The sequence below is a fragment of the Heteronotia binoei genome, chromosome 9 (assembly GCF_032191835.1).
Source record: "Heteronotia binoei isolate CCM8104 ecotype False Entrance Well chromosome 9, APGP_CSIRO_Hbin_v1, whole genome shotgun sequence".
Classification (NCBI taxonomy): Eukaryota; Metazoa; Chordata; class Lepidosauria; order Squamata; family Gekkonidae; genus Heteronotia; species Heteronotia binoei.
The window spans coordinates 3567423-3691913 of NC_083231.1; the positions used below are offsets into that span (position 1 = coordinate 3567423).

The 124491-nt window shown below is 45.9% G+C and overlaps 2 protein-coding genes across 3 annotated transcripts; one reads left to right on the top strand and one right to left on the bottom strand.

Annotated features, from left to right (window-relative positions):
• Nucleotides 1-18467: 18467 nt before the first annotated feature.
• On the bottom strand, nucleotides 18468-49702 carry TRMT44 (tRNA methyltransferase 44 homolog). Of its 2 annotated transcripts, none has more exons than XM_060246160.1 (10): nucleotides 49584-49702; nucleotides 48727-48902; nucleotides 44088-44156; nucleotides 43500-43607; nucleotides 42579-42650; nucleotides 38816-38916; nucleotides 34964-35147; nucleotides 29213-29588; nucleotides 25477-25593; nucleotides 18468-18893 (listed from the first exon to the last, which is right to left on the bottom strand). In XM_060246160.1, exons 1-10 carry the CDS (start codon nucleotides 49588-49590, stop codon nucleotides 18652-18654), a joined length of 1452 nt encoding a protein of 483 aa, XP_060102143.1. In that variant the 5' UTR covers nucleotides 49591-49702; the 3' UTR covers nucleotides 18468-18651. The 2 variants fall into 2 exon arrangements, with proteins under 2 accessions (XP_060102143.1, XP_060102142.1); XM_060246159.1 differs by having other exon boundaries at nucleotides 48727-48946; nucleotides 49584-49697.
• A 2304-nt stretch (nucleotides 49703-52006) lies between these two features.
• Nucleotides 52007-112140, top strand: ACOX3 (acyl-CoA oxidase 3, pristanoyl). Its single transcript, XM_060246161.1, has 18 exons — nucleotides 52007-52047; nucleotides 53288-53464; nucleotides 54834-55067; nucleotides 58780-58854; nucleotides 60329-60418; nucleotides 63601-63744; nucleotides 66610-66698; nucleotides 90639-90735; nucleotides 92562-92744; nucleotides 93351-93473; nucleotides 94901-95021; nucleotides 96563-96685; nucleotides 98298-98411; nucleotides 101279-101394; nucleotides 102102-102276; nucleotides 103841-103908; nucleotides 110514-110600; nucleotides 111230-112140. Exons 2-18 carry the CDS (start codon nucleotides 53306-53308, stop codon nucleotides 111347-111349), a joined length of 2118 nt encoding a protein of 705 aa, XP_060102144.1. The 5' UTR covers nucleotides 52007-52047; nucleotides 53288-53305; the 3' UTR covers nucleotides 111350-112140.
• Nucleotides 112141-124491: the final 12351 nt, after the last annotated feature.

Genomic DNA, 124491 nt, shown 5'->3' on the forward strand with positions numbered 1-124491 from the left:
ACATGATTAAAATTTAAACAATTCAGACAATTTACATAATTAAAATATTAAAACATTCTGCAGTCTTATAAAACTCCGCTCGATTTCACGCTATATTATACGCTATATTATACAAACTGACCTGTAAATATCCTGGGAGAGCTGATCTGAATCTCCCAGCATCTCATTTACTTAAACCTCCACCCACCCCCGGTTGTTTTGACATCAGACCTGTGAGATAGACTATTTGCGTTATTATTCTCCCCATATTCTCTACAATGTTTTTCTGCAGCTATGAGAATAGCTGCATTCTCCAGCCATAAGAAAAAGCATGCTGGATTGTAAAAGAGTGAAGATTCTGGCTTGTCCAATCCATTTGGAAACTGATATGTGGAACAGGCTTCCTCGGGAGGTGGTGGGCTCTCCTTCCTTGGAGGTTTTTAAACAGAGGCTAGATGACCCTCTGACAGCAATGAAGATCCTGTGAATTTAGGGGGAGGTCATTGTGCAGGGGGTTGGACTAAATGACCCTGGAGGTCACTTCTATTATTCTATGCACAACCTACCAGGAGAAGGCTGTGGCGTGCCCGCTTTCCAGGGCTACATTCTAAAAGTGTTTTAGTTGCGCCTTGATCTTGAAGGACTGGAGTTGAAGGACATTGCAAAACAAACCCTAATCCCTCCTTGGCATGCTCCATTCTGTCAAAAATGTACAAATATTCTAAGTGTCAAGCATGGTAAAATTCCATTGGTAATTGATTGTTTTAGGGTCCTCCATAAAGCTGGTCTGTGAAATATCATGGAGGACCAAGGTCTGTTAACTTTGTTATTCTTTCCCCCTCCCCCTTTTCATTTTATTGCTTGCAAAGTAGAAGTAGAGAGAAACGAAACTAACTTGAGAAAGAGTAATCAGTACCTTCCCATACATTCCTGTTAGGGAGTGTGACACATCTGGGGAAAGCAAGGACAGAGTCCTGATAACACTGCTGGTCGTCCGCAACTGCTGAAAACTGATAACGGCCCAGCATATAGTTCTTCTGAATTTGTTGCTTTTTGTACACAATGAAACTTTCAATCCAGCATGGCATTCGGCCATACGAACTGAGCTTGGGGACTTGGGAACAAAGGGCTGTAGAATTCAAACCCCCGCAGCCCAGGACCAATCACAAGCCCCCACCGGTTTGAATGACCCAATAATGTGCTTGCGCGGGAACCCAGAGATGTATATAAGTTCGGCCCATGGGCCCCAAAGCCAGTCTTGTACTGTGACCTTTTACTATGTGATTCTTATTAAAGAGCTTGTTATCACTTACTCCGAGACTCTGCCATGCATAGAACCCACTATATTATAGCAGTGACGAAGGTGGGATCCGGATAAGCAAGGTCCAGGGCACCCCAGCACCGCCAAGTGCACCGAGCTCCGCCACCATGCAACAGGCACCGCCACCCAGCCCAATCATGGCCGCCGAGTCCGGATCGCAAAACTCCATTCCGGAGTTCAACATGGCACAGCCCAAGGCCTGGAAAGCCTGGGTCAAAAGCCTCAAGTACCACCTCGTGGCACAGCGAATCAAGGATGATGAACCCAAAATCAAGAAGGCCATCCTGCTGAGCAACTGCAGCATTGCCACGCTACAGCTAGTGGAGAGCCTGGTCGCTTCCTTCGACAAAATCATCAACCATTTCATCCCGAAGCCTACTCTTCTAACTCGGAAGCTACAGTTCCTCAACAGCTTCTAGGAGCCGAACGAGACCATAGCGACCTTCCTAGCCCGCCTGCAAGACTTGGGCAGGAAAAGGGAGTACAGCACACAATTGGAAGAGACCCTGCTCGTGAAGTTCACTTACGGCCTCAGGGACGGGAAGACACGTTGGAAAATCACAATGGAACCAAAGCCTCCCTGTAAATAGTCGCTGCCGCCAAGGATGTGAGAAGGCCCGCTGCCTGGGGACCAGAGCTCACCAGCTGCGACCAGCCGCAGAGTCAAATGATTCACATGGGGACGATGCCCTCAAGCTGCATCAGGAGACCCAACAAAAGCCTAAACCACAAGCAACAGAATCGACCACCCCCAAGACCTGCTGTGGGGAGCCACATGAGCGGCACACTTGCAAGTTCAGGACTTGCCATACATGCAGGAAGGCCGGGCACATTGCCTGGGTGTGCAGGTCGGCGGCGCTGCACCAAGGGAAATTTACTCGCCAACAGAATGGCCGCCGTCATGAGGTCACGCTCACGGATGACATCCAGGCACTCACCACTTTGGGGACCCAAGTATGCCAATTGCCCCTTCCCTCTCTGGATAAATATTATGTGACTGTGTTCATAGAAGGCAAGCCCTGCAAAATGGAGGTAGACTCCAGGACTGTCAGATTCTGGAAAACTACTATTAAAATGCTTTGATTAACTGACTGTAATGAAATGCTTAGCTCAACTGGCTCCATTTTCTAACCTGTGCTGTTAACCATGAGAAGCGACCTTGCATATCAAAGTAGAAACATAGTATTTACTAACACTGGTGTGAATTCCTGTCCCAAGAACTAACAAAGGCAATTCCCCTTTGAAGATAAAACGCCTCCGGGAATGGCAGCCTAGCCATGCCTGTGAGATCAAGAACCACAGACAGAAAAGCGGAAAGTGCTGTGTGAAAAGTAACACTTCATGCTAAGAATGCTTGGGAACTTAGTTTTGTTTAGAATACCTTTGATGTATGATTTGTTAAAATGACTCCTCACCAGGGAGAATGTATCAGTTCCAATCTTGCTACGCTCAGAAACTATGAACTATCAAATAAAGCCTTAAACTTTGTATCCAATGAAGTCTGGTTGATTTGAGGTTCCATCATCTGACAAGGGCGGACCAGACGGTCATTTCGGCCCGCATGTTCAAGGAGATGTGCCCCGGGGAGGAAGCCCAGTTACAACCAACTTCATTCATAGTCTGGGATTTTCAGAAGCGGGAGGTTGCAGTCCTGGGAGTGGGTCTGGTTCATATCAGATACGGAAGGTTCAATGGCAAGCTCCCCCTCATCGTGGTGGAGGGCGATCTGTGCAGCCTTCTAGGTCGGTCCTGGTTCCAGGCCCTGGGCATCTAAGTGACAGGGATCCATTACACCCCCGTTCAAAGAGATTTTCAAAAGGTGTGCGAAGAGTTCCCTGCTGTTTTCGATGGAATTTTGGTGATGTACACTGGGGCCCCCGTATCATTACCACTGGACTCCAACGTGCAACCCATACAGTTGAAGGCCAGGCGCGTGCCACTAGCTCTGAGGCCCAAGAGCGAAGAGGAGCTGGACTGCCTCGTTGCCCAGGGGGTTCTGGAAACAGTCGCTAATGTGAAGTGGGAGACTCCCATAGTAACCCCGATCAAACTCAATGGCAGCGTATGCATCTGTGCTAACTATAAATGTACAATTAATAAGGCGCTGCATGGCCATGCATACTCCGTCCCGGTGGTGAGCCACATGTTAGCATCCTTAGCAGGAGCAAAAAATTTTGGGAAACGATTTGGCGCAGGCATACCAACAGCTCTCTGTGGACGCTGCCACAGCAGAAGCTCAAACTATCGTAATGCACAAGGTTAGACGCTTGCAGTTCGGGGTTAGCGTGGCTCCGGGACTATTTCAGAACTTGATGGACTCCCTTCTTAAAGGCATCCCCGGGGTGCAGCCATTCTTCGACGATGTGCTGATTACGGCAGCCACCGAAGACGAATTCAGCGACCGCCTCCGAATGGTGTTACAGCGTTTCGAGGGGGCAGGATTAAAGGTAAAATGGGGAAAATGTGTATTGGGGTGCCCACCATAGATTTTCTGGGGAATATATGTCAAGCATGGTTGAATATATTGGTAATTGATTGCTTTAGGGTCCTGCTTAAAACTGGTCTGTGAATTGTCATGGAGGATCCAAGTTTATTTGTTTGTTATTCTTTCCTTTTCCCTTCTTGCTTTATGGCTGTTAATTTAGAGTAGTGTGAAGGGAACAAAGTAATCAGCACCTTCCTGTATATCCTCCGGAGGGAGGATGAGACATCTGGCGAAAGCAAGGACAAATTTCTGATAACCGTCCTGGGAAAGTAGACAGTTTGATAGTTTAGGTGTGAACGCCTCCCCGCAGCCCCCTCCCTTGGAATCTCTTTGAAGTATGCTTTAAAAGTTTTGTATCAATGTATCAGTTTCATTACTCTCTAGAAATGGATTCAGCTAAAGTATCGGTCTATCAGTAAATGTAGTCTTTGTATCAACTTCGACTCGTCATTAAACCTGCATGCTTGACATTTTGAGGGTAATCCCTTTGAGAAGTTTAACCGTCCTGGCAACTTTATAACCGAATGGCTGAAAAGGTTCCAGTACCCGGTGAATTTCCAGAACCTGAAGAAGGGGTGAGAGCACTGAAACCGATGTGGCACGTGCTGGACACCTGGAGAGGACCCATTTCGCCTCTCCACATCCAACAGCTCCCGGTCACCCCCCGACAGTGGCAGCCACGCACCTCTACCACCACGATGGACGAGGCCCCGGCGCAAAGAGAAGCCATACTGACCAGGCACATGCACCAGGTAAAGATGGCCAACGAGAAGGGTGACAATCCAGGACCAGGAGAGGAGGAGATCGATACGATCATAGTCGTACCTCTGCAAGACTCTGACCCAACTGAAGGAGGCGGGGGGGGGGGGGGAGCCCGGACATGCCGGTCCTGAAAGAGGAGAAAGATGAAACGGCCCGCAAGTTCCGAGTGATGGTGAGAAAGGAGGTAGAAGAAGTTGCGAAGGGGCTACGGGACGAGATGCAGGTGATGACCACCAGAATGGCCGCAGAAGTCACTAAGCAGATAAACCAAGCCTTGGGTCCACCAGGGCCACGGAGGGCTCCCCAACCCTCTCCTGTGCGGGGACCCAAACCACTTGGCAAGCAGCTGCCCGAGCCCCCCCCCCCCCGACCACCGTCCAGCGCCTCTAAAACAAGCACGCCAGCCCCAAAGAAAACAGCTAGCCACCCTAAGGAAGCGGCGAAAAGTAGCACTGTGACCACTTCAGCGAGAGATGACGACATCCTCATCATGGATGAGCTGTGTGAGATGTCGTGGATGGACGACCTGCTCTAAATGGTGCCAACCAGCAGGTCCCTGAAGAACCGGCACCACTCAGGGTGAGAGTAACGGGGTCACTATATTTTGTACCCATAGTTTTGTTAAACCATAGACTAAAGAGGTTTGTGCAAGTGAAGGCCCTAATCAACTCAGGGTGCACAAGGGACATAATCACCCCCAAGTTAGTGGATGCACTGGGGCTGGCCACGACGGCCCTACCCTTCCCCATCCAGTTCGAACAAATGGATGGGACGGTTATGAGGGGGGAGCCCTGTGTTTTGGAGGCTCAATTGGTACACGTAGGGATAAAGGATCATTGGGACCAGGAGATTTTTGTAATCGCTCCTTCATCCACCTACGATGTGGTACTAGGGGTGGGGTGGCTGGCCAAGCACAAGCCGGACATATGATGGGGTGATCAGACAATAGAATTCACCAACCCGAGGTGCAGAACCCATCACTGGAATATGGAATAGGGCCCCCGGCCCCCTTCTCGCAGCGAGAAAGTTTGTTTAACGATGGAGGAGGTCCGGGCGATCCCTAAAGCTTATCAAGACTTGAGGGTAGTGTTCAGCAAGCAGGGGGCCGATGAACTTCCCCCGCACCGAAGCACGGATTGTGCTATTGAACTGATCCCAGGGCAAACCCTGCCTAAGGCCAAACTGTACTCCATGGGGTGGGCAGAGAAGGTGGAATTGAGGAAATTTTTGGACAAAAACTTAAAACGGGGTTTTATTAGACCAGCCACCGCCCCCCACATGGCCCCCGTCCTGTTTAGGAAAAAGAAGGACGGCTCGCTCAGGCTTTGTACTGATTTTCAAGGGATTAATGGGATTTCTACTTTAAACGCTTACCCCATCCCCCTCATCAAGGACTTGCTCAGCACAGTGTCTGAGGGGAAGATATTCACCAAGCTGGACTTAAGGCTTGATCTGTAAGGATCTCCCCAGGACCCCCACCCATGAAAAATAGGACACCAGTGCTTAAGCCACTGCTGAGGTCTTCAGCACCACTGCCTTTGGAAAGTGGGCCATATAGTTCACTGAGACCAGAACAAAGTGATTCACCCTTGCTGCTCTGAGTGAAGGCCCTAATAAAGTCCATCTGTGTTCAGTGGGAGGGCTCGAAGGTGACCAGAAGGAGTTCCAGCAGGGCTGGCAGAGGTACGTCAGAGGAGGTCTGCTGGCAGCATGGATGTGCCTTACAATAGTTTCCTACTTCCTTTGCTACCATCAGCCAAAAAAGTATTGCAATATTCTGTTCCAGCATCTTCCCCTGCCCCAGGTATCCAGCCCAGGTCTTGTCATGGGTCTGGGACAGGATGCGGACTAGCACAAGCTTAAAAGCCACCAGCTGTCACAACAGAAATGCCACTGCCCCATGTGCCCCAGTTCCTGCCCCACAGAGTCCCAGTTGCATGACGGTAAGAAGATTTCCCCTAAACATCCTCCTTGGTCTCTCTGCCTGTATCCCATTTGGCTGTGCAGTTCTCCCCTTGTGTTCCCCCCCACCCCACAGCCATGCCTCAGTTGTCCTGTCACTGGGCAGAGACCTCCTGGCACTGCAACTGTCCTCTGCCTGTTCTTGTGGACTGTCATTGTTCTCCATCACCAGCTTTTTCCTGCCTGCTTCATGGCCAGCTCCCAAGGTACTAGCCTGGAGCATTTCCCAGCTCCTGCCGTGTCCCGTTGGGAGAAGAAGGCAGATATGTGGTCTCTTGACTGCTGCACCCTTGCCCAGGTTGGCACCACTTTTCCTTAGATTGTGCCACCATTCCTCTGCCTTTCCCCTCAGTCTTAACAGCATGAGCAGTCAAAGTGAGCCCCGTTCTTCTACCTACATCTGGACCCTCTCCCCAGTCCAGCTATATTGGCTTCTGGCCAGGCCAGCCGACACACCCTGATGCAACTTGGGCCCCCACAGGACTGCTCAGAGGGCCACACCAGGCAGGGAGATGGAGAAAGAACAAAGATTTGCATTTGGAAACCCAAGAATGGTGAAAAGCATGTGACGGGGACAGTGTCAAGCATGCTATTTCTGAGTGCTGGTTTATCCATACCTTTCTTCACTTCCCCCCCTCTCTCCCTTCCCCCCTGTGGATGCATAATAAATCCCTCTGACTCCAGGATGTTTAGTGTAACCTTGTGTTAACGGTGTAAAGTGCCTCTCCCCCAGATTCACACAGCCATGTCTTATCAGCTAGCAGAGAAGGTGTGAGAAATGGAGATATTAACATTCCTTAGTCAAAAGAGATATTAGCGAGTAGCTTTTGAACCTTCAACGCAATTTGCATCCTTATGTTATTCTTTTGAAGTTATCTGTAACCCTGCCTTTTGTAGTCTATAAGATACTATTCAATACTGTGTCAATTATTACTTCCAAGGAATCCATTCTTGGAGCAAGTAATGGAGTTTCAATAAAGCAAATCTTTGATTAAAAACAAAAGCTTGATTATTATGAAATACCGATGCTTGACAGGCGGGGTAGAGAGGCAGGTGCCTGTGCCCCAAAGAAGCAGTGAAAAGAAGTGGGGGGCACAGCAAAGCTTAATCTTTAAGGTGCCATAAGGCAAGCTCTGGTTTTTACTGTAACTGGCTGCCCCTCTGGAATTTGTTGACAGTCTTTCTAAGGGTTTTCACATCTGGAAATTATATTGGCAAACTGGTGCTGAAAAGAAAACACGCACTTCTTCTACAGAAGCATGGTTAGACCATTTCCCTGCTAAGGCAATTACTATAAAAGTATCAGGAAGGATATTACTTGAAAAATCTCAGTGCACTTCATATATAAAGTTTTTATTAAAACATTCCACTCGAATATTGCTTAGAGATGGATCTTGCAAGCTAAAATGGAGAATATATGAAGCCTGACCCCCAGAAACATTTGAGAAAAGGCCACAATCTCCAGATTGAGAGAATGGCAGTAGTAATGCAAATCATGTCACTCCAGACTGTAAATTATACCTGAAAAATGGCAGGGGGGTGGAACTTACAATGGAAATCAGGTGAGGGCGCTGAAGTGCTACCCATTTACACTTGCACTCAAGGAGAGGCGGCCTATTTATTGTCAAATTCTGTCCTGAAAGAAACGTTGGAGCCAGTGTTTCTAGGAGATGTAACCAGATCCTGAAATAGATTCCTGTGAGGAACAGTCAGGGTCAGCAGGAAAACAGCGACCACTTTGAATTGTGTCCCCTTTACCCGGTACCGCAGGACACCAGAATTAAACCTTGTCAGAAAATAATGAAGGCACTGACAGCATTTCAAAGTCAAAACCCAAATATTAAGTATAGAAAGCAAGGAAGAGAGTGTTTCCTTCACTCTGGGTAACACTCTTTGTTAGAGAAAGATTTCTAAAATATATTCAGGCTTTTTGTATATAAATCCACACACTGAATCATTCACACAGAGGACTGACTGAACTTGTGTCAGGTATATCCCCTCACAGACCCTTTCCTCTAGCAATCAGGTATACTTCAGACTGTAGAACACTCTTTAGGGCTATTCACACCAGCACCTCAATCCCCTTGTGTTAAGTCCCACACCGCTAGGAACCCTGTCTGACTTCAGGGATTTCCACAGCCACAAGAATCTTTTGTCCCTCTCCCAGTGTGTTTATGTTCTTTGTTAGAACCAGGAGTCTGTCCCTCTGCCTTATGCCACAGTGTGCTGCAGCTTTGAAAGTTTCCCCTCAGAAAGAGCTTTAGGTTTGCCCCCTCTCACAAGTAACACTCTTCCAGACAAGTTATAAAAACAAGTTCTAAGCCGACAGTCTGCTCTTAGCTCCTATCCCAAGTCAAACTTCAACACTGAGGAAATTTTTCCTCTCTGCCAGCCTCCTTCCACTAAATACATTCATTTCTATGGAAGCGGCTCAGCCAATCAGAGTGAATTTTTCAGCACTCATCCAGATAGACTGCTTTAAGTCCATCACAATTCCCAACACACATCTAATGCTGCCCCCCCCCCCCGAACATGTAGGCAACAGAATCTGAGATCAAGAGCAGTACACACTGGACATGCTGTCACCTACTTAATCATCACTGCCTAGATGAGGTTGGACTTCTCCGTTGCCTGTGCTGGAACTTGGATCCTTGTGCCCCTAGGCTTGACATATTCCAGACGCTCAGTCACTCTGGTGCCTAGAAATTTTCATGTTGGTACCTGGTATTTTCAACAATGATTTCATTGTAGAGATTCTTAGTGATACTCAGAAGCAAAAAAACCTCTTCGCATCACATAATATGGTGGGGGTCTGCATACACAACACATCAGATAAGAATTTTTGTTATACAACATAAAAATGCATGTGCCACTGCTTCTGTATATATCAAAACACTATTCAGTGGTGGTGAATGAATTAATTTCTTAAACAGTCATCTTTTATATTTCCACTATTCAGTTAAATGGAACATTTAAAAGTAATATTTAAATCATGAGAAACAGACGAGGGGTAAGGCCGGGGTCTCCTCCAACAGGTAGTGAGGGGGGGTGGGGGTGACTGGCAGCTTGCAGGATTCTGCAGAGTATCTTCTGCATCCCCTAGAAAAGGACCCAAGAAAACTTGCTGAAAAGATTCCTCCTTTTTTGGTACTCTTCAAACACGACTGCAGAGCCTGGCTGGGCCAGCCTCTGAATTAAGACAGCTTGGCTCTCAATTCTGCTCTCTAAGAGAGCAAACCTTACTTTGGGCTACTCATTGGGACGTATTCCCAGGAAAGTGTTCTTAGGAGTTACAGTATCCCTGCCCGTGTGTTATGGTACCTGCCGTGCCCACTCCCAGAGAGTGACTCGTAATGAGGGCACACACATTCAGGGGCACACACTTTGTCAGTTTCCTTGGTGGGAAGGGCACAAACTTTCAACCAAGGGCTAAGATTTCTAAAGCTCAAAATAAATGTTAAAAACAGATCTTTTTTCATAAATGTATCAAATTAGAAGACTCTGTAGCAGCCTGTATAAAAATTGGCTGAATTCTTCTGCGCTGAAAGTGTAAAGCCCCAAGCAGATGATGAAAGTATTTTGTCTCAAATCCATCCTTGACGCTCACTGTGCTAGAAAAGGCCTGCATGGTTAACAAACCAAGTAATGGAAGCTGCAAAAGGTAATGAGGATTCCTTTAAGCGGTGGAAAGCTAGTCCAAGTGAGATTAATAAAAGGGAACACAGGCTGTGGCAAATCAAATGCAAGACTGTGATCAGGCAGGCAAAAAGAAGAAATATTAGATTTCAGCTAGACAGATTATTGGCTGATAGGAACAAAGGAACCACTTTATGTGTGGCAAAGTTTGCTTCGCGAGCCATAAGTCTCCGGAAGCAATTCTTAAGGGGAATACCCAATTGAACGCCTTGGTTCTGGAATTTAATCAGTGTTTTGGGGAGGAAATTATATTTTATACTGTCTATGTTTTATTCTCATTATAGTATTGCCTAATTATATTTTATACTGTGTATGTTTTATTCCCATTTTACTATTGCCTGACTGTATCTTGTTAAGTTATTTGTATTTAATTGATTGGTCTTTGACCGTATTAAACTTTCATTCATTCAAATCAAATGCAAGACTGTGATCAAAATGCAAGACTGTGAGGCAAAAAGGGACCATGAGAAGCATATTGCAAAAAACATAAAGACCAACAATAAAAATTTCTTCAAATATATTAGAAGCAGGAAACCAGCCAGGGAGGCAGTGGGGCCCTTGGATGACCAAGGGGTAAAAGGATTACTGAAGGAGGATAGGGAAATGGCTGAGCTGAATGCATTTTTTGCCTCCGTCTTCACTGTGGAAGACGAGAAGTGTTTGCCCGCTCCAGAACCACTAATTTTGGAAGGGGTGTTGAAAGACCGGAGTCAGATTGAGGTGACAAGAGAGGAGGTCCTACAACTGATTGATGAATTAAAAACTAATATGTCACCAGGTCCGAGTGGCATACATCCAAGAGTTCTGAAAGAACTCAAAGTTGAACTTGTGGATCTTATGACAAAAATATGTAATCTTTCATTGAAATCTGCCTCCGTTCCTGAGGACTGGAAGGTAGCAAATGTTACCCGCATCTTTAAAAAGGGTTCCAGAGGAGATCCGGGAAATTACAGGCCAGTCAGTCTGACTTCAATACCGGGAAAGTTGGTAGAAACCAATATCAAAGACAGAATGAGTAGGCACATTGATGAACACGGGTTAGTGAGAAAGACTCAGTGTCAGGCAATTAGATTTCAAAGTAACCAGTCTATGATTTGATACAAAGTAAGGCTTTATTTGATAATCCATATGCATTGAACAAAGAAGTTGGGACTGATGCAAAACAATGTTGCAGAGTATACTTAAAGGCATTACATCAAAGGTTTTCTAAACAAAGCGGCTATTCTAAATAACGGGGAGTCCAAGTGTGAAGGTTCACACGGTAACTTTCTCTTATCTTTTTGTGATCTTTCTCCCTGGGACTCTCTGGTCTCTGTCCCTGGAGGCACTTTATCTTCAAAGGGAGCGCATTCCTGCATTTGTTAGTAATTGCGAAGAGGGCTCACACAGGACACTGGCAACATTCTACTTTGATATGCATAGCATTTTATAGTGTTAGTAACAGTGGTTAAACACAGCTACTATATTTAATAAGCATTTTCATTTCAGGTGAATTCACATTGCCTGACACTCAGCATGGGTTCTGTAAGGGAAGATCTTGCCTCACTAACCTGTTGCATTTCTTTGAGGGGGTGAACAAACATGTGGACAAAGGAGACCCAATAGATGTTGTTTACCTTGACTTCCAGAAAGCGTTTGATAAAGTTCCTCATCAAAGGCTACTTAAAAAGCTTGAGAGTCTTGGAGTAAAAGGACAGGTCCTCTTGTGGATCAAAAACTGGCTGAGTAATAGGAAGCAGAGAGTGAGTATAAATGGGCAGTCTTCGCAGTGGAGGACGGTAAGCAGTGGGGTGCCGCAGGGCTCAGTACTGGGTTCCATGCTCTTTAACTTGTTCATTAATGATTTGGAGTTGGGAGTAAGCAGTGAAGTGGCCAGGTTTGCAGATGACACTAAATTGTTCAGGGTGGTGAGAACCAGAGAGGATTGTGAGGCACTCCAAAGGGATCTGTTGAGGCTGGGTGAGTGGGCGTCAACGTGGCAGATGAGGTTCAATGTGGCCAAGTGCAAAGTAATGCACATGGGGCCAAGAATCCCAGCCACAAATACAAGTTGATGGGGTGAGAACTGGCAGAGACTGACCAAGAGAGAGATCTTGGGGTCGTGGTAGATAACTCCCTGAAAATGTCAAGACAGTGTGTGACTGCAATAAAAAAGGCCAACACGATGGTGGGAATTATTAGGAAGGGAATTGAAAACAAATCAGCCAGTATCATAATGCCCCTGTAAAAATCGATGGTGCGGTCTCATTTGGAGCAGTGTGCAGTTCTGGTCGCCGCACCTCAAAAAGGATATTGTAGCATTGGAGAAAGTCCAGAAAACGGCAATTAGAATGATTAAAGGTTTGGAACACTTTCCCTATGAAGAAAGGTTGAAACACTTGGGGCTCTTTAGCTTGGAGAAATGTCGCCTGCGGGGTGACATGATAGAGGTTTACAAGATAATGCAAGGGATGGAGAAAGTAGAGAAAGAAGTACTTTTCTCCCTTTCTCACAATACAAGAACTCATGGGCATTCGATGAAATTGCTGAGCAGACAGGTTAGAACGGATAAAAGGAAGTACTTCTTCACCCAAAGGGTGATTAACATGTGGAATTCACTGCCACAGGACGTGGTGGCGGCTGCAATCATAGCCAGCTTCAAGAGGGGATTGGATAAAAATATGGAGCAGAGGTCCATCAGTGGCTATTAGCCACAGTGTGTCTTTGTGTATGTGTGTGTGTGTGTGTATATATATATATATATAAACCCCCTATATATATATATATATATATATATATATATATATATATATATATATATATATATATATATATATATATATATATAAACCCCCCCCCTATATATATAAAAAAAACCCCCATATATATATCGAGAGAGAGAGAGAGAGAAAGAGGGGGGGGGGGTTGTTTGGCCACTGTGTGACACAGAGTGTTGGACTGGATGGGCCACTGGCCTGATCCAACATGGCTTCTCTTATGTTCTTATGTTCTAACAGCCATTCCTTCCCCCAGTCAAAGAAACCGCATGAGTCTATAGCCTTCACCTTCATCTTCACCAGCACCTACCTTATGGCTATGCTTATTTTAAACTTTTGTGTTAGTTTCCTGTTTAGAATTGGACATGGCAGCAAATCTGGGTGCAGCCAGGATGGTCTGTCTGGAAGAGCTGGTGCAAACCCCACCCCAGAGAGATTTGACTGCAGGACAGTTCCTCGTTCAGCGGGGATTGACATGCAACAGCCAGATCCATTCTCCCTCTGACAGGAACCTGCCGTCCCACAAGGAAAAGCAGCACATTGTTAAGACTGTTTGTGATGTGTGTGCAAATGTCAGCATGACAGCCAGTCAGAGCAACACACAGGGAAATGGAAGTCATCGCAAGGAGGATGGTTCTGGCTATTTTAACATCTTAAAGAACGTTCATAAGAACCCTAAAAAATGATTCTTTATATGGAACAAACAGCATTACAAACTGAGCAGCCACCAGCACAACCTCACGGGAGTCTGGAAGGCTCAAGCCAAAGAGGAGCATCTAGCTGAGGGCAGAGGAAAGCAGAGGCCAAGGAAGCTAAAGATCAGCTCCTCCAGGCTGTCAACCGCTCCCCCTGCTCATAAAGGGGCAATGCTAAGGCCATGCAGGGGAACATACCCCACAGGAAGTGAGAGCTGATGCAAGGCAGTTACCATGGCAACACAGCATAAAACAACAAGGTGTGACTTACTGCAAGACCTTCCCCTGTCACATAGAAACACAGAGCTGGAAGGAACCTCAAGGGTCATCTGGTCCCCCAGTGGTGCCTGCTCTATGCCCAGAGGATGGTGAAATACCTCCAGGATCCCTGGGCCAATCTGGCCTGGAAGAAAATTCCTTCCTGACCCCAAAATGGTGATCACAATTACCCTGGGCATGTAAGAAAGGGCCACGAGAACCACTACTGGCTCAATTCTGCCTATCCTCCTCTCCCAGCCTGTCTAAATTCACAGAATCAGCACTGCTGTCAGGTGGCCATCTGCTTAAAAATCTCTAAAAAGGAGAGCCCCCCACCTCTGGAGGAAGGCTGTTCCACTAAGGAACAAAGACCACATTTTACTGCAAGATTTTGTGTGTTCCTTGTGTTCCCAATAAGGTAAGTAGACCCTCCAGGAGAGCCACATAAACAAATAGGATTTAAAAGGGGACTGCATATTTTAAAAAAGCAATCATGAAGGTAGAATGCCAGCAGGGGAGTGGGGGCTTTCCATTGTTTTGCACTGAGTGTCACATGTATGACTATCTGCCCACAGGACAGAAGTCTTGGGTGTGTGCTCGATGCAAGGAGCTCCTGGTACTCAGGGAATGAGTTCGTACCCTTGAGGCCGAGGTGACTGATCTGGAGAAGCAGAGACAGTCAGGCACTCAGAGAAGACTCTCAGGAACGTATTAGATGAGCCCCCTCTGAACATGACAGCCTCTTCTTCAGTTGGTGAGCGGGTATCCTTTCGCGCCAAGGAACCATCCCTGGGAAGGGAGGGGGGGGGGTCTTGGTAGTTGGTGATTCGATCCTTAGGCAAGAAGACAGCTGGGTGGCAAAACCGCATACTGACCGTATGGTGACTTGCCTGCCTGGTGCAAAGGTAGCAGACATTATGCGTGTTGTAGATAGGCTGATAGACAGTGCTGGGGAAGAGCCAGTGGTCGTGGTGCATGTTGGCACCAACGATGTGGGGAAATGCAGTTGTGAGGTCCTGGAGGAAAAATTTAGGCTGCTAGGCGGGAGACTTAAGGCCAGGACCTCCAAGGTAGCCTTCTCAGAAGTGCTACCTGTTCCACGTGCAGGGCAGGAGAGACAGGCACAAATTAGAAGTCTCAATGTGTGGGTGAGACGATGGTGTAGGGAGGAAGGGTTTAAGTTTGTTAGGCACTGGGATGCTTTCTGGAACAAGCAGGAGCTGTACAAAAGAGACGGTCTCCACTTGTCCCCAGGTGAAACCAGGCTGCTGGCGCTTAAAATCAAAAAGGTGGCAGAACAGTTTTTAAACTAAATCTTGGGGGAAAGCCAACAGATGAAATGTCTCTGGTTCGGGAGGACTCATCTCAAAGCGATGAAGCGTTAGGTGTAACTTTTCTACCGGGTAATAGATCAGAGTTGTCCACTGAGATGGTGACAAACAGTAAGTGCCAAAGTCTCGAGGCAGCCGGAGGAAGGTTGCGGGCTTAACTTGCCTGGGAAATTATAGATGTTTGTATAGAAATGCTAGAAGTGTTCGAAGTAAAATTGGTGAGTTGGAATGTTTAGTGTTGGGGGAAAACATAGATATTGTGGGAGTTTCAGAACCTTGGTGGAATGAGAATCAGTGGGACACGGTGATTCCTGGATATGTTATATCGGAAGGATAGGGAGGGAAGGGTTGGAGGTGGGGTGGCTCTGTATGTCAGAGAGGGTATACAGTCCGGTAAGACTGAGGTTAGAGAATTAGATTCCCTTCTAGAAATGCTTTGGGTTGAAATAGAGGGCCCAAAAGGTAATTTAACTATGGGAGTTTGTTATCGTCCACCAAATCAAAAGATAGAGGACGACTATAATATGATGGAAGGATTAAAGATAGCGGCTAAACGTAAAAACTGTCATAATAGGTGATTTTAACTACCCGCAGACTGATTGGGTCAATATGTGTTCTGGTCGAGAGAAAGAGATTTTGTTTCTAGACTCTTTCAATGACTGTGCTGCGGAGCAGATGGGTCACAGAACCTACCAGGGGTGGGGCGATCCTGGATTTGGTGCTAAGTAATGCCCAAGACTTGGTGAGAGATGTAAAAGTGATTGCACCGCTTGGAAGCAGTGACCATAACGTTATTGATTTCACCATCTGTATAAATACGGAGTTGCCCCAAAAGACCAGGACAACCACATTTAACTTTAAAAGGGGTAAATTCTCTGAGATGAGGAGGCATGTGAAGAGGAAACTGAAAGGAAAATATAGTCAAAACCCTTGGGGAACTTGGAGGCTATTTAAAACTACAACCCTAGAAGCTCAAATAAAATATATACCACAAGTTAGGAAAGGCACAAGCAGGTATAAGAAAAGGCCTGCATAGTTAACAAACAAAGTAATGGAAGCTGTAAAAGGTAATGAGGATTCCTTTAAGCGGTGGAAAGCTAGTCCAAGTGAGATTAATAAAAGGGAACACAGGCTGTGGCAAATCAAATGCAAGACTGTGATCAGGCAGGCAAAAAGGGACCATGAGGAGCATATTGCAAAAAACATAAAGACCAACAATAAAATTTTCTTCAAATATATTAGAAGCAGGAAGCCAGCCAGGGAGGCAGTGGGGTCCTTGGATGACCAAGGGATCAAAGGATTACTGAAGGAGGATAGGGAAATGGCTGAGAAGCTGAATGCATTTTTTTTCCTCCGTCTTCACTGTGGAAGATGAGAAGTGTTTGCCCACTCCAGAACCACTAATTTTGGAAGGGGTGTTGAAAGACTTGAGTCAGATTGAGGTGACAAGAGAGAAGGTCCTACAACTGATAGATGAATTAAAAACTAATGTCACCAGGTCTGGATGGCATACATCCAAGAGTTCTGAAAGAACTCAAAGGTGAACTTGTGGATCTGCTGACAAAAATATGTAATCTTTCATTGAAATCTGCCTCTGTTCCTGAGGACTGGAAGGTAGCAAATGCCACCCCCATCTTTAAAAAGGGTTCCAGAGGAGATCTGGGAAACTACAGACCAGTCAGTCTGACTGCAATACCGGGAAAGTTGGTAGAAACCATTATCAAGGACAGAATGAGTATGCACATTGATGAACACAAGTTATTGAGGAAGACTCAGCATGGGTTCTTTAAGGAAAGATCTTGCCTCACTAACCTGTTACATTTCTTTGAGGGGGTGAACAAACATGAGGACAAAGGGGACCCAATAGATGTTGTTTACCTTGACTCCCAGAAAGCCTTTGATAAAGTTCCTCATCAAAGGCTCCTTAGTAAGCTCGAGAGTCATAAAGTAAAAGGACAGGTCCTCTTGTGGATCAAAAACTGGCTAATAGGAAGCAGAGAGTGAGTATAAATGGGCAGTCTTTGCGGTAGAGGATGGTAAGCAGTGGGGTGCCGCAGGGCTCAGTACTGGGTCCCATGCTCTTTAACTTGTTCATTAATGATTTGGAGTTGGGAGTAAGCAGTGAAGTGGCCAAGTTTGCAGATGACACTAAATTGTTCAGGATGGTAAGAACCAGAGAGGATTGGTGAGGCACTCCAAAGGGATCGTTGAGGCTGGGTGAGTGAGCGTCAACGTGGCAGATGAGGTTCAATGTGGCCAAGTGCAAAGTAATGCACATTGCGGCCAAGAATCCCAGCTACAAATACAAGTTGATGGGGTGTGAACTGGCAGAGACTGACCAAGAAGAGAGATCTTGGGGTTGTGGTAGATAACTCACTGAAAATGTCAAAACAGTGTGTGATTGCAATAAAAAAGGCCAACGCCATGCTGGGAATTATTAGGAAGGGAATTGAAAACAAATCAGCCAGTATCATAATGCCCCTGTATAAATCGATGGTGCGGTCTCATTTGGAATACTGTGTACAATTCTGGTCACCGCACCTCAAAAAGTATATTATAGCACTGGAAAAAGTCCTGAAAAGGGCAACTAGAATGATTAAAGGTTTGGAACACTTTTCCGATGAAGAAAGGTTAAAACGCTTGGGGCTCTTTAGCTTGGAGAAACGTCGACTGCGGGATGACATGATAGAGGTTTACACGATTATGCATGGGATGGAGAAAGTAGAGAAAGAAGTACTTTTCTCCCTTTCTCACAATACAAGAACTCGTGGGCATTCAATGAAATTGCTGAGCAGTCGGGTTAAAACAGATAAAAGGAGGTACTTCCTCACCCAAAGGGTGATTAACATATGGAATTCACTGCCACAGGAGGTGGTGGCGGCTACAAGCATGGCCAGCTTCAAGAGAGGATTGGATAAAGATATGGAGCAGAGGTCCATCAGTGGCTATTAGCCACAGTATACTATTGGAGTTGTCTGGAGCAGTGATGTTCTGTGTTCTTGGTGCTTGGGCGGGGGCAGGGTGGAGGGGCTTCTAGACCCACTTGTGAACCTCCTGATGGCACTTGGGTGGGTTTTTTTGGGCCACTGTGTAACACAGAGTGTTGGACTGGATGGGCCATTGGCCTGATCCAACATGGCTTCTCATGTTCCTCAGCATAAATATGGATTTGCATGTTCATTAAAACAAAATGGGGGGGGGAGGAAATCACTCCTGAAACTATTTTGAGAACACAACTGCAGATAAAATTTGTATTTTAATATACAAATAAAAATCAGCATTGTCAGGGCAGCTGGTCTCTTGCATAAAGAGGGTTTCATTTGAGTGGGTACAGAGGGGTGTCAGCAACACGTGAAGGGCCCCCAAAGTCCACTGGAGCAGCACCTCCAGCTTTGCTGCCAGCTCCTCAGTACTTCACCTGCCTCTTCCTTGGCAGATCCTGGTGCGGCCTCAGTTCCTCAAGGCCATGAGCATAAGTACAGCCTTCCGAGGTCAAAGGGCAGCCCTGAGGATGGTGTCTGTCAAACCAACACAGGCGAGTTTTTGTGGCTTTCGAAGAAACTCCTTGCTCAGCCTGTATGCCTGGTTTCTTTTGGCTCAACAGCTTTGTGTCTCTCCAGTCACGGATATGAACTCTTCCACCGAGCACTGCATGATTAGAAAGACACAGATGTACCAAGATTAACAAAGCATTACAGCGGAAGGTCTCAAACTACCGGTATATGAAGTGGGACACACTTCTAAATTGCATCCATTTCACACACGCACCTCAAAATGACAAAACACACAGGAATCACATGTTAGTTAACAATCTACAGCATTACTGAGCTCCTGGCTGTATTTCATGGTCATTCGGCATGCTCTGCAGAAGGAGGCCTGCATTTGCCGTCACACCTTCCAGAGTCTTTCTGCTACCTCACCCTGTTCCACCTTTGCTGGCCTCGTGACTCACTCTGGGGAAAGATGTAAAATCTTTGAAGACCATGAAGGATTCATTTACATTTAAATATTGCTATAACAATTTAAAGAGTTCCCAAGGTTTGGAAAATTGGCAATGGGCTAAAACCACAGCTCTTCCTCCAGAACAAAAATCAAAGTCGAGGACTTACTTTCTGAAGGCGATTCTCTCTTCTCACCCGAACCTGATGACACTTTGGCACAAATCAAATGGAAGAAGCAAACAGCTACATCTGTGGGCATCACCATTACGCTACCTTGCCTGACAAGCAGCTCTCTCAACCTTGCCACCAATTTTCAGCCTGGACACACAAGGTTAGGAGCCACCACCATTTTTCCCCTCTACCTCATGCCACTCAACAACTACAAGGGAAGCACCAGGCTACCAGGCCAAGGCAGAAGCAGCCTCATTCCCAACTGCCTAAAGAGCAGCAGCATTCTTTGAACACTCTGTTCTGACTAGATGAGGGGCCTTCAGTTTTGGTCTGGGAGGAGATTACATCTGATTCCTGGGTCTTTTCAATCAGCATACAGAGCTGAGTTTCAAACATGGCCTCCCCTGAGCCCACTGCCTCAAGTGGTGGAGGGTCTACTTGCTACGGGAGCATTGAGCGAGTGCCTTCTGTGGATCTCAGCTGGGGGTTTCATTCCAGGTGCTTTTGGGTCCCTAAAGGGATAGCAATTTCAGGCCCATTCCGGACCTTAGCAGTTCACTTTAAAAAAAACAGATTCCTGTTTAAAAGTCCCATATAGTTTACAGCTGATGTTGCAGTTATTAAAATTAAATTTCTGTTTTGCAGTGTTGATGCCTATTTTCATGTGGGCATATAGAGTACTGAAGGTACTTTTGTTTTCAATGTTCTAACCAATACTTTCAGTAGAGGGTGCTGCCGTTTGGCCTTGCCATAACTCAAGGGGAACCTTTTTTCTGCCAAGGGCCATATGGATATCTATAATATCACTCATGGGCCATCAAAAAATTATCAACTTAAAAAACAGTGCTCCGCCAAGGGAGAATGATTCAGGCCAGCAAACTTAATGCAAATAATTGTTTTTCTATTTGAAGTCATGTGGGGAGAGCCTAATCTGGCTGGCACGCACGCACACACACACACACACACACGGCCCGCCACCCTAGGCAAATGCATGGGTCCAGGGCCTTTTTGCAGAAAAAGCCCAGCAGGAACCCAGTAGTGTATTAGACCACATCCCCTAATATTAGCATATTAGGTCACACCCTTTGGGATAATCAAGTGCAAACTGAACTGTGACAGTAACTTTTCCACAGCAATTCTGGCCTAAAGGGATGGCAATTCCAGGCCCATTCTGGACCTTAGCAGTTCACTTAAAAAAACCAGATTCCATGGTGGAGATTCATTTATTCAAGGTACTTGGTCAAGGCAGGATGCTAAGCTGCATATTAATATCTTGGAACTTACAGCAATCCGTCTTGCTCTTGCTTCTAAGACAGATATACTGCAGGATGAATCCAAACAGACAATGCCACTGCAGTGTTCTAGCTGAACCAACAGGAGGGTATCGTTTCCATCCTGCTGGGTACGGAAGCTTCCACAGTATGGACTTGGGCAATGTCATCATATTCATATTCAAGCTCTCCGTATTGCAGGGCAGACAACAAGGAAGCCAGTTTCCTCAGCAGGGCCTCTACCTTACCATGAATGGTCTATTGCCAATCACTACATCCCACCACTTGGCTGTGAGCTCGGCTTTAATTTGTTCCAGAGGCTCAGGACAACCAAAGGAAAATGGCACTCATCCCTCATGGCCTACATCAGTTTGGGTGAGAAAACCTGCTGTGCATTCTGGGGGAGAGAAGCACCCTCCATTTACAGCTGTAGGAAGTTAAAAAGTTCTCCCCAGGTGGCCTGCGCCTGCACAGTCCCAAATGCCTGCCTGCACAGAAGATAGTTACAGATAAGTATCAAGACCCTCAAGGATCTGTCCTGGGACCTGTTTTGTCCAACATCTTTATCAATGATTTGGATGAAGGAATCGAGGGAATGCTTATTAAATTTGCCGATGACACTAAATTCGGAGGGGTTGCAAACACAGAAGAAGACAGAAACAGGATACAGGATGACCCTGACAGGCTGAAAAACTGGGCTAAAACCAATAAAATGAACTTTAACGGGGATAAATGTAAAGTTCTGCATTTAGGTAGGAAAAATCCAAGATTTTAGGATGGGGGAGACTTGTCTTAGCAGTAGTATGTGCGAAAAGGATCTAGGGGTCTTAGCGGATCATACGCTGAACATGAGTCAACAGTGTGATGCTAAAAAGGCAAATGCAATTTTGGGCTGTATCAACAGAAGTATAGTGTTCAGATCACGTGATGTGATGGTATCGGTTTGCTCTGCTCTGGTAAGACCTCACCTGGAGTATTGTGTTCAGTTTTGGGCACTACATTTTAAGAAGGATATAGACAAGCTGGTCCAGAGGAGGGCGACGAAGATGGTGAGGGGTCTGGAGATCAAGTCCTATGAGGAAAGGTTAAAGGAGCTGGGGATGTTTAGCCTGGAGAGGAGGCAGTTGAGAGGTGATATGATCACCATCTTCAAGTACTTGAAGGGCTGTCATATAGAGGATGTTGTGGAATTGTTTTCTGTGGCCCCAGAAGGTAGGACCAAAACCAATGGGTTGAAATTAAATAAAAAATTTCCGGCTCAACATTAAGAAGAACTTCCTGACTGTTGGTGATTCCTCAATGGAACAGGGTTCCTCTGGAGGTGGTGGGCTCTCCTTCCTTGGAGATTTTTAAACAGAGGCTAGATGGCCATCTGACAGCAATGAAGATCCTGTGAATTTAGGGGGAGGTGTTTGTGTTTCCTGCATTGTGCAGGGATTGGACTAGATGACCCTAGGGGTCCCTTCCAACTCTATGATTCTATGATTCTAAGTGCAATAAGCCACAGCATATTGATGGAACTCTCTGTCTGGGGCAGTGATCCTCTGTATTCTTGGTGCTTGGGGGCACAGTGGGAGGGTTTCTACTGTCCTGACCCCACTGGTGGACCTCCTGATGGCACCTGGGTTTTTTGGCCACTGTGTGACAGAGTGTTGGACTGGATGGGCCATTGGCCTGATCCAACATGGTGTCTCTTCTTTTCTTATGTTCTTGTCTTGGAGAGCCAGTTTGGTGTAGTGGTTAAATGCATGGACTCTTATATGGGAGAACTGGGTTTGATTCCCCACTCCTTCACTTATAGTTGCAGGAATGGCTTTGAGTCAGCCATAGTTCTCTCAGATTCTGTTGGAGCTCTCTCAGCCCCACCTACTTCACAGGGTGTCTGTTGTGGGGAAGGAAGGTAAAAGGAGATTGTAAGCCACTGAGACTCAGAGTGGAGGGTAGGGCATAAATCCAATATCATCATCATCTTCTTCAGCAGCAGCAGCAGCATCTTCTTCTTCTTCATGAAGAGCAGCAAAGGATGGAGCAGAGTCAGTTGACATCCCCAGATGTATAAGTAAGGGTGAGGGTGGCTTTCTGATGAAACCAGGGCCTGTGGGTACAAAGGGTGCCTCAGAGGTCTGCATGGTGGCCGGGATATAACATCATCCACATGTGAGCTAGAAGTATACACTTCATGACCTGAGAAGGCCACTGCTGAGACTGCCAATTGCGTGAAGACTCCAAATGAGGGAAGAGCTGAAATACAGGGGCTCTGTAAGAAAGGTATTGGAGACCATATGCAAACAAATGCACTGTTTGGAGCCTGGATGGAGAGGAACCTGCGGATATGCTTCATGCAAATCTACAAAGGCCAAAATGTCCCATCAAGAGGGCCTCTGAGCTGGAAGTTCTCCATCTGATCTCCACCCCACCCCCCCTTGTCATCTGATGACACTGTTCATGCAGGAATGGTCCCCAAGTGCCATGAATCTTGGGCATGATGAGTGGAACAGACAAGGTCCCAGGAAATGTCCTGTCTTCAGAACCAGAACCACAGCCTGATTCTGCCACAAGTATGTGGTGGCTTGCAATGGCTGTTGGATCCTAGGGAAAAGGAGGACCTGCTCCTCAGGAAATGGAGAAGGTCTAGAACAGGGGTGGCCAAACTCAGGAGCCACATGTGGGTCTTTCACACATATTGTGTGGCTCTCAAAGCCCCCACCACTCCATTGGCTAGCTTGGAGAATGCATTTAAGTTTAAATTAAATTAGCCGCCTGGAGCCTGTCAGGGGAGAGCGGGATACAAATCTGATAAATAAATGAATTGCTTTCTTTCCACTTCTCCCTCTCTCCTCCCATCTATTTGCCTGCCAGCTCTCAAACATCTGATGCTCATGTCTTGCGGCTCTCAAACACCTGAAGTTTATGGTATGTGGCTCTTACAGTAATCATGTTTGGCCACCCCTGGTCTAGAATGTACTCAGCGAGATCATGCAGTGCACCAAGGAGCCCTCAGATGAGAAAGTGGCTGTGAAGTCTGGAGTCCTTTTGCCAAAAGTATACACTGGATGCCAAAAGGAAGCTTGATCTGATGTGTTGGATCTCTTCCCATCCTGTTTGCAAGAAGAGGGCTTTGGCTTCTTCCCCTGATCTTTGCCAGAACTTCACCTGATACAGCATCCCCAGAAAATTATAGAGATATTGTTTTTTGTAGGGTAATCCACTTCAGTGATTTGGACGGAGCTATGATGGATGACAATGTTAGAGGCTAAGCAGCAAGCAGAGGCCAGCCCAGCTGATCTGTGGGGTGCCCCCCTGAGTGAGGGGGGGGAGGAAGGTTTAGATTTAGAAGAAGAGGAATGTTTGTCTCTCTGTTTGTGACATTGGTCCCCCCCCCCTTCATACCTTTCCACCCTCAAACTGCATTTACTGTCCTTCATACTCAAGCACAATGCAGAGACAGAGAACTGAATATGTGAAGTCCTTTCAACAACTTCCGCTTGCCTTGGGAGTCTTTCCACAGCCAAGGAAGATGGTGGTGGGCGGGGAGAGCCTCCTTCAGCACTAGTAACTTGCTGGGGCCTCCTGGCCTTGCGTAGTCAATGAGGTGCCAGCTCAGAAGACTCGGTCAGTCGGCTCGTCCACCACTGGTACTTTGGAGTGGGAGAGGCTCAGCTGTCCACTCCCCATTCTTGCTACGGGGGAAGGAGAGCAGGGACTGAAGAACAGGCACCAATGCTGCAGAGGCCACTGTTGGGTATCAGGGGGAAGAGCAGCCAAGCTTCCCTCTAGGGGAGACACAACTCCAGCAGCTGCCTTGGAGCCTGGGTCCACCTGGGACAACTCTGTGTACTTTCCCTCTACCGCTTCCACTTGTAAGCGAGTAGTGGAGGGCAAGGTTTTTAAAGATACTTTTGCCTGAGTTTTTAATCAGCAAGGTGGGAGAGCTATAGAAGGAACCCCTGCCCTTTCTGGGGCAGAACCAGAGCAAGGTTGCAAGCTCCCCTCCCCCCAGCATGGCCAGAGGGCTAGTCCAGCCTCCAGAGGCTGTGGGTGGAGCACCCTGGCAAATAGCAAACTGCCTAAATTATCCAGAAAAGTTTAATATAGTGAACAAAACTTCTGAATCTTTAGAGGAAAAAACAGCGCCATAACTTCTAGTTTGATATGATTCTTAGCTAAATTGTGTGGTGTCTGAAACACTAGGGAGAAATAATACATTTGAAACTGATAAAATCCATTTCCCCCAAAACTAATGTATTAATTCAGTGAATCTGACACAATATGTTGGGAGGCACTCGTGCGGGAAAAGCCTGTGCTGTCAAATATCAAGGGGGAAAATTCAGCAGGGCTCCTCCAAGGCAGGCATCTGGCAGGTCACTTTCTGCCTTGCCACGTTCAACACAGATACTTTTCTTTCTTTTTTCTTACAGCAAAAACCTCAAGCTGAGAGTCAGAGCTGAACAAGAGAGGCCGGGGCTTACCAAGGCTCTGGCTTGAATTGCGTCTATAATTTTCAAGGGGAAGAAGGTGATTTGGGCCAGTTTCCCCTTCCTCTTGCAACAGACTTCTGACCCCCCCCCCCCAGTCATTCGGGGGGGGAGGGTTTGGGGCTGCCACCAAAGGGGGGAATTGGAAAAAAGCACACACGCATCCCACAGAAATTCTAGTCAGGACTCAGGTCTGTGTGTTTCAGCAATGTGCCGCTTGACCTTCAAAAGAAATCAATTCCTGCAATAATTCACAAACGTCTACCACTACCAGTTCCACCTTTGGTCTGTCTTAGTAACAACTCACAGAGCAGGCCACAGTTATTTCTGTGGAACACATGAGGAAACAACAGTGAGATTTTATTGTTCTTACCTTCAAACACTTGGTGATTGTTTCTAAGCAAAGTCTGCAGGCCTCCATATTCATTCCTCAGCCTTTTTAAAGTGTCTTCATTTAAATGTGCTGCAATTTCACTCAAGGTGAGACTCTCTGCAGAAAACAACAAGAGACTGAGAACGGAGAGCTCTTCTTCTTCTGTGTGTCCTGCTGCTGCACATGCCCTCACCTGGGCAGCCGCAGGCCACAGAAGATGCTGATAAACCCCATGCCCTGTGCATCTTTCCCTGTACAAGGACTTTCAGGGCAACTCCAGTGTACCATTCTCTCTTGGGGAAGGAAAGCCTCTTGGATTTCGGAAGGGATAATACACAGTTGTGCTCCTCATCTTGGGAAGGGACCGCTGCTGCCCCAATTAAAGTGCACTCTGAGGAGTTTACTAAAAGCAGACGTGGAAATCCCTGCGCTGACAACTGACTGTTCTTGCACACGCAGATCTTGTACAGACCCCTGGAATTTTAAGAGGCAGGAATATCACCTCTGAAGTCCAAAACTGTAATATCTGATATCAAAAGAGGGACCTTTACAAAAAAAATGAAGGGACAAGTTAGAAGTAAGCTGGGGAGGAACCTCAAGACAGCTTAGTTCACTTTTATTACAACTGACAGCCATTCAGAAGCATAAAGAAACACTTCTATAAATTAATGACCTACATAAAATCTCAGTATACATCATTCATTTTAAGATACTAATAGCGTTAGAATCCAAATGGATTATACACAAGATGTTCGTGCAACCTGTTTAAACAAGATGTTAACTTGGTCTGTATTTTCACTGCAGAGAACTTAGCCGCAGATACAGTAGTTCTTTAGTAAACAGTAAGATTTTGAGTCTTCTTTTCAAAGAACAGCGTTGTTGTTTTTTAAATCAACCAACACAGGTTCCAATAAATCCAAACGTGCAAAGAAAAAACACAAGAGTCAGGTTAGCCGAACAAAAATAGAATATCTATGATAAGATGGAATGTTCCTGTCAAGAGTGCAAATGGGAGCCACATATCTTGAACAGTCAGTAGCGATAGACAACACGCATACCACTGTGGAATCACTGGAACTAAGCTGAACAATAGGTAAAAACACATGCTATGGACTTTAGCCAAAGTTTCTTGAAAGCCTTTTCCTTTTTCTCACTCTCCCAAAAGAGAAGAAAGCACCCAATGAAGTTGATGGGCAGTAAATTCAGGATAGACAAGGAGAAATACCACTTTATACAAATAGCGATTAAAATGCAGAATTCACCACCACAGGATATAAATGATGGCTACAGGCTTTTTAAAAAGAGCCCCATGGCACAGAGTAGTAAAGCTGCAGTACTGCAGTTAGAGGCCTTTGCTCATGACCTGAATTCGATCCCAGCGAAAGCTGGTTTACGTAGCCGGCTTGAGGTTGACTCAGCCTTCCATCCTTCTGAGGTCAGTAAAATGAGTCCCCAGCTTACTGGGTGTGTGTGTGTAAAAAAGACTGGGGAAGGCAAGGGCAAACCACCCCGTGAAAAGTCTGCTGTGAAAACGTTGTGAAAGCAACGTCACCCCAGAGTCGGAAACGACTGGTGCTTGCACAGGGGACTACCTTGACCTTTTTACAGGCTTCAAAAGGGGGATTCTTGGAGAACAGGCCTATCAGTGGCTACACCATGGTGACTAAAGGGGAACCCCCACATTCAACCTCCCTCTGTTCACCAGCAGGGCCAGGAGCAGCACCAGGGCAGGCCTTGCCCTCTGTTTGAACATATGAAGCTGCCTTATACTGAATCAGACCCTTGGTCCAGCAAAGTCAGTATTGTCTTCTCAGACTGGCAGCGGCTCTCCAGGGTCTCAAGCTGAGGTTTTTCACACCTATTTGCCTGGACCCTTTTTTGGAGATGCCAGGGATTGAACCTGGGACCTTCTTCTTCCCAAGCAGATGCTCTACCACTGAGCCACCGTCCCTCCCCTATTTGGCTCTGCGATGACATCATCTTTCATTGCTGGAGGCTGGCTGCTGTGGTAATCTGACAATTAAATTGGGAAGGGTTTTCCCCACACTTTTCCCTCTCAGTTCCCCCATCTAAGTTGTTGTTGTTCAGTGATGGGGTTTCAAATCCTGAGCCATCATTATTGACAAATGTCCTTTCTCTCATATCATGATTTGGTATAGAAGGAAGGTCCACAACAGGGCAGAAATGTCACCTAGAAATGCCTGTGGTTGTTCTGCAGCCACCTTGCCTAGAAAAGGGAGATGGGACATGGATCCACAGTTGCCCTTGCCCTTCTTACCCAAAATGACTTTGGAAGGGACCTAAGCCCAGCTTCTTCTGGCTGTAAGGGGGACACATTACTCATCTTCCCCATGGGTTTTAGTGCCTTCTCCCACCAGGACAGGCAAAGATCCAACATGTGGGAAGTGGCCTGAGCAACCTCGAGAACTCTGTCGACATCAGTTGGGGAAGCTGACTTAAAGGTATCCATGGAACTCTGACAAGAGGCTGCCAATGATACCTCTGGCATCGGATGTATTCTTAAACTGCCGTATGACTGGACAAGAGGATTTTATCAGCAGAGAATCACCATCACAGCTCGTTTCCACTCAAAGCGTTTTGCCCAAAGTGCATTTGAGCTCAAAGCACGTGGCTAGAAAACATCACATTCTGAACCACCCTATAAGTTTGGCTGGCCAAGGTGCAGCAGACAAAATGGTGGCAAAGGAGAAAGCTTCTTTGCTGCCTTGTTGGCCCTTAAATGGGCTCTATCGCCTGTTCTGTCTGATTTTCTGCCCAACCTCTTCAAAGCTCCCCCCTCAACAAAGGGCCAGAGGAAGGCACCAAGCAGCAGCTCTGTCAATCGCACCCTGTAGCTCAGAATGCCAGACTAACACAAGGGTGTCTACAGGATCAGCATACGTGCACGACTCTGTGTTCTTCACTCCATATGTTCCTCTCACACGCCTGGTTCTTAGGAAGCAGGGACTGACACATTTCTTGACACTAAAAGAAGCCCTCTGCCCCCAGGGCCAAACCACAGGGGAAATGGCACCTTGCCCTACGCATAATTTGTGGCAGGCTCACCAGGGATAAGCCCTGGAATTTGTTTTCAATAACAAGGTTGTGAAATACGTGAGGAAAACTATGAGCACACAGAGAGGGCATTCCCCTACGGCTTACTCCCTCACTCTATTCCCAGACGTTTGCAATTAAAAATCCAGGCTCACTAGCAATTGTCACACAGGCTTCAATTCCAGCACTCCTCGTCTTTCTGGAAACAAAGCATTCATTCCCCTTATCTCCACTGCCAATTTAAGGAACAGAGAGCTTTGGACTCCTCTACAGAAATCTCCCCTCACCCTCCACCCCCCCTTCTGAGCTCACAAGATCACCATTCTCTGGTCCCATCCAGAGACGCCAACACTGTGCCAAAGTTCAGCCCAGAGACCAACAGAGACCATCAGTGTGTCCCTACATAAGCAGCCCATTCTGCACCACCCCAACTCCCCTGGATCCTTCCCTCCTCAGTACACATGACAATACAAGATCACACCCGCTCGTGTGCTACATGGCATTCAGAAGCTGAGAAAGCTTTCAGTGTGTGCAGTTCACAGCACTACACTTTAAGAACTTCAGGGCATTTATTCAAAATGCTTTGTACAAAAGCTGAGAAATGCAAGTCTCTTTGGAATGGCTATAATGTAATTTTTATTCAGGGCACATGGTCATTTTGTCCATTAAAGCAAACCCTTACCTCCTCGACTCCATGCAGGTGAAGTTCCAGATAAATGTTGGATTCCGCTTAGTAGTAGGTTGGCTACTTCCAAAACCACGCTGTCTACAAAATCTTGAGGGAGAGCAGTGCAGTTACGGACTGGTTCCTTCCCTCTAGGCTGAAACCTGAATATTAAGGCTCCTTCCACATCTATATTTCTCAGTACTTCTCTGCCTGCAACTTGGCCCATGGCACGCCTTGCAGCTGGTTGACTCTCACTTTGATGCACCCCTTCCACTTCGCTCCGCACTGTCACACCGTAGCACTGGCGGCTGCTAATATAACTTGCTCGCTGTTCATCGAGTGCAGCACTTTGCGTTGTGAGATACGTTCTAGAATTTCCAATTAAACATACCTAAAAGAGCAACAACAGATTTCCTCCAATTTCAATGCTTATCACTAAACAAATTATTAATTACCCAGAACAAAAAGGAGTTCCTACCCGGAAGTTTTTCAAGGTCACGTGCTCACAGGTTGGCAGTGACCAATCACCAACACTAGCACCCCAGATGATGGCTTTCCAGCAAACCACCCTCCCCCTTTATTCACAGGGGAAGCTGTAGCTTCTTATGGAGCCTTGGGCAGAGTGTCCATTTTATCCTCCAGTGCAGCTCCCTTCTCTTGTGACTTGTAACCACTCTGGAGAGAGTCGAGTATGGCCTGCTCATGTTTCTTTTTACCTAAATCAATGCTGGAGTGTCTGAAAGGAGAAAGAGTCACTGTCGCGCTGCAAGTTCTCCTGTGCCAAGTGAGAAGGCCTCACTTGCATGTTGCTTCCTCCACTGTTTCCAGACATGCCTCCAACTGGGAAATGGCAGCTCAAGCAAGCCTCAGCGGATTCTGGTGGGCCCTCTGCTAGGCTACGGGCCTTGGCAGGTGCTCGAGCATATGGACTCCTGCTGCCGGGCCTGATCATTAGCCTAAACCATGGAAGCTTCAGCATGCCAGAGGCCCCTGCAAAGCAGACCTGTGCCTTTGGCTTAAATGCAGGTCAAGGTAACACACACACACCCCTGAGCTGCAAATCACTCCAGCCTGTGGGAGAATATATTTCCTTGTTCTAAACATGAATCTCAGACTTTGAGCACCCAGCTAATCTTTGGCCTCTGAGTATGATAAGGAACCCCAGGGGGAGGGGAGGGGAGGGAGAAGTCTGCCTGCAGATGAGAAATGATGGTGAGTTGGAATGTATAGTGTTGGGAGAAAACAGAAACTGTGGGAATTTCAGAAACTTGGTGGAATGAGGAGAATTGGTGGGACACGGTGATTCCTGGATATAAGTTATATCGGAAGGATAGGGAGGGAAGGGTTGGAGGTGGGGTGGCTCTGTATGTCAGGGAGGGTATACGGTCCAGTAAGGCTGAGGCCAAAGAATAAGATTCACTTCTAGAAATGCTTTGGGTCGAAATAGAGGGCCCAAAAGGAAATTTAACTATGGGAGTTTGTTATCGCCCACCAAATCAAAAGATAGAGGACGACTATAATATGATGGAAGGCTTAAAGATAGTGGCTAGACGTAAAAACTGTGTTGTCATAGGTGATTTTAACTACCCACAGATTGATTGGGTCAATATGTGTTCTGGTCGAGAGAAAGAGATTGAGTTTCTAGATGCTCTCAATGACTGTGCTATGGATGGTCTCTGAACCTACCAGGGGTGGGGCGATCCTGGATTTGGTCCTAAGTAATGCCCAAGACTTGGTGAGAGATGTAAAAGTGATCGCACCGCTTGGAAGCAGTGACCATAACGTTATTGATTTCACCATTTGTATAAATAGAGAGTTGCCCTAAAAGATCAGCACAACCACGTTTAACTTTAAAAGGGGTAAATTCTCTGAGATGAGGAGGCATGTGAAGAGGAAACTGAAAGGAAAGGTAAATACAGTCAAAACCCTTGGGGAAGCTTGGAGGCTATTTAAAACTACAATCCTAGAAGCTCAGATAAAATATATACCACAAGTTAGGAAAGGCACAAACAGGTATAAGAGAAGGCCTGCATGTTTAACAAACAAAGTAATGGAAGGTGCAAAAGGTAAGAAGGACTCCTTTAAGCAGTGAAAAGCTAGTCCAAGTGAGATTAATAAAAGGGAACACAGGCAGTGGCAAATCAAATGCAAGACTGTGATCAGGCAGGCAAAAAGGGACTATGAGGAGCATACTGCAAAAAACATAAAGACCAACAATAAAAATTTCTTCAAATATATTAGAAGCAGGAAACCAGCCAGGGAGGCAGTGGGGCCCTTGTATAACCAAGGGATCAAAGGATTACTGAAGGAAGATAGGGAAATGACTGAGAAGCTGAATGCATTTTTTGCCTCCGTCTTCACTGTGGAGGATGAGAAGTGTTTGCCTGCTCCAGAACCACTTATATTGGAAGGGGTGCTGAAAGACCTGAGTCGGATTGAAGTGACAAGAGAGGAGGTCCTACAACTGACAGACGAATTAAAAACTAATAAGTCACCAGGTCCAGATGGCATACATCCAAGAGTTCTGAAAGAACTCAAAGTTGAACTTGTGGGTCTTATGACAAAAATATGTAATCTTTCATTGAAATCTGCCTCCGTTCCTGAGGACTGGAAGGTAGCCAATGTCACCCCCATCTTTAAAAAGAGTTCCAGAGGAGATCCGGGAAACTACAGGCCAGTCAGTCTGACTTCAATACCGGGAAAGTTGGTAGAAACCATTATCAAGCACAGAATGAGTAGGAACATCAATGAACACGAGTTACTGAGGAAGACTCAGCATGGGTTCTGTAAGGGAAGATCTTGCCTCACTAACCTGTTACATTTCTTTGAGGGGGTGAACAAACATGTGGACAAAGGGGACCCAATAGATATTGTTTACCTTGACTTCCAGAAAGCTTTTGATAAAGTTCCTCATCAAAGGCTCCTTAGTAAGTCATGGAGTAAAAGGACAGGTCCTCTTGTGGATCAAAAACTGGCTAATTAATAGGAAGCAGAGAGTGAGTATAAATGGGCAGTCTTCGCAGTGGAGGACAGTAAGCAGCGGAGTGCCGCAGGGCTCAGTACTTGGTCCCATGCTCTTTAACTTGTTCATAAATGATTTGGAGTTGAGAGTAAGCAGTGAAGTGGCCAAGTTTGCAGATGACACTAAATTGTTCAGGGTGGTGAGAACCAGAGAGGATTTTGAGGAACTCCAAAGGGATCTGTTGAGGCTGGGTGAGTGGGCGTCAACATGGCAGATGAGGTTCAATGTGGCCAAGTGCAAAGTTATGCACATTGGGGCCAAGAATCCCAGCTGCAAATACAAGTTGATGGGGTGTGAACTGGCAGAGACTGACGAAGAGAGAGATCTTGGGGTTGTGGTAGATAACTCAATGAAAATGTCAAGACAGTGTGCGATTGCAATAAAAAAGGCCAACGCCTTGCTGGGAATTATTAGGAAGGGAATTGAAAACAAATCAGCCAGTATCATAATGCCCCTGTATAAATCGACGGTGCGGTCTCATTTGGAATACTGTGTGCAATTCTGGTCACTGCACCTCAAAAAGGATATTATAGCATTGGAAAAAGTGCAGAAAAGGGCAACTAGAATGATTAAAGGGTTGGAACACTTTCCCTATGAAGAAAGGTTAAAACGCTTGGGGCTCTTTAGCTTGGAGAAACGTCGACTGCGGGGTGACATGATAGAGGTTTACAAGATTATGCAAGGGATGGAGAAGGAAGAGAAAGAAGTCCTTTTCTCCCTTTCTCACAATACAAGAACTCGTGGGCATTCAATGAAATTGCTGAGCAGTCGGGTTAGAATGGATAAAAGGATGTACTTCTTCACCCAAAGGGTGATTAACATGTGGAATTCACTGCCACAGGAGATGGTGGCGGCTACAAGCATAGACAGCTTCAAGAGGGGGTTAGATAAAAATATGGAGCAGAGGTCCATCAGTGGCTATTAGCCACAGTGTGTATACATATATATGTGTGTATATATATAATTTTTTGGCCACTGTGTGACACAGAGTGTTGGACTGGATGGGCCACTGGCCTGATCCAACAGGGCTTCTCTTATGTTCTTATGTGACACAGAGTGTTGGACTGGATGGGCCATTGGCCTGGTCCAACATGGCTTCTCTTATGTTCTTATGTCACACAGAGTGTTGGACTGGAGGGGCCATTGGCCTGATCCAACAGGGCTTCTCTTATGTTCTTATGTGACACAGAGTGTTGGACTGGATGGGCCATTGGCCTGATCCAACATGGCTTCTCTTATGTTCTTATGTCACACAGAGTGTTGGACTGGAGGGGCCATTGGCCTGATCCAACGGGGCTTCTCTTAAGTTCTTATGTGACACAGAGTGTTGGACTGGATGGGCCATTGGCCTGGTCCAACATGGCTTCTCTTATGTTCTTATGTCACACAGAGTGTTGGACTGGAGGGGCCATTGGCCTGATCCAACAGGGCTTCTCTTATGTTCTTATGTGACACAGAGTGTTGGACTGGATGGGCCATTGGCCTGGTCCAACATGGCTTCTCTTATGTCACACAGAGTGTTGGACTGGATGGGCCATTGGCCTGATCCAACAGGGCTTCTCTTATGTTCTTATGTGACACAGAGTGTTGGGACTGGATGGGCCATTGGCCTGGTCCAACATGGCTTCTCTTATGTTCTTATGTCACACAGAGTGTTGGACTGGAGGGGCCATTGGCCTGATCCAACAGGGCTTCTCTTATGTTCTTATGTGACACAGAGTGTTGGACTGGATGGGCCATTGGCCTGATCCAACATGGCTTCTCTTATGTTCTTATGTCACACAGAGTGTTGGACTGGAGGGGCCATTGGCCTGATCCAACGGGGCTTCTCTTAAGTTTTTATGTGACACAGAGTGTTGGACTGGATGGGCCATTGGCCTGGTCCAACATGGCTTCTCTTATGTTCTTATGTCACACAGAGTGTTGGACTGGAGGGGCCATTGGCCTGATCCAACAGGGCTTCTCTTATGTTCTTATGTGACACAGAGTGTTGGACTGGATGGGCCATTGGCCTGGTCCAACATGGCTTTTCTTATGTTCTTATGTGACACAGAATGTTGGACTGGATGGGCCACTGGCCTGATCCAACAGGGCTTCTCTTATGTTCTTATGTCACACAGAGTGTTGGACTGGAGGGGCCATTGGCCTGATCCAACATGGCTTCTCTTATGTTCTTATGTCACACAGGGTGTTGGACTGGAGGGGCCATTGGCCTGATCCAACATGGCTTTTCTTATGTTCTTATGTCACACAGAGTGTTGGACTGGAGGGGCCATTGGCCTGATCCAACAGGGCTTCTTATGTTCTTAAAGTGGAAGAGCCTTCAGAGCAGAAGGTTCCAGCACTTGGTCTCAGTAGGACTTGGGAACTCCAAGGTGCATCCATGTGCAATGTTTAGTTTTTGACATATAAAGGTAGAAATTCTCATTTAATGAGCTTATTGAGAGAATAACCTAAATATTTTCTCCCTTCCCATTTTTTCAAGGGAAAACCCAAAACAATATGCAGAAATGCAGCCCTTTACTGGGAAAAGGGCAGATGCAAAAAAACCTTCCCATCCACAGAGCAAGACTATGGATTGCTACGGCCATGTCACCCTCTTTTGGACTCTGCTGACTGGAAATACAGTAACAATCACAGTCCTAGCTTCAGAAATTTATCTTTGTTGTAGCCCTGCATCAAACATCACAGCCATCATGGGATAATTAAAGTGCACTAAATAAAACAATGTCAATGGAAATTACCCTTTTTGTTGAAGGAATTCTAAGGCAATCTTCTTCAACATTAAAGCCACATACAAGCCCCACTTCTGTGACAAAATCAAGATATTCTCTGTACTGGGTCTTCTGACTTTGCCTCCGATTATACTTCCCATTGAAGTCAAAAAAGCAGCAAGGTAATACAAAATAGCAACAAGAATACGAAGACCTGCAACGAGATGAGGTGTTAGCAAAGACACACTTCCCCAGCTGGGATGTACAAATATTCCCATCAGACTAAAAACTGCTCCACTTCCTGGATTTAGCACCAGTGATGAAGATTTCACCAGGTTCTCAGACTGATCACATAGGTTTTTCTTCCCTTATTGCTCACCAATTTTCCTGATGACCAAAAATTTACAGGCTGCGAACTAGATTAAGCAAGTAACAACACCATTTCTATTATAAATTACTTCCAAATTCAAGAAGAGTAGTGATAATATGTAGCTTTTAGGGAACTCTTCTGGGTTTCTCTTTACATTTTACAGAAAGAGCTGATTTTGCATATGAAAGTTGCACTGACCATCCACTCCAGACTGTCTTTTGGGGTGCCCTTAATGGAGGAGATCTTGCTGCTCCCCACTCCAGCACAAGCGCACTCGGCCTCCCCCCTCTGGGTACCAGGAGCCTGCTGATCCCAGCACCCGTGAGAAGCATCAGACTCTTCTCCAATTGTCAGCCCCAGCTAACCACAGAGGTATCCAAGCAAAGAATCAGAGCTTCGCCCAGTGAGAGTCCCAATGAGAGAGGGCCTCCACAGACGTTACGAAAGCTGACCAGCAAGATCTGAGTAGTCCAGCAGCCCCTCAGAGACCAGCAAGGTTTTCAGGGCAGGAGCCTTCTGGAGTCCAAGCACCCTGTGCCAGAGTGTGTCTGGGTTGTCTGACTCTTCACACTTCTGCCCCAAAAACCTTGCCAGCCTCTGAGGTGCTCTTGGACTTCTCAGATCTTGCCGTTCCACCGCAGACCAACACAGCTGCCCTCTGGAACTATGCAAAAGCTGACTGCCTCAGCTACTAACACCTCCAAGAGCTGATTTTGCATATGAAAGTTGCACTGACCATCCACTCCAGACTGTCTTTTGGGGTGCCCTTAATGGAGGAGATCTTGCTGCTCCCCACTCCAGCACAAGCGCACTCGGCCTCCCCCCTCTGGGTACCAGGAGCCTGCTGATCCCAGCACCCGTGAGAAGCATCAGACTCTTCTCCAATTGTCAGCCCCAGCTAACCACAGAGGTATCCAAGCAAAGAATCAGAGCTTCGCCCAGTGAGAGTCCCAATGAGAGAGGGCCTCCACAGACGTTACGAAAGCTGACCAGCAAGATCTGAGTAGTCCAGCAGCCCCTCAGAGACCAGCAAGGTTTTCAGGGCAGGAGCCTTCTGGAGTCCAAGCACCCTGTGCCAGAGTGTGTCTGGGTTGTCTGACTCTTCACACTTCTGCCCCAAAAACCTTGCCAGCCTCTGAGGTGCTCTTGGACTTCTCAGATCTTGCCGTTCCACCGCAGACCAACACAGCTGCCCTCTGGAACTATGCAAAAGCTGACTGCCTCAGCTACTAACACCTCCAAGGCCAATTATAATGCAAAGTGTACTTGAGGAAAAGAGGAATGGAATGAGCAGAAAAGTTACAAAGAAAGAATCCAATCAGAGCCCAGCAGTCGACAGCTTAGGTCCTCATTTGCTCAAAGTAACTCCTGAAGAGGACTCTTCTTTCTGCATGCCTTCCCTTGTCAAAGGAATTAGGAAGACTTTCCTCCAAATCATTGCATACTTTTTTTTAAAAGCAGCAACATAAAAAGCACATGCTGCTGCGATCCTTGTGGAAAGCCCAAGGCCCAAACCGCCTGCAGCCTGACCGCTGAAACCACAGACCCACTTGCCAGCTTTCGTGTGGAGTTACTCCCTAGTGCCACAAGGAGATGTATGAAGGCCAACAGCCAAGAGCAGCAAGTGGTGCAAGTGCTGAAGGAAGGTGCCCGATGGAGAATTCCCTTTACAGTTTTGCTGGTAAGGAAAAGATGACCAGGAACAAGATTCTCAAAAAGTAAGGTGCAGATAATGAAGGTCACAATGATGCTTCTAGACAAGAGTGATGGGAAATGTGTCTAGAAAGTTCTTTCCCCGCAATCTAGGGGTTCTCCTTTTCTCCATGGACTTATGTAATTAATTAATTAAAAGTTCTCTGCAAGATTTCCCAATAGCCAGGCTCAGGACAGTTCACAGCAAATCATAATCCGAAACAAGATAAAACCAAATTAAATAAACAGTAAAAACACTACAGTTCCCTAAAAGCAAGTAGAGAAATCTTCTGGAGATCCTTGGCTCAAAACAATCCAGCTGTCCTCAACCAGAGGCAGGGCCTTTTCAGCCCCGGTGGAACTCTCTGCCAAATAATCATCTGTGCTCCATGGGACCTAGTTCAGTTCCGCAGGGCTCGTAAGGCCGAGATGTTCCACTAGGCCTACAGTTGCGGACAGCAACTTTTTAAAATTAGCAAGTTTTTAATTACCCTGGGTAAGCACACTGACCCCATCTGAAATTCTTACTGAAACAGTTCTACTGTTTTTAACAATCTTAAATCTGATTATATTTATAAATCTGAATGCTGTTCACCACCCTGAGTCCAAAGTATGTGGGAAGGTGGTCTAAAAATTGAATAAAAACTAATAAAGAAGCCACTAATATAGAAGCCATATTGGATCAGGCCAATGGCCCACACAGTCCAACACTTGGTGTCACAGAGTGGCCAAAACCTAAGTGCCATCAGGAAGTCCACCAGAACTGGGCCAGAACTCCAGAAGCATCCCTACTGTTGCCCCCCAAGAATCAAGAAGAGAGAGCATCACTGCCCCAGACATGTTCCACCCATAGCTTGTGGCTAATAACCGCTGATCGACTTCTACACCACACTGCTATAGAAGCTGTCTTGAAACTGCCTATGCTTGTAGCTGCTGCCACTTCCTGTAGCAGTGAATTAAATGTGTTAATTACTCTTTGGGTGAACAAGTACTTTCTTTTAACTGTTCTAAGTATACTGCTCATTGATTCCTCTTATAACACATAACTCTGTTCTCTGGATTTCATTCTAATGAATCAAAACTGTCCTTGACATTTCAGGCGCTATGAGAGCCAATTTGGTGTAGTGGTTAAGTGTGCAGACTCTTATCTGGGAGAACCAGGTACGATTCCCCACTCCTTCACTTGCAGCTGCTGGAATGGCCTTAGCTCTCACAGGAGTTGTCCTTGAAAGGGCAGCTTCTGGGAGAGCTCTCTCAGCCCCACTCACCTCACAGGGTGTCTGCTGTGGGGGGAGAAGATATAGGAAATTGTAAGCCACTCTGAAACTCTGATTCAGAGAGAAGGGCAGGGTATAAATCTGCGGTCTTCTTCTATTCATTTCATTTGGCATTCCTCAAAGGAGGAGGATTGGGGGATTGTTATTTTGTCTCTGAGTTTAGCTGAGGATGTTTTAACTATTATTGTAAGCCACCCTAAAACAAGAGGAAAGGTGGGATATATTTTAAAAAATAAAATAAATAAGGTACTCCATTGTTTTCACCACTCATTGCTTTTCTACCACCAGCTTTCATTAACTCAGCAGCTTCAAATACAAACCCTGGTCACGCTACCATGCCTCTAAACAGTCGGTATGGTTTTAAATAATGTACTTTATAACCTTCTTATCGGTTCTACTTTCCTTATGCATTCTTCTATGCGTGCTAATAAAGCAGCCCTTTATCATTTGCTTGGGGGGGGGGGGGGAAATGAAGACTTCCCAAGTGGCTCATTGCCCCCAGGTCATCGTGATCCCCTTACTTTCTGGTCTGGCAAAAAGTACCTGGCAGCTATTACTGGTATCCATGGAGTCAGCTCATCAGAATGATTCCCAATTAACCAGTCAGCATCTGGATACAAATCATTTGGACTAATTTCACATTCCTAAAAGAAAGTGAGACACAATTAAGGATAAAACACATCCAAGATACCAAGATGGAACTGTAACAAGTAAACTAAATTAAAATGTTGATAAAGTTTTCTATTCTTCTAGTCAGCTGATATCTATTATGACCGGTATTATTCATACTTTATTTTTCTAAAATAACAATGGTTAGGAAAGTCAAGCTGTGCATTCTGAGAATTGTCCATAGCCAGATTCAAGGAGAAGGATTTCGGAAGTACAGTTTACTTGCATCACCAGTCGGTATTCATCCTACAGCAGCAGCTTTTGAAAGGTGCCGCGACAGCTAGTGGCAGCTTATTTACAAAGGACGCCACTACAGGTCAGATACAGTGAAGCCAGTCCTAACATGGTCCACTGCCCCTGAACAGGCAGCCGGGGTGGCACGGGCTCTTCAAGGAGAAGATGCGTGGTCTACTGTAGAAGTAATCAGAGTGTATCTCCCCTGTATATTTGAAAGGGGCAAGAGATTCAGTATCTTCTGGTTATAAGACAGTCGTGTCTAAGCAAATCAAGCTTCTTAGACACGAGGCTGCGTTCTTGAAAGACAGCCACAGCACTCTGACAGGAGAAGAGGAGGATGGCCTCCATCTTAGTCATAAAGACAGGCACCTGCTCACAAACCCCTGCAGGAGGAAGCTTGGGACAGCACTGTGCAATCAGCTCACAGCTGCTCAGAGGACAAACTTGATGGTGCCTGTGCTGAGAGATGACCAGGCAGGGAGGCTGCCCAGCGCTTCAAAGTGCACCCTCAAGCAAGCATTTTCCAGCAGGTGCCCCAAGCACTGGCTGCCCACCTAGATTACCGTACAAACCACACAATGAAATGTGGTCTTGCCACAGCTGTAGCATCACAGTCTGAAAAATTATGGGCAGCACCTTATGAAACCAAAGTTACAAGTGAGAGAAGGTTTCAAACTGCAGTAGCCAATGTATTGTTCACTGGGATGTGGAGTCAACCCCCTGCTCCCCCCCACAAAGGACACACATCTTTTAATCAATAAATAGTGATGTCTGGGCCTGCAGCCCAGTTTGTTTTTCAAACTCATTACCACCCTCGAAAGATCCTGCAAAGTGCTTCCCTGGACAGAGGAGGACGCCCAGTCCAAGGACTGCTTCATTCACTGCCCTTCACCATCTTTGTGCCTTCTCTGGCAGAGTTCTTGTAAGAGACAGAGGAATCCATCTAGCTGGGGCAGGTTTCTGCCTCCCCTCCACTGTCTCACTTCTAAACCAGTGTTCCCTCTAAGCTGAGCTAGCGCACAGTTTTTTAGTCTCCGGCCTCCACATTTTTGTCCTAGCTCAGGAAAAATGGCCGCAAACTACTTTATGCAGTAGCTCACAGCTTCAATGCCAGTAGCTCACGAAGTAAAATTTTTGCTCACCAGGCTCCACAGTTTAGAGGGAAAATTGCTCTAAACTTTGTCTATCAAATGATCGGTCCACACCCTCTACCCTTCAACCAGGCCTCCAGCCTTGGAAAGCTGCCATCTCATTACACAACTTGATACAATAAGGAAGCACATATACCTTCCGTGGACCAAACAAAAAACATGACTTCCATGCATATGTATTACTTTTCATCAAACGTACTGATGCTATTGCAATTAATAAAATATGAATTCAGTAACACTTTAAAAATGAATTCATAGTAGCTTTCCATCACAATATATTTTCTTAAACAAGACATCCTAATCAAGAGAGCCAGTTTGGTGTAGTGGTTAAGTGTGCGGACTCTTATCTGGGAGAACCGGGTTTGATTCCCCACTCCTCCACTTGCACCTGCTGAGATGGCCCTGGGTCAGCCAGAGCTCTGGCAGAGGTTGTCCTTGAAAGGGCAGCTGCTGTGAGAGCCCTCTCAGCCCCACCCACCTCACAGGGTGTCTGTTGTGGGGGAGGAAGGGAAAGGAGATAGTGAGCCACTCTGAGACTCTTCAGAGTGGAGGGCGGGATATAAATCCAATATCATCATCCTAGTCATAACTATCACGTGGAGGTCCACAAAAATTGACATCAAAAAGTATGCAAAAAGGTTGGGGACCACTGTTTCAAGTAGGTAACTGAGTTCTATATTGGACAGCAAACTGATCAGAAAAATATTTTTTAAAGAACACCATAACTAAATAATGGTCTGGAGCAGGCTCAGTTTGGTGAAAGTCAGTCTGGTGTAGTGGTTAAGAGTGTGGACTCTAATGTGGAAGGACCAAGTCTGATTCCCCATTCCTCCACGTGCAGCTGCCTGGTGACTGTGGGTCAGTCACAAGTTCTCTCATTGCTGTTCCTCTCAAGAGCAGTTTGTGAGACCTCTCTCAGCCCCACCCACCTCACAGGATGTCTGTTGTGGGGAAGGGAAAGGAGATTGTAAACCGCTCTGAGACTCCAAGTGAAGGGCGGGGTGTAAATCCAATCTCTTCTTCTTCAATTACTTCTTTACAAGGTTATGAGTATTCAAGTGCCAATTTAGCAAACAGGTCACAATTAGCCTTTCCATATGCAGTTTACACAAATGCCTCAGTTGCCTACGTTTGCTTTCTGTGTACTCCAAAGGTAGTTAAGTGTCTTGTACTTCCTTAACTCAGCTTTTCACTAAATAAAAACAGGAGAAGGTCACAGGGGAGTGACCCTTTGTCAGGCCAGAAATTCATGTCCACAGCAGGACTCTGGGGGGAGCCCACAAAAACTCAATTCAGGGTGATGCAACTAAACTGCAAGTTCATTGTCTCTTTCATATCCTGTCACTTCTACACAGTCATAATTCGTTCAAAGAACTTATTTTAACAACTTTAAAGGCTCTCGGTCTTAAAGCTAGGCCCAAATGTCTCTTCCTCTGCTGTCCAGCCCACCAGCTACATTCATCTCTCAAGTCCTGCTCTCTGTGTTTCCACTTTCAAAGGCAGCAAGCAGAAACAGGGCCTTTGCTGTGTTGGCACCATGACTTTGGAACACCATGGTCAGGTCTGGGAACTATCTTCAATCATAACAACTCTCCATGTTTCAGGATAAGCATGGGGTGCTTAACTTTTGGCTCCTTCTAGACAAAGAAAGCATACAAAAATAATAATGGCAAGGGATCTTGACAACCATCCCCTTGAGACTCACCCAACAGCTGCTTGACTGTCTTTTAGGTGCCAAGGTTTTTTTACCCCTTGCTTTTAACTAGGGGTATAGATCATAACCTTCTTAATGGTTTGCTGTGTTTTATGGATCGTTTTTATGCCATTTATGCTGAAAGGCTTGGGGTTTTGTGATTTTTAATTGTAAGCCACCTTGAGCAGGACCCTGATAAAATGCAAGAACCCATCCAATATTAACAACAATGTTGATTCATAGAGAATGAAAGCTGCTTAAGATGGGCTGGACCTAAACTGCAGACACCTACTCTCCCCTTGGCACAAGCACTCAAGGGCTGGGCTGGCTCCTTCTCAGTGTTTGGGCAGTGCTGAAAACATTTGCAACTTCATATTGCCCTGTATAACACACCACACGGCATTCTGATTTACTTTGTATACAATAACAGTAGTTTTGTTGTCACAGGGGTTAATTTCAGGGAATGCGTTTGCAGAAAACAAAGCAACCCAACCACCCAGGTTTGAGCAATAAAAAGTTGGAAAACAGCGTACAGAACATTTTTTAAAAGCAGTACCTCCAAGTGTGTTTGAGGCCCATACATGCTCCATATTTTTCTTCTTCTGACATCAATTCCTTTGCCAGGATGCTGAAAGATTTCATGTAGCATTATTTGTTAAATAATATTCATCATCCCTTACAATTCAAGAACACTTCTCTTACCCGAAATAACACAGACAACAGGCAGAATTCCACCCGGCTCCCTGAAATCCAGTCCTCTCCTTGAAAAGCTGGGGAGGGTGGCCAACACTTGCTCCTGAAAGGAGGAGCCATGGGCAGGGCTCAGGTCTTTTACCTTCAGGTCCTTAACTCTCATTCCAAGGGGCAGGCTGGATTTCTTTAATTGATAAGGTACTTATTTAAAGAAGCTTTGACCATTGTTAACTGGAGATAGGGCTAAGGAGCATGTAAGGATGTCCTATACCCAAAGCGTATTGCTTCCTTCCTCCCCACCCACCAAGGTGAACGACACCCACTCACTAATAGAGCAGAATATAGATCCAGAGTCCTGGGTGGGATGAAGACGAAGCCTGGCCCAGGCCAACCTCCCACTTCTTGGACACAGCAGATTGTCCACCCCCACCCACTTCCCAAGTCCTACCAACTGCCTACAGTGAAATTTGCCCTACAGAATATTCTAATGTGAGCCAGAGAATAAAGCCAGGCTCAGGGTCTGTTACAGGGCAAAGGGTCTTTTATGTAATACTGTGCATGCTCCAGTGCTGAGCCCTGATAGCCAAAAGAGGTTTTAGAGTTAAGCACTGGCTCAGATGGGAGAAGAAAACCCGTCATCACTACAGGCATGGGCAGGAAATTTCTCCAGCCAGGACCTGGAAGGAGGAGGAAATGGCCCATGCAGAGCCAGCAATCCCGTAATATCCCACTTCATGCCACACAAAAGTCAGAGACAGGGGAAAAGCTGCTCCAAGCAAGTTACCCCTTCACTGCTTAAGATGTGGACCAGAAGACCATTTCCACAACCAAGGTCCACAAAAGACTGTTTTCTGGGCAGGCCTTTTGAAGCTCTCTCATCTTCCCAAAGAATCTAGGAATAAACAAAACTCAGGTTTTAAAGACAGGAAAAACAAAGAGCGTGTGCTCTTTCAATCACTATCAAGTTAACACACAGAAAGTAACGAGCTGTTATTACATTGGCATGATCACAGTAAATGGCCATATCTCACTTTTTGACAATAAAGATGCAAATTAAGGTCTTATGGAGTAAAATCAATTAAATTTTAAAAATTCTCTTAGCATTCCTGAGGTCAGATGGACTTCTGATCTAGGCGTGCCTCTTGTATTCTTATACTGCTCACCACGTCAAGAAGTACAGCGCATACATCAAAACTTCTTAATAGTGCGATTTATATCTAACACCACACTAAGCTAGTTTATAAATTTATCTCCACGTATGCTACAAACATTTATAAGCCCTGTGCCACACAGTAATTTTTACTGCATCTACATTTGAGATGGATTTTAATGAGGAGTATTCTGTTAAAACTGTTGCTTAAAAGCCACCTACCAACATATATGCAGCTATAGCAACATCTTCATATACGAACTTTTGAGGATCTGTCACTTCAGGCCACACCTGTAGATAAAACAAGGCATAGAGACCTGGAATTATCAGTATTACACCTTCCCAAGATTCTCTATACGTATTGCATATGCAGTCATTCCTCCACAGAGACCATTTATTTTTAGTCACTGGATCTCAAACTGCAGCCGCTGCTCTAGGTAGGGATGAGATAACAACCTCATTTCCCAGCATTCCTTTCCAGGCACAGGAGGGGCACCTTGTGGATCTAAAGATTCCCGCTCCCTTCTTTTTGATTTACAGAGACAAATTAGATCATGCACACAACAACTCCTTGTATCAAGCTTTGCTGGACTACATTTAACCTCCACAGGGGTCTCCACAGCAGAACCATCCATTGAGCAAGGTGCTGGAATTTCCATACAGGAAATAGTGGATGGGCATAAGTCAACCCCTCCCCCCATGTCTCTCTCTGCTCCTTATCCAGAAAAAATGAGGATGTGTTTTCCACATGTTTATTTGAATACATGACCCCCTCCCAGAAAAATTAAAATCTACTGGATATACCTCTAGAAGATTAATATAGAATACTGAACTTCAACACCAAGTAAATCCTGTTGCAAATCACCATATTAGGAATAAAAAAATTGTGCTGTGAAACTATTTTGTTAATTTATTAATTCCAAACACTGGTTCATTTCAATGCTCCTCCATCTGTTCTTTTAGAAGGGGGATACCATGGCATACCATTCCATGAATGTATGTGCTCCTGTACATACAGGGAAACTGAAATGGCTGGGCATGTTCTGTTGCATGACCACTTCCACGACACTCTCAGATATGCATTTACCATTCCTGGTATGCCTCCCTTCTTCCAGCAGACCCTGACCCTAGAACTAGGGACGGGGCTACTAGATTCTGTGCAGTCAGCAGAGTCTACTGTGACTCAGTGTGCTCTTTCTCACTCTCTCTCTGCACGCGTGTGGGGGGGGGAGGGAGAGAGAGAGGGCTGACCTCTGGCGACCCCTAGTGGAGCTTGGTCATTTTTAGACAGGTGGCTTGATACGCCTGCCTCTGTGTCATGGTATTCCTTTGGAAATCTCCCATTCAAGCGCTTGTCAAGGTCAGCCCTGCTTAGCTTCCAAGAGCTTATAATCTGCACCCCAGCGGCTGATAGCTCTGTTGATAGTACACTTTGTTCCTAGTAACACAAATTTCATTCCTCATTCAATGCTCTCTGTTCTTGTATTTCTGTTAAGACTCAGCAGAATTCATTCAGGGTCTCCCCCCACCCCTGGCTAAATGGTATTCTCTTTCTTAACAGACTCTGCCTTGGCATCAAGTGCAGCCACAGATTATTCAACTTTAGTATCTCTCTCTAATAATTTACTAATTTACTAAGAAATCTCTCAAGCTTCCAAGTGAAAGTATTATATTTGTTGGAGAATCTTCTAATAATGGAATAGGTTTTTCCCTATGCATTGCTTAAATAACCCTTTTTTTTCTTCTTTACAAATTCTGCCCTTACAGCTATCGGTTTCATGCTCTTATTTGAAAAGGAAAAAATTAAATTTACACTGTCCATTTCATCTTATGGAACAATATCTAGATGGTTCCATTAAAAGACAAATACAAAGGACAGTGAAAATTTGGAAGTCCAAACATTCTTATGTTAATGTCCTAAACAAACACAAGGTATGGTGGAAAAGGGTGTATTTTACAAATCTCAGTCGAATTCAAACAAGAGCAAAAAGGAAAGCCAAAGGCAGCAGGCTTCAGAGTTGCCCTCGGTAAAGTGTCTCCTCTGCAGGAAAAAGGCAAGTGCAGGGTGACTGGCCACAGGCAACAAAGGGGTAGGACAGGTGATTCATTTAAGCCACAAGCGCTGACGACAATTATTGGCAGTCAGTCCTCCAGTTCATGGAAGATGACATCCTTTGGCATTGCCCACAGGCCTCTGGGGAAATTAAATACCCAACTCGCTGGTAAGGTATGGTAAGTTATGACACAAGCAGGGGATGCTTCTGCCCTTCCTTTTCCTCCTGCTGGCCAGGAGATCTGGGAGGAGTCACTTTAGCCAGACATCAGAGGCAGAGGCCATATTATTCATTTATTTCGATTTATATCCCGCCCTCCCCGCCAAAGCAGGCTCAGGGCGGCTTACATATTCATGTACGGACATGAAACACAAAATACAATTAAAACATAAAAACAAAAATATTAAAAACATTTGAGGTGCTATTGATCTTTCGGGAGCTCATTCCCCCAGCTCGGAGCTACAACAGAGAAGGCCCGGGCTCTGGTCATGATAAGCCTGGACTCTTTGAGGCCGGAGATTGAGAGCAGGTTTTGTGATCCTGACCAAAGTGCTCTCCGGGGAACATGTGGGAAAGGCGGTCCCAAAGGTATACAGGTCCCTGGCCATATAGGACTTTAAAGGTAAGAACCAGCACCTTGAGAAGAACCTGGTATGCGATGGGCAGCCAGTGCAGCGCTTTCAGCACAGGCTGAATGTGCTCCCGTAAGGGGAGACTCATTAACAGCCTGCTTGAAGCATTCTGCACTAGTTGAAGCTTCTGAGTTTCAGACAAGGGCAGCCCCATGCAGAGGGCATTACAATCTCGAGGTGACCATGGCATGGATCACTGTTGCCAAGTTCTTGCATTTGAGGTAGGGGATCAACTGCCTTATCTGCCAAAGGTGGTAAAAGGCTGAGTTGGCAGTGGCTGAGTTGTCACCTGGGCCGCCATTGTTAAGGAGGAATCCAGGAATACCCCTAGGCTTTTAACCTTTGGCACCAACACAAGTGGTGTTCCATTGAAGGTCGGTAATGAGACTTCCACTCCTGGACTGCCACGACTTAGATATAGGACCTCTGTCTTTGTCGGATTCAATTTCAGTCGACTCAGCCTGAGCCACCCTGCCACAGCTTGTAGTGCCATGGTCAGATCTTCCAGGGAGGAGTCGGACTGGCCACCCATCAACAGATAGCGCTGGGTGTCATCTGCGTACTGATGGCATCCCAGCCCAAACCTCTGGGCAATCTGGGCAAGGGGGCCCCCTATGGCACACCACATACAACTGGGTGCCATCGGGAGAGCTCCTCCCCTATCACCACCCTTTGCCCCCGACCCTGTAGAAAGGAGGAAAGCCACTGTAAGGCCAACCCCTGTATCCCAGTGTTGGCAAGGCAGTAGGTCAGTAACTGATGGTCGACCATGTTAAGAACATAAGAGAAGCCATGCTTGATCAGGCCAACGGCCCATCCAGTCCAACACTCTGTATCACACAGTGGCCAATAATTTATATATATATATACACACACACACACACTGTGGCTAATAGCCACTGATGGACCTCTGCTCCATATTTTTATCTAACCCCCTCTTAAAGCTGGCTATGCCTGTAGCCGCCACCACCTCCTGTGGCAGTGAATTCCACATGTTAATCACCCTTTGGGTGAAGAACTACCTCCTTTTATCCATTCTAACCTGTCTGCTCAGCAATTTCATTGAATGTCCACGAGTTCTTGTATTGTGAGAAAGGGAGAAAAGTACTTCTTTGTTGAATGCAGCCAACAGGTCTAGAAGCATCAGTACTGTCGAACCTCCTCTGTCCAGATACCTCTGAAGGCATCTGTGAGGGCGACCAGAACCATCTCCATCCCATGACCCAGATTGAAAAGGGTTAAGCATGGAAGCATCATCCAGAAAGCTCTGTAGCTGCTACTGCCCTCTCAATAATCTTGCCCAGAAAAGGCAAATTTGATACCAGCCAATAGTTTGCCAATAAGGCTGGGTCCAATGATGGTTTCTTTAAAAGAGGACGGACCACTGCCTCCTTAAGAGGCTGAGGGAAGGTCCCTTCAGATAGAGACCTGTTAACAAGTCTCCCCAGCCTGCTTTTATTAACCAGGATGGACATGGGTCCAGACTACAAGTGGTGGAGCGTACAGTGGCGAGCATTCTGTCAACTTCCTCCAGGCTGTGTGGAGTGAAATAATCCAAAATCTGACTAGAAGATGTACACGGAGCCTCGAGTTCATTTACTGTTTCAGCTGTAGCAGGGAGGTGTCACAGCAGAGCGACAAGACCTTATCTGCGAAAAAACTCGCAAAACCCTCACAGCCAATATCCAATTCCCTGGCATCTGATTTACCCTGCAATACCGTTGTTAAAGACCGAATTGTTCTAGGCGTGAGTTTGCAGATGCAATCGTGGCCGTAAGACAGACTTTCTTATCAGCCTTGACTGCCACCTCATGAACAACCTATAGCACGTTCTTGCCACTTTGTCGCGGTGAAGCTACCAGTTGGCTCTGTACTGTCTGTCCTCCCACTTCCTGCAACCTCTCCAACTGATACGATGTAGAACGGATGTTCAATAACTGCTCTAGGTGGGCAGCCATGTTGATCTGGAGCAATAGAACCAAGTTGGAGTCTTAAAGGTGCCACTGGACTCCAACTTCATTCTACTCCTGAAGTTTATATAAAACAGCATTCAATTTTAAATATAGTTTTCTTTGAATTGCAAATAACTGACAGTAATATTATGAGGTAAGTATTTCTCCTTCTTGGAATAAAGACAAAACAAAACTTCTTACCTAAATAAATAATTCTGCTTACCTTTACAATTTCTTTGTATTTTTCCTTTAAATTTTGGTAAGTGTTGTTATATTTAGCCACAGAAATGAGAGAGAGGGTATTCTTAAATTCACACTTTTTTGTTTCCATGGACCACTTAGCCAGTTTAGTCAGCAGCTCATTTCCCAGCCACGTTGTCTTGGGGTAGAGAATTCCATCTGAAATATAGTTTTCTGGAGATGGTGATAAAACTGAGAGAGACCTTTAAACAACATCAAAAAACATATATCAGAGTAGCTCATGCTAAAACATCTGCGTGCAGCTGTGCCATGTCACCAGAATACATGAAAATCCTAGTTGCATATTATACTGAAAGACTGATAGGCCCCAAAAAAGGAACACACTGGCAGCACAGCTGTGAGGACTTTAAGCATACCAACTAACTCTTATCTGTTTCTGAGGAGAGGGGGCATGAGGAGGAGGAAGGGCCAAAAGGTATGTGTGTCATCTGAATTTAGTTATATATTGTAGCACACCAGACAAAATCAACTGAGCTCAGCACCATTTCTAGGCTCAAAACACCTATTTGTTTCTTCCATAAAAAGATGTCCTTGGGGCACACAGCCTAAGCAAGCACTCTGTTTAACTGCAACTCCCACATTGCCTTTTTTTTCTTTTTGGCAATCAAATCACAGCTAAACTTTGGGTTTCAAGAGACATTCAGAGCCAGTTTGCACATTAATCCTATCATCTTCATAACCAACAGCCAAAGTATTGCTTGGGTAGATAACTTCATAACCAAACAGGGCAATATACAAAATTTCACAAAACATGCATACTGCATGTTGCAAAACAAAAACCAGGGGAAGTAGGATGGAGATTTTTCTTCCAGAACTCACCATTCATTATCTTTTATATGCATAAGTTTAATTTGATAAATGTTGCACTTCTTGATCTCACATTTTCCTTCATGGTTTTCCTCCAATGGGAAAAAAGTGACAGTCCCTTTAAAGACATCTGTAAAAATTGACAATAAATTTATTACATATGTTGCTGACCTTTAAAAGGAGAGTATAAATAATTTTATAACGCTCTGTTTTTGCTCAATGTTGTACTATTTCTCTACTTTAACCTGTTGTAATCTTTACATGCACTCCATAGAACAGCTTTACTATTTATTATCCCCACGAGGGAAAAGGCTGACCTAAGGTCATCTGGGAAAACCCAGTAATTCCTAATCCATTGACATATAAACAATGTAGAAATGTTTAGGCTGTTTTTTTCCTCCAGAGGGCCTCAAACTAGCTTACAAAGAAAGGAATAGTTCCAAATAAACAAAACAAAGAAATCTGGACTGCCTTATGCGGGGTGGGAGGTTCTGTCCTTTTCTCTCTCTCTCTCTCTCTCTCTCTCTCTCTCGGCTTGGCTTCGCGAACGAAGATTTAAGAAGGGTGCAATAGTCCACGTTTGCTGCAGGCTCGCTGGTGGCTGACAAGACCAATGTGGGACAGGCAGGTCCGGCCACAGCGGCTGTAGGGAAAAGTCTGATTTAGGGTTGGTCCTGTAGCAGTGCGATTCTTCCTCAATCTCCTTTTGTCCTCAAGACCAGCTATGCGTGTGTTCTCAAAGGAAGAGACAGCCTGGTGGATGGTGTGCCTCCATGCTTTGCGATCTGAGGCTAGGTCAGACCACTGGTGATGGTTGATGTGACAGGTGCTAAGGGATTTCTTCAAGGAGTCCTTGTACCTCTTCTTTGGTGCCCCTCTATTTCGATGGCCGGTGGAGAGTTCGCCATACAGGGCAATCTTGGGAAGGCGGTGGTTTTCCATCCTAGAAATATGCCCTGCCCAACGCAGCTGCGTCTTCAACAGCAGTGCCTCGATGCTGGTAACCTCTGCCCGCTTGAGGACTTCAGTGTTGGTCACAAAGTCACTCCAGTGGATGTTGATGTCCTTTTAATGAAGATTTTAATGAAGTCCTTTTAATGAAGGACCTAATGATGTCCTTTTAATGAAGATTTATTTACCTTCAAACAATGAAAAGCACCACCTCTCCACCACCATACATTTTTAAATGGCCAGGGCATTTCCCCCCAGGCCCGTTAAGCAACCATAGACTCTTATTTATAGCAGCATACTTAATGGACATCAATCTGCTATTCTGATGTTTCTTACTGTTTCTACCCAGTGGACACAGGCTGGCAGTCGCTAGGCCTCAGCTTGTGATTCTTTTCATAGGGGAGGGACGGTGGCTCAGTGGTAGAGAATCTGCTTGGGAAGCAGAAGGTCCCAGGTTCAATCCCCGGCATCTCCAACTAAAAAGGGTCCAGGCAAATAGGTGTGAAAAACCTCAGCTTGAGACCCTGGAGAGCCGCTGCCAGTCTGAGTAGGCAAAACTGACTTTGATGGACCCAGGGTCTGATTCAGTAGAAGGCAGCTTCATATGTCCATCTGCTAAGGGGCATTTCCATGATTCCGCATGTGGATTCAATGCCCACTTTCTCCATATTGAGGACTGCTTGCCATTCTTCCTACTCTCTGAAGTGTGCTTAGAGCACAGGAAAGCTCTTACGTTCCGAATAAAACTCTGGTCTTGAAGGTGCCCCTTGACTACTGCTTCAGACCAGCACGGCTGCCGCTGCCCGCCGGGATCTAAGCACTCAACGGGGGGGGGGGGGGGCAGATGGAACCAGGGGCTGCTCTGCAGTGAGTGGGGCTGAGCCGGCCCGCCGCCTCTTCGCCTCCAGCTCGCAGAGTTCCGTCTCCCGCCGCAGCCCCACCCACCGAAGCGGGCCTTGCTCCCTTGGGCGCCTCACCTTTGAGGACCATCTCTGTGGCGGGCGGGGGGCGGCGGCCCCTGGGCACGAGGGTGCGGAGCAGCACCTCCACGGGGGGCTCGGGGCTGTGCGAGAGGAGGCCGAGGGCTCGGCACTCGGGGAGGCAGGAGCCGCACAGCGCCTCCCAGGCGGCCTCCAGCGCGGAGCCCCCCGACGCCGCGCTCCGGGGTCCCCCCGCCGGCCGGGGCCTGGTCCGCGCCGCCTCCTCCAGGCGGGCCCCGCAGAGCCTCTTGTTGGCCACCTGGGGCTTCTCCAGCCACACCGCCACGGCCGCCCAGAAGCCGCCGGGAAGACGAGGAGCCCCCGCCGCGTCCCTCAGCAGCACCGCGGCCGCCTCCCCCAGCGGCTCCATGGCGACGCCCGAACTTCCGGCCCCGCGCCGGCCGGCCGCGCTTCCGGTCCTGCCAGCCGGCCAATGGGGAAGCGAGGCCGGCGGCGGGGGCGGGGCTGCGGCGAAGGAAAAGAGGCCGCCCCGCGGCTAGAGCGACCCGCCGCCCGCCCAGCCCCAGGGCAACGCCGCCGGGCAGGTGAGCAAGGGAGGAAGGAAGGAAGCGCTGGCCTCCAGCACTCGCGGGGGTGGGGAGGGGGCGCTGCTGCTCCGTGGTCAGGGGGGTCCTCTCCGCCCCCTCCCCTTGGCAGCCTTCTCGGGGGCGGGGGGGGGGGTCCTGGGTCTGCCGGTTGCCTGGGGTCGGAGCGGAGTCCCGGGTCCGCCGAGCAGCAGGTCGTGTTGCAAGAAGGACGCCTGAGGCACCGGAGGAGAGTGCAGGCGCGCAGCAGTGCCTGCCGGATGAAACCCTGTGGAGGCCCCTGTTGGGGGGGGGGGGGCTCCTCGCAACTCCCCACCCTGTGGCCAGCAGCCCCACCGCAGCCTGCAGGCCCCTGCTGCAAAGCCCCTCTGACAAAGCTGCGGGGGAGAGGCGAACCTGGCAACGACACCGGCATCGGCCACACCAAGCAGGCTGGGCAAAGAGTGGCTCAGTGGCTGGCAGCACGTGCAGGCTGGGAGGGCTGCAAGCAGGGGGGAAGCCAGCCCGGGGCCCATAGGGCAGTGCCTACTTAGCCTAATTGTTAATCCGGCTCTGTGCAGAGGAAAGGCCGGCAGAATTGGGGGAGCTCATCCCCTGCTTCCCTCTGGTGGTGACACGGGGGTGCCTGGCTGGCAGCCTCTGGAAAAACCTGATCAAAGTTCCACCAGGCTGCTAGTGGGGAGAGTTTTATCCCAGGGTCTGAGGTGGCGGGGTCAGTCACATCCCATCCCAGCCAAACTGCTGGAATGAGAAGGAGCAGCAGGGACTGCTTCCTCCCCTCCCCAAACCAGCATTGTGCAGGTGGCTGGCGTTCATCTCTGCAGACCTGAGGCATGGAATCATATGGCCCAGCAGCTGGTAGGTGGAAGGGATGGGATGTGAAATGGCCCTCCTCCCTGCTGCATCACACCAGTGGCCGGATCTGGGGTGGCCATGAATGTGCAGGGGCCTGGCCAACTCCTGTCTTTCTCAAGCCGCTAAGAAGAGAATGAGTGAACAGCAAACAGGAAAGCTGATACCTTGAATAAAACTTCATTGGTCTTAAAGGTGCCTGACTGGACTTGAACTTTGTTTTGCTGTTCCAGAACAACACAACTGGATGTATTGTCAAATTCTCTGTAAGGGCCAAGGGGCCCGCTCTGCTCTAGGACACCTCCTTGAATTGTGGTGGGTTGGCATAAAGTTGTTTGTATAAATACATTTCTGGCATTTTGAATCATTTCTTTGGTTTTGTTTCCAGCAATTATTTTACGTTAAGATGCCGTCAGTCAGCGATTTGAAAGAGGTCAGTTCTTTTAATGCTTTCCTGCTGCCAGACTTACCGAGTGGACCGCTCTGTACTTACCGAAAGAAAGCATCCTTCAATTGGAAGGAGATGGCAATGTTCATTGAGGATGAAGACCTGATTCAGTTCAAGGTAATGTGTTAAACAGTAACTTATTAGTGCAACCTTATCAGTTCAGTGGCAATCATTGCAACTCTGCCTGATAGCCTAGAATTAGCTGACACTGAGAAATGCATCAAGAAGTAATAGCTGTTCCTGTAGACCATGGCCAAGGAGAGTTCACATGTCCAGATAGAATCTTCGAGTTGGAAGGTCAAGGGTCATCTTGTCCAACCTCCTGCACAATGCAGGAAACTCACAAAGCCCTCCTCCCACACACTCCCCCAGTGACACCTGCTGCACACCCAGAAGATGGCAAAAACCCTGCCCTGGAGAAAAATTGCTCCAAAGTTGTGAGCAGCATTTCCTGGGTGCGTAAGGAAGGGCCATAAGGACTAAGCGCTGATTCACCCCTTGCTGCCCTTATTCTCATGATTTGCCTAAATTCACAGAATCAGCATTGCTGTCAGTTGCATGACTTCTCAGTTGCATTTTCCCATATTTTTTCTAACTTTTGATGGAAAGGCCTCTGGTTCATTATATTAATGAATATTTTGAGATGGCCAGCAAGTCACTTTAAATAGGATTTCTTGAAGCTTCTTGTCCCAGGCTGGGGAGCTAAAAGCAACTTAACAACATTGTTTTTCCCTCTTTCGGTGTATTCTCACCTCACAACAACCCTGTGAGGTGAGTCAGAGTATGTCTGGTCCTCGGTTACTCAGCCAAGCTTCCATGGCAGAATGGGGATTTGAATCTGGTTCTCCCAGTTTTTAGTCCAGCTCTCTTTGATACTCTTAACTAATTCTGTCTCCCACATATATGAGAAACTTGGATGCTCTAAATAAGCCTGTTTCTCACATATATGAGCACACTGGTCAAGCGCAGTCTGCCCAAGCAATTATTTTCTTACACCCACTCATGTGTGAGAAAGTATTTGCTTGGCTAGAGTGTGCTGATTGCTGGGACAGGTAAGTATAGCTATGCAGTAAGTGACTTCATTGGGTTTATAATTAGATTACGCAATTGTTTTTACTGTGTTAACTTTGCGTTGGTGGGGTAGGTGGAGCTTTACCTTGTCGGAACATCAGGTTTAAGGCACCCGCTTCCATACCATGTCCCCTCTGATTTCTTCCCTTTTATCTCAGTTTAGTTAAGACCAATTTAAATTTATGCTATTATAAATTGATGATTTTACAAATTTCCTACCACATCTTAAATTGGAGTTACAGTGTTGTAGAAATTTGGTCCAGATTCTGTTCCCTCCTGACAGGCATGACTCAAGCCTGGGTTTATGTAGTAAGAAAAACATACAACTATCAAATAATGACACCAGTTTAGATATGAGTGTTTACAAGCATTTTTATATTTAAAACCATTCTGTTGCTGTTTATCATCCACTAAGAACCGAGTATTCACAGCTTTTGAACACGATCCACTCTTTGCTCGTCTCCCTGGGGAAGAATTATCCCTTGAGAAATATCGAGAGCTAACCTTCCTGCGCTGCAAGAGGCTTTTTGAATACGATTTCCTGAGACTGGAAGACATCCTGGAGAAACCATTAAAGATCATGGTGCTGATTACCTGTCTGGGGATGTATGACTGGTCACTTGGAGCCAAATATTTGCTGAACTCCCAGGTAAGGACAATACAGGTACAAGAGTCAGTATAGCTGTAGCTGCAGATTCAGGTCCTCTAGCTCAGTGATTGGGGGACACAGGAGGTATGGCAGTGGGACAAGGTACTGGAAAGGAAAGAGATGGAGATGCTCACACTCTTTCCAACCTTTGTCCCATCCTGAGACACGTTGGTAGTGGGGCTAGGAAATTAAAGCTTTCTACAACATTAACGTTGTGCAATGCCAAGTCCATCAAGAATAAGACCGCTATGTTGCAAACTTACTTTGCAACACAAGAGGTGAGACCTGGGTGAGGGAGGGAGGGCAAAACAGTTGGTCTAAAAGAGCTGACACCTTCCCTGGGAGTTTGGGAGTTTTCCGTCCTCCATCAGTCTCTGACAAATGGTCAGGCTCATTCAAGAGTCTTTCTCCCTCAGACCACTCCCTGCCCCCAAGATCTCCAGCACTGATTGTGTAGGCCTAGTGGGGTGCTGAGGACAGTGTGGCTATCTGCCTGGTATACTGACCCCTGATATATATATATAATTTTTTTTGGCCACTGTGTGACACAGCGTGTTGGACTGGATGGGCCATTGGCCTGATCTAACATGGCTTCTCTTATGATTTTCTCAGACTAATAGTTCGGGGGGGATCTAAACGTTCATGTTGCTGCTTCCTCTCAGGCGAACAGTTCTAGTGTCCTCCATGGCTGTGCTGGGACTCTCCCAAGTTGTATTGAACCCCTACAAAAATGGCAGGCCATACACGGGATTTGATCTTTGGGATGGGGATCGATGTGGACCTGGATGCCATTGATGCAGTGCCGTAGCCAGACCACCTGGTCTTTAAGGCTCATCTCCCCCTTGCTCAGGTGGCGAGCTGATTTATGCTTGCCTGCAAAACCTGATGGATCCAGTTGGTTTCCAGAATGGGAAATGTGGGATCCGATGCCCCTGGCGCCTCGTTGGATGTGCCAGTAGAAGACTGACTTAGCTCTCTTTCTGGAGCCATTGATGAGATTGCACTCCCCCCGATAAATAAATGATGATTCCTTTATCTTTTAGAAAATCTTAAATCACTATGTATGATCCATGAATTGTTTGTTCATGTGATAATTGAACTTAAAACAATTGCTTGAATGTTTGAAAAGGATCACAAGTAAACTACTTGTAAGCCAATTATTTATCATGTCATGAAAATATGTAACAATGGAAGACAAGCTACAGTATAGCTAGTTATTATCTAAACTTTCTGCCTGTCCTGGTTCAGGGACTAACCAGTTACGTGTAGCTTCATATACTATGATGGGCTTTAGCTTTAAAAGTAAGTTTTTGTCAGATCCAATGCAGGTTGCTGCTTTTTTGAACAGCCAGCCTCAGTAGGAAGCCTGTATAGAGATCAAGGACTCCTGAGAGCTATGAAGGGACCCTGGTAAAAGAGTTCATCTGATTCCCACTCACCCCCCACCCCCCAGAAAGAAGAGAGGGAGGGAAGAAAGGAACTCCGCAATCCTGAAAGGAGCATAACATCTCTTTAGGAGTCCTCCATATTTACTCGCTTTGCTTAACAAGACAAAAGAAAGTTCTTTCTTGCTGTGGAAGAGTACTTGCTGTGATTTCACGTCAAGCAAAGAATTGAAACTATTCTCTGGATTCCTAAAGAGACCACCATCTGTTGCTGAGCAAATTCCTAGAGAGGCCTCCATTAAAGCAAAATGAAGCTGGTGGGCGTCTCCTTTCTGACAACAGCAATCTATGGTCCTTTTGTATAGCTAGTCTCCCCCCCTCTACAGCCCTTCCCCGGCCTATCCCTGTGAAGAGGGAGTCAGGATCCCTGTGCTGAGTGCCAGGTACATCTGTGCCCATCTTCCCTTTGGTCCTAAGATGCACTGATTTCTAGCTACTTCCTGCCCCTTTCTTTCTGTTTTCAGTACACAAGTCAGTTTCACGGACTTCTGCCTAAGATCATAAAGCTTTCAGTTGCTTGTGAGCTCTCATGATTCAGAAAGCCTGCTGCAAATTGTTGGTTTGCGGTAATTACATAGTAGCGGCCTCCTTATAGCAACAGACGCTACAAGCCAGACACAGTGGCGTGTGGTCCACAGTTCCCAGGCCTCCCTCTGAGCCCTTTTGCCTGAGCAAAAAGCCCCATAAACCAGCTTTCCAAAGCCTGTGGAAAGGCAGGAGGGAGAGAGCCTTCCTGGCCTCATCAGGCAGTCCATTCCATAAGGTGGGGGCCATAATACGGACTGCACGTGTACGCATAGGTAGGTGTTGACTTAGCCCACTTGAGGTTAGCCCCCCTAGAAGGCTCTCTTCAGATTTATTTATTTATATTTATTTATTTTAGTATATTCCTATTCTGCCCATTCCCCGTAGGGCTCAGGGCTTAATACAACATATGATAAAACAATAAAATACAATAAAAACATTTTAAAAACAGACAAGTCAACAGCACTCAGAGAAGTTGACCGTATCATCACATATTGCCCAGCTTAGCTGTCTCACATCACGATATCTCATAGAGATGGCAGATGATGATCCATTTTATAGCACAGGTGACAGTGCCAATAGGGGATACCGATAGATGAGCAAAGCATAACGGGAGAAGTGGCACTATAGAGATGAGCTACCAGGGACACAGAGGGCTTTGTAGGTGAGAGCCAGGCCCTTAGGCGGAGCCTGGTAACAGATGGGCAGCCAATGAAGTGGCTGCGTAGTAGGAGTAATGGGTCTGCTCTGTCGAGCTGCAGCATTTTGTACCAAGTGGAGTCTCCATGTTGACTTTGAGGGGAGATCTGTCTAGAGTGCCTTGGAGTAATCTGGTTAGGATGTTTAAAGAAATCTCGGGGTGGTGAACATCTTCTCAAATTCTAGGAGATAGGGGCATAGGTGAGTACTGCCATTGCCGGACTTCATTTCCAGGGGAACCAGAAGTGATGTCACATTGCCCTGGGAATCCTGGATTCTTCGAGCAATGTGACGTCACTTCTGTTTTTTCCTTGAAAGTGATGTCACTTGGTGGGGAGTAATGCTGATTTTTTTTTCTCCCTCCATTGCTCTGAGCAGGTTGCTGACGGAGCATCTCCTGCCATAGCAGGGGACCTAGCCCCCCTGAATTCTGACTAGACACATGAGATGACTACAGTTTGGGGGAGAGCATTAGAGGAGTGCAAGAAGTCTGAAAGACCAGCAGTTTTTGTAGGCCCACAGGACAAAGCTGTATCCTCTAGGAAAGAATGTTCGTCTTAAATACATTGCACTACAAAGCAGGAAGCTTTCTGCTCTTTCCACAGCACATAGTGAAAATTTTAACCCTGCACAGGCCTTCTCAAGAAAAATGATCCATAAAGAGAATGTAATTATTGCATGAAAATATTTCACAGATAAAGTAATGCTTAGTTGTTTGTGGAGGGGCACACCTCACTTCCGAGGTAATTCTGGAGGGGTATTAGCCTGTTGCAGCAAGCATGAAAAAGGACAACAAAAGTTTACTCCATTGTGGTCCAACGAAGGCAGGCACTGGAGTTCTGTTAGTCTTTAAGGTGCTGCTCTTCAGAAAGCAGCTGGGAGCATCCTCTTGTGAGGCAGGGAATTTATCTGAGCTGTGAACTCCTGCTGAGACCATTATGAGAGAGCCTTTGCTGTTCATAGTTTGTTACAGATACCTGTTAACAGCTTCAAGTTTGGACAGCTGCATGTGCGCGTTAATTCCTCATGTCAAATGTTTGCAGGTGTTCAAAAGTGCAATTGAGAGTTCGGGCTCAGAAAGACATGAAGAATTTCTTAAACAAAACGAGAACATGGAGGTACTTTTTCTTTTTTTTATAAGAATATTAAACTTCTTAGTGAACTCTTACATAGCTGTGTAGATGGGTGCTATCAGTATGCAGATGCACCCCTAACTGTGCCCTTTGAGCCCCTAAAATGTCAGTCACCTCTCCAGAGCAGCACCTCTCTACTGCGAATGGGCAACGGGCAGCTGCCCTAGGCCCCATGCTGGTGAGGCTCTGACTACCCACTGCCCCACCCCTAGTGGGGGGAGAGAAGGCAGAAAAGAGCAGGCTCCCCTCATTCCCACCCACTCCCCTCATTCCCACCCACCCCAGCCTGTCTGGATTGGTCTTGCTTGGCTGGGGGAGGGGGGGCAGTGATTCTGGGGCCCCATCCTGGACCACCCCTAAGGACAAGGGCCTGAGGGTGAACCGGTGGAATCGATATGGAAAGCAGGTGGGTTGCACTGCTAAGAGTGCTTTTTCCAGCTGCTTTGTCTCGTGCAGGCCTGTAGCTCCAGGGGGGCCTGTCAGGTGCCCCTGCCCCTCCCTGTTCCCCTGCCACTGCCATGGGGGGTGAAAACTGAGAGGGGGCAACCCCCTCGCTCCATCCACAATTTAAATGGCACAAGAGGGGTATCCAGGAGCAGCCACTGCCCCTCCCAGGCCATTTGAAGGGCCCCCGGGGGAGGAAGGTGGTGGCCTTTGGCCTTTCAGCTTTTACCTCTGCGGCTCCTCAAGCAGTGGTGGCGGTGGGGGCCGGGGGGGGGAGGTCAGGCACCCTGGGTTGGGGGCCCTGAGTCATGGCAGCAGCCAGGGGAGGGGAGCCACTGAGTGCCCCCTGACTTTTTTACATGCTCTCCAAATTTTAAAATCCTGGCTACAGGCCTGGTCTAATGTGGAAAGCAGTTTGGAAACCGCTGCCCTAGCCATGCTGATGCAGGACATGGCAACCTCAGGGCTAATCTAGTGCAGTCCACTCCCCTGTGGCGGTGCTTTAAAAGCATCATGAAACCTCAGTGTGCGCAAAAGGCAGTGACCTGCTGATGAGGGGTGCTAGCCGTCCTTCATGTAATGCCTGGGAACTGGCTGCCATGGTGTGTCCAGGGTCAATTCCAGGGTCTGGTTCTGATCTTTATCTTGTTGGGGGGCCTGCATCCTTGAAGGACTCTCTCTCCCCATAGTGTGGCAGCTCCATTCCTCCAGTTAGGGGCTTTGATCCAGACTAAATTCTCCAGTGGCAGCATGGAACTTCATTCCTCTCCCCTCCCAGGGCAGCCCACTGGTCTTCACAAAAAATAATTAATTTTTAATTAAATGTTAAAAATTAATAAAAATAATGGGGTCGCAAAGAGTCGGACTCGACTGCATGACTGAACAACAGCAACAATTTTTGTAAATTTGAATAGAGGCCCTTTGTTTCTCGAACCTTAATACTCCAAAGTTTCTTGTGGCTTTCTTGTTTGATTAAACACTTGCTGAACTCCATTTCATGTGTGTTTTCCTATAGATTTTTGGATGTTTTGCTCTGACTGAACTCAGCCATGGCAGCAATACCAAGAATATGCGGACTGTAGCTAAATATGACCCCTCGACTCAGGTGAGTCCAGAATCATTGGTGTTCTCTTGTGGTGTGGTTTCACTGAAGTTGTATTAATTTAGAGCTTTGTACTTCTCAGCCTGACCACAGTGGTCTGTTGGAAGCTGCTTTGAGTTCTATAAGGAATAAAGGCAGCTGATAAATAATTTAAATAAATATTTTTATTTAAGCCAGCAGAATAAATAATTTTCTGTGCTTTTAGGAGTTATCTTAATAATTTTCCTACTGGATTTTGTCCCGGTATTACAAACGTTAGAAAAATAACAGTTTCTCTGGATTTGTCCCTTATAAATACTTGTTTGTTTATTTTCTTTCTTTCCGTCCCTGCCCTCCCCAGGAGTGGGCTCAGGGCAGGTCACAGCTGAAACATTTATAACTAACTACATTAAAATTCCACAACTATCAATTTAAAACCATTCATGCCAATAAAGGTATTAAGTGACTGACTGAATTTAAAACCAACAACCTCCTAGAAACGGCCTCCTAGAAATCCTGGTGTCCTGATTCTGTATCAGCTGCTGGTGAATGTCGTTTGATTTAGAGATGTTCCAGATGATACTGCTTCCTGCCAACACTGATCAGGTCAAACAGTTTTAGGGTGATTGGGCAGACATTTTGAACAGGAGGAGCCAATATTAACCAAATGCCCGCAGCCTCCACTGAAAGCCTGGTGGAATAGCTCTTTGGGATTGTGGCAGATCCTGCAGGGCCCTGACCTTTATCAGGAGCTCCTTCCACCAGGTGGGGGCCAGGGTTGAAAGTCCCAGGCCCTAGTTGAGGCAGGTCGAATGTCTTCTGGGATGGGGATTATGAGCGTAAGGCCCTTCAAGATACGTAAGGGAAGAAGTGATCCCACAGGTTATGTTGATCCCTGGCCGCTCAGGGCCTTAACAGTTAAAACCAACACCTTGAAACAGATCTGGAACTCTATTGGCAGCCCGTGCAGCTTGAACAGCACTGACTGAAAGTGTGCCCGCAAAGGTGTCATAGACAGCAGGTACGCTGCTGTATTCTGCACTTGCTGCAGTTTCCAGATCAGGTATAAGGGTAGGCCTGAATAGAGCAAGTTACGATAGTCTAATCTTGAAAGGACCATTGCGTAGATCACTGTAGCCAAATTGCTGGAGGGAAGATAACGGGCTAGTTGCCAAACCTGCTGAAGATAAAAGAGGCTGATTGGCAACTGCCATGACCTTGGCCTCCATGGATAGGGAAGCATCCAGTATCACCACCAGGCTCTCCTTTTGGCACTGGTGTCAATAACACCCCACCCAGAGCTGGTAGCCATATTTCCACATCCATTCCTGTGCAGCTCAGGTACAGGATCTCCATCTTTGATGGATTTAACTTCAGCCAGTTCTGTTTCACCCAACCAGCCACAGCACTCAGCACCTGGTCCAAGGTTTCTGAAGAAGATGATGATATTGGATTTATATCCCGCCCTCCACTCCGAAGAGTCTCAGAGTGGCTCACAATCTCCTTTATCTTCCTCCCCCACAACAGACACCCTGTGAGGTGGGTGGGGCTGAGAGGGCTCTCACAGCAGCTGCCCTTTCAAGGACAACCTCTGCCAGAGCTATGGCTGACCCAAGGCCATTCCAGCAGGTGCAAGTGGAGGAGTGGGGAATCCAACCTGGTTCTTCCAGATAAGAGTCCGCACACTTAACCACTACACCAAACTGGCTCTCTCTTCTGGGGCCAAGTCCAGCCATCCGACTATTAACAGATACAGCTGGGTGTCATCAGCATATTAGAAACCTTTTTAAAAAATTAAAAGTAGCTTTTTATTGCAAAGGCATTTCAGAAACAGACTAGATAAGTTCGTACAATACTCAGGACAATGGAACCCCCAGGGCTTAACAAAGATGTTGGTTTCTTAACTCACTACACATGTTAACTTCATTCAGTTCTTGAATCCGTTTGTAGACACTTTTATTATACTGTATGTGTTACCAATTGCTTTCATCCAATCTTAGCTATATTTGTTGCTCAGGTACTTATCCATCTTGACTCTAATTATCCCTTCCAGGCAACATTCTCCCCACCCTCTACTTATATGTAATGGTTGGTGATTTCTGTTTCAGTATATCTGAAGAAGTGTACATGCATGCAAAAGCTGAAACCCAGAATAAAACTTTGTTAGTTTTAAAGGTGCCATTTGACTCAAACTTTGTTTAAAAGAAATGGCTGCTTCTACAACTAATATAGTCGTGTATTCAGCTTTATCAACTTCAACAGCATTAATTTTAACACCAACATGAGCATCTTATATGAAATAGCCATACCCACCATCCTTGAAAGGACAGTGTGACGAAAACATGCACAAATATTAAAATTTAGTCTGTGTATGTGTATCTATTTATTTATTTGTGGGGGGAGGATCTATTTTGGACCCAGGACTATCGGGGCTGAAAGCGAAAGGAAGGAGGTTGTCCTGCTCCCTGGAATTAAGGCCAGTGTGTTAATGGTGCAAGTTAAGGTTGGGCGTGTGGTCTGCAACCTGTGGACCCAATGGTCCCTTTCACTAGGTTGGGCATGCTCCCCTCTGCTCAGTTTGGGACTGGCTTGGCATTTTAAAAGAATACTAACATTCTTGCAGTACTCTAAAAAAACCAGCCTCCTATTTTCCAAGTGTTGTTTAGTTTGCTATGTCAGCTCGTACATCCTTATTTTTACTCATTACATGTACCGGCTTACATTTCCCCTTACAAATCTCAGCACTGTGTTTTGATGCCCCATCTTTCCAAACTCCACTGCTATGAAGGGGGGAGGAGATGGCAGGCTTTGCACTAGTGAAGTGCTGGCCACAAATCTGGATAGCTCTGCAAGCCTTGGTGCCTGTTCCTCTTCGGGTGGGTGGCTGTGTCGGTCTGAAGCTGCAGAACAGAGTCCAGGGGCATCTTGGAGACCAGAGCAGGCACACCAGAGCTTATGCCTTGGCTAAAACCTAAAGGTTTTAAAGGTGCCACTGGATCCAAACTTTGTTCCTCTTCACCAGTGCAATTTCCGCCAGTTGTCAGCCTTGATTTTCTTTAAATTTGTCTTGTGTTAAGATTAACTCAGACGATTTCTGTCCATGTATTTTATTACATTTGAATCTCACAAATTCAAATCCTAAAACAGAGGCTTCATTGGATTCCTTTAATCTTGCAATAATATACACTTTTTTGTCAACTGTGTAGGAATTTGTCATTCACTCACCTGATTTCGAAGCTGCCAAGTTCTGGATCGGCAACTTGGGAAAGAATGCCACGCACGCTGTCGTTTATGCCCAGCTGCATACCCCAGATGGCCAGTGCCATGGACTGCATTCTTTTGTTGTACAGGTAGACGCGGATGAGCGCTGTTGCCTTCCTAGAATGTTGGGAAAGCTGCGATGGAAGCAGTTGGGTTCTGTGCCCCACTCAATGAATCCCTGTGTTTCTCTGACCCCAGAGAAATTCCCCATGAGAGTTTCCCTTCTGCCCCCAACTAGGGTGAAAGGTGTCAGAAGCCAGACTGCTCCGGGTCAGCCTGTGGTTCGCTTGCGGGTGTGAAAAAGTCAATAGTCCCCACCTCCGTCTTCTCTCTCTCTAGGACTGCAGAAGCTGGAGAGTCTCCACAAAAGGTCATCAGTTCAGAAAGCCTTTCACAGTCAAAAGTATCAAAGTATCAAACAGTTAGTGGAACAAATCTGTAGAGAGGCTGAAACGCTGCAGAGTATGCAAAAGAAACCTTGTTGCCTACTCGGATCCTTAGAGCATGCGGGCACCACAGGTACAGGGCCGGCTGCAGGAGGTGGAGCCAGCCAGCCACAGAATGGCTGCCGCCGCTTGCCTTCAGTCACCTAGGGAAGAAGACTACCCTCGTGCTCTGGTGGCAGCATTCCTTATTTAAAAATCTGCAAAGCCAATCAGAAGTCTTCCCGAGAAAAAGCCCTACCTGGCCCACCCACTTTCTGAAAGTGCGTGGCGGCTCCATGGCACCCATGGGCGCCATGGTGGGATTCCTGGTCTCGACTCATGCAGCTCTGCAGAAGCCCTGAAGCTGAAGCAGCTCTGCTGGACAGAGGAGGGCCTCTTCCGTGGAGTGAATTTGTGGAGAGGTGTCCTGGACTGCTGCTTGGGAGCTTCAGGCCTGGGGCCCTGTCCTTCGGGGAAGAGTGGAACCTGGCAGGCATTGCCCTTACCCAAGTGAGGTTGTCTCTCTGCTCCAAGCAGATGACCTCCCGCAGTGCTGATCCTCTGCAATGCTTCACTTGCACAAAACAGTTTCTAACATGTCGGGTTAGAACAAGTCTGGCAGCAAGTGCTGTCTAGCTAAAACCAATCTCTGTGAAAGAGAGCTAGGGGGTGCAGTGGTTAGAGTGTCAGACTTTGAGTCCCCACTCTGCCATGGAAGCTCGCCGGGTGACCTTGGGCCTCTCTCACCATCTCAGCCTAACCCACCTTGCAGGGCTGTTGTGAGGATAAAATGGAGAAGAGAACAACAATAATCCATTTTGGGTCGTATTGTAGGGGGGTCAGCAAGGTATAAATGAAGTGAATATAAATAGAAAATGGTTTTGAAGCTCTGCAGGACACAGGGAGGGAGGCAGCTTCAGCAGGTGACAGGCAGGCTGTGGTGGTTTTGGAGCTGAGCTTGTTTTGCTTAGAGCTTTGCAAGCCCTTCCTTGACTCTTCAGCTGCCCAGAGACATTCCTTCTGACTGCCTGGGCATGACGGCTTCTTCCTTGGCCAGACCATACAGCAGAGGAATTGCTCATTACCTGTTTGCTTGGTCTTGATCTAGTTCAGGGGTCCCCAACATTTTTGTGTCTGTGAGCACCTTTGGAACTCTGGCACAGGGTGGTGGGCACAGACACAAAATGGCTGCCGCAGGAGGCGGAGACAACCACCAAACGCCAGGGAGCAAGGTTATATAGATCACTCTTAGCCAAGCAGTGTCAAGAATAAATTAGAAGCAAGTCCTTTATAATTAACATAGAGGGACAAATGCTCCTTGCAGCAAAAGCCTCCAAGGCAGATAATAACCGCATCAGTTTATGATCACTCTTAAGGTCTTATCAGTAAGTTAAACAATCTGTCTTGACTAGCATTGCTGCATGGTCTTTGCTATCAAAATAGGCTCTTAAAGCAGATCTAATGAATAAGTAAATAAGCCTTCTCCTCGGAAACGTAGCAGTCCTGATGATGACGGCCCCTCTCCAGCCATTGGGGCAGAAGCTCTGTTGAGCAGCCTGCCTTTTAATCGGCACTGCCAGCCAAAAGCCCTGCCTAACCCTGCCCACTTTCTAAAAGCACTTGGTGGGCACCAGGAAAGATGCTGGCGGGTGCCATGGGGCCCCTAGGCACCACCCTGGAGACCCTGCCTTAGAACATCTTTCCGCCCTGAAAGATGACCGCTCCCCCCCCCCCCCGGCCTGCAGCTAGAACAGGCAAGAGGCAAGGGGGCGAGTTCTCCCACCAGCAAAAGTGCACTCCATTAGCACCCTCATTCTGAGGGTTCTCACGGCACAGGAGTCTCACGTTTTCAAGAAACATTTTTCCTTTTGATCCCAGGGTGTTTTTGCATGTGGTCTCTTCTCTGCCTGTTTTCCTGCGTTAAATCTATTTAATATTATCCTGTACAACTCAATGAGATCCAGTGACAGTTAACCCAGTTCCCATCTTTACAATCAGCCAACATCTGTGTAGCTCCTCCTCATAGCCTCGCTTGGCTTTCAAGTCCTGCTCATTGCTGGAGTCTGAAAGAAGCCAAAGAATGGCTCTTAGAGGTCCCATTTATCAAAATATTAATTGTACTAAACAAAGTGTCGCAGATCCCTTTCAGTTGCCAAAAGCTGGTTGCAAGATTGGGAACAGCCTCAGGCTTGCAGCCAGCCTCAGTTTGTTCCTCCACGTTTCAGACATCCACAGGACTTTCTCTGCGAGTGAGACTGTTGGAGGCAGTCTTGGCGAGTGTACGGTTTGCACCCTTTTTACCACTACCGTCTTATTCAGAAATTTTTCCCCCCACATTCAGATTCGTCTCGACACCCGGGGGTTTTCCCTTCCCCAGCCTGTGCCAGCTGTGTCCATTTTTTTGAGCCACAGTCTGGGGCCAGCTTTAAATCAGATATATAGCTAATACGTACATGGTTTTACCTTCAAGACCAACAGCATGTTCAGTTACTTCTTGCAGGAATATAATAACGAGGGGTTTTGTTCCAGGTTCGCGATCCACAGACCCTGCTTCCCATGCCTGGGGTGCTGGTGGGGGATATAGGCCGGAAGCTGGGACAGAATGGTCTAGATAACGGGTAAGTGGACACAAACATTCCTCATTTCAACTGAGGTTGACCAGGCAGTAGTACAAACATTATGAGGCACTTCTGCAGCCCTCTTATACAAAGTAGATGGTGTTTTGATGGCAATCGAGTCCAATCTAATAGAAAGGCTCCCTAGGATTCAGCACTGTTTATTTAGGATATTTTTATCCCATCTTTATTCTTTATGCAAGATGACATAACTGGAGAAATGTGATGTCATTTGATACTAAGTGTAGCATTTAATAAAACCAATAACTGAAACCCCAAATGGCAGCCAGCAGCAGTAGCCCAAACAAGACATTGCAGTCAGAAATTGCAGGGCCTCACATAATTCCAAAGGCTGTTCAGGACAGATCGGTTTTAACAGCACATGGAAATGATGTCAGGAAGGAAATGGTTCCCTGGCTCTGGGAGCAGCGGCCAAGTAGGCCCTGTTTCATGCACCTGAGATGGTCAGTAGACAAATGTGGGAAGGGGCATATCCTTGAAATAGCCACAAGGAACCTCAGGTCTCTTGGGTGGAGCTAAAGCAACACAGTGATCCCCGGAAATCACGGTACTGAGGGGAAAGAGAAAATCCCTCACGCTCTCACTTTTGTAGGACACAGGATTATGAGGGGAAATTAGAAGCTTATTTCCCTGTTCCAAGATTCAAAGTGAAAACCTTATATTCTCCAGCCAATAATTATTTGTTGATTTAGCTAAAGCCTTTGTATGAAATCAGTCTTCTTGAAATGATTGAATTAGCAGTGATCTCCATTATGCAGAATAAACTAGTTTAGGTCATGGCCATTATGAACAATAAGCATACAGGTCATTCCTGCGCGACCTGAATTGAACTCAAGAATGAACTGAGAAGAATGGAATATCTTCTCAAATTCTTACCCAGAGTTTTTTTTTTAAAGAGAAAGATAACAGCTTCTGTAAATTCCAGATCGGAGAGATTCAGTATGTCACAGGATGTACAGGGTGACCTCATGTGTGAAAGATCACTCCTCTTCTGCATTGGTGGTTGTTTTAACAGATTAAAGCTGGACATTCCACTGAGCCTGCAGTGCTGTTTCTCAACTAAATACGGTGGGGGGGGGAGAGATAATCTATCCAGCTATTTCCTAGAATTTTTCTGTGCATAGAAACAATTATTCATAACTCATTTTAACAGTGAGCAAAAAATATTTGGTTCAAGGCTTACTGTTACAAACCTGGGTGAAGAAGACTCAGCTTTTTAAAAGGTGGGGGAAGGTGGATATGGAGAAAAATAAAACAAGAGTTTAAAGGTGTTGGGATTGTGGCAGATTTATTCATGTGATTTCAGCCTTCATTTTTTCCATTTTGATGCTGAGGGGGAACGATGACGGAGAGAAGTGAGTGGGCAGGAGAAGCAGGGCGTGAGAAACCAAGGAGGAGTGTTAGAGGGCAGCAGAACCAGAGGGAGGGAGAGAGAGCTGCAAACAGGGCAGAAAATTAGCCTGCCATAGTTCTTTGCAGGTGTTTCCCAGGTGTGTCCAGCTGCAGCTTTCCCTGGTCTGCTTTCCCAGGAATGGACACATTTGACAAACCAGTTTGATTGGGTGAAATGAGCTTATTATACATTTTCCATTTTTATACTTTTTTCAAAGCGACTTATAAAATGGAAGTACAGTAAAAATTGTATTATCCAACAGTTGCTTATTTAGAATAATAATATTTCTGCTTTTATCAGTTTTTGATGTAATGGCTGTTAAATGGTCAGGAAAGTTATGGCGATTTTGCCCTCTTCCCTCCCTCCCTTACAGGATTTTCCCTCTGTTTTTTCTTTCTGACTGAGCAGCCCCTTTATTTTCTTATTATTTGGAGGTTTATGTCTGTCCCACCCTCTCACATTATTATGTTTTAATGCTGGCTCAGCCCAGGAACTTGAGGGAAGAGACCAGATCTCCTCCTTAGAATCATAGCATTTAAAGGGGCCTCAGGGTCATCTATTCAACCCCCTATACAATGCAGGAAACTCACAAACGCCACTCACACACAATCACTATGTGACAGCTGCTGCACACCCAAAAGATGGCAAAAAAAAAAAAAAATCCTCCAGGATCCTTGGCCTGGAAAAAAATTGCTGCCTGACCCCAGAGTGGTAAACAGCATTCCCTGGGTATGTTAGAAAGGGCCATGAGAACTAAGCACGGATGCAATCCATCTTGCCCTCCTCATGATCTGCCTAAGTTCACAGGATCCGTATTGCTGTCAGATGGCCATATAGCCTCTGTTTAAAACTCCAAAGAAGGAGAGCGCACCACCTCCCAAGGAGGAAGCCTGTTCCACTGAGGAACTGTCAGGAAGTCCTTCCTAACGTTTAGTCGAAAACTTCTGATTTAATTTCAACCCGTTGGTCCTGATCTGACCTTCTGGGGAAACAGAAAAGAACTCCACTCCCATCCTCTAAATGGCTGCCCTTCAAGTACTTGAAGATGGTGGCCATATCACCTCTCAGTCATCTCCTCTCCAGGCTTCCTCGTAGGTCTCCAGGCCCCTCACCATCTTCGTTGCCCTCCTCTGGACACATTCCGGCTTGTCTGTATCCTTAAATTGTGGGGCCAAAACTGAATTGTGGGGCCAATATTCTAGGTGAGGTCTAACCAGAGCAGAGCAAAGTCATATGATTGCTTCAGGCAATCTAGACACTATACATCTGTTGATACAGCCCAAAATTACATTTGCCTTTTTAGCTATTGCATCACACTGCTGACTCATGTTCAGTGTACGGTCCACTGAGACCATGAGATCCTTTTCACGCATACTACTGCCAAGACAGGTCTCCCCCATCCTATAATTATGCATTGGATTTTTTCCTACCTAAATGCAGAACTTAACATTTATCTCCACTAAAATTCATTTTATTTGTTTTAGCCCAGTTTTCCAGCCTGTCAAGATCATCCTGTATCCTGGTATTCATCTGCAAATTTAATTATTTTATCCAAATCATTTATAAAGATATTGAACAAAACAAATCTCAGTGAGGCACTCCACTTGTCACTCATTAAAAATAAAATATTTTATTAAGTGTAGAGGGGGGAAGGTGAGGGGGAATCAGAAGTATGTCTGAATCAGTAAGAACTCTGAGGTAACTGAGTAATTTCACAAACTCCAATTTGTATGTGTCCAGCAAGTAAGAGCTTTACACTTCGCACAAGGTCTTAGAATCTTTGAGATGAAAGACTGTATTTTCAATGTCTGCTGAACACTCCGGTGTAAGTTCTTGGGTTTAACTGCCTGGTCAGATTTCAGATGGCAGGGATACACTCCCAAGCACTCGACTCCTTCTCTCTGAACACACCAGGGATCACTGCACTCTTTAGAGCTCTCTCCCTTTTCAACTGGGCTTGGAACAACTTCTCTAAACAAGAAGCCAGTGCCCACATGGTGGATAAATAGTTTCTCAGCCCTTCGGCGGCCATTGCTGGGAGGCTAAATTAAAAACATTGTTATAAAAAGAATTTGGGTATTATAAATTGTTGGAATCAACTGAAAAGAGGGTAAGAAGATAAGTACTATTGGTCATATTATTTGTGTGGTCCTCGGAATTTTTTAAAAGGGAAAAGAAATTGCAAGAAGTAATAAAAAGTTGCGGCCGCCATTTTGGAAAATTTAAAAATTTAAAAAATAAATATCTGGACTTTGGGAGCTCAGAGGATGGCGAAATTGGGCTTGCCATAAAGGGCAAGTCCTACTCTTTTGAATCTGATAGTCAAAATGAAAATCGGTGAGATCTAAAATTTCGTTGTTTTTTGAAGGGTTTAAAAGTTTTAAAAATTTCTATCTTGGTCTAGGAAGCTCTGAGGAAGGTGAAACTAAGCTGATTATAAAAAGCAAGCCCTAATCTTTTGAACCTGACAGTTAAATCCGAAATCTGTGAAGTTAAAATGTTTGGTGTTTTTATTTTTTTTTAATAGTAATTTTGATTTTATTTAACATAAAGATAAACTTAGACGAATATGCATAACAAAAAACTCAAACATACAAACAAACCAAATCAACACAAATCTACAAAGACAAATCCCCATTCACCCAAGGAGTGGAAAGGATCAATTTAGTTTCTGTTACTCCATATCAAATCCTTTGCTTTTAACCCAGCTATAAATGGGGTCCCATTCCTCGTGACATTTTTGGACATTACCATCTCTCAGTCTTGTGGACAATAAATCTGACTCGGCAGCTTCTAACAGTTTAGATACAAATTCCTCTCTATTAGGTGTCTTATCAGACCTCCAATATTTAGCATATAGTATTCTAGCTGCGGTAATTATATGCAACAATAACTTCAATCTTGTTTTGGGGATGTTTTGTCTGCAAATATTTAAAAGGCATAATTCAGGTGTATGACAAATTTTTATTTTTAAAATTTTTTGTGACCATATGTTAATTTGGGCCCAGAATTTTTTGGCGTGCTCGCACTGCCACCATATATGGATCAAAGATCCTTTTGATCTTCTTCGTGGTCTCTGTGCAGTCCCACACATGGGTCTTGCCGCAGGCAACGGATCCATACCTCGGAGCTCCAATAGCTCGCCTATAGCGTCTTTTGGCGCGCTTTCCTCCCGCCCTGGGGAGCAGGCAGCGACTGCGCATGCCTGGAGCGGGGGGAGAGCGCCCATTCCACTCAGTTTCTTCCCTTCCGCTGCCCGGACAACACCTATCTACAGGGTGCATGCTACAGATTGCAAATTCCTAGCCTCCCATCCAGCACCCAACTCTATTATTGTCCATTCGGCCACCAAGACCAAGCCATCTCGCCACCCCGCTCCTCCTGACCGTGAGGGCAGAAAATTGGACACTCTAGCTAGAAAAATATACAGCTTCGCCTCCACTAACTCTAAACTGAACAATTATCTAGCCTATTTTGTGGCTTACTTATTTAACCTTGCAAATCAAATCACTCCACACCTTGCATCTATGCCTGACTCCTCCCAGAAGGCTGTCTCCGCGCTCGTTTCAGAGTTGTCGCGCGTCTCAAAACAGCAAATAAACTCTCTAAGACACGCAGTTTCTTGTTCCTCCCGAGTTTTCGCAACTTCAGTGGCCCTGCGTCGCCACGCCTGGCTACGCTCAATTAACCTGCAGCCAGACATCAAACAAAAGATAGAGGATCTCCCTTTCGACGGTCTCGGACTATTCCACGCGTCCACTGACGAAGTCCTCACCTCGGTTGATGATGGGCGTAAAAGGGCAAAACGCCTTGGGGTCGCACAGCCACCCTCTCTGACCTTTAACAATCAGAGACCATGGAGGCCTTCCTTCCAGCGTCGCCAACGTTCTCCCAAGCATCAGGATTTCTGGAAAAGGAAACCCCAGCACCAAAAACAGCCTTTCCAACAGAGGCCACGTGCACAACCATCCAAGAAACAGTCGCAGCCAAGCAAACAGTCTCTTTGACTTTCGCACCGCTCCAACCACACCATCAAGCCCTCTTTATCATACCCGACTACTTCCGTTTTACCCAATCTGGAATTCCATCACCACCGACTCTTGGGTTCTGACCATCGTGCGTCTAGGTTACGCAATAGAGTTCATTTCACCTCCTCGCCACCACTACTTCATAGCTACCCCCCCGTCTTCACTCCTCCATCAAGAAATTCTGGACTTGCTCCAGAAAAATGCTATAGAACCCGTTCCTCCTCAACATCGAGGGACCGGCTTCTACTCCAGATACTTCCTGGTCCCGAAGAGGGATGGAGGCAAGCGTCCTATCCTAGATCTCCGGAGGTTAAACAGGCACATCGAGCACAGAAAGTTCAGGATGATATCCCTGCAGTCCATCCTGCCTCTAATCCCCAGGAACTCCTGGATGGCTTTCCTAGATCTTCAGGACGCTTACTTCCATGTGACCATTCGACCTCAACATCGGAAGTATCTGCGGTTCGCCATGGGCCGGGACCACTTCCAATACGTCTCCCTGCCATTCGGCCTCTCCACTGCACCCAGGGTTTTCACCAAGTGCATGGCAGTGGTGGCAGCTGCCCTTCGTATTCGGAACATCCCAGTCTTTCCATATATCGACGACTGGCTCTTTATAGCACCAACTCAACATCAACTGCAGAGCAACCTCAACACAGCTCTCACCCTTCTGAATTCCCTGGGCCTGCGTGTGAATGCCACCAAATCGCACCTCACACCTACCCAGGACCTCAAATTTATAGGGGCTCTTCTACGCACTTCTCTCCATCGTGCTTTCCTCCCCGAGGATCGAGCGCTAACAATCATTGCCTTAGCCAGGTCAGTTCAACAGCAGCCTCGTCAGTCTGCATTCACAATCCAACGCCTGCTGGGCCTTATGGCCGCCACAACGTCTGTCCTTTACTTTGCCAGGCTTCGGATGAGACAACTACAGCTCTGGTTCGTACGAGCCTACCATCCTCAAGTGCAACCGCAGAGCGTTTTACTCACTGTTCCCCAGAGAGCACTTCTCTCTCACACATGGTGGACTGTGCCCAACAATCTCCTCGCAGGCATGCCGTTTCTACCGACTCCTCCGATGGCTATTGTGACAACAGATGCCTCCAAGTGGGGATGGGGAGCCCACTTAGAGGACAAGACTGTCAGGGGGCTTTGGACTCCCTCCGAGAGGGCCATGCACATAAACTGCTTAGAACTGATTGCTGTGCACCGGGCCCTCCAATCGTTCCTCCCACTGATCAAGGGTCGGCACGTTCAGATCTCCACAGACAATACGGCGACGGTCTTCTACATAAACAAACAGGGAGGCACCAGATCCCTCCGGCTGTGCCGTATAGCCATACTGCTCTGGGAATGGTGTGTCAAGCACAACATCTATATGACTGCCATTCACCTCCCGGGTGTGGAGAATGTTCTGGCCGACTCTCTCAGCAGGGTTCGCATAGACGACCACGAATGGTCCATCAATCCGACCTACCTTCATCGCATCTTCCGATGCTTCGGAACACCCAAGGTGGACGTCTTTGCTTCCAGGGACAATGCCAAATGTCCTCGATTCTATTCCAGGAGAGGCAACGACGCCTTCCTACACAGCTGGACAGGTCCTCTTTACTACCTCTTTCCACCAACCCCCCTACTGACACGGGTGCTGATAAAGATCGCACGAGATGGCACGGACTGCATCCTCATTGCTCCATGGCGGCCACGGCAACCGTGGTTCACGAGGCTTTTACAAATGTCCCGCCACACTTACCGCCGCCTCCCTCCTGTGGGCGACCTCTTATCCCAGGCCAATGGTCAGGTACTACATCACAACCCTCGGGTTCTGGCCTTGGCAGCCTGGAGAATACATCCTCCTGCCTCTCCACAGAGGTAGCCAACATCATCCTCAACGCAAGGAAGCCTTCCACCAGACTTTCGTACCAACGCAAATGGAAGCGCTTCTGTTCATTCGCAACATCTAATCAGCTGCAGCCAGAATCAGCACCTCTTAACCTGATCCTTGATTATCTACTTTCTCTACAAAAATCAGGACTCCGCTATTCTTCCCTAAAAGTTCACCTCTCTGCAATTTCCGCGTTTCATGACCCTGTTGACTGCAAGACGGTGTTCTCTCATACCTTGTCTAACTCCTTTCTTAAGGGCATGTTGCACCTCCATCCACCTGTCAAACCCTTCGTACCGACTTGGAGTTTATCCCTAGTTCTCTCCTGTTTGATGAAAGTTCCCTTTGAACCTTTGGCTACCATAGACCTTAGCCTTCTTTCCTGGAAGACAGCATTGCTAGTGGCCCTTACCTCAGGCAAACAGGCAAGCGACTTATGCGCCTTCCGCCACGATTCTCCCTACACTATTTTCCACAGGGACAAAGTTGTTCTGCGGCCGGACCCCGCATTCCTTCCTAAAGTTGTCTCCCAGTTCCACTTATCGACTTCAACTTCTCTGCCAACGTTCTTCTCCAACCCAACCAACCCAGGACAACGAGCTCTGCATTCCCTGGATGTTAGAAGGGCTTTATCTTTCTACCTTGATCGTACACAACCTTTCCGTAAGGACCCTAATCTGTTTGTGGCCTACGGAAAACCTCACAAAGGACACAAAATTTCTACCCAAAGACTATCTAAATGGGTAGTTAGTGCCATTAGGTTGTGCTACGAACTGGCTAAATAGCCTCTGCCCGAAGGCCTTAAGGCTCACTCTACCAGAGCGGTCTCGACGTCTTCGGCTTTCCTGCAGGACGTCTCCCTAGAGGACATTTGTGCGGCTGCATCCTGGTCCTCACCATCCACGTTCGTCTCCCATTATGCCTTAGACGTTCGTGCGAGACGAGACGCCTCCTTCGGCCAAGCGGTCCTCAGGTCCATCTTCCACTGAAGTTAGGGGTGAGTGCATCCGCTTCCATCTCTTTGTTACATAGTATAATGTGACATGCTTATGTGACTAACTTCTTTTACCAGCACCCTCCTCCAGGACATTCATCTGGCTAGTCACCCATGTGTGGGACTGCACAGAGACCACGAAGAAGATAAACAGGTTGCTTACCTGTAACTGATGATCTTTGAGTGGTCATCTGTGCAGTCACACACGCCCACCCAGCCTTCCCCGCTGCTGGCCTCTTGTAATTGTTGCTTAACCTTGTATAGTGTCAGTGCCAATGGCGGCTGGAAGAAACTGAGTGGAATGGGCGCTCTCCCCCCGCTCCAGGCATGCGCAGTCGCTGCCTGCTCCCCAGGGCGGGAGGAAAGCGCGCCAAAAGACGCTATAGGCGAGCTATTGGAGCTCCGAGGTATGGATCCGTTGCCTGCGGCAAGACCCATGTGTGTGACTGCACAGATGACCACTCGAAGATCATCAGTTACAGGTAAGCAACCTGTTTTTTCTCTGCATTTCCAGCACTTATTTGAATATTTAGGGTATATTCTGGCCAGTCTATCTGGGGTGAGATACCATCTGTATACCATTTTATAAAGATTTTCTTTAAAATCGACAGATCTTGTTAATTTTAAATTCTGTTTCCATAGTTTTTCCCACTCTGCCAAGTCTATGTTAAAACCGAAGTCTTTTAACCATCGAATCCAACATTCTTTCACCATCTCTCCTTGCGTCTTAATTTGGAGTAACCATTCATAGGCTTTGGAGATAAGCTTCTGCTTAGTCAATATTAGTAAGTCATTTGGTTTTTTCGAGAAGCCTTTTTCTTTGTCCTTTTGAAATCTTGATTTTAACTGACATTGTACCCACCAATCCAATTTGGTGAGCTCTTCTACGTTCAAGGCGTTTTTGTTGTCCAATAAACTTCCATAGTTATGTTGGTTTTCCCAAACGTACAGATTTGGGTGTGTCAGGGCCTCTATTGGAGATAACCATTGTGGTATGTGGGAGTAATACACCTTAATTTCCAGCCAAACTCTGAATAAAGATTTTCTTATTTCATGTCTTAGAAACAAGCTAGATTTGGCAGGATTACGGTACCACATATAATTATGCCACCCTTCTCCTAAACCCGCACCTTCCAAAACTAATAGCCTCTTATTTTCCAAAATACACCATTCTCTTAACCATGCTATACAACAAGCCTTATAGTACAGGTTCCATTCTGGGAGTGCAAGCCCCCCTCTTAACTTACTGTCATGCAACACCTTTGATTTTATTCTAGCTTTTTTGCCCTGCCAAATAAAAACTTTAATCATTTCATTAAGGTGTTGGAAAAACAGTTTGGGAAGAATAATTGGAATTGTTTGGAAGAAAAATAAAACTCTCGGAAGAATGTTCATTTTGATTGTAGCAATTCTGCCTAGAAGCGAGATTTGAAGGTCTTTCCATCTAATTAAGTCATTTCGAATTTCCTTCAATATTTTCTCATAATTATCTCTATACAGATTCTTTAGATCATTCGTCAAATAAATGCCTAGGTATCTTATTTTCTTCTCATGTTTGAAGCCAGAAATACCTTCTAATTGTTCAGTTTGTTCTCTGTTCATATTTTTTGTTAGGATTTTGGTTTTAGATACATTGAGTTTAAATCCTGAAATTTCTCCATAATCTTTTAAACTTTGTTTTAGCAGTGTTATGGATGAAATTGGTTGTTCCAGGATAAATACTAAGTCGTCCGCAAAAGCCAATGTTTTAAATTCTTCATTTTTCATTTTGGCTCCTTGGATTTTGGGATCTTCTCTAATCTTTTTGATCAAGACTTCTAATGTCAAAATGAAAAGGAGTGGTGACAGAGGGCAACCCTGTCTGGTACCTTGTTCTATTTCAATTGGATCAGTCATAATTCCGTTGAAGTTGACTCTCGCAGTTTGTTTTGTATAAATTGCTACTACCATTTTACAAAAATTTTCTCCACATCCAACAGCTGCTAACGTTTTGGAAATAAAATTCCAATTGACGTTACCAAATGCTTTTTCTGCGTTGACCATGATTCCCGCGAACTGCTTATCTGGGTGGTCCTTATAATATTCAATGATGTTCAATAATAACCTTACATTCTGGCTCATAAGTCGTCCAGGGACAAAACCTGTTTGATCTTCATGGATTATATTGGCAATCACTTTCTTGAGTCTGCTTGCAAGAATTGCAGCAAAGATCTTATAATCACTGTTTAGAAGCGAGATTGGTCTGTAATTTTTAATTTCCGATGAATCAGTTCCTTCTTTGTGAATCAAAGTGATCAATGCCTCTTTCCAGGAATCCGGAATCTCCCCAGTATTTTGTATATTCTCTATCCCTTTTTTGAATGGAATCAGCAAAATATCTTCGAATGCTCTAAAAAATTCGATCGGAAGACCATCGGGGCCTGGAGTCTTGTTCCGTTTTTGATTTTTGATCACTTCAACAATTTCATGGATTGTAATAGTGTTCTCCAGCATTGCTTGTTGTTCTATCGTTATCCGTTTTAATTTAACTTTCTCAATATAGTCTTCTTGCTTTTGGCTTATGATCTCTTGTCTCTTATAAAGGTTTCAATAGAAGTTTTGAATGATATCCCTCATTTGGGAGTTTTGAAAGACCTCTTCTTTCTCGTTATTTTTCAGAGTTTTTATGATCTTTTTCTCCTTCTTTAACCTGTAGGCCAACCATCTACTCACTTTATTTGCGTTCTCAAAGTAATTTTGCTTCACCCATTTCAGTTTTCTCTCGATTTCTTCTGCTAGGAGAAGGTTTATTTGATGTTGGATAGAGATGAATGTTTGGTGTTTTTAAATGTCTGAAGCCAAGCAGCCCCGAACAAGGGCTCTTTCATTGGAGAAGATGCAGGAACAATTGGATGCGATGGAAGCCAGAATGATGAGAGGGGTGAGGAAGATGATAGATGAATTGAAAGAAGAAATTATTGCAGAGATTAAAAAGGATATGGAAGATCTCAGAAAAGAAACTGGGGAAACATCTAAGAAAGTGCAGGAAGTAGAAGGAAAAATGAAAGTATATGATTCCACCTTGTTGAAAATTCAAGAAAAAGTGACAATCCATGACTGCAAATTGATGGAAACTCAGATACATCTGAGAGGAGTACCTGAAGTGGAGGATGGTGATTTGAAAGGATATATAATAAAAATAATTGCAGAATTTTTAGATGAAAATCCTGAAGAGACTAAAAATATGTATGATTATATGTACAGAGTGAACTCTTTGCCAAGAAAAATAATCTACCAAGAGATGTTGTTATAAGATATATGACAAAGGAAACGGTGGGAAGGATCATGAATAAAAATTTTGAAAAGGCACTGATAGTGGGAGGCAGTAAAGTGAGAATCATGAAGGAGTTGCTAAGGCAAGTGATGAACGATAGGAGAACATATAAAAAGCTAACAGAAAAATTGAGGGACAATGGCACGAGGTTCAGATGGATTATACCTGGTTTGAGCTTTGCCCTCCAGGGGAAAAGAGTCACACTTACAAATGCTTAGGAGTTGCGTAGATTTTTTGAAGAAAATAAAGAATTTGCACCATGATGGATTACAAATTATTGTCTTGGAATGTTAATGGACTAAATTCACCACAAAAAAGAAGGGCAACATTTTATTGGATTAAGAAACAAAACTGTAATATAATATGTTTGCAAGAAGTACATATTAAACAAAAATTATAAATTTTTATGGAACAAACAATTGGGAGTAGAAATTTTTTCACTAGCTGAACAGAAGAAAAGAGGAGTGGTTTTATATATCAAACAAGAATTGGAGCCAAAATTAGTGTTTAAAGATAAGGATGGAAGATTTGTCGCAGTGGAGACAATATTAAATGGGGAAAAAAACGTTGTTATTGGGATTGTATGCGCCTAACAGTGCAAAGGATGCTTTTTTCAAAGACATTACACAAAAATTTGATGAACTGACCTATAATCAAGTATTGTTAATGGGAGACTTTAATGGAACAGTTAAGAACTCACTGGATAGATCTGGAGGGAAAAAAATGATGGGAAAGAAGGGAAATTGCCAAAGTCTTTCTTTGAATTGGCTAAAGAAGAAAATTTAGAAGAGATATGGAGGAAATTTAATCCTGAAGTGCGGGACTATACCTTTTTTCAGCAAGACACGAAACTTTTTCTAGAATTGACATGCTGTGGGGAACTAAAGACTTAAGTCTTATAACAAAGAAGATAGAGATTTTACCTAAAATTGGGGCTGACCATAACCCAATAATGTGGATTACAAAATTGTCCAAGAAATTGAGAAGATGAAGACTGAATGAAGATTTGCTACAGAATAAAGAAACAGTGACATATCTAGAAAAAGAAACTTAAGCTTTTTTCCAAGTGAATGATAAAGAAGATATTGATTTTCAGACGGTCTGGGATGCTTATAAAGCAGTAATGAGAGGACTGTTGATTACTTTGAATAATAAAAACAGGAGAAGAAAAGAAAAACAGTTGTTGGACATTCAAAATGAAATAAAGAAAAAGGAAGGGGAGCTGAGAAAAAGACCAGGGAAAAAGAAAATTTTAAAGGAAATTACAATACTACAAACTCAATTAAGACACTTGTTGAATAAAGAAGTGGAATGGAGTTTGAAAAGACTTCAGCAAAAATCATTTGAGGGAGCAAATAAACCAGGAAAGTATTTGGCTTGGCAATTGAAGAAAAAGAGAGAAAATAAAATTATTAGCAGAATTGTGGTAGATGGAAGAGAAGTGGTTACTCAAGAGGGAATAAAAAGAGAATTTTTCAAGTACTATGCCAAACTGTTTAAAGGTGTTAAAATAAAGAAAGAGAAGTTGGATGAATATTTACAAAAGTTAAAAATAGAACCCCTAACTGAAAATATGAGAAAAGTTTTGAATGATCCAATTGAAAAGATAGAAATTGAAGCAGCAATCAATGCAATGGAAAATGGAAAAGCTCCTGGGCCAGATGGATATGCAGTTAAATATTTTAAAACTTTTAAGGACGAATTAATACCACAATTGCAGAAGTTGATGAATATAATAAGAATAAAAGGAAAGTACCAAATACATGGAAAGAAGCTGTCATTTCGTTGATACCTAAAGAAGATAGAGATGCCACAAATGTAAAAAATTACAGACCAATTTTGTTATTAAATAATGACTATAAAATATTTACAAGAATCTTGGCAGAACGGCTTAAACAACATTTGATAAATTTTATAAAGGAAGATCAAGCAGGGTTTCTTCCCAAAAGACAAATAAGAGACAATATTAGGACTGTTGTAAATATTGTAGAATATTATGAAAGACATCCAGAAAAAGAAGTAGCATTATTCTTTGCAGATGCAGAGAAAGCATTTGACAATTTAAGTTGGGTCTTTATGTTCGCGGTAATGGAAAAAAATAGAGCTGGGAGAAAGTTTTATAAGAATGATAAAAGCAATATACTCCGAACAAAGGGCAAGGCTATGTGTTAATGCAGTTCTTACAGGAGAAATGAAATTAGCAAAGGTACTACACAAGGTTGTCCGCTTTCACCACTGTTGTTCATAATGACTCTTGAAATTTTATTGATGCAGATTCAAGAAGAAAAAGATATACAAGGTTTACGAATAAAAGGATGTACTTAAAAATACAGAGTGTTTGCTGATGATATAATGCTTATAAATGAAAATCCCATACAAGTTACACCTTTGCTGTTAACTAAAATACAAGAATATGGGGAGTTGGCGGGACTCTATAAATAGAGAAAAATCTAAAATTCTGTGTAAAAATATGCAGATGAGTAGACAACAATTACAGAAACTAACGGGTTGTGAAGTTACCTCCAAGGTAAAATATCTAGGGGTGGAGATAACAATGAAAAAAATTGATCTGTTTAAAAATAATTATGAGAAGTTATGGCATAAAATGGATGAAGATATGCTAAAATGGAATAAGCTTAATCTGTCATTGCTGGGCAGAATAGCTGCAATTAAAATGAATATTCTACCAAGGATAATGTATTTGTTTCAAACTATTCCTATTGTGAAGGATGCTAAACAATTTGATAAATGGCGTAGGAAAATTTCAGAATTTGTGTGGGCTGGGAAGAAGCCAAGGATTAAAATGAAAATTCTGTCAGATGCAAAAGAGAGAGGCGGATTTCAACTACCAGATTTAAAATTATATCATGAAGCAGTTTGCTTAGTGTGGATGAAAGAATGGATAACGCTGTTAAACAAAAAGCTTCTAGTGTTGGAAGGTCACGGAAATGAATTTGGCTGGCACGCATATTTGTACTATGGAAAAAAGAGGATGGATGGTCTTTTCTCTCACCATTATATAAGAAGCAATTTATTAAATACATGGACAAAATACAAGAAATATGGAGATGAGAGAAGACCTTTATGGATAGTGCCAGCTGAAGTAATAAAGATAACGGCTGAGATAGGTGAAGAAAAGTGGCTGTCATATAATCAATTGTTAAAAATACAAAGTGGAAAAATAGAACTGAAAACTGCTGAAGAATTGAGTCACAAATATGATTGGTTTCAAATGCAACAAATAAAGAGCTTGGTAGAGAATGACATTAAAACTGAAGGAATAAGGAAAGAACAAACAGAAATGGAAAAAGTTCTGCTTGGAGACAATGATAAACTAATTCCAAAAGTATACAAATTACTTTTACAATGGTCTACAGAAGATGAAGTAGTGAAATCTCAAAAGATTAAATGGGCAATTATTGTAAATAAAGAAATAAAGATGGAATCTTGGGAATATCTGTGGAAGAACTGTATGAAACTCGCAACATGTCAAAAGTATTAAAGAAAATTATTTTAAGATGATGTATAGATGGTATATGACTCAAAAAAAATTGGCAAAGATGAATAAGATGCCAGACAGATGTTGGAAATGTAAAAAGCATGAAGGTTCTTTCTACCATATGTGGTGGACTTGTGAAAGAGCTAAAATGTTTTGGCAGATGATTCAGCAAGAGATTTCTAAGATCTTGGGATATGAGTTTAACAAAGTTGCAGAGACTTTTCTGTTGGGACTACAAATGGAAACATTTCCAAAAGAAGAGAGAACTTCAATTTGGTACTTGCTGCTAGGACATTGTATGCACAGTTGTGGAAGCAAGAAAAAATACCAGAGAAATGGGATTGGATTCTAAAAGTTATGACATGGAGTGAAATGGACAAATTAACAAGAATATTAAGAGACTATGATTTGGAAGTTTTTAAGATGGAGTGGAAGAAGTTCAGAAGATACATAAAAAAAGAATGGAAAATAAAAGGACACTGGACAATTTTTGATAATGTTTAAGTTTTAAAAGAAGAATATAACTTTTGGGTTTTTTTAATAGTTAAGGGTACCTTTAATATGTGTTTTTTTAAGTAAATAAAACTGGCGGGGGTCAAATAACGGGGGGAGGGGTGGGAGAAAAGTAAGATATGGGGTAGATAAATTTTTCTTTTTAAGTTGTAAGGTATTGATATAGATTTGCTACCATATGTTACTAATAAAATTGTTTATGCCAAAAAAAAAAAGTTTCTCAGCCCTGCCCCCCCTGCTTCTGAAACTTCGTACCAGGAGAAATTGAAGCCATTGCAAAGCAGGGCCTCCTCATCCATTTTTTTAAAAAAATAATTTTGAGACAGCCAAGTTGGTGGTAGAAAAAATGGAGACTGAAGTGCCATACAAGAATTATAGAAAATTACGGGATTTTAACTCTTTGAACAGGATGGTTTCAAAAGAAAATGAGACTGCCATTGGTGTCCCAGAGGGCTGGTCTAGCCAATGCACTCCTCCTTGCCAGGCCTGTTTTGTCCTCCTAGGCAGATGTCTTCCTTGCTATGAATATACCATGGCTGAACAGCTGCCTTTCCAGTGTGATCAGTGTTTTCTGCCATTCAGAATGCAATGCAAAGCATGGTTCCACCCTTCTGAACGTAGTGACTTCTATGGCCTTAGCTGGGTGTTGACACAGAGAGGCTATTTTTATTGTTGTTGCTACATCATAAATTGTGTAATTTCTTCAGTGGTTCTCTAAGTGGGTCACTCAGCATGCCATGTTTTCCATTATTTGCTGTCCCAAATTGCCCTGGGAGGGGGAAAGAGTGGGCCACAGCTGAAACAGAAACTTGCACCCGGTGTTGTGGTCACTCAAAGGATCCCATGGCAGAACTAACAAAGCTGATGTAGTGGAGATGCTTGAGAAAGTGGACCAGAACACAGGCCACCAGTGAAGTTGCAAGACAATCTATGTAGTTAAAGATTCAACATGTAAAAAATGCCTGTGCATTTAATGTTCTTCCCCCGCAAAATTGCACAACAGAATTGTGCAATAGCTCTTCTCTCACAGCAAGCACAACAGAGCACCCCAGCATCATCACAAACACACTTCTGTCTCACTTGTGGTTTGTGTTGAGGTACGTCCTTCTGCCTTTTCCATGCAGCACAAGCTGCAGCATGTCTTTTGTCCTGGGTGAACATGCAGGCATCTTCTTTCCTTTGTCCCGTGCACCCAGTGCAAAGAAAGGGCCTCTCCTTCAGAAGCACATGCAGTAGCACAGACATCGTCTGCCAGCCGGGGGTGGGGGGTGGTCTGGCCTCTTTCCCTTGCCCACTGGGTTCTGCCTTCTCACGCTGATGACAATCGTGAGGGTGGATAGCAGGCGCCTTCTGCTGTTCATATGAGTGTTGGTCACGGGGGAGCCAAGATGCCTCCAAATGAAGGGAGATAAAGGTAGGAATTCAAACCACTATGAGGGGCAGCTGGGGGCAAGAGGATGAGGCAGATGGAGCATGAAGCCCCCCAGCCAGGTGTGTCAGGGACTAGAAAACCCCTAGGCCAGGGGTGGCCAAACTGTGGCTCAGGAGCCACATGAGGCTCTTTCACACACATTGTGTGGCTCTTGAAGCTCCCACCGCCCCATTTGCCAGCTTTGAGAAGGCATTTGTCTCTTTAAATCACTTCTCCGAGCCAAGCTGTCAAGCATCGATATTTCTCAATAATCACTCTTTTGTTGTGAAATCAAAAGTTGCTTTATTGTAGAAACTCTGAAGCTTTACCAAGGACAGGATCCTTGGAAGTAATGACGTATACATGATTATACTGTTACTCTAGAGGATTAGTTCAAAGAATAACATACAGATGCTTTTTGAGTCACGGGTTCAAAGGTTAGTATATAGTATCTAGTTTACTACTAAGGAATGTAGATAATTAAAAACATCTCCGTTTCTCACACTTCTTCCAGACCTGATAAGAGCTGTCTGTGTGAATGTGGGGGAGAGGCACCTCACAGCCTGGCTGCAGTGAGAACATCGTTGGGCTAGATGGAATTACTGTTTGCCCAACCTTTGGAAAAAGGAGGGAGGCGATGGATACTAACGGCCTCCTTTCTGTTTAAGAACCCACCATTGTGCTTAGAAATATGCATGCTTGAAACAAGCCAGCCAGCAGCTTGGAAAATGCATTTAAAGTTGAAGTTGCTTTCTTTCCCCCTCTCTATCTGTTTTCCTTCCTTCTTGTCTTGCGGCTCTCAAACATCTGATGTTCATGTCTTGTGGGTCTCAAGCATCTGACATTTATTCTATGTGGCTCTTACATTAAGCGAGTTTGGCCACCCCCCTACTAGGCTGAATATCCATCCCCCAGCCAGAAGGGATGGTTGAGGACTGGAGTGCTGTGACAGCCGACACCTGGGATTTTTTGTTGTAGGCACTTCTTCAGCTTCTTGCCATGAAAACCTGCTGGGCTGCCCTTGTTCCCCTGCAGGAAACAGGTTCATGGAGCTTCTCAGTGCCTCTTGCCTTAGGAGTACACGGTGCCTATGAATTTGGGTTGTGTGCTGATAGGGAGACCCTGCCAATATGCTGCATCTCCAAGGAAAATGTCAGGATTGGGGGCGGGGGGGGGAGGAGCTGCAAAAGCCGTGTTGTGTGCTTGCGGGACGTGGACTCTGCTGTTCTTCAGCAGGGGTTTCTATACTCTGCTGACATTCTGGCTTTCAACAGATAAATTCTGAATGTCAAAGCTGACTAGGACAAATGTTCTAACTTTACTGGAAAACCAAGAAGTCTTAAACTATTGAACCACCTCCACATTTCCATAATACAGCATTTTTTGTGTGTGTTTGTTTCCTGGGGCATCCCCCTCCCCTTGGGGCAACTATATTATTGACACTTGAGTGCTCTCCTTGTTAATATGCATTCTCCCCCCCCCCCCCCCGCCATGCAAAGTGTGCCATTGAGCTGCAACCAATTCCTGGTGGTCCCTCAGAGCTGAATCGAGGTGTTCTGCCATTGCCTCCCTCTGCACAGCAGCGCCTGCCTGCCTTGGTGGCCTCCCATCCAGCACCATCTCTGTGTAACTTCGGAGCTCTGACAAGTCCAGGCGGCTCCTCTCCAGATACACCTTTCAGAGCTAGCACGAGAAAGAGCGTTAAAGGGATTTAGTGGAGAAGGCATAGGCACAGCTGCATACGCATACAGCAGTGTAACAGTAAGAGTCCAGTTGCACCTTTAAGACCACAGGTTTATTCAGAACGTAAGCTTTTGTGTGCTCCAAGCACGCTTCATCAGACGTGGAATCAGGTACAGTGAGCAAAGCTACATAGAGATGGTATGCCTCTGTCTTCACTGTGGAAGATGAGAAGTGTTTGCCTGCTCCAGAACCACTTATTTTGGAAGGGGTGTTGAAAGACCTGAGTCAGATTGAGGTGCCAAGAGAGGAGGTCCTACAACTGATAGACAAATTAAAAACTAATAAGTCACCAGGTCTGGATGGCATACATCCAAGAGTTCTGAAAGAACTCAAAGTTGAACTTGTGGATCTTATGACAAAAATATGTAATCTTTCATTGAAATCTGCCTCCGTTCCAGAGGAGATCCGGGAAATTACAGGCCAGTCAGTCTGACTTCAATACCGGGAAAGTTGGTAGAAACCATTATCAAAGACAGAATGAGTAGGCACATTGATGAACACAAGTTATTGAGGAAGACTCAGCATGGGTTCTGTAAGGGAAGATCTTGCCTCACTAACCTCTTTGAGGGGCTGAACAAACATGTGGACAAAGGAGGCCCAATAGTTGTTTACCTTGACTTCCAGAAAGCTTTTGATAAAGTTCTTCATCAAAGGCTCCTTAGTAAGCTCAAGGGTCATGGAGTAAAAGGACAGGTCCTCTTGTGGATCAAAAACTGGCTAATTAATAGGAAGCAGAGAGTGAGTATAAATGGGCAGTCTTCGCAGTGGAGGACAGTAAGCAGTGGGGTGCCGCAGGGCTCAGTACTGGATCCCATGCTCTTTAACTTGTTCATAAATGATTTGGAGTTGGGAGTAAGCAGTGAAGTGGCCAAGTTTGCAGATGACACTAAATTGTTCAGGGTGGTGAGAACCAGAGAGGATTGTGAGGCACTCCAAAGGTATCTGTTGAGGCTGGGCGAGTGGGCGTCAACGTGGCAGATGAGATTCAATGTGGCCAAGTGCAAAGTAATGCACATTGGGGCCAAAAATCCCAGCTACAAATACAAGTTGATGGGGTGTGAACTGGCAGAGACTGACCAAGAGAGAGATCTTGGGGTCATGGTAGATAACTCACTGAAAATGTCAAGATAGTGTGTGATTGCAATAAAAAAGGCCAACACCATGCTGGGAATTATTAGGAAGGGAATTGAAAACAAATCAGCCAGTATCATAATGCCCCTGTATAAATTGATGGTGCGGTCTCATTTGGAATACTGTGTACAATTCTGGTCACCACACCTCAAAAAGGATATTATAGCATTGGAAAAAGTCCAGAAAAGGGCAACTAGAATGATTAAAGGGTTGGAACACTTTCCCTATGAAGAAAGGTTAAAACGTTTGGGGCTCTTTAGCTTGGAGAAATGTCGACTGCGGGGTGACATGATAGAGGTTTACAAGATAATGCATGGGATGGAGAAAGTAGAGAAAGAATTACTTTTCTCCCTTTCTCACAATACAAGAACTCGTGGGCATTCAATGAAATTGCTGAGACTGGATGGGACATTGGCCTGATCCAACATGGCTTCTCTTATGTTATTATGGTAGGCAGTAGTTTAGAATGCAAAGTGGTACAAATTTAAAATCCATTGACAGAATAGTAAAATTAACAAATTGAGCAAGCCTTTGATCTGGGAAGCATGAGTATGAGAAACCAATAAAACAGTAACATGTCAAAATGTGAGACTTAAACACTGACTTCTGTTAATAAAAGCTCTTGTGCTGCTTGAGTTATCTTTGTTCTCCAGCAGGTGGCACACTTGCCTTTCTGTGAGAGTGTCTGATCTGATCTCTGCTGTTGCCTAGCTGCTAGGTCTCACAGTTAAAGAATCATAGAGTTGGATGGAACCTCCAGGGCCATTTAGTCCAACCCTCTGCACCAGGCAGGAGATAACACAAATATCTCCACCACACACCTACATCTCCAGTTACACTTGCTCCATGCCCAGAAGATGGCAAAAACCTCCAGGATCCCTTGCCAAACTGGCCTGGAGAAAAATTTCAGACTGACTGCAAAGTGTCAATCAACATTTCCCTGGGCGTATAAGAAAAGGCCACAAGAACTAAGCCCTGATGCAACCCTTCCTGCCTGCCTTCTCATGATTGGCCTAATTCACGGGATCAGCATCGCTGCAAGTTGGCCATCTTGCCTCTGTTTAAAAACCTCCAAGGAAGGAGAGCCCACCACCTCCCCAGGAGGAAGCCTGTTCCGCTGAGGAACCGCTCTAACGGTCAGGAAGTTCTTCCTAATGTTGAGCCAGAAACTCTCTTGATTTAATTTCAACTCAGTGGTTCTGGTCCTACCTTCCGGGGCCGTGGAAAACAAGGTGGACTGTGGAAAGATTAATACTGAATCTAGATAAAGCATTTTGACAGCATTCCAAAATGTTTTCTTGGTGCCGTGCACCTGTCAGTCCCTGTCCACTTTTACAACGGTTCAAACGTTTTCACAACTGTGGTACGTTGTATGTTGGCACAACTGAAAAGCAATTGCTGTGGAGGTCTCCTGACTACACACTCATCAATTCACAATGCCTAAGATCCCACCTAGAATATCTGTGTGTGTGCAGGGGGTGTGGGTGTGATTCTTGCTGATCCTTCCCCTCCTGCAGCGGTCCTGAGTGTTCCTCTGAATGCTGTTACTGGAGGAATGGAAGACCCCCCTCTCCTCCAGGAATAGCTTTGAGGGGGGATCCTGTTGCCTGCAGGGTAGGAATGCTGGGGGGGATCGCCCCCTCCCTTGTGCAAGATGCCTCTCTTCTGAAGGAGGGGGTTGGGGTGGCTGAAGATTCAGCTAGGAAGTCCCAGGATTCAGCTAGGAAGCCACGGGGGCAAACCACTGGGTGGGGCCATGGCTGAGTGGTGGAAGGATCTGCTTGGGGTGTAGAAGGTCCCTGCTAGCTCCAGTTCAACGGAGCAGGCAGTAGGTGATGTGAAGCTGCTAGTCTGATGAGGCAGCACTGACCGAGATGGACCCAGGGGGTCTGATTCAGTGGGAGGCAACTTCCAGTGTTCACTGTTCTCTCAGCCGCAGCCACAGCAGTGGGATAACAGGGCTCCTTGGAGTCATGGTAAGAGCAGCTGATGTCACATAACGAGAATTATTTTGAACACTGAAAAACAGCCACCCCCACCCTCTGTAAGGGCTAAGTAAACAAGGAAGAACCTTTAGTGGCACCAACTAGGCATGCTGCATGGGGACAGAAAGCTACAGTATCTTATTTTCTAATAGCCAAATGGGGCCCAGTTTGTGAATACTTAAATCTGCAGGTCGGGGCCCTGCTGACGCACAACAGATGGCTCTACAAACTTGGGTGAGCCCCCTCTCAGGTTGTAGAACAAGCTGAAAACTAAAAAGAGGGAAACTTAAACCACAACTTTTTACAAAGGTTTTGAGTGTTACAAGCAAGAGCAGAAATCAATTGTCAACAGGTAGGCAAGAAAGAGAAGGGCAGGAGAGGAAGTCAGAGGGCAAAGTGGATTCTTCGCACCTCTTCCCCATCTCTAGCACTGTTTATCCCTGTGGTCCTGCCATTTGCAAGGGATGGTAAAGTTTAGAGGGCAGCTGAGGTGGAGGTGAGAAGGGGCCTCTTGGCCCACCTGCATGCTGGTGTAGCTGCCGCACCAGGTGCCCTCCCTACATTTTCCTGCCAGTGTAACTGGAGAGACTGCCGGGAAAAGCAGCACTGGAGATGTACATGTAGGTGCAAAGAATCTTCACTCCACCCCCAGTGCTGCTGCTTGCCTCAGTTTTTCTTTCCTGCCTCCCATGTCAGCACCACCAGCCTCCTGTCCCACCTCCTCCCCCTGCCTAGCATGACTCCCTGTCCCCCCCCACACACACACTGTGGCCACCAGTGGACCCTGCAGGTTCCTTGTGGGTCCCCACTTGTCAGTACTTCTATTTCTCAACATGGCCCAAATTGTGACTCCTCCTTGGAGGTTTTTCAACAGAGGCTAGATGGCCACCTGACAGCAATGAAGATCCTGTGAATTTAGGGGGAGGTATTTGTGAGTTTCCTGCATTGTGCAGGGGGTTGGACTAGATGACCCTGGAGATCCCTTCCAATTCTATGATTCTATGAAATCCAGAGACTAGAGCTGTGAACAGACTTTTCTACAAATCTGAAAAAATCACGAATTTTGCAGAAAAATCTGAAATCTAATGCACACAAAGACTTACACATATTAAAGTACAAAATAACAAGAAATGCCAGTAGCTTTAAGAACCTGACACCATCAGTGACACTTTCTAGAGAACTGCAAGACTATTGCCAGCCTTCAAGCCTTGGTTTCTGTCAATGAAAGGCAGGGATGTTTTACACTTTAAGAGAGGACTCGTTGAGGCCATGGAGCAACAACTTGCTACCCTATTCAAGAACAGGCAACCCACGAGAGCCAGTGTAGTGTAGAGGAGCTGGGAAACCGAGGTTCAAACCCTCCCTTTGCTGTGGAAGCTCACATGGTGACCTCAGGTCAGTTAAACATTCTCAGCCTAATTTATCTCACAGGGTTGTTGTGAGGTTAAAATGAAGGAGAGGTGAATGAGGGAAGCTGCTTTGTGCAAAAAGGCTGGGTCTAAGTGGAGTAAATAAGTAAAGCTGAAGAGGAGCAGATGAAGGTTGGTTGGCTGGTGGCTGGAAAAGAGAGAAAGAAATAGGAAAAGCAAAGAGCGTATGGGGGCGGGCTGCCATGAAGGGGAGAGATGAAACAGTGAAGAAGGGGGGGAAGGCGATTCCGCCTGCACCAGGTCCTTGCGGCTCCTCTTGTCATCTAATTCCTGGAATGCTCTGGTTGCTAGTGGTTGCTTCCCTGTTCTGCCTTGGTCCAGTCTATATTTCTGTGCACTCAAAGCCATAAGAATAATGGTGTTTCCTACTGCCAGGGGATTTGCTTTACAGATAAATCTTGCCCGTCATGTTAAGACCAGTCTTCTGGTTCTTCAGCTCCCTTGTGGGCCATGCAAAGCACTTGATCCAAACATGCTTCCTGCATCTTGAGGGACTGCATCATCTTTGGGCCTTCAGGCTGTGCATTCAGCCTTTGATATAGAGGGCGCCTGGATCCCGTGTGTCATCCTTGAGTGAATTCCTTTCTTCCTTCACAGGTTTGTGATGTTCCACAATGTCAGGATCCCCAAGGCAAACTTGCTAAACCGAACTGGAGATATCACAGCAGAGGGAACCTACTCCAGTGCATACAAGGTAGGCGTTGTGCTTGATTAACCTCAGTGTGCTTCATGTCCAGAGTTAATCTCTGTCTCCACAGGATCCCTTTCATCCACTAATCCTTTTACTTCTTCCTCACATGCTGTTCAGGGCATTCTCCATCAAGGGTTGTTACAATAAATGAGGATTAGGACATTCAAACATTGTGTTGTCCAGGGTGGAAAAAAAATGTATGTTTTAGCCAATGCAGGCTTTCAAGGTGGCTTGCAAGCTGCAACCACTAAACTTTATTCGTGTATACAGACAAGTATAATACGCTAAAGCAAATATAAAAACCACATTGGCAAGTATAAACCGCAGAGATTAATAACTAAAGGCAAGTAAGAGTAGAGACGACAGCAGCAGCACTTGGAAAACCACAGTGATAAAATATCATAAAAGTCGGCAAGGCAGCAAGGCAGCAACAAAGAGCAAATGGGAATAAAGCAGTACTGCCCACAAGTCAGACTCAAATAACCCCCTAAAACGGGTGTAAAATGTCCAGCCTACAGGCCAGAACCGGCCTGCCCATGGCTTTCATCTGTCTCAAGGCTCTTTCTCCCCCTTCATCCCCCTCCCCTTCCTGTCCTCACCATTTGAAGATCCCATCTCCCTTGTCTTGTCTTTGCCTTCTGTTTCAGCAGGAAGGTCTTCTGGGCTTCCAGAATAAATGCAGAATGGATTTTACATTAAGGTCTCTTCTAGTAGTAGAATCTGTGTTCTGGGCCTGGAATGACGGGGCAGAGCCCAGCCTCAGAGTAGTCTGTTCTGGGGCCAGATACCTTAATGGAAAATCCATTTCGTATTTTCCTTGCAACTTGGTGTGTGCTGCAGTGATTTCAGTGGAGTGGAGCTCAAGTAGATTCACTTTCCAGCATTGCTTGCTGGAGTTGTCTCCTTGCAAATAAAGGGTTGATGTTTAGAGCCAGTTTGTCTCTTTAACCTAGGAACCCACAGCCAAAGGAGGAGCATTACACTGGAGAGTCACTGTCACTCCTAAGAGACTGGGGGCGGGGGGGGGGAGCTTGTAATGCCTACCCATTTCATGTTTTCCTAGGCTCAGAGCATTTTATGTTTAGTTTCTGCCATGATCCTTGTGCTTTTTCATGGTGTTTTATTTTAAAAATTGCATTGCCAAATTTCCCTCATCTTTCCATTTTAAGCAAAATATCACAAGAGTTTTAAGCATGTTTGTATCTTAAGTACAAAAAATAATATATTTAATTTGTTCTGTATCCTTTATAAAGTTTAAACCCCTTCTACCTGGCATTATATTTTATGACATGCGTGGCCCAGCCACATGAAGTCCCATTTATGTCAGATCTGGCCTTTCTAACAAATGAGTTCAACACATCTAAGATCAACAACACCCCCCCCCCAAAAAAGCTAAATAAATCTTCACCTAACATCAAAAGTCTACTTATTTCAGAGCCAAGCAGAAGCCTTCCATAACTTGGCCCTCTCTCTTTCAACTGCCACTAGACACCCTCACATAAGGCATGTAATGCTAGTCTAACTTGGCTGTAATTGCAGAACAGACAACTGTGGCTAAGTTTTGCCTTCAAGGAAGGGTTGGCCAAAGCTGGTGAAAGGCACAGCTGCAGCCTGAGATCTGACAAGACCTCCAGATTGACTCCCTTAGAGGAGGGAGCACCACCAGTCCTGGAACAAGGCTACTGCTCAGTGTACAGCCAAGCCTCTTGTCTGAATTGAGCTTCACTCTGAACTTTGTCTGTTTTGGCAAATTGTTGTTCATGGAAAAGGCTGGTGGGAAGCCTGTACATTGAAGCCATTCAAGGCATTTGTGTTGCCTTCTTTCCTAGGACCTCAAGCAGCGTTTGGGGGCTTCCCTTGGTGCTTTGTCCAGCGGAAGAGTTATGATCATAGCCATGTCCGTGGTCAACTTAAAGCTTGCTGTGTCCATAGCGATTCGTTTCTCAGCTACTCGGCATCAGTTTGGACCAACCGATGAGAAAGAGATTCCCGTTCTTGAATATCAAATGCAGGTAAAAACCAGCTGAAGCCCCTGGTGAGCATCTACCATAGACCAAGGATCCAGTGTCAACTTAAAAGTCTTTCTTATTCTCTGGCACATTAATTTGACTTTGACATACCACAAAGCTGGCTGACGAGCATTTTTGTTGGCTGTCGTTGTTGATGCCTCCGAGGGCCTGTCTCATGATGAGGAAGAAGCGGCTGCTGGGCTGGAAGAGCGCTGGGGGGGAGGGGGCTTCCCAAGGCCCAGACACAGCAGTAACTCGTCAAAGAGCTGCCGCCTTCTCCCTCAGAATATTTCCTGCGCTTTAGCAGCATGAAGGAATCTTGACCCCAGCAGTGGATTACTGGCCAAATAACTTTCCTGACCTATTACTGATTACTAATAGTTACTAAGCCTCATCTTTAAGAAACTATGCTCACTCGCATTTTAAACCACTGGGTCATAGGGATCTGAAGTAATGGGCGTGTGTTGGAGTGGATGTGGAGATGAGTGTTTGTTTTTGTGTGTGTTCATGTTTAGGAGGGCGATGTTGCGTTCTTGGCACGTTTTGAAAGAGAACTCTTTCCTCAGCATCTCCCAGTTTTCCCTCATGCAGATTCCATTTTTATTCCAGCAATGGCGGTTGATTCCTTATTTAGCAGCTGTCTATGCCTTGGACTATTTCTCTAAGTCATTATTTATGAACTACATTGAATTCCACATCGGCCTTCTAATGAAGGACAAGAGTCCACGACAGGTGAGAGACTGCTCCGGTGTTCTTTTGTGTGAAGAAGCCCCCAGCCCTTCACTGGCTCAGTTTGAGCATGCCCAGGTGTCAGGTGTGTGTGTGTGCGGGGGGTGACCCTGGAGTTCTTCATAATTCACAAAAGCGCAGCTTCTGCTGTTCTTCTGAGATGCCGAAATGGCTGTCAAGGCTATAGGTTTCTGGCTGCTTCCAGACTGCTTTAAAGCATTGCGTTAAATCAAAGTTTATATTGATTATTTAGATGCTTCCTAAATAAAAGTACATACTAAATGATTGCTGTAATTATAAAATACCGTATTTTTCGGACCATAAGACGCACTTTTCCCCTCCAAAAAAGTGGGGGGGAAAGTGTGTGCGTCTTATGGTCCGAAGGTACATACCTTCCGGGGGGGCGATCTGCTGCCTCTGCCTCTGATCCGGCACTTCCCCCGCGCCTGCCTGCCTGGCTCCATCTTCTTCAGGCAAGCGCTGGGATTGCTCCACGTGGCCCAACCGCAAACCCAGCGCTTTGCAAGTGCTGGCTGCGGAGGGAGCAGCATGCTTCCTCCTTGCCTGTGTGCCTAGCTTCAGCTGTGATGTTTAAAGCAAGCGCTGGGATCGCTCCCTCCGCCCTCCGATCCCAGCGCTTGCTTTAAACATCACAGCTGAAGCCAGGCACACAGGCAAGGAGGAAGCACGCTGCCCCCTCCACAGCCGGCGCTTGCGAAGCGCTGGGTTTGCGGTGGGGCCACGTGGAGCGATCCCAGCACTTGCCTGAAGAAGATGGAGCCAGGCAGGCAGGCGCGGGGGAAGCGCCGGATCGGAGGCAGAGGCAGCGGATCACCCCCCAGGAGGAAGGTGCGTCCTATCCTCCGGAGCGCCTTATGGTGCAAAAAATACGGTGTATTGATGTCAAGGTGAATAGAATCCCAGAAGGATTTAACTTGAGGTCTTTATTGTTTTTTAGAAGATGATGCACAACACATGACTTGCTTTGAGCTGACTTTTGTGACCTCCAATAATGGTCTCCTGCAACCGGCACCTGTGATAACTTTTGTAGACAGGTCCTGGCTGGAATCTATCCTATGAAGTGCTCTTTTTCCAAGGCTGCCCTGCTGCTGCCATCTGCCTCTTTCCCTCTGTTGTGACCCTGCCTGGCCTTGCCTGTAAATACTCCCAACCAGAAAGAAGGCCGGCCGGCCCACCCGCCTGCAGCACCTTGCAAGGAGACCCTCTGATACAGCAGGGAGCCTTTGGATGCTGACTATGCGTGTATGTAGCTGAGGAAGTGTGCCTGCACACGAAAACTCATGCCTTGAATAAAACTTCGTTGGCCTTAAGGGTTCCACTGGACACGGTGTTCTGCTGCTTCACACCAGCACAGCTGCCCGCCTGAATCTGTGTTGACTACTGTCTTCTTTACCTCCTTTGTGTATCAGGCTGAACTTGGGCGCGAGATACATGCCTTATCTACTTCGGGCAAGCCGCTGTCCTCCTGGCTCGCACAGCAGGGAGCTCAAGAATGCCGAGAAGCCTGTGGGGGCCATGGCTATTTGGCCAGTAAGTCCGTTTTTTCATCAGCTGCACAGTCAGAGGTCTAGACAAAGAGTTTTACTGGCTGAGATGCTGTTTCAAGATGGCAGGGGGAGGGGCATGGAACAGTGGCAGAGCCTCTGCTTGGCATGCAGAAGCCCCCAGGTTCAGTCCCCAGCATCTCCATTTAAAAGGCTCGGGTAGAACATGATGGGAAAGACCTTTCTCTGCCTGAGTCCCTGCAGAGGCACTGCCAGTCTGAGTAGACAAGACTGATGGACCAGTGCTCTGATGGCAGCCTCATGCATGCTCCTGTCTCATGGCCTCTGCAGAGAGTGGGGCGGCCCACCACAACTCCTCTGTCTGGAAAGCTGGATCTCAGTAGTTTCCCGCAAGCTCTGCTGACACGGCTGGTCGCTGTGCAGAAGATCTGGTAGCCGGCTTGAATGGGGAAGCCAGGCATATTATTAATGCAGTTGCTTTTGAATATCCTCCCCCTTGTTCTGGGCAAAGTTCAGAGATGATCTGAGAGACGGGAAGGGCAGGGGACAAAAATTAGAGCGACAGTGGAGGAAAACTTGGGTTGAGCTCAACAGTATAGTATGAAGGCTAGAGGAGTGCTCTGGAGAACCTGTTCCCTCCCATCGCTAGACAGCGCCAGGCCCCGTGACATCCTGTTGAGCCCTGCGGCTGAGCCAGAGTGGCTGCCGGCATCCTCCACCACCACGGCTGGGTCAGATCAGCTTTCGGTGAGGCTCCTGGGCTGCAGCACCTCCAGGCCCAGCGCAGATCCTCTCTCCCAGCTCTGATGCTTGAGTGCCTTTGCTGGGCTTGCTCAGAAGACACTTATGCCTTATGTAACCCCCCTCCCACGTATATAGAGAGCCCCGTGGCGCAGAGTGTTAAAGCTGCAGTACTGCAGTCCTAAGCTCTGCTCATGACCTGAGTTCGATCCCAGCAGAAGCTGGTTCACGTAGCTGGCTCCAGGTCGACTCAGCCTTGCATCCTTCCGAAGTCGGTAAAATGAGTCCCCTGCTTGCTGGGGGGAAAGTGTAGAGGACTGGGGAAGGCAATGGCAAACCACCCCGTAAAAAGTCTGCTGTGAAAACATTGGGAAAGCAACGTCACCCCAGAGTCAGAAACGACTGGTGCTTGCATAGGGGACTACCTTTACTTTGATAGGTAGGTAGGTAGACGGACAGACAGACAAGCCTGGGTTTGCCCCAAGTTTGCTGAAAAATCTGCTTAACCTCCATGTAGCTGTGGATTTAGATCCCCTCTGATGGAGGCCACGTGCAGCTAATAGTAGATAGATACATTCAAAGTTGTATTGTGAACTGCCCCAAATGGTCAAAGTGTAGTCTAGAAATGTAGAAATTGAATGTGTGTTCCTCTGTGCGGCAGCAGAAGGCTTTGGTCGACATTTTTCCCCCCCTGGGCTTAACTTTCATTGACAGGTTTCACCCTAGAATGGAGCAGTCCGCGTCTTTGCAGAGTAGCATGTCTGTATCTTAGCCCTGCATCTGTGGGGGGTACGGCTTGAAAACCTTCATGTTGTTTGCATGCAGTGAACCGTCTTGGTGAGATCCGTAACGACAACGACCCAAACTGCACGTATGAAGGAGACAATAATGTTCTGCTGCAGCAAACCAGCAACTACCTGCTCAGCTGGATGAGTGCCAGGCGCCAGGGTGAGTGCGTGGAGCTTGAGGGGGCAGCAAAGCCCGCGGGAGAGAGAGGCTGAGAGTGGAGGGTCAGCCCCAAAAGCAGCTTCGTGCTGGGCAGTCACATGGCCTTCTGATGACTGCAGGCGACTGGGCTCCCTGCTGAGTTGCCCTTGCACTGAACTGCATCCCCCATCCTGATGCTGCCAACATGAGGAAGGCAGACTGAGTCACGGTGCTCATTCCTTGGCAGCCGTTCAGCTGAAATGTTGCTAGCAATTCAGCTAGTACTCTGCTTTCCTCTAGTGAAGGGTAGGATTATGGGAAACAAGCCGCTCTCCCTGCCTTACCTGTATGGAATACTTACGTTTGTCCCAAGCCCAGTAAGGCCTTGACCTGGGCGGCCCGGCTAGATCTCAGAAGCCAAGCAGGGTCAGCCCTGGTCAGTATTTGGCGGGGAAAGCCCCAAGGAAGCCCAGGGCTACTAAGCAAAGGCAGGCAGGGGCAAACCACCTCTTGCCTTGAAAACCCCATGATGGGGTCACTAGAAGTCAGCTGTGACTTGGCAGGCCTTTCCATCATCATTCCCAGCTGGAAGAATGGAGAAGATTCCTGCTGGATTTTAATGTTTAGGGTCTGGAGGTGAAGCGTTTGCCACAGAAGAGGTGCTTTTGTCAGACCAGTGGTCAGTTTAGGCCAGAATCCTGTTTCATACAGCAGCCAGCCAGTTTCTCTGGAAGGCCAACAACCAGACATAGAAATTAAGATTGTCCCTGATGTTGCCTCCTAGCACTGCTGTTCAGAGGTTTGCTGCTTCTAGACATGGAAATCCCCTTTCGTGATTGTAGCAGAATGTGCCCGCTCTGGCCTGCAGGCCCTGCTCTCTCTCTCTCTCTCTGGGGCTTTTCTCACCACGTGGAGAGGCTTTTCTTCCACTCCCGGGTACCTCACACCACCACCTGACCTGTCTGTGGAATCGCATAGGACTGTAAAGTAACAAACATCGATTTTAAAGCAAAGGCTCAAAGGGAATCCAGGAAATTACAGATCCGTTCGCTCACGTCTGTTCCCGATAAATTACTAGAAACTGTTAACTAAAGACAGTGTATGAACTTGGCCACTGCGGAGGGTCCTGCCTCCCAGCTGCCCTGACAGTTATGTGGTGTGAGCTCAGGATAATGGGGCAGAGAGCCCTGGTGCCTCTTTGGGCCTCGTGGATCTGCTGATGTGAGGAGACATCTCTGTGTTAAGCCCGTGCAAGTGAAGTGCAGCATTGCACAGCAACTGCCTCAGCCAGTTATAGGCATTTAAAGCATAAACAGTGATTGGAGTATGAAGCTTGCATCCGAGAGTGCACAACTGGCTGTCATGTTTAAGTTTTAAAAATGCATATGGGCTTTTTAGAACTTTCCAGCTTACACCTTAGGACATTCTTCTAAAAAGGAATGGGAAAAAACCCAGAAATATGTATGTGGCATTAAGACCTTGCCGAGAAAACAGCTTCCTAAGAGGAGCTTGTCTCAGGGAATGCGCAGGTGAGCAGATTCCTGCCTCTCATTTACTTTCAAAGTTGCTGCTGCTGCTTGCATCTTCACACCCTCTGAATTGGTATTTGGGTTTCCTTTCATTGCTGTTTCAGACAGAGGTCCCCTGACATCACCACTGGGTTCTTTGGATTATTTGGAAGGCTACAGCCAGATTCTTCGCCAGAAATTCACAGCGACAGATGTTCATGACTGCATGGATTCCTCAGGTAACTCAGTTCCTTTTGCTCTTCCCATTCTACGGGCCTCTGTTTTCAGTGGGGCCTCTTTTTCTTTAGGTCTTTTGTGTTTGCTGCTTTGGGGGTGTTGTAGTTGGCAGTACTTGTGTTCCAGGGGAGAGGCCTGCTGTCATCGCCCCTCATGGGGGATGGATTTAATGTCCCAGGGCTTGAGGTTTGAATCCGTTTGGCTTGTGGTCGTAGAACAGAAGAAATACCTAGACAGTCTGTCATGCGCCATTGTCTAAACAATGGGAATTAATGTGTTTAGGACTGTATCCTTTATTAGGTGCTGAAAACAAAACATAAAAACATATACTTTATTATATATTTGTTTCTTAATTTCAATTTGTTAGGCCCCCTCCTTCCCTCCAAACAGGACTCAGGGCAGCTTACATCAGAAGGCAAATACAATAAAGAATACACTTAAGAGCAACATTAAAAGTACTTAAAACATCCGTAATAGAAGCATGCACTGTCCAAGGTGGTGGAAAGAGTTTCCGTTCCCACCAGCCCTCTGGGGTAGAGGAGATGTGGAGGGGGAGGAGATGGGGATACGAGAGTGCCAGACCATTGGGCAGTGTGTGATGACATGGTAATCTGAGTGCTGTTGAGTTGTCTGTTTATAGAATGTTTGTATTGTATTTTATTGTTTTATCATATGTTGTACTCTGCCCTGAGCCCTATGGGGAATGGGCGGAATAGAAATATACTAAAATAAATAAATAAAATTGCTATCCTCAGCCAAATGCCTGGTGGAACATTTCTGCCTTGCAAGCCCTATGGATAAATAGTAAATTCCACAGGTCATAGATGTTCTCCAGCAGTGACTTCCACCAGACTGGGGACCACCAGAAAGTTCTTATTCCCAGAGTGTAACACTCTTCCGGGGACATGCTGAGAGAGGTGGTCCCTCAGTGTGTCCCCGGAGGTTGAACATGCGCCCTCCACGGAGTCCCTGTGAGGCCCCATGTGGCTGAATTCTGGATCAGTCGGAAATTCCCAGTCAGGAGCAAGGGGAGGCCACCATAGAGCAAATTGCAGTAGTCTGTCCTGGAGGTGGCCGTTGCATGGGTGAGGAGTTGCTTGAGATTGGGGGGCTGTCTGTGTGCAAGAAAAGGTTTGCCTCTCAGTGCTTGTGAAAGAGAGCTGGCATTGTCCAGTAGAGGTTGCAAGTCATTGATGATGCATTGAACTGTTTTGAGTTGAGAGCTGTATGTGACCGCTAGTGGTGTTCTATTGTCTTTCTGGGTCTATCTTGTAACAGGTTTCCTCTGGCTTTGTTAATCTGTTTTCTGACTTCATCAGGTGGATACTTTAGTTCCAAAAGGGTTTGTTGTAGATCCCTTTGGTGAGAATCTCTGTCTGTAGGATTGGAGCAGATGCGGCTGTAGCATAGAGCCTGGCTGGATACAGTGGTTAGTTTGGTATGTTTAGGATGGTGGCTGGAGGCATGTAGGTACATTTGTTGATCAATAGGTTTCTGGTATAAGGTGGTGTCTATGTGTCCATTGTGTATCTTTACAATGGTGTCCAGAAAATGTATTTCTTGCATAGATTGGTTCATTGTCAGGTTGATGGTGGGGTGAAAGTCATTGAATGCCTAGTGGAATGGTCCAGGGCTTATTTATCATGTGCCCAGACAATAAAAATGTCATCAATGAAACCTAGGAGCAGTATGAGTGGGTGGGAGTTTAGGAAGCATTGCTGCAAGTCAGCCATAAAGATGTTGACATATTGTGGGTTGTGAAGGAATGTTGGTGATGTATAGTATTGCCTAAATGAGGTCATGACCCAGATAGAGGAAGATCTAAGTAGGGAAGGAATGAGCATGCTGGCTCCAGAGCACACTGAAGGGTATGGAATGATGTGGCTCATTCCAACACTTGGGTAGTGAGTGCCGGCATAAAGAACCTCATAGATGTGCCTCGGGCATGTCACTTTCTCACCGGCAAGTATTCCTTTATTGATAGAAATACACAGGCATAATATAGAGGATGCGTAAATTTGAATTTTAAAGTGGTCTGGTACTGGCTGCAAGATGGTACACATTTTTTATTTCTTCATTTGCCTTCTCAATCAAATTACTTGAGACACCTTTCATCTCATTACTGGAAGGGTTCTTTTAATGTTTTAAAATCCTGTGATCCATGTCAGACCTTTTATGAGTCATGACTTGAACAGGAATCATAGAGATGGAAGGGACCTCAAGGGTCATCTAGTCCAACCCCTGTACAATTCACAAATACCTCCCCCACATACCCAGTAACATCTCCCCCAGCCCAAAAGATGGCAAAAAAAGAAGAAAACCCTCCAGGATCCCTGGTGAAACTGGCTTGGAGAAAAAATGCTGCTCGACCTGGGGGTTGCTTTAAAAACTCGTAACTCTTAATTGCCTTGGAGGATTCTACCATCATTGTGGAGGTGCCAAATTGTTTTGAGCACACGTATTCAGTGGTGTGTCTTCTTCCATTTCTGTCATCCTTATGAATAATTTGTTATGAAAACCTTTGTTATGAAATCTTTTTATAGCACCTAATAATGTAGTTTTTAAATTGTTGATATATGTTTTTTATTCTTTTATAATTGCGATTTGCATTGTTTTTACCAGGATTGTTAGCTGCCCAGAGTCCGCTGGCAGAGTGGGCGGGATATAAATCTAAAGTCAATAAATAAATAAATAAATGAAATAATTTCAGCAGGGAGAAGAGAGCAGCCGCTTGCTGTCCATAGGATGCCTGCAAGTCACATAGGGGTGCAGACTTTGTTGCAGACCATCAGCAGGCTTTCCTCCTTGCTTTATGAGGCTTTCAAATACCTCAGTGAACACAGTCAATATGTACATGTTCTTTCTGCAGTTCCTCTATCAGCATACAAGTGGCTGGTTTGTTACTTGCTGCAAGAGAGTTTCCAAAAGCTGAGAGACCAGGAACAATCTGGCTGTACTGAGTTTGAGGCCAGGAACAACAGCCAGGTAAACAACTTCAATATATCCATGAGTTGGGGGGTTGGTTTGGTTTCGCTTAATTTTTCATGGACTCCACTTCAGGCCTGTCTCTGTCCGCTACCTTTTGCTTGCCCCCTCCCTTCCCCTCCCCCTCCCAAATACCAGGGCCTCCCAAACCCAGTAAAGCTACAGGTGATATTTGACAGTCACAGTAGTGGGACATGAGTGGTAAGATGTTCCAAAGGCAGTTCTTTTCCTGAATTGTTTTCCCTTTGGAGGAGAGAGTGCGGGGGACGTAGTAGGACACACTCTTGTAGCATTTGCCTGGTTCAGGAATCATACCAGAAGCTGCCTTCTACTGAATCAAACCACAGTCAATCTCACCCCAGTTAAATTTGTATAGTGGTATTACTTGAAAACTTTTCAAATATTCATGGTCTGATGGAATATAAGGAAGCTTCAGCCGTCATTTCTGAAAAGAGCGGGAGACACCACACCTCAGCCACTGCAGTTCATCGTGATTCTTATTTGTCAGTGTCTTTTTGTTGGATTCCATCATATTGTTGCATAGCTGAAAATAAAGTAGGTAAATAATATTTAGATTGTGTCTGGTTCCTTTTATATGGGATACTCCTTGTTCTAATATCTCTTGTAATACAGAGTTGTCTGTAATCCTACAGATTAGCATGTTTGTATTTTCGTTCACTTTGAATTTCACTTGTCCTTTCTTCAAGGTGTACTACTGCCGTTCCTTAGCGATAGCATTCATTGAACACACTGTTTTGCAAAGATACCATGACTATGTCCATGGGGCCGACACCCCAGCTCCTCTCCAGCAGGTACTGAAGCGCCTGTGTTCACTGTATGGACTGTGGTCTTTAAATAAGCACATGGCTGTGCTTTACCAAGGTGAGGTCCACATTCTGCCTGTCGGCCAGATTTAATGTTTGAAGGCCATGAAGCTGTTCTTCTGTTTTTCTTACGCCTTGTATTGTCTCCAACCTGGGAAGCTGAGCGATCATGGGGGTAAAGCCCCTTTTGTACGAGGAGAGGCAAAAGCAGTTGGGGGGGGGGGGAGAAGATATTGGATTTATATCCCGCCCTCCACTCCGAAGAGTCTCAGAGTGGTTCACAATCTCCTTTACCTTCCTCCCCCACAACAGACACCCTGTGAGGTGGGTGGGGCTGAGAGGGCTCTCACAGCAGCTGCCCTTTCAAGGACAGAGGCTCAGAGCGGCCTACAATCTCCTTTATCTCCCTCCCCCACAACAGACACCCTGTGAGGTGGGTGGGGCTGGAGAGGGCTCTCACAGCAGCTGCCCTTTCAAGGACAACCTCTGCCAGAGCTATGGCTGACCCAAGGCCATTCCAGCAGGTGCAAGTGGAGGAGTGGGGAATCAAACCCGGTTCTCCCAGATAAGAATCTGCACACTTAACCACTACACCAAACTGGCTCTCCTAAGGGGTGAATTGTGCAAGTCAGTTGGCAGAGTTGTGGGGAAGGCTGGTGGCTATAAAAGACCCCTGGGTTGAAGAGCGGGCTCTTAACTACAACTAGCCCTGGTTGCTGATTGGAAGGAAGTTCTGCTCCCAGAAGCAAGAAGCCTCTGGCAGGGGGAGGGGCTGCTCTTCCACACAGCACTTGGGAGACTTCTCAGTCCTCCGGCTGCCCACTCTGGAAGTGGGATGTGGGACCGAAAGCACCTTGCGACTGGTTTTTGTTCCATGATACTCAAGCGGGGGGGAGGTTGCTTTTAGTTCTGTGTCTACAGAGGGATGCTTTAGGTCTTACTCTCATCTGTAGTCTGGAGTATCTTTAACCCACTTAGATACGCTAGTCATCATGACCTATGATCTGGCCACAGTTATCCATCCTCTGATCACCACCAGGTTCTATAAGTACAGCACAGCTGCCTTAGAAGACTCCTTGGAAACTTCATTGGGTTCAAAATGGAGCAGTGTGATTGCTGACGGGTATAAACTACAAAGAATTTACCTTGCCAATACTTTGAAAATTATACTGGATGCCAGTTTGTCTGTGGGTCTTCCTGAGAACTGTGGCTGGGTCCTTAAGGGCCCTGGTCCCAGGCCCTGCTGGGTGGCTGTGGGGTCTGAAGACCTCCTGCCTGATTATCAAGACCCACAAACAAAGATCCCCTCCAGCTTCTTCTTTCTGACATATGAGGATCAGGGCTTTCCCCGTCCAGTCCCTGCCTGTAGAGCTTCCTCACATGGTCGTACCTGGTGCCTTCACTTTGGAGCGTCATGTGCAGGGAAAGGGTTTCTGGCCTCCCAGGTGTTTGGCAGGAAGGCAGCTACAGGGGGCTCCTCCCTCCCCACCTGGTTCTCTTTGCCCTCTTTGCTTTACTTGCTTTGTCATGCCCTGCAGTGTCTCATCTCTTGCCTTTTTATTGGTAGCTGCACCAAACAGACGTAAGCCTTAGCTGTGCTTATTCCTGTATATGTTTCCCAGGTGGCTTCGCTTCAGGTGAGAAGGCGGGCAGACTGGTGCAAGATGCCATTCTGGAACTTTGCTCAAAGGTATGTTCCAAACCTGGTCCTGTGAGATACTAAATGAGTGGCAGCCTCTAAAGGCCCCTGCTGTAGCATCTCGGTCTGGAAGTTTCCTGCCAGACTCCATCGTGAGAAGGGCAAGGGGTGTGTGGGGGGGGGGGGAGGAGTTCAGACTTTTCTTGCAGCTCTGAATGTAGTTTATCTATTTCTTTAACTGTTTATGCCCTGCTTTCTCCAAAATGGGGCCCAAAGCAGCTTACAAGAAAAACGAATACAGCAAAACAAGCATGTCTTTCAGGCTGGTCCCAGAAAACTTGGCTGGCTTGACTGAGGTCCCAGGCTGCGAGCCCTTGGCTCTTGCCCCTCAGGTGATGCCTCTGGTCACACCCAAGCTTTAAAAGGCACCTGAGACAATGGAGGGACAGCAGTTCTTAAAGAGGAGGTCACACAGCGGGCAAAGACATTCCTCATCTTATTTCTTCCCTCCTTTTCTGCTACTCTCCAATGAAAATGGAGCGTTATTCATGATCTCTTCTCATCTGGGTGAAATTGAGATGACTGCCTGTTAGAGCAGCCTAAAGAGCACCTGCGGAAGATTTCAAGGACAAGGTGGCTGGGAGGGAGAGACGGCTGCGGGGAGGAGGAGGAGGGTCAAGGGGTGTGGGAGAGAATGGCTTTTTCCAGGTCAGATACGTAACACATCCTGCCGACTGGGCCATCACACATATCTTGCACCTATTATGTATCTAAGAATGACACCTTGTCTTGAGAACTTACTAATATGCAAAAAACAATGTTGTTCGTGAACAGTTTCTTGTATTAGAATTGCCCTTGCATGTAGCAAGTTTGGTGCATGATGGAAAGACTGCATTAGGGGGGTGCATTCAGCATAAGCAAACAGAAAATGCCAGATCAGTATTTTGAGATATCATTTTTTTTTTTGCTTTTATTTGGGTATGTTCAGCTATATTGAGAGCCATGTGACTTAATTCTGCTTGGGAGAGGGACTCAATTAATGCAGCAGTGTTGCTTGCAAAAGGCATGCAAATGGCGGCATGCAGATAGAGTCCCAAGTTCTGAGTGAACCCCTGCTGTGGCCTCCCTTCATGCAGCACAGATTGCAGAAGGCATTTAAATGCCTTTGGCAAGCTGTGAGTTCACCTGGAAGGTGTGTAATCACCTTCTCCAAGTGGTGAGTTCCCCAAGAAATTCAGGAACCCCAAATATTACCTGAATTCCAATATAGCAGAATATTGGGATTTAGAAATATCAGGAAATACCAATATTTTCCAGGTTCAATATACCCGAATCCAAAAAATACTAGATTTATTTTTTTTCACACCTCTGGACTGTACTGAGCTGACTGACCTCGTTTATTACATCCAAAATGCTTTTAATGTAGTTTATTTTTAGACCAGCTTTCAACTAAAAAGTCCCCAAGGTAGTTTTCTTTTAAGAAAGCTGCAAGAAATCTAAACCACTTTTCAACATTCTGTCACATTCAAGTTTGATTAGAGATATAAAGTTTCTATAAATTTTGAAGGAAAAAGAGTTTTTAATTTGAAATTTGGGGGGGGGGGGACTTGAAATATGTAATTTAGCATATCAAAAGCCATAGGTTTGCTGAAAAAGCTAACATCTTTTTTAAATGCACCAAGGATTTTTTTAAAAACAAACCCTCAAAGCAATAGAACCAGAAGGTTTAAGAAATTAATACCCTTTGCAGTGGTTGCTAGGCATCCACAACCACATTGCTAGCCTTCAAGCCACTGTTTCCATCAGTTAAAGAGAGGATTCTTTCCAGGGCTGTTTTGGCCTTTAAGGGACTACTGGTGAGGGCCATGCCTAGCATTGATTACTGGGTAACTTGATACCATGCAACTGTCAAGTACTGCACAGTCTTCATTAATGATGAGCTCTATGATGAGAGCCAGTTTGATGTAGTGGTGAAGTGAGCAGACTCTTATCCGGGAGAACCAGGTTTGAATCCCCACTCTTCCACCTGCAGCTGCTGAAATGGCCTTGGGTCAGCCATAATTCTTGTAGGAGTTGTCCTTGAAAGGGCAGCTGCTGTAAGAGCCCTCTCAGCCCCACCAACCTCACAGGGTGTCTTTTTTTTGGGGGGGGGGGAAGGTAAAGGAAATTGTAACCGCTCTGAAATTCAGAGTATAGGGCAGGATATAAATCCAATACCTTCTTTTTCTTTATGTTTGCTTAATCATAAAAACTTTATTCAGTAATAAAACTGTCTCAGGCAAGGCCAGGTCTTGCTAGAACTAGAGAGTCATAGGTAAACTATCAGGTATATAGGCTGGTTCAGACCGTTACTTCATTCAAGTGAAAAAGTGCCTTTTCTCTACCAATGAAGCAGGGCCCATCCCCCTGCATTCCAGTTACTATTAGCTGCAAACAGCGATAGTTTCTGAGAGTATGACCTTGAAGAGTCCAGGCTTTCCAAATACCTCAGGGTGAGAAAGGATACTTGTAAGTTTCACAGACACAATATGCATGATTAAACAGCCAGCTGCATCTACAGTCTGAACCAACGTGGAAGTACTCGGGGCCAGGAAACACCTTGACAGCAATTTGCATAACTTACCCAGGCCTGGCTGCTTACTTTTGTTCAGAAGCAGCCACCCCCCAAATGCCAGAGTGGTGTCATACGTAGAGTTTTAGGCCACGATCTGGGAGCCCCAGGTACAAACAACCCCATTGCCTTGGGCCTGTCACACCATCTCAGCCTAGCCTATTGCACAGAGTGAAATAGAGGAGAGGCGTATGATGTCAGGTGCTTTGGGTCCCCATTGCAAAGAAAGCTGAATAAACGCAGGAAATAATGAATCCCTCTGAAGACGGAGGGCAGATAAAAGATAGGCTGATTGGTGGGGAGGAGGGAGTGGGGAGGCTCTGGGGGCCATCAGAAGACAGGAGAGGAAATAGTGGGGGGGGGGGGTGCAGGGGAAAGTGAGGTTCCCATCGCAAGCCTTGCTGGTTTCCCCACTATGCCATTATCTTTTGGGTGTATGCACAGAATTTATTTTATCTTTTTTCTCTGTCTGGGTTTATATCCCGCCCTCCTCGCAAGTGGGCTCAGGACAGGTCACAGCAAAGAACCCAACAACAAGAAATGCCAGGAATAACAGATTGAAACAAAGAGCCCGTAACTGTCTCCCGCTGGGCAGGGCGTAACAAACCACTATCAAAGCCCAGTTCAGCAGGTGCCAGGATTGCTCTTGAGGGCCGTTCATCCAGGCGGGGGGGGGCGAGGTCTTCAAATGTCCACCAAAGGCCTGGCGGAACAGCTCTGTTTTGCAGGCCCTGCGGAATTGCACTGTATCCCACAGGGCCCTGATCTTGAGTGGGAGCAAGTTCCACCAGGCTGGGGCCAGGACGGAAAACGCCTTGGCTTGGTTGAGGCTAAGTGGGCATCGTTTGGGCAGACGTTGTTCAGCAGAGCCCAGAGCTCTTTGGGACACATGGGGAGGAGAGGCTGTTGGTCCCAAGCCACATAGGGCAGGGGTGGCCAACAGTAGCTCTCCAGATGTTTTTTTGCCTACAACTCCCATCAGCCCCAGCCAGCATGGCCAATGGCTCGGGCTGATGGGAGTTGTAGGCAAAAAACATCTGGAGAGCTACCCCTGACATAGGGCTTTGAAGGTCAATACCAGATCTGGTACTCAATAGGCAGTCAGTGCAATTGGCGTTGCACTGGCTGAATGTGCATCTGCATAGACATCGCAGTCAGCAGGCATGCCGCTTCATTTTGCACTAGCTGCAGCTTCCAGATCAGGCCCAAAGGGAGCCCCGCATAGAGCGTGTTGCAATAATCCAGTCTGGAAGTGACCATTGCATGGATCACTGTGCTCAAGTCCCAGGAGGGAGAGACAAGGGACCAGCTGGAGGTGGCAGCCGTGGTGACCTGGGTCTCCATGGAAAGCGAGGCATCCAGGACCACCCCAGGCTCTTAGAATGCTCGAGTTTTCTGCAAGCAAAGTTGTGAATCTACTCAGGACTGCAGAGAGCTCCAAAGTGCTGCACCTTATACGACCTTAGCGCACTGTCAGGAGTGGATTCCTGCTACTGTGTTTTCTGCTCTGTGTGTTGCCACTGTATTTTATTGAGTGTTATACCAATTCACTGGAGTATAAGTATGGCGCGGGGGGGGGGGGGCACACAACTGTTTAACTTGGAATATTCAGCTGCTGTGCTTAGAGAGCAACTAGAAAGCTCATGTGCTGGCTTGCTTATCATATTGCCATGGCAGCCGGTGTTGCAACCCCCGAGCAGGTTCTTCTCTCAACCTTGGATGATGTGGGAACGTGCACCTAAAGATGCTTTTGGTGGGGATGAATGTGAATGGACTGTGGGTGGGAGAAAAGTGGTGCCAGAATGTAACCGTTTTGTTTGCCCCATCATTGCCCCTGTGTAGCTGTTGGCCCTCCGTTCTGGCAGGGGCTTTTCAGCATTAAATAAACTTCCTCTGTGCTTCATATGAGGAGTTTATCTGACTGAATATCTGGCTAAACCTGACACACACACATCTTAATTTTTGGCATATGAGATACCTGGGGCGGGGGGAAAGGAAGGTTGAAACAGAAGGCAGAAGTTCATCTTTGTGGCTTCTGTGCAGTCCCACAGGGGAGTGCACTTCCACAGGCCAGCCATGGAGAGGAGTTAGCAAGCAGTTTCTAGAGTCCCAGGAGTGCTTCCCCTCCCTTCAACAGGCTTCATATATTCCCCTGCCCAAATGGTCATGTGACCTGGGGGGGAGCATTCCTCCCTCAGTTCTCTTCTTGTCACCGTAAGAAGAGGACAGCTTTCAGCAAGCTGGAATATGTAGCATTCCTGACTGAATGAGTGAGTGAATTAATGAGAAAAAAAATCAACCTCGGATTGCGGTGATATGGCAGTTTTCAAGCAATGTGCACACTGTGGTGCCAAGATGTTTTCTAATGCAGATTTGAAACAGTTTTTGAAAGGTTTATGGAATCTGTTTCCTCCAGTTTGCCCAATTCCTTAATGGAGTTTGTCTCTAGTTCTTTCGAGACTTCTTTATAAACCATTTGAACCTGTGGCTACTTCTGAGTTGTCTTTTCTCCCCACAGTTGGGAGAATGTACGAGGCACATTGAAGGGAGGGGAACACTGGCTGGGACTCTAGAAACTTCTCAAAATAGCATGCTAGCTCCTCTCTATGGCCGGCCTGAGGCAGTGCAGTCCCATGCAAGACTGCACAGAAGGCCCATCAAGAAACAGTGGTTACTTACAGCTAAGTGCAGCCCTGTTTTTTATATCAAACAAAAGTATCATTTGGACAGAAATACCATTGACTATGGGACTAACAGCATATTTGGATAATACTGAAAACACTGTGCTACAGTGTGAGCAAAATTATTCAAGTTTAAATGAAAATATGTTGAATATGTCTAGAAAATACATAGGAATTATCGTCCTCTTTATAGGTGGTCTTACATTGAAATCTTCACATTTTTCATAAAGCTGTGTCTTCAAAAGCATTTCAGTCATTCCCAACGGAAAAAAAACTTCATAGGATTTCATAGCAAACACTTTTTTCAGCACTCTCCCAAATGGCCTTTTTTTTTTTTTTTTTTTTTTGCACTAGAAAAATGGGAGGAAGTCTGAGGGGAGGTTTATGCATTACCCTCACCACCACCCCCTTTTTTTTTCCTTGGGCTTTTTCATCTCTAAGCTTGATTAAGAATTTGAGCACAAGATGGGTAAGAAATCCAGGGGGCTGCTGGCTTGATTCCCAGTGGCTGGAAGGAAGCTGGCTTCTCCCCTCCTCCAGCAACCCTTCTGTTTCTTTTGTCAAGTATTAGATCTCAAAATAACCAGACCTTGATTTTGAAACAAAGTATTGGTATATTGATAATCCAGTGTGCTCGGATAGGCACCAGATTGGAAGTGATACAGTTTAACTCAAGAATACTAGCTTTAAGGGGCACATCAAAGATACCTTAGGAATTTCTACTCAGGCGTGTGAAATTCACGCGCTCGCTACTTTATCTAGTATTGCGGTTTAGCAACATCCTGGGTTCAGACCTGAGCCTGAGAAAGTGTTCCCGGAGGCCTTATCTTCAAAGAGGACATTCCTGCATTTGCTGCTAGTGAGAACTAAGGAAGAAGTTACATGGCTTTGATGTGCGACACATTAGAATAACAGTTAGCAATACAGGCAGACCAATAAAGGAACAAGATGCTTGACATCTTTGGTCTAAGTGTGAAGGGAAGGATGCAGTCTTTGGGGCACCTTTTGCAAAGAGGGGCAGGAGCTGCCCTCTGCCTTGCCATGGGGGGGCAACATGGCCCAAAAAAGATCAGCTGCACAGCTGGGGACATTGTAATTGAGGAGTTTACAAGAGGCATCTGACTATTATGAAGATTTAAAGTACATGTGATGTTAGAGGAGGTGAGAAATGGAAACCACTTGTGTGAAATAAGCTGTAGAAACTTGCAAGATTGTCAGCTTTTGAAAAAACAGCATGAGTTACATGACACTGAAGCTTTCCCAATCCAGAGGCTTCAGCTGGGCAGGCTAACAGGGTGTCATCAGGAGTCTGTCACCAAAGAAACCACAGCTGTTTCCCATTGACATTCTTTGTTTCTGTGCAGCTGAAGGATGACGCGGTTGCCTTGGTGGATGTTGTTGCTCCTCCTGACTTCATTCTCAACTCCCCCATTGGCCGAGCAGATGGAGAGGTAAATAAACAACCCCACCCTTTTTCTAAACCTCTGGCCAGGAAGATGAAAAAGAGGACAGAACTCCTTTTCTCTCAGTAATTGCATGGAAAAGGTATTTCGACACACGCATCTCTCCTTTTCCACCTTGATTGGTGGGATTCTCTTCTTTTCCACCTAGTTCCCCTAGAACAGAGGTGGCTAAACTGTGTCTCGGGAGCCACATGTGGCTCTGTTACACATATTGTGTTGCTTCAAAGCCCCCATCGGCCCATTGGCCAGCTTGGAGAAGGCATTTCTCTCTTTAGATCACTTCTGCAAGCCAAGGTAGTTGGAGACTTGGAGAATGCATTTAAAGTTGCTTTCTTTCTACCTCCCCTGTCCCCCTATCTATTTGCTTCCCTCCCTCCCTCCTGTCTTTTGCCTCTCAGACACCTGATGTTCTTGTCACAAACATCTGACATTTATTCTATGTGGCTCTTACGTTAAGCAAGTTTGACCACCCATGCCCTAGAAAGAGGCAGAGCTGTGCAGTGAACCAGTTCAAAGTTAGTCCTTTTTGAGTTGCCATTTTGAGCTAGAAGTGGGTCCTGGTTGAGGAAGGGTTCAAGTCAGCTGCTCTAACCGAAGCCGCTCTGTTTCCTTTGTAGCTGTATAAGAACCTGTGGAGCTCCGTCCTCCAGGGCAGCAAAGTGCTGGAGAGGCCGTCTTGGTGGCCAGAGTTTTGTGCCAATAAACCTGTTGTGGGTAGACTGAGGTCACGAATGTGAATTTCACAACCAAGGTAGGGTTGGGATGATGTACCCTATTATGAGCTAAGGAAATCATGTTTTTCGATGCTGCAAATGATGGGATTTTTTGTGAAGGAAGTGCCACATGGCACAAAATTTGGAAACGGCATCCAATTCCATACCCAAGGCCGAGGGCATATTCATATCGAGACCAGCACAGACCAGTTCCTGCCCAGTTCTCACTTGTGTGGCTCATTCAAGGCACGTGGGAACAAGATCCTTCTGACTCTTGAATATTACTTCCCATTCTGTTCATGAGAGCTGGCGGCTGAAATGGAATGTCTGGCTTTGTGAACAGAAACTCAACAGGAAACTCAAGGTGGGAAAATAATTGTAGCAAGAAGAAAGAAAATTATGTCCATGCAAGGCTAACCAAGATTCTCTGTTGCTATTAATTCCAAGAGTTCTGTCGGAGTCTCTGAAGTGTCCTGTTATGGTTACTGGGCAGAAATGTTTATGTCATCTCAGGATTTGGTGCACAGAGTTCGTGTAAGATGAGAACTTTCAGATTTTGATTGTCATGTTTATGCCTCTCTAAGGCAACTGATTCTGTATTCTTTCGTTTAAAGTGTATTTAACTGATGGCAGTGAAAATGTTGAATTCTACACAACCTCTCCCATATTCTGCATTGTCTCTGTCTTTTTAGTTTAAGTGAAAGCAGATGTCTTAACCAGATGCCTCAAGCAGCTGTTTCCAGAAGTTTCATTTTTATTCAGTGAAATAATGTTATAATATGATAGGTTATAAAATAAAATTCTTCCACCTGCTAGACATGTTTGGCTCAGAGAGTTTATGTATTTTGGTTCATCACTGGAAATGGTGGGATTAACACCACTGAAGAATATTTATGTGGTACCGTTTTGGGGTTTCCTGCCCCTTGCAGAAAGGGGGTGCTGCACCCATGTCGGGGTGTGACCCTTTTGCCTCCACTTTCCTCCCTTGGTCTCTCCCACTCTGGTCCGTAATCGACCTGCCCCTCCCGTGAACCTCCAGCCCTGGCTGGAGAGGGATCCTGGAGCGGAGTGGGGTGTCTCCGCAAGATGAAAAGGGTGTGGGAGGAGTGAGCATGACTGGATGACAAGGGTGACACAGAAGGCCCAGCCTGCTTGGTCTGCAGAAGGAAACTGTGCTGCTGACACAAAATAAGTCACTTTTGTGCGGGATGCAGGCAGCTCTGTTATTCTAATGTTTCAAACCAACTGAGATGCTTTTAGGCACAATACTCTCATTAGACTCATGTAGCAAAGAACGAGTCAAGCAGTCAGCCTTCAGGTAGTAGCAGGAGCTACCTTGCTGGACTCTGGTCCAGCCTTTTATTGAGTTACACAAAATAGTCATAAGACATTGCCTGAAGTGAAATAGCTGAGGAATGCGAAATTGTTTCGGTCAAGACGTGAGGCATGCTCGAAAGCAGAGACCAGGTTATCATATTTACAGAGATTAACATTTCTCCCTGGGCATGAACAAAGTTCACTGTACCTGGTTCCCTTTTAACCTCTCAGGTGTGCCTGAGAGATCAAGGAACGAGGTAGAGCCACTACATTCCACCCTTTATTGTTGTTTAAGCTGATGGTCCATCTGCGCAAGAGCTTTATATACATATGGCAATTGTTGTCGTGAAATAGGATTTGTGGGAACTGTGCTGCAAATAGAAAGAAATTGCTGCAGTATGGAGGGTACACACTGGATTAAACAGCAACATAAAGTCAATATGACAAAAACTAATATTCCAGACATGCAACGAGTTCAGAGCCAGCCTCCTGAGGGAAGCCAGGACCAGAAGCTGTTCCACCAGGAAGGGAGGACGTCTTGCTTGATTTGCTGTGGCAGTTGTTTGAGGGCTTGTATTTCCTTTTCGATAACATGACTATTGTCAAATTAAAGCAGCACACCTGCTGCACAATTTCACAGCCTTGATGATGTAACAACAACAAATAATCGATTGCAGCTCGATTGTCTAAAATAGCATGATGAAGCTGTCGCTGTTCTGCGTTGAGAGCGGTTAGAGCAGCGGAGGTATGGTTCAATGCTTTAGCAACTACACATGCAAGTGCATTTATGTTACGAGAGTTGCGGGTGGCAAAGCCGGGGACACCTACAAGTGAGGCAGCGAGGGCCACATATTCAGCCTGAGATAATAATGCCATATCAGAAGAATCACAGGTGGAGTCTAAGGGGAGAGTCCCTGCGAATGCGTGAGGCAGAGGGTTCCATAAGCCAGGATTTTTGAGGCAACACCACAGCAAGGTGACTTAAACAACATACAGAAAGGGATATATTAGCAGGAATATAACTAAAAGTCCAACAGCCGCAAGAGAAAAACCACCCAGGTGGTAAGGGAATATGGCCATAATGACTGGTTACATTAATTGTTGTGTTACATTTCCACAAGGGGTACCTGTTTGCAGGCAACCGTGCAATGGCTTATCTGCGCACAAGTAAGATTTTCATGGTTAGCCACATGTGGCGTATAAAGAGTTAAGGCATCCGCTGGAAGCTTATAGGTGGGAATGCCCCGGTTGGGTAAAGTTGCATAAGAGATCTGGGATTCATTTAAAAATTTACCAAGAACTGTATTGTTTCCTACAGTTCCTGGAGCCTTGCAAATGGGAATGAGACAGGTCCCTTATAACATATGTAAATCAGTACGTTGTGTCAAACAAAAATGTGAAACGTTAATGTTAGCTAAGCGTTCCCAAATATTAAACTGAAGACAATCTCCAAAACTAATCGCCTTGACAGGAGACAAATTACATAAACACAAACAACAAAGAATAGTCATGGAGTTCACTGTTAGCTGTGCAAAAACAGCAGCCACCAAGTTCTCCGGGGATGGCTCTCGCCCAGCCTCTTCCAACGTTTTTTGCACTTAATTGGTTAGACGCTTCACATCCCCCCATGTGATATCATGAGCCATCTGGGTCTGCGGGCATTGCACCATCTCCCTTTTGAGGCTGAGATTAAAATTGAGAATCGGATTTGGGAGACCCTGATGCCATGCCATCTTTAGCTGGGCTAATGCAACATGCTGGAACCCACAAAGGACCTGCAAGAGAGAACACAGCAGCATACCTGCGCCCCCAGGTAATAAGGGGAACTGGACCATGCCAAGTTAATAAGACCAAATTCAATTGTTCCTGAACCCACATTTGGGTATGGACCCTCATTTTCACTCCTTTTAATTGTTTTTGAAGAGTGGTTTTCAATGTCTGATTAGCTCGTTCCACAATAGCTTGACCCATGGAATTATATGGAATGCCATGCCAGATTTGAATATCCCATTGTGTACAAAAATTAACAAATTCAAAAGAATTATATGCTGGGGCGTTATCAGTTTTCAACAGTTGCGGACAACCCATTACCGCAAAGGCAAAAATAAGGTAAGCCATGACATGTTTGGTGGCTTCACCACGGTGGGCAGTAGCCCAAAGATATCCAGAGTATGTGTCTATGCAAACATGGACACAGTACCAGGGTTTCAGGGAAGCTATATGGGTAACATCCATTTGCCAAAGCTTGATAGGGAACACTTTTCCTATGAAGAAAGGTTAAAGCACTTGGGGCTCTGGTCTGGCAGGACCTGTTAGGGTCAAATCCATGCTGACTCCTCCAGATCACCAAGTTGACCTTTAGTTGCTCACAGACTGTTGGAATACAAGCTATGTACATTCCAGCCATTATATAGTTAACTGTTTGTTTACCTGATAGAGGAAGTGATGTATTGTGACCTAAACTCAATTGTGGGATGGTTCTTACTTTGCCCGCGAAAGTTGAGAACACAACATTGGTCAGAGAGGATGTTAGGTGTGAAATGCTTTGATCTTGTATGCAAGGTTTATTGCTCTTCTTCCTGGCGAAATGCTTTTTGGGGAGAAGAACGGAGAAGACAAAGAACGTAGCCATGTAGATAAGACGTAGATAGAACTAGCTGGTAAGCTAGATGTTTTTTTCTGTTTTATCCCAAGTACCCTATCCTGATGTTTTCTAGTAAACTTTATTTCTTTTGCTAAGCTTAAGCCTCGACTCCAATTACTGCCACTCCAAACCTCTGAATTTAGCATGTATTTCCTAACATTTTGGTAGCAGATGATAAAAGATTCCAACACAGACTGATCCCTTTAAAACCTGCTCCAAGATCTTCCCTGGGACAGAGGTCAGGCTGACCAGCCTGTCGTTTCCTGGGTCATCCCTCTTCCCTTTTTGGAAGATTGGGGGGATAGTCACCCTCCTCCAGTCTTGTGGCACATCTCCTGCCTCCAAAAGGTCTGGAGGAGGATTAGCATCTTCTGCTGCCTTTAACTGAAGGAGATTATTTGAAGGAAGAGCCCATCTGGGCTCAGAGGACTGCCATGAGAGGAGGGGAGAAGGGCTCTTGGACCTTCCATCCCTTTCCATGGGCCAAGATTGTGCTGGGGAAGGGGGCTTTCCCCCGTTTCTGCTGCTCCACATCAAGTACTCTCTGCATGTTGGGCAGCAAAACCAGCATATAACTCCCCCCCCCCCAGCACTATCTTTGTACGAGGAAATGGCTGCGGGGGGGGGCATTCTTTTCCATGGGGGCGCAATCAGAGCCCAAATGGAATCTGTTATTTTCTAGCAGCCATTCAATGCAGCCCCTGGGTGACTGTGAGGAGGGGAGTCAGGCCTGAGGAACCTGGACCCAACTCCTTAAAAGTTTACCGTGTCGTTTGGTTCTGTACTGATGCACGCTGCACTCTGTGGGTCAGCACTGTCTGAAGGCTGGAACTGCGGGGCCGGTATTTGTGGGTTTATTCATGGTATGGTTCTGTCAAGTCCTTGAATATGACAGCTCGCTTGTGCTTTGCTGCATCTCAATAAACATCCTCTGATTATTCTGCCAGATCCCTCCCTCTGTCTTCTTTCCCACCTTCTTTGTACCAGTGCCCTGTCTCTTGGTAAAAGCAGTCATTCTCTAAGTCCAGGTCTGGGCACTTCCTCTCCCTTGCCAGGTGTTACAGCTGAAGGCAGCAGCTCCTGCTGGGCTGGAGGTGACTGCAGGGGATGACAACCTGGGAAATGACTGGAGATTTTAGGCTAGTACTTGGGGAGGGTGGAATTTGGAGAAGGAAGTGAGCAGCGATGTGATGTCACAGCAGTGTGGTGCTTGCATGCTGATCAAAGGAAAGCCTTTCCAGTGCCTCCCCTTGCTGGGAGTAACTACTTCCTCTCAACCAAGTTCATGTTTTGAAGTTTCCCAGCTCCCGCTGCTCCCCAGCCCCACCACCATCCCGTGCATCACTTGAAGACTTTGGTTTGCAGGTCTTCGGTATGTCATATTAACTCTTTGATCCTAAATGTTCATGCTGCTATGATCAGCTGTCAACACCAACATTATTGACATTTCTGCTTACAGCATATTATAGTTTGGGTGTAAATAAATCACAGACGACAATTATTCTACTGTCGTTTTCATTACTATATCTTGAGCACCTGAACTTTTTCCTTTGCAATTTCCCATTCAGCCCAGTACCCCTGATTTCAGCGGGACTTTCGCCTTTTATCTGAGCTGAATGCTGGGACCAACAGGACAGTGAATGCAGCGTTTTCAGTTGACTAGGAGTTGCAGCCTTGATACTGTCAGTTCTTTAAAATGTGGCCTCAGAGGACTGGATTGGAGATGGGGCTTCTACTGACGGAGGTCCTCTGGTAGCACTTGGGAAATCATAGAGTTGGAAGGGACCTCTAGAGTCATCTAGTCCAACCCCCTGCACAATGCAGGAAACCCACAAATACCTACCCCAAATTCACAGGATCTTCATCACTGTCAGATGGCCATCTACCCTCTGTTTAAAAACCTCCAAGGAAGGAGACCCCACCTCCTCCCAAGGAAGCCTGTTCCACTGAGGAATCGCTCTAATGGTCAGGAAGTTCTTCTTAACGTTGAGCCAGAAACTCTTTTGATTTAATTTCAACCCATTGGTTCTGGTCCTACCTTCCGGGGCCACAGAAAACAATTCCACACCCTCCTCTATAGGACAGCCCTTCAAGTACTTGAAGATGGTGATCATATCACCTCTCAGTTGCCTCCTCTCCAGGCTAAACATCCCCAGCTCCTTCAACCTTTCCTCATAGGACTTGGTCTTCAGACCCCTCACCATCTTCATCACCCTCCTCTGGACCCATTCCAGCTTGTCTAAATCCTTCTTAAAATGTGGTACCCAAAACTGAACACAAGACTCCAGGTGAGGTCTTACCAGAGCAGAGTAAAGTGATACCATCACTTCACGTGATCTGGACACTATACTTCTGTTGATACAGCCCAAAATTGCATTTGCCTTTTTAGCCACCGCATCACACTGTTGACTCATGTTCAGTGTATGATCCACTAAGACCCCCAGATCCTTTTCGCACATACTACTGCTAAGACAAGTCTCCCCCATCCTATAACTATGCATCGGATTTTTCCTACTGAAATGCAGAACTTTACATTTATCCCTGTTAAGATTCATTTAACACCCGTGATTAATCATGGTAGGTTTTTAGAATTATGATAAGTTGTTTCTAATATAAGTACTGATAAAAAGCACAGACAGCAAGTGCCGTATTAGAAAATATAACAAGCAGATAAAATGATGCCTGCAGCACTGTTTTATGATGCAGTAACCATGGTGAACCAAAGTAAACTGGGAGCTCAGAGGTGCATTAACAGAAAAGTATTCAGGGTCCGAATTGTTTGGGGGGAGTTTTAAACTCACATGCATCTTATCTGATGCCACAGCAGTGCCGTTCATGTACATTCCACTCAACCTAAAAACCTTTTAAGGTTTTCTCAGTGTTAAGAAGAAAAATCCACTCTAAAGAATCAGAAAGCTGCTAGCTAACAGCAGTCCCTTCTCTTTCTCTGTCCTCAACTGGCCTCTGGCTTTTAGTGTCATCTCAAGCAACAAACAGCATCAAATTTAATTTACAAGTATGTGGGAAAGTGCCAGAAACTCCAAGATAGTGCTATTTTGCTTCAAAAAAGGAAATTTTTCAAAGATGAGAAATCTGATAAAAAAAGAAGTTGAAAGGAACATTCAGCTACTCAAAACCTCAACACCAGAGGCTCAGTTAGAATGTACGCCATGGGTTAGAATAGGGAAGTACAAGTGGCCAGTGTGGTTAACAAGCAGGGTTAGAGAGGCTATTAGAGTGAAAAAGGCTTCCTTCAGAAACTGGAAGACTTTTACCCCAGAGAAGGCAAACAAAAACCAACACAAACTCGCACAAAGGAAATGCAAGCAAAAGAAACCAAGTTTACTGAATCTCAAATGCTAAGAGAGAATTCTATGAAATGTTCTTCAGATGGTACATCACACCCAAAGAAATTGCGGAAGCAAATAAGAACCACAGTGCTAGATGTTGGAAATGCAAGAGTACAGATCCAACCTTCTATCATATGTGGTGGTCTTGTAACAAAGCTAAAAAATATTGGCTAAAGATCCATGAAGAAATACAAAACATTGACAGCCAACTCCCAATGAATCAAAAGAATATCTTATTAAAATAGTACTGTCTAAAAAATAACCACATATAGCTTGTGCATCCATCTAACCAAACCAACGCATGTTTTGATTGATGCAATGGTCCAATACAATCCATATAAATCTTACCCATGAGTACTTTGGGTTTTTCTTGAACGATTGGTCAGGCTTTAGTAGTGGGACGAGGATTGACCTGGTGGCAAATCTCACACTGGGCAACGTATTTAAAACTTGCATCCTAAGCTCAGGCCACCCAAATTTCTGATTTAGGGAGTCCACAGCTGAATGTCTCCATTGGTAGATATGCCCCCCCCCTGATGTGAGGTCGCTGGGTCAATTTTGCTAATTCCGCCACTTGGGGAACTTGATGTTTTCCCCACCCCTTTGCAAGGGTTACAGTACATTCCCCATCTATAATTTTATCTGTATATTTAATTGGATGCCCCTTGAGTTTGGATGGCATTGGACTCAGTTAACAGACTTAGCCCCCCATCTATGTTACAGATATTTCTACTTGCCTGTGACAAAAAGAGGCTCGTGAAGCATCTGCTAAGCCTGCGTCTCCCTCAGTAGCCACAACTTGATCCTTTCTGCTGTGCTGGTCAGTGGACAACCTCAGGATCAGGATTCTGGGCTTTTACGGCACCAGTTTTCCTCCACTTGCCTATAAGTACAAGGGGGTTGTGTTTGCTGTTCATGAATCTGTTGGACATCGAGTCTGATACATCCTTTTTGTAGGCTTCAACACAGAGAGAGAATCTGAAACTATCAGTACTGCTAGGTTCTTGTTTTTTGGCATCTTGCAATGCACAATGAAAAGTAGTGACTACAGAGTCCCACGCGGCATGGCTTCCCAGGGGTAACTACCTGCCATCACCTGGTCTCTTCCAAAGTACTGGTGGTGTCATCAGAGGGGGGACAGAATTGCTCTCTTTAATATTTGAAAGGCTGTCATTTAGAGGAGGGCAAGGAGCTGTTCCATTCAGCAGCCGAGGTTAGAACCCGAGGCAATGGGCTCAAATTACAAGCAGAAAGGTACCGGCTGGATATTAGGGAAAAATTTTTACGGTCAGAGTAGTTCAGAGGTGGAACCAGCTGCCTAGGAAGGTGGTGAACTCCCCAAAACACGGCTGGATGATCGTTGGAGATGCTTTAGGCCAGGAGTGGCCAACGGTAGCTCTCCAGATGTTTTTTTGCCTACAACTCCCATCAGCCCCAGCTAGCATGGCCAATGGCTGGGGCTGATGGGAGTTGTAGGCAAAAAACATCTGGAGAGCTACCGTTGGCCACCCCTGCTTTAGGCTGATCCTGGATGGAGCAGGGGGTTGGGAGGGGCAACAGGGCGAAGGTCTTGACCCCAGTGATGTACCTCCTGATGGCCCCTGGTTTTTTGGCCACAGAGTGTTGGACTGGATGGGCCATTGGCCTGATCCAACAGGGCTTCTCTTGTGTTCTTATGTTGGACTAGATGGTCTGTATGGCCGCTTCCAACTCCATGATTCTATGATTCTGTTCTATGACTGAGGCTCCAGTTTGCCAGGTTTTTGGAGGTCCATAGTAATTCTAGTTGCTGATCCATCTGTACAGTAAATCATCTGACTATGGTTAAGAGGATATGCACTGAGCTTTGGAGAATGAACTTGTTGTTCTTCTTGTACAAGGGAAGGAAGATACTGTGAGGCCCCGATTCTACCACCTGTACAAACTTCAGTTGTGGGTTTTCAAAATGAGCCTTCCTTTAGCGCCATCTGATATGTAAACCTTTGCGTTCAGGTATAGCTAATCTTTGTCGATGTTGAGGATTGTATAAAGTGGTCCTTGTGCCCTGTCATTATTGTCTTCTTCTGTCCAACTGCAGCTGTCTTATGGCAACCCCGGAAGGTTTCAAGGCAAGAGGCCTTTCAGAGGTGGCTTGCCATTGCCTGCCTCTGTGTAGTGGTGAACCTGGCATTCCTTGGAGGTCACCCGTCCGAATACTGACCAGTCAACCAGTTTCAAGATCTGGTGAGACTGGGCTGGCCTGGGCTATGCGGGTCAGGATTGTGCCATGTCTAGTGCCTGAAAGCAGAAGATTTGAGAGCCAAATTCATTAAAATCAGCAGTTTCTCTATTCTGCTAAACTTTTGCTCAGTCTTAGAAAACAGATATGATTTTAAAAACAAAAAAACCCAAAGAGGTTGTTTCTCTCTGGTTTAAAAAAAATGCAAGGCCAGTAACCAGCCTACTGCCTAATGCACCACCAGATAACTCAAGGCTGTGGAAGTATCTCCTCGAGAGTCATGGGAACAGTCATTTTGAGCAGCTTCTGTGTTGTTCCTTAACTTCATATCAAGGAATCAGAATCTAGTCCTTCAGTTTCAGTAGTCTCGGCTTCATCTACTTGTCCATTTATCAAGATCTGAATATGATAAATCTTATGCTTCTGCACATCATGGCACAAGTATAAAGACGTGCAGCCACTGCTAATCTCCTGTTAAAAATTCAGATTTTACACAATTTATTTCTGCTCCATTACCTATTAATGCCAGATCATCTTTCCCATTATCATTCCGTACTGCTCGAGGGAAAGGTGTGCCATTGTCTGCTTCTCTTTCCTCTGTGGCAGCTTTCTTCACCTTTGGATTCCCTCTGCTCTTCTCCTGTCTGGGAGGGGGCTTTGCCTGGGGAGGCTCCTGCAGCTGCTTCAGCTCTGTCCGGAGCGGAAGGAAAGAGTAGAGTCCAGGAGCACCTTAAAGACTAACCAAACTTGTGGCTGGGGAGGAGCTTTTGTGAGTCATTGCTGAAGAAGTGAGCTCCTCAGTCTTTAAGGAGCTGCTGGACTCTGGCTCTCTTCTATTCTGATCTGTTCTGAAGTTCTTGGCTAGACACTGTTGGAAGCAGGGCTTTGGACTAGATGCACCTATCCAGCAAGCTTCTTTCAGCGTTTAAAATGGAAATATTTGTTTTATTCTTGGAGTAAGATGCACTTATTACACTTGTGCTGCTGGGATACTTTTTGTTAATTGAAACCAATTTTATCTGCCAAATTTGAGCGCTCTACTCCAGAGTATCTTCTTGAGAATGCTGAAGTGTTCTGTCTGACTGAAAGAGCAGGTCATACTTGGCAACACAATAATGCTAATCTGTTAACCATATATTAAATTTGGGAGAGGTCCACCAAAAAGATTATTTGACTATTATCTCAACAGCTAAGAATGTAGAATCCCTTTTTTTTCCAGGCATTAGCCACTCTTTAGTAAGGAATAAATGTTTCACAGAATTTGGATGAAAGAATCATTGGCTGTGTGAGACTTCTGAGGAAATTTTCTCTGACCAATAGTTCTGAGGAGAAATGGCCCCTCTGGGGAATAAGCCTCAGGAACACCACCCAGCACGATTCTCCATCTCTCCTGAAGAGTTCCTTATGGTTTTAGTCTGGAAAGAACACAAACTTATTTTCACACAAACAGTTCCCAGGAATGGAGCTGTGCCTGCTTCTTGCTCTGATTGTTTTTTTGTGGTGATTTTATATATGTGTTTAATAACCATGCCTTTCCTGCAAGTTCAAGGCCACTTACAAATTATGTATACCTGAGGCATTTAAAATGAACATATGAACATATGAAGCTGCCTTTTACTGAATCAGACCCTCAGTCCATCAAAGTCAGTCTTGTCTACTCAGACTGGCAGCGGCTCTCCAGGGTCTCAAGCGGAGGTTTTGAAGGAGCAGGCCAACACCTCAGGGGTGCTGCTGGATCATCGAGTGAGAGCAGTGTCCAGGGGTGCCTTTTGCCAGCTTGGAATGGTGAGCCAGCAGCAGCCTTTCCTGAGCAGGGAGGGCAGCCACTGCGGTGCACCCCCTCGTTGCAACTTTAACATTGATGGTGAAATTGACATTGTTCAAGATTTTCTATTCCTTGGCTCAACTATCAACCAAAAGAGAGACTGCAACCAAGAAATCAGGAGGAGGCAGCCATGGAAGAAGAAGAAGATGATGATATTGGATTTATTTCCAGCCCTACACTCTGAATCTCAGAGCGATCACAATCTCCTTTCTTTCTTTTTCTTTCTTTCTTTCTTTCTTTCTTTCTTTCTTTCTTTCTTTCTTTCTTTCTTTTTCTTTCTTTCTTTCTTTCTATATATATTTCGATTTATATCCCGCCCTTCCCACCGAAGTGGCTCAGGGCGGCTTCCCACCCCCAGTAGACACCCTGTGAGGGGGGGGGGGACTGAGAGAGCTTTTACAGCAACTGCCCTTTCAAGGACAACTCTGCGAGAGCTCTGGCTGACCCAAGGCCTTTCCAGCAGCTGCAAGTAGAGGAGTGGAGTATCAAACTCGGTTCTTCCAGATAAGAGTCTGTGCACTTAACCACTACACCAAACTGGCTCTCCTAGAAAACATTCTGAAGTGTCTCCTGTGTTGCTGGAGACCAATACTGTTCTGTGGTATTCCCCAGGCCTGTAGCTACAAGAGGGCTCTCAGCAGGCAACACCCCCTCCCCAATTTGTCCAGCCCGGCCAGAAGGTTAATTGTATCTGCTCTGCTAGGAGAGACTGGGGGGGGGGGACCTTTTGTGGGTAAAAGCTGTTTTAATTTCATTGTAGCTGACCACTTCATTGACTCTGGCCAAGGAGGCCATTAGCATTTCTAAAGAGTTGTTGGGTGAGGCTGGAGACTATGAGAAAACCTTTTTTTAAAAAATGAAGGTGACCGTTTTGAACAACCCAAACCTCCAAAATATTCCACATGTTGCCTATAAATGAAGCACATGTTGGCTGCTCAGTCAAAACGAAGAGCCGCTTCTCCATTCCTTTGCCCAGCTCCACCTTGGAAGGAAGCTCCACCCAGCTAAACTGCCCCCTGCCTGCCCCCCCCCCCCACAAGAAAGAATCCCTGGCTATGAGGCTGGTATTCCCCATTACTATGTATGGTTGTGAAAGCTGGACAGTGAAGAAAGCTGACAGGAAGAAGTTGATTCATTTGAAATGTGGTGTTGGAGGGAGAGTTTTATGGACTGCCAGAAAGAGAAAGGGTGGGCTCTTCTAGATCAACTCAAGCCTGAATACTCCTGAGAAGCTAAAATGACTCAACTGAGGCTATTGTACTTTGGTCACATCATGAGAAGAAACTGGAAAAGATCCAGCAGGATCTCACAGGAGAACAGCTCCTGAACCTTTCTGAGGGCTCCCCCTCCTCCTCCCCACCTACCTTGTCTATCAAATAGTAGATGCAGCTGCATAACAATCCCTGGATTAGGAGAGCAAGCAGCCAGCCAGCCACCAGGGGCTTTGCCACACCCCCAGCAGCCCTCATTAACCCCTGGAGAAGCCCACGCCACCCTTTCTCCACTTCTTATGTGATTTTGGGCAATGGGTGGCTTACAGGCCTTTTGACTGTGGGGGGGGGGGACAGCCAAGGAAAGCCCCAGGTGAGCGAGGCCTGCTTGGGCTGGATGGATCTCTAGCCAGCCCAAGCAGGCCTCACTTGCCCGGGGCTCTCCTTTATTGCGTCGGGTTGCTTTTGGCTGGTGGGGGGGCAGCATACGCTAATGAGTTATACTAATAAGCTCCAATTCCTATTTTTCTACAAAACAACCCCTGGAAAAGACAATCATTCTAGGAAAAGTTGAAGGCAAGAGGGAAAAGAGGAAGACTCA

Coding starts and splice junctions, on each gene's coding strand:
- TRMT44 (XM_060246159.1), bottom strand. CDS start 49,606: ATGCATATAAAAGATAATGAATG. Junction 35,148..38,815: donor ATACCAGTAATAGCTGCCAG/GTACTTTTTGCC, acceptor ATCTCGTTGCAG/GTCTTCGTATTCTTGTTGCT. Junction 25,594..29,212: donor ACCTGCATGGAGTCGAGGAG/GTAAGGGTTTGC, acceptor TGTTTTCTGCAG/AGAGTCTCACCTTGAGTGAA.
- ACOX3 (XM_060246161.1), top strand. CDS start 53,306: ATGCCGTCAGTCAGCGATTTGAAAGAGGTCAGTTCTTTTAATGCTTTC. Junction 66,699..90,638: donor CAGAATGGTCTAGATAACGG/GTAAGTGGACAC, acceptor CTTCCTTCACAG/GTTTGTGATGTTCCACAATG. Junction 96,686..98,297: donor GATGAGTGCCAGGCGCCAGG/GTGAGTGCGTGG, acceptor TTGCTGTTTCAG/ACAGAGGTCCCCTGACATCA.